This window comes from Microcaecilia unicolor, chromosome 2 (genome assembly GCF_901765095.1).
Source record: "Microcaecilia unicolor chromosome 2, aMicUni1.1, whole genome shotgun sequence".
Taxonomy (NCBI): Eukaryota; Metazoa; Chordata; class Amphibia; order Gymnophiona; family Siphonopidae; genus Microcaecilia; species Microcaecilia unicolor.
The window spans coordinates 530,687,182-530,831,360 of record NC_044032.1 but is presented as its reverse complement, the minus strand read 5'-3'; positions in this window follow the sequence as shown (position 1 = coordinate 530,831,360).

Genomic DNA, 144,179 nt, shown 5'->3' with positions numbered 1-144,179 from the left:
GACTTCTACAAATCTAAATTTTGTAACTGCCTTTTTAGCAATATGTAAGCCGCATTGAACCTGCCATACGGTGGGAAAATGTGCAATAAATAAATAAATAAATAAATAAATAAATAAACAAACAAACAAACAAATAATGTTAAAAAGAATTGGCCCAAGAGCTGAACCTTGCAGCACACCAGTGGTAACATCCTTTTCCTCAGAATGAGCTCCATTTACTGCTACCATCTGTCACCTTCCACTCAATTTGGCCCCCTTTTACTAAGGCGCACTCACGTTTTTAGCGCATTAAAATTGTGGGTGTGCTAAATGTTAGACACCCATAGGAATGCATTGGCATCTCTAACGTTTAACATGCCCACATTTTTAGCGTGCGCTAAAAACATGAGCGCACCTTAGTAAAAGGGGGCTTTAGTTTCTAATCCAATCTGTCACTTTAGGGCTCATACCAATGGCACTTTGTTTATGTATTAGTCATCTATGCAGAACCATGTCAAATGCATCACTAAATTCTAAATACCCACATCTAGTGCTCTCCCTTGATTCAACTCTCTGGTCATCCAGTCAAAAAAATGAATCAGATTTTTCTGAGAAAACCTTCCTCTAGTGAAACCATGTTGCCTCTCCTGTAATCCATTGGATTCCAAAACCTTTACTATTCTCTGTTTTAAAAGCCTTTCCATAAATTGACTTACCAAAGAAGTCAGACTTACTGGCCTGTAGTTTCCAACCTCTTCCTTACTTCTGCTGTTGTAGAGAGGGACCACATCTTTTCTTCTCCAGTCCTCCAAGAGCACTCCCGCCTCTAGAGAGGCATTAAAAGTTCAGCCAGTGGTGCAACTAGAACTTTCCAAAGTTCCTTCAGTACCCCTGGATATATGCCATCTGTCCGTATCACTTTGTCCATCTTTAGTTTAGCCAGCTTCTCTCGAACACAGTCCTCTGAAAATAGTTCATGGACTACCACCCCTCTATTCCTATTTGTGGTTTATGTTCTGTGGTCCTGATCCCCACACAGAATATCAATATTTGTTGAAAAATTCTGCCTTATCTCTATCAGCTTCTACATATTCCTTCCTTCAGAGCTGAGTCTCACAATTCCACTTTTGCACTTCCTGTTATCACTAACATCTAAAAAATGTCTTGTCTCCCCAGTTTACAATATGGGCTTTTTTTTAATGTTACGTTATGCTATGCAGGGCTTATTGTCCAGAAATACTAATATTCAGTTCATTGCAGATCACAAATCAAAAACACTGAGACATAAATCTCAGGAAGTACATACTATCATTGTTAAAACAAACATAATTATAATTATGAGGAAATGAGTCTTAAAAGCACTTAGTTATCCTAGATATTCATGAAACATAAATGTTTTGAGGGCTCTATGACATACTTGATCATTCCCAAGCATACACATCTGAAAAGGTAGATAGTTCCATAAAGAAACAGGCTGATAGTGAAGAGAAAAATTGAACAACTTCTTGGATCTTATAGAATGGACTGTTGGGAAATTTAGCAACATGTGATTGTGGTTTTTCCTGTTATTAGTTGAGTTATCAAGCAAGAGCTGCACTATCTCATATAGGTAAAACGGTGCAATACAGTAAATGATCTTAAATGTAATTGTATACAGTTTATACTTAGACCTGGCTTCAATCGGGAGCCAGTGCAATCTCACAAGTAAAGGAGTGGCTGATGTAAATCTGCCAGCTGAAAAAAATCAGCCATGCCACCGTATTTGAATAAGTTTCAAACACTTTGTCTTTGAGCAACCATTATAAATGGTGTTACAATAATCCAGTCTAGAAAGGGTCAGAGCCTGAACCAATAATCTAAATGAACCAGGATCAAAGTAGTTTTGAATTGTTCTAAGTTTCCTTAATGTATGACATGATTTCTTGATTAGAAATTTTACACAATTGTAAAATGCTAATAAGCTATCCAGCTTATTTTCGAAAGAGAATGATGCCCATATTTCGATCCAAATTGGGAGATGGGCATCTTTCTCCTGTGGGCGCCCAAATCGGTATAATCGAAAGCCGATTTTGGGCGTCTTCAACTGCAATCGGTTGCAGAAACGGCAAAGTTGATGGGGGCATGTCAGAGGCGTGGTGAAGGCGGGACTGGGGCGTGTTTATCGGCTGAGGAGAGATGGGCACCCTCGGCCGATAATCGAAAAAAGAAAGGCGTTTTTAGCGAGAATTTGGGTTCACTTTTTTTGGACCCTTTTTTTCAGGAACAAGTCCCAAAAAAGTGCCCTAAATGACTAGATGACCACCGGAGGGAATCGGGGATGACCACCCCTGACTCCCCCAGTGGTCACTAACCCTCTCCCACCAAAAAAAAACAACTTTAACAACTTTTTTTTCCAGCCTGTATGCCAGCCTCAAATGCCATACCCAGCTCCATCACAGCAGTATGCAGGTCCCTTGAGCAGTTGATAGTGGGTGCAGTGGACGTCAGCCAGGTGTACCTAGGCCCATCCCCCCTACCTGTTACACTTGTGGTGGTAAATGGGAGTGCTCCAAACCGCCCCCAAAACCCACTGTACCCACACCTAGGTGCCCCCCTTCAGCCATAAGTTATATGGTAATGGTGTAAAGTTGTGGGCAGTGGGTTTTGGGGGGGGGGATTTGGGGGGCTCAGCACCCAAGGGAAGGAAGCTATGGACTTGGGAGGTATTTTACCTTTTTTTTTTAATTGTTACAAGTGCCCCCTAGGGTGCCCGGTTGGTGTTCTGGCATGTGAGGGGGACCAGTGCACTACAAATCCTGGCCCCTCCCACGACCAAATGCCTTGTATTTGTTTGTTTTTGAGCTGGGCGCCTTCAGTTTCCGTTATCGCTGAAAAACAAAGCCGCCCAGCTCAAATCCACACAAATCCGATGCATTTGCCCGGCACAAACCATATTATCGAAAAAAAAGATGGACGCCCATTTTTTTTTCAAAAATACGGTCTGTCCCGCCCCTTCATGTACCTGTTCTCGGAGATAGATGCCCATGGAGATGGGCGTTCGCGTTCGATTATGCACCTCTATCTACCTCCACCCACAAAACTCGGGAGCAGAAGTCAAACAAAAAAAAATCTTTGTTCCAAGAGAAAAATGCAAGTGAAAATTAGAAACATCAGACAAACCTAACCAAAAGAACTTGTTTATTTTTCTGAATATAATTTGAGTTTATGATTTAAAATCCAATCCTCAATAATCTGTACACAAATTCCCCTCTTTCAGTATGCCGCTCCAATCTCCTGTTGCCGTTAAAAGCAAGGTGATATCATCTGCATAAACAAAAAATGTTATCTTTAGCCTTTCTAACACGAAGTCCAGAGTTTAGAGCAGCACATAGTTGAGGAAACAGCATGGAACCCTGGGGAACACCGCAGTCAACCCACAGATAAGTTACCTGATTTTTGCACTCTAACAACAAGTAGTGAGAAATCTTCTGAACCAACTTAATATATTCTCAGCTATCCCTGTGTCAATCAACCTGGATAACAGATGTTATAGTCGACCAGGTTGAATGCAGCGGATATGTCGAATTGAACTAGTATTGCATTTTGATCATGGCTAAGCAGTGCTTTACTGTGGACAACAATGGAAGCTACCACTGTTTCCATACTATAATTCTTGTGAAAACCTTACTGAGCCAGAATTACATGTTGCTTTTATCCAAATATATAATGTTGTTGGCACATATTTCTCCTTTATCTTTACAGATAGTGCTATCAAAGCAATTGGACAATAACTGCTAACTGCTTGCAAATCTCCGCTAGGATTTTTTGGAATTGGCGTAATTGCAATCCCCCTCTCCTCCCCCCCATTGCAATGGAAATTTACCATTTCATAAAAAGTCATTAATCTTCCGTTTCCATTTTTGCTTTCTTGAATACTCTACTGACTTCTTTTAGCTTTTCCAGATATTATCACCTATCTTCTTCTTTCTGTGAATCAAAGTGGCCTCCTTTTTTAACTTTTATATACTTTCCTTACAAAAAGTTTTGTTTCCCTTATAATAGCTCTTCAGTTTTACCAGATGTTCTCATCCAGACAGCAATTCCTTGAGGTAATCTCCCATCTGAATAAAGTTATTTTTTTTTAGTCTAGAATCTTCACTTTTAAATGAACCCTCTCCACACCTATCTTAATTTTAAATCAAACCATCTAGTGATCACTGGATGCTGGTTGATCCTCTAGTAGAACACCAGAAACACTCTCCACATTAGTAAGTCCAGTATTGCCCCATCCTGAGTGGGTTCCAATACCAACTGCTGAAATATTTCCTCCTGTACAGAATCCAGGATCTCCCTGCTTCTAAAAGACCCCACAATAGGGATACCCCAATCAACATCTGGAATATTAATCAGCTATTAGTACTACTTTTCCTTGTACAATTATATTTTAAATATCTTCAATTATATCTCTGTCTATTTCTTCTGTGAAGGAGGCCTGCATACCACACCAATGTAAATGCATTTGCCCTCTTTCCAGATTGAACCACCGTGCTTCTTCCTTATCCTGTAGGTCCTGATATTGTATGGCTTTAATATTATCTTTGGACTAAACTCAACTGTGAATGTAGGGGTGAGATACCTAAAGCAGTCGGGTGAAAGTAAATAGGTAAAAGGTAATCAAAACGTTTTTGCAAGTATACTTATTTGAGATCCAATACGGAGGTTTTTCAGGCCGATTATAAGGAAGTCCAACCCCCAATTGAATTGTTCATATATCAAGGGGTTTCTCAAGGCCTTTTCCTCCTAAGACAAATAAGTATACTTGCAAAGAATATTTGAGTACCTTTTACCTATTTATTATTAACTTTAACATATAATGCCACTCACTCTCCCTTTTTCTTCCTACCCTGTCTTTCTTGAACAGATTATAGTCCAGTAGAACAATATCCCAGTCATGGTTCTCTGTGAACCATGTCTCTGTGATCACCACTAAATCCAAATTTGCCACTTCCATCACAGCCTCAAGATCAAAAACATTATTGCCATACTTTGGGCATTAGTATATACTGTTTTCCAGACATTGGCCCTTTTTTCCATTTGTGTTGAGGTATTTGATATTTCACTTACCTGATGACTTGTATTTACCTAGGGAGTTTGATCAACTTGCCCCAATGATTCTAGTTTAAAGCCCTCTTCAGTAGGTTAGTCCATCTGCTGCTGAAAACAGTTTTTCCCTTTTTTGATGGAACCCATCTCTGCTCAGCAGCTCTTGGAAAAGCATCCCATGATCCAGGAAGCCAAAATGCTCTTGACGATACCATCTGTGCAGCCACATATTCATCTCCAGGATGTGAACTTCTCTGCTTTGGCCTTTACCCTTAATAGGGAAAATCAATGAGAACACCACCTTTGCACCTGTCTGCTTCATCCTCTCTCCCACAGCCTTGAAGTCACTTTTGATATATTTGGAGGGGTACCTAGTAGTATCATTTGTGCCAACATGGATGAACAACATTGGATAATAGTCATTGATAAGTCTTGGCAAGCTGTCTGTTACATCTTGAATTTTGGCACCTGACAGAAAGTGCAAGTCCTGGAACATCATGTCTGGTCTACAGATGGATGTGTCTGTACCCCTCAGAAGAGAATCGCAAACTACCACTACCTACCTCCTAGTGGTCACTGATCCATCAACTTTGGGGATTTCAAGCTCCAATTCCTCCTATCTCTGAGATACGCTCATGCCCTCCACACTTCCAGGGCTATATATTGGTTCTTCAGTTTAAGGCAGATGGAGTCATGGTATCAATCCTGCAGGGTCTCGTGATCTGAGTCCAGTTGTCCTCTTTCAGCACAGCTTCTTCTTCCCCATTGCTGGAAATTTGTGATGCTTCTCAACCTTGCCACCTCCTCTCTTAGTTCTTTTATTTCTTTAATTAGGGATTCAAACTGAAGGCATCTTGCACATGGAACCAGCCTCTCTCCTGGGATTCAACTTTCTGGCTGCACAGAGGCAAAAGCTATAACTGGGGCAACAGCTTTAATGACACATTTCCCAGCCATTCTGCCGTTGCAGAAGTATTTGCAACTTTTAACAAGATTGAATGCAATCTCCAGCAGGTAAGATACACCAGTGAAATTTTCTTCCCTCAGCACTTGTTCAGGACTAATGGTGACTTCTTTCTAATGAAGGCTAAAGGTTGGAATCAAGCTGAAGTATAATGCTATGATCTCTTGTAGAGAAAGTGGTACTATTTAAAAAAAATTACTTTGAGCTGTAAGGAATTGTTATCAATATTTTTATTATAGAGCAAAATACTTTTTCAAATTTCTCTCTCATGGTATGTAGTATAGGAAAATGGCACAGGTTGTTATAAGATTTTGATAGTTAATCTAATCTCCATAGTTTATAATGGGAGCAATGAAGTTGCAGCAAGGGACCTTCCAGAAATATTCCAGCCTCAGGCAGAAATACATTTCTTTGAGCCAGAGGACTGTGGGATGCAATTAAAATGCATGCTTATGTAGAGCTGTATACATTTTTGTTGGCCTCTCTGTGAATGGTATAGAAGAACTGAATGCTATAACTTTAGTGTATCCTGCTCCTTACATTGTAAATATTTATGGAAAGTAAACACAGTGAATTCCACCCCCCCCCCCCCCACAAAAAATGTTCCCTTTTACAATAGGTGCTATTCATACATAGCTGAGACATTAGCCCTTTGGAGATCACAAATTTGGGGGTAAATCATTTATTGATCAGAGTATTTAAAAAAAAAATAAACCAAACTGTAAGATTTGCATACTAAGAAACCACTTTAATATAAGTATATTCCTGAAATGGCTGTACAGTAAAGGGGCCTTATTACTAAAGGGTATTAAGCACTTACTGCCGGATATTATATATTGCGCTGAGATTTCCACGTGGAAATTGAAGTGTATTCCATATCAATCTGTATAACCTAATTGCTTAACAAACCAATCAGCATTGATAATTGCCAATTAAGCAATTATTTATAATAATTGACATTGATTAGAATTTACATGTAGAACTGCATAGGCATATTCTATAATATGCTGTGCATAAATTCTAAGTCAAAAAGTTGCAAAGTGGGCATGGCCATGAGTGTGGAATGGGCAGGTCATAGGCATTTCTAAAATCTATGCATGCTGATATAGAACACACCCAGTCCACACCTGATTTAGGTGTGGCATTTACACCAGGTTTACTTGCAGGGGAATTTTCAAAAGAGAAGGGCACCCATCTTCCGACACAAATCGGGACATGGGCGTCCTTCTCTCAGGGTCGCCCAAATCTGCATAATTGAAAGCCGATTTTGGTCGCCCTCAACTTCTTTCCATCGTGGGGATGACCAAAGTTCATGGGGGCATGTCAGCACCATACCAAAGGCGGGACTGGGGCATGATTAAGAGATGGGCATCCTCAGCCGATAATGGAAAAAAGAAGGGTATCCCTGACGAGCATTTGGCCAACTTTGCTTAGTCCATTTTTTTCACGACCAAGCCTCAAAAAGGTGCCCAAACTGACCAGATGACCACCGGAGGGAATCGAGGATGACCTCCCCTTACTCCCCCAGTGGTCGCCAACCCCCTCCCCAGCCAAAAAATAAAAACATTTTTTGCCAGCCTCTATGCCAGCCTCAAATGTCATACCCAGCTCCATGACAGCAGTATGCAGGTCCCTGGAGCACTATTTAGTGGATGCAGTGCACTTCAGGCAGGCGGACCCAGGCCCATCTCCCCCCTACCTGTTACACTTGTGGTGGTAAATGTGAGCCCTTCAAAACCCACCACAAACCAATTGTATCCACATGTAGGTGCCCCCCTTCATCCCTACCACTTGTGGTGGTAAATGTGAGCCCTTCAAAACCCATCAAAAACCCACTGTACCCACATGTAGATGCCACTTCACCCCTTAGGGCTATGGTAGTGGTGTACAGTTGTGGGGAGTGGGTTTTTTGGGGGGTTGGGGGGGCTCAGCACACAAGGTAAGGGGAGCTATGTTCCTGGGAGCAATTTATGAAGTCCACTGCAGTGCCCCCTAGAGTGCCCGGTTGGTGTCCTGGCATGTCATGGGGGACCAGTGCACTATGAATGCTGGCTCCTCTCATGACCAAATGACTTGGATTTGGTTGTTTTTGAGATGGGCGTCCTCGGTTTCCATTATTGCTGAAAACTGGAGACGACCATCTCTAAGGTCGGCGATCTCAACGTTTAGGTCGACCATCTCTAAGGTCGACCTAAATGTTGAGATTTGGACATCCCCGACCGTATTATTGAAATGAAAGATGGACGCCCATCTTGTTTCGATAATACAGGTTTTCCGGCCCCTTCATGGCACCGTCCTTACAGATGGGGGCCCTTAGAGATGGTCGTCCCCATTCGAAAATGCCCCTCTTGGCGTAACTGCCCTCAACTAAATTTAGTTGTGTGGATGGGTGCTAGGCATATTCTATAAACCACATTAAAATTTTGGCTTATTCTATAAAGTATGCCTAAATAAAGGCATATTTTATATAATGCGCTTAGGCAAATTTTATTTTAGCACTCAGTGCTATGCAATAAAGGGTGCTCTGGGATGAGAATTCTTTGTAACAGGGGTTCTGAACCCAGTCCTCGGGACACACCAAGCCAGTCAGGTTTTCAGGATATCTACAATGAATATATATATATAAGATAGATTTGCATACAAAGGAACCACTGCATGCAAATCTCTCTCATGCATATTCATTATGGATATCCTGAAAATCTGATTGGCTTGGTGTGTCCCGAGGACTGGGTTCAGAACTCTTACTATAAATAATTATCTTCCCAGAGTGCCCTTTATAACATAACGCTGAGCACCGATTCTTCCTTGCACCTAATTTTAGTGCTGTTTACTGAATCCAGCCCTAAGGATTAGATTCTATATATCATGCCTAAAAATTTGGTGCCAAAATGAAATTTGCTTAAGCGCATTCTATAAAGTATGCCTTAGTTTAGGCAAACTTTATAGAATAAGCCAAAATTTCCATGCCATTTATAGGATATACCGAGGACTGGGTTCAGAACCCCTGCTTTATAGAATAGTGTGTAGCACTGATTCCTGTGATATTGGGCACAAGGGCTTATGCAAACTGAAACCTAATATAAATCCTGGTGCACAAGTTGAGTGCATATCCCCAGAATTCTATAATACCACAGACAAGTTTTCAGATGCACCTGACCCACCCATACCCCTCTCATGACCATGTCACCTTTTCGGTTGTACACTATGGATTTTGGTATGTTATAGAATAACGTACAGCCAGGTGAGCTCACAAATCTGAACTGGTGCCAAATAATGTCACTAATTGATTGTTAGTATCCCATTATTGACTGTTAAAGGCTCATTAGCCTATTAAGTTGCATGTGCATCTCAGGATTGTGCTCCAATTTTGGTGTGCAAATTTGAGTGATTTTTATAGAATCCAGGGGTTAACACACAGTTAGTGTATGGCAACAGGCTACCACACAAATGCATTAAAGTATTTTATGGTAAGTTCTCTTTTTATGCATGCTAAACCATGTGTTACTGATTTTTAAGCATTTTTCTGTGAACAAGTACGGTATGGGTAGGGAATGGGCATTAAATCATTAGCCAGCTAGCAAGTTATACTTGTCATGCACTAACTGGCTATCCAGGGTTAAAATAGAAGCACCTACTGCCTCTTAAATAAGAGGCAGTAACTGCTTTCTCATTGACTTTCAGCAGATAAAACATACTAATAGGAAAAATACTAGTGCACAACCTGCAAAACAGTGAGAAAGTCCTCAAAAACTGCCAAGTAAAATTTGCAGGTAGCACACAATAAAATCCTGCATTAAAACACACTAAGTACAGTTTAGAAAAAGGGTCCCATAATAAAATCAGGTGTCCCACTAAACAGAACTGTTTATTTTACTGTTAAATTACTGTTACACTTTTTTTTAGATAAGAGGAAAATGTAGGAGTGATTTTCTGTGTCAAGGTTGTGTATTTTATTTTTCATCCTGTGTCATCTATAATGCACCCTATTGCTCAGTTACAGTATCACTCAAGAATACACACTATTTATGACTAGGAATGTTATGGAGTAATAGTGCCCTATTTCAGCAGAGCAAGACTATACATGAGGTGTATCAAATTCATTCTAATAATTCAATTGCCCAACATGTTTCAGCAACTTTGTACCTGCATCAGGGACAGAGTTAACAGCATATTTATAATAAGGGTCCCATCTTCATCAAGATCACAAAATAAATCTTAGGTTGCTTACCTTAAAAAAGGTTTGGACGGCTTCCTAAAGTTAAAGTCCATAGACCGTTATTAAATGAACTTGGGGAAAATCCACTATTTCTGGGATAAGCAGTATAAAATGTTTTGTACATTTTTGAGATCTTGCCGGGTATTTGTGACCTGGATTGGCCACTGTTGGAAACAGGATGCTGGGCTCAATGGACCTTTGGTCTTTCCCAGTATGGCAATACTTATGTACTTACAACAAACTCCTTGAGCTTATTGTACATTGTTAAAAATGCTGTGAAAATACTTCCACAAAATTGTGGAAACATGTGGACATGATCCACGCCTCATTTACTGGTTTGTGGTGAGCTGCTTTTCTGCTTTAAACTTATCTTTCAGTGCAGTGACATATTACCTCTTCTTTTCTATATATCTTGGAAAGCTCTGCCTTTAGTGCTGATGCACTTTCTTGTCCTATGCTAAGAGCATTATTAAAGGGGAAAAAGTGACGCCCAGCACTATCGACCTCCAAGGGTAATAGAAGTAGTGTTTGGAGAAGTGAAAGACTGCAATGCATTTCAATAATACCCATGCTTAAGTTTCTATGCCTTGGCTCAGTAACAAAATACAGGCTATATACATGTAAATGGCTCAGTGTTGAACTGTCAGTGATGATCTGTCACATGATGAATTGTCATATGATGAAATATCCATACACCATGACCCAGAGATACCAAGACCACAGAGGTTCTTCAGAAAGTACTTTATTTAATCCAAATTTTGATCAGACTTGACTTTTAAAGTAAAAATAACCTAATAAAGCCAAGTTTCAGCTAAAAAGCCTACCTCAGGGGTCCTAAACTACACAAATAATACACATATGTATCAACTATTAGATATAAAAACATTAGAAATTCAAAAACTATATATAAATATATATAAACTATATAAAACATATACATTATAAATAAATTATGACCATCAATAATAATAAAAACAACCATAATAGTCAAACAAGGAACATTCAAACAAGAGCGTAACAAATCCAGGCAGAAATGCTAAGATATCAGCATCCAATAGAAAGATTCATAAAACATAGGTGAAGTAATAATAGAAATTAAAAGTAATAAAATACAGCCTGATTACATCAATACTATACATTAGAACAAAGGCTAAAAGAAGAAAAAAAAATACAAAGGCTAATAAGAACACACATTGGGGTCCTTTTACTAAGGCACACTAATGGATTTAGCATGCTAACGATTAATGCATGCCAAGGGTCCCTTTTATCAAGCTGTGTTAAAAGAGGCCCTGCGGTAGCATCAGCATATAGATTTGCCGCACACTGAGGCCCCTTTTACCACAGCGGATAAAAGGCAAAGAAAGTGCACTTGCTATGCGGTCATTTCCAGGGGAAGCCCATACTACCATCTATTTAGGAGGCAGTAAGGGCTCCCGCGCTAACCCGGCAGTAATCGGGCAGCACATGGCACTGCCTGTTTATCAATGGGCAAGTCCCCGACGCAAAAAAATATATTTTCTGTTGCTTCAGTATTGGTGCACGCTGGAAGCAGCACTACCACCAGCTCCTGTGGTAGGCCGGAAAAGTGCCAGACTGGCATGCTCCAATGTCACAGTAGCTCTACCACGGTGTTATAAAAGGACCCCTAAATTCGTTACCACACTTTAGTAAAAGGATCCCAGAATTTAGAGAACCTTTATTTGATGTTTGCCCCCATGACATGTTAATGAATGTGCATTCTTTTCTTTTACCCTTTCTGATCTTTTTGTATAGAAAATTGCCTCTTTTATGGCCACACTCGAAATGGGCTTATCATGCAGGAAAGACTTATGCAAAGGCACTATAAGCCCATTTACTAGTGCAGTCTAGTAAAAAGGTCTTTATTTATTTATGTCTTTATTTGTTTGTTTGTTTGTTTATTTATTTTTGCATTCTGTCAGTTATGAAAATATATGCAAGCATCTCTAAATTCCTATACAAAAATATCCAAATAATCATACAAATTATTTTTTCTAATACCCCACTTATTCACAGACTCTTTAAGACTATGGTTCCTGCCATGATCCATCAGTGCATAAATGCCTCTATCATAAGGCACTTGTGGTAGAACTCATTAGTGGATCACATGAAGCCTGACTGGCAAAAAGCTGCTAGGAAATCCCATCAGATGATTTTTTTTTTTTTGCCTACGAGAAAGATAAATCAAACATTCTGTGAGCCTCACATTCCATTATTTGTGAAATTATCGTGGTCATCTTGGTTCACAGATGGAATAAATCTCAAGATTCATGAGAAAAACCAAACTAAAAAAAATATTACAATAAGGATGAAATAATCTGTCACTCTCTGTTGGTTTACACTGAAAACAAGCTGTTTCTCATACAAGCCTCTAACTATCAGCTATATAGGTCTAATTATTATATACCTAAAAAGGAATTTAAAGAGGAAGAATGGAAGGGAAAGAAGCTTAGAAAACATAATAGTTATGGAGGTGAGCAGGCTTATTATTTTATTTTTATGATACAAATATTTAGGACCAAAGGTTAGTCACTCATTTTGGAGAATGAATATAATCAGATTTTAAGTCTTAAATCCTGGGTAGGTTGAACATTGAGCAATATGCAAAAAATGATGAAACTGTTCGTCCAGAATGTCTGAATTATAGCATATTCTACATTCATTTCATTTTAATAGATTTATGATCTTTATAAATTCACATCTGCAATTAGAAACATAGCAAATGTTGGCAGGAAAGAAGCACTATATCTACCCTGTATGTCTATTTGTACCCATTTATTACACTGCTATAAATCCTATTCACTCATGGATCCCTTGCCACAGCTGCTCATTTATATGGTATATAAGGCTGAAAATGTTTTCTAAAACAACAATAAATTGTTTCACAAAAGTTACGGTTATAATTCAGCCCTTGAGAGTTTTGAACAATGTTTCTCTTGCTCTACTGAAAAAAAAAAGGAAGTAATATTGAAAACCAAATAAGCATCAGCCTGGCTCTGCCACGTGTATGGATAAATTTTGTCCATATAATTCATTAACCATCCAAGATTTATCCATCGGAAGCAAAGCAGGTTTTGGGATGTAGCCAAAAAATTATACAGATAATGATATTCAGCAGCTGTTCCTATAACCTTTGTGTTCAAAACTGAGGGGTCCTTTTATAAAGGTGTGCTGAAAAATGTCTTGCGGTAATGTACGTTTGGGTTTTGGGCGTGTGCAGAATCATTTTTCAGTGCACCTGTAAAAAAGACCTCTTTTTTTCCTGAAAATGGATGTGCAGCAAACTCAAAATTGCCGCACATCCATTTTGGGTCTGAGACCTTACCGCCAGCCATAGACCTAGCGGTAAAGAATTTGGGTGGTAATGACCTATGTGTATCAGATGCCACTTGGCACATGTTTGTTACGTGCACCAGAAAATTAAAAAAAATTGGAATTACCGCAAGGGCCATGCAGTCACCGGGCGGTAACTGCAATTTGGTGCGCGCAGGTGCCTGCGTGGCTTAATAAAAGGGGCAGAAAATGCTGAAATAGCAGGGATAACATTATATGGATAGATTATCTGGACAAATTTTCATCAATCTAGCATGAACACATAGGTCTTCTGATAACCATTTAAGAATTTGTGGGTAAATTATTCTGTTCTCGATGTGGTCACAGGACACATTGAGAAAAAGGATAATTTTTGGTGTTTGAGGTTTGGTTCTTATTTCTAACATACCTCCATTGCATAACCCGGTTTTGAAAAGGGACCTCATAACTTTTCTATTTCTTGTGAAAAACATGAAGACAACAGAATCTTGGCTTGACTTGGTAAGGAAGCATCATTGTATATGAGAAGCTCGCTTAGAGGGGCATAATCGAACGGAAACGCCTATCTCCATGGGCGTTTATCTCCGAGAACGGGTCTGTGAAGGGGCGGGCCGAACCGTATTTTCGAAAAAATGGACGTTTTTGAGCTGGGCATTTGTTTTTTTTTAGCGATAATGGAAACTAAAAACGCCCAGCTCAAAAATGTCCTAATCCGAGCCATTTGGTCGTGGGAGGGGCCAGGATTCGTAGTACACTGGCCCCCCTGATATGCCAGGACACCAAGAGGCATATTTTCAAAGCACTTAGCCTTCCAAAGTTCCATAGAAACCTATGGAACTTTGGAAGGCTAAGTGTTTTGAAAATATGCCTCTATCTGGGCACCCTAGGTCAGTGCGGTGGACTTCAGAAAAAGCTCCCACATGCATAGCTCCCTTAGCAAGAGTGCTGAACACCCAACCCCCCTCCCCCAAAACCCACAAATGTACAACACTACCATAGCTCTTAGGGGTGAAGGGGGCACCTACATGTGGGTACAGTGGGTTTTGGAGGCCTCCCATTTACCAGCACAAGTGTTACAAGTAGGGGGGATGGGCCTGGGGCCACCTGGCTGAAGTGCACTGCGGTACCCACTAAAAGTGCTCCAGGGACCTGCGTACACGCAGGTCTCTAGGACTTGTTGCTGCTGTATAACATTGGCACACCAGTTGACACCTGAAGACTAATCTCTCCGAAAACGTCCTTTATTGGAATAACCATGTTTACTCACAGTTAACTGCAGATCAGAGGTTGTGCCCCACTGGCAACGAGTCTCCCTGGTACTGAGATTAGCACTAGGTCAGAGCTGGCAGAATGCTGTACAATGCCCTCTTTCAGCCACATTCAAGGGAAGAACTAAGTTGTCTAACGTGGCTAACACAGGAAAGGGAACTAAAACTGGCTTACAAAAATGGCCACTACCGCATGGACTACAACAGGAAACACAACAGGGCACACTCTGACCCAGTAGGCAGGGGGAAAAGCACCATGGGAGAAGAGCCTAACAACTACCAACATCGTGAGACTGTAACACAAGCTAATGAAATCACGGAGCCCAATACCCTACACCCACCACAATGCAATGCTGATGTGACCCTGTACTGCACCCGAGAGCCACATCTGACCCAGGGAAAGGCTGTGACAGGATCGAACACATTCTGCTGTCATGGAGGTGGGTACGACATTTGAGGCTGGCATACAGGCTGGAAAAAGTTTTTAAAGTGGGGGGTTTTTGGTGGGAGGGGGTTAGTGACCACTGGGGGAGTCCGGGGAGGTCATCCCCGATTATCTACAGTGGTCATCTGGGCAGTTGGAGTACTTTTTTGGGACTTGTTCATGAAAAAAAGGGTCCAAAAAAAGTGACCCAAAATCGTGGTAAAAATGCCTTTTTTTTTTCGATTATCAGCTAAAGACGCCCATCTCTCCTCGGCTGATAACCACGCCCAAGTTCCGCCTCCGACACGCCCCTGTCAACTTTATTTGTTTCCGCGACGGAGTGCAGTTGGAAACGCCCAAAATCGGCTTTCGATTATACCGATTTGGGCGCCTTTGCGAGACAAACGTCTATCTCCCGATTTAGGTCGCACTATAGGCATTTTTCTCTTTCGAAAATAAGCTGGTTAGGCTGCTAATACCTGTGGGGTACAAGTAAACAATCTCTAACCCATTCTACCTTTCATCCTACAAATAATCATTGATATAAGGTAGTGTTATTATATGCTGTAGCGTTATTATTACAATTTAAAACTTTAATAATTTACATTATGATCCAACAAGGTAAATTAAGGTCAGTGATTATATCATTTTTGCAGTCTTTTCCAATGGTAATATGTATGGGTTAGGGGACAATAAAGATCAATGGGACTACATGGATTCATTGTGGAACAACTCTCACTCTAGACCAGTGGTTCCCAAACCTGGTCCTGGAGGCACCACAGCCAGTCAGGTTTTCAGGTTATCCACAATGAATATTCATGAGAGAGATTTACATGCAGAGGAAGCAGGGCATGCAGATCTCTCTCAAGAATATTCATTGTAGATATCCTGAAAACCTGACTGGCTGGGGTGCCTTAAGGACCAGGTTCGGGAACAACTTCCCTAGTCAGTTTCAAACATTGCTTACAGCATGTTTCTGCTTCTGTGACAGTCACCCCTTTTTATGTGGCATTGTAGAGATATAGGACTCTAAAGGATATACTACTACTATTTAACATTTCTAAAGCGCTACTAGGGTTACGCAGCGCTGTACAGTTTAACATAGAAGGACAGTCCCTGCTCAAAGAGCTTACAATCTAAAAGACAAGTGTACAGTCAATCAAGAAGGGGCAGTCAAATTGGGTCAGTCAAGATTTCCTGAAAGGTATAAAGGTTAGGTGCCGAAGGCAACATTGAAGAGGTGGGCTTTGAGCAAGGATTTGAAGATGGGTAGGGAGGGGGCTTGGCGTAAGGGCTCAGGAAGTTTATTCCAGGCATAGGGTGAGGCAAGGCAGGATGGGCGGAGCCTGGAGTTGGCGGTGGTGAATGGTGTTTCAACATTACATCCATAATAAAGCTCTCTAAATATGACATTGCTTCATTGGACATTTCATGTGTTGTTGCAAATGACAGCCCATCCCTACAGTCTACTCCCAAATCAAGGACCCTTTTATGAAACTGCGGCAAAAGGGTGCCTGCACTGGCATCAGTAAGTGTTTTTGCCGCCTGCCAAGGTCCCCTGTTACCACAACAGGAAAAAGGTAGGTCTTTCTTTTTTTAAACCCGTAAATAAACTACTAGACACCATCCTGGTCACCACAACCACCTCAGACATTCCATCCGCAGACAAACTTAGTAACTATTTCAATGAAAAAATTGTAAATTACACAATACACTCCCTCTTGACAACACAGATATTGAAAACTTCATCAACAGTCTGGACCCAACCCATGGAGAATACCCAGCGGACTGAATCTGGACAAACTTTGCCCTCCTCAACACTGAAACAGTTACCCATGCAATCAAAAAGTTCTCCGACACCCAATGCAAATTGGATACGTGCACCAGCTACCTAATAAAATCCTCCCCCGGTCACTTCATAACAGACCTCACATCTCACCTAAACTACTTGCTCCAACAAGGTCTCTTCCCTAAAGAAAATGGCAACATCCTACTCACCCCACTTCCAAAAGACACCAAGAAAAAGACAAGTGAACTTACCAATTACCGCCCAGTAGCATCTATCCCACTAGCAGTCAAACTGATGGAAAGCATGGTAACCAAATAACTTGGTGATTACATAATCAAATTCTCAATCTTACATGAATCACAATCAGGCTTTCTCCCCTTCCATAGCACCAAAACAGTACTCATAACTCTCCTGGCCAAATTCAAGCAGGAAATAGCAACAGGTAAAAGCATACTTCTTCTTCAATTAGACATGTCTAGTGCATTCGACATGGTAAATCATAATATCCTACTAAGACTCCTAGATTACTTTGGCATTGGTGACAACATACTTAGTTGGATCAAGGGTTTCCTAACCACTAGAACATACCAAGTGAAATCAAATTCAAATATATCATCACTGTGGAAAGCCGACTGCGGAGTACCTCAGGGATCACCACTATCACCAATCCTCTTTAACCTAATGATGACCCCACTAGCCAAGTCCTTATCCATCCAAGGCCTCAACCCATTCATCTATGCAGACGATGTCACAGTATACATACCTTACAAAGACGATCTGACAGAAATCACCAACGAAATCAAGCTCAGCCTAAACATCATGAACTCATGGGCAAATGCATTTCAATTAAAACTCAACACAGATAAAACACACTGTCTCATCATCTCATCCTGACATAATATGTACAAACCCACAAGTATAAACACCCCAGACTATATCCTCCCTATCTCAGACAGCCTGAAAATCCTCGGCGTTACTATCGACCATAACCTTACACTTGAGAGCAAAGTTAACTACACAATTAAGAAAATGTTCCACTCAATGTGGAAACTCAAACATGTGAAACCATTCTTCCCGAAGGAAACATTTCGTAGCCTGATACAATCAATGGTACTAAGCCATGCAGATTACTGCAATGGAATTTACGCGTGATCCATAGAACAACTCATAAAGAAACTTCAGACCGTTCAAAACACAGCAGCCAGGCTTATATTTGTAAAAACGCGATTTGAAAGTGCTAAATCTCTCTGAGAAAAACTATATTGACTACCAATCAAAGAACGTATTGCTTTCAAAATCTGCACCCTGGTCCATAAAATTATCTATGGCGAAGCCCCGGGCTACATGATAGACCTCATAGACCTACCAACAAAAAACACAATCAAAACAACACGAACTTACCTAAATCGCCACTACCCAAGCTGCAAAGGACTCAAATACAAATCAACTTATGCATCCAATGTACCACCACCTAAACTTCCGGAAATCACTAAAAACCAGCCTGTTCAAAAAGGCATACCCTATCGACCCAACCTAAATACCTAAACCCTGCAACACAACAAAACCAAAGCTTGTTACAGACTCCGCATAACACGTCCTCTCTACTATTCCTAATGTGTCTACAACACATGGACCTTAATCGACCACAACAACTCATTGTAACTGTCTCTCTACCGGAGATGGTGAATGCCTCTATGGTACTATGTAAGCCACATTGAGCCTGCAAATAGGTGGGAAATGTGGGATACAAATGTAACAAATAAAATAATAATAATAAATGGTACGTGCTAGGGGTGGGAACTACTTCCGGGCTGCTGCAGTAGCCCGGCAGTACTTTCGTTTTAGCGCACAGTAAGCCCGCATTGGGCTTACTGCCGCTTTGTGAAAGACCCCCAAATGATGCATACTGTACAGAATACAAAGCGGGTACACCCCCTACATTTCTACAAAGTTAAGGTGTGGAAGTTTTGTAGTTAAGGTGTTGGCAACTGCAAAAACTTACTGCACTTTAGCAAACACACCTCAAAGTTAGGAGCATAAATCCTTTGAATATCCAGCCCATGGAGACTTGTTCAACAGATTTAGGGGATACTAGGTAAACTTTTGCATAAAATTGTTATCCTGGTCTAGTGCATTTAGAAATATAATTACCTTCCCACAATGCAAGTTACTAGATATGTACTATTTATAGAAATTAAAATGATCTTAGGTTGTTGGAAGAATAATAATATCCTTACTGTTCATTTCTAATGGAACTTTTTAATACAGAGTGAAATGACTCAGCAATAGTTGAAAAAGACAAGCACTTATTATTTGGTAGCTGGATCCCTTGCATTACTACCACAAGACTACAACTAGGGTTTGGCTTGTGCAGTTTTGAACCCAGCACCTGAAGGGGTAGGAGTGACTGGGGATTGTTCCTTCTCCTGACACTATACAGCAGGGAAATCTCTGGTAGGCTCTAGGGGATGGGGATATCTTCTGGGAGAGAGAGGGAAGGGGGGTATCTTCTGGGGGAGGGAGGGAAGGGAAAGCACTAGTAGATGTCTTTAGGGCAATTCTTTAAATGCCATATTGACACCCAGCCCACAGATGCTCTCAGGTAGGAAAAATAATGCCAACTAAAGTTGACACTTTTCCATAATTAACACAGCTTATGGAGTGCTATCCAAGATGCATTATTTAATTTGTATAATGAGGTACTTGCATCTCATTATGTGGCATGCATTATGGGAAATTAACATGCATTATGATTAGGGCTGCACATAGATTAAAATTGTAATCATTCAATTAATTACAATTATAAATTGTAATTGCAATATTAATTGCATAACCAGCCAAGAGATGGTCTTATTTTCCGGTAAACTGCTATAATAATCCTGACTATGTGAGAGGTTTATCTGTCCCCCTTGCCATGCAGCATTTCCTCTCTGCCTCTCTCTTAATCCCCCCCCCCCCCCCCAGCCATCTAGGATTTCTTCTCTCTTTCTCTCTCCCTCCGACCATCCAGTATCATCTTATCTCTCATTCAAGTATGCATTGAAGAGATTTCTCCTGTGGCTTACCCTAAAATACCACGTTCCTTCTCATTTTATATTCTACACTATGAAAACATTCTTATACCCACCAAGAAATCCCTCCATACCTAATTGAAGGGAAGGTGGTGGGGCTCCAGAATTGTGATCCCTCTAATACTGAAGCCTAGTTGAAATGGTACTACTTAGTCTTCTGCTTGGTGACTTTAAAGGAATCAGTGCAGACTTATCCTGCTTGCTTGTCTCAATTGCTTCTTCTGCTAGCTTCATGTTGCTATCTCAGGTACAGCTCAAAGATTTTTAGTCTGTGATAACCGGGCATGACATCCTTGTTATCCTGCCTCCTTTTCTTAATCATCAGGAGCTTCTCCTAATAACACACCAACACAATTATTTGATGGATTGGAACAGGTGTGTGCTTTCAACACAGTTGAGAGACTGTTGTTTATCTGAAACATTATCAACCTAACTGTAATTATAGAAAGCTGAAATGTGTATATATTAGTCTGAGGATGGAATGCATATAGTTTTCTGTACTCAGAGAGTGTTAAAATTTATATTTCTGAACATACACTACTGTTGTTTTAACAATCTAAGGGGCCCTTTTACTAAGCCGCATAAGCATTTACATGCACCCAACACACGCCAAAATGGAGTTACCACCTGGCTACTGCATGGCTTTTGCTGTAATTTCATATGTCTTTACCACTCAGTTACAGTGTGAGACTTTACCGCTAGGACAATGGCTGGTGGTAAGGTCGTAGACCCAAAATGGACGCGTGGTAATTTTGATTTTGTGCACATTCGTTTTCAGCAAAAATTTTAAAAAAGGCCTTTTTAAGGGCGCACTGAAAAATGGATCAGCGCATGCCCAAAACCTGTGCCTATACTACCGCAAGCCATTTTTCAGTGCACATTAGTAGAAGGCCTCAGAAAATTTCTGAAAAATAAAAAGTGTGAGCTATGATATTTTGTTTGTTTATAGAAAACACATGCAGGCTAACAGACATTCTAGTTATTGCAGAAATGTATGCAGTGATATTTGAATAGGATACCTGCAAGTACAAAAGACAAAACAGTGTTTAAGCTGTTTCTATTTGGTTGTGTTAAAGGAATTCATAACTATGAAAACTTGGAAGTAATACAGAGTTTAACCCCAAATCCAAATATATGAATGTTTCACGTGGAGGGGCATAATCGAAAGGGGTGCCCAAGATTTCCTGAGGACGTCCTCTCAGGACGTCCCAGTGAAGGGGCGGGGAAACCTGTATTATCAAAACAAGATGGGCGTCCATCTTTCGTTTCGATAATACGGTCGGGGACACCCAAATCTGGAAATGTAGGTTGACCTTAGAGATGGTCGTCCTTAGAGATGGTCGTCCCTGATTTTCGGCGATAATGGAAACTGAGGATGCCCATCTCAGAAACAACCAAATGCAAGCCTTTTGGTTGTGGGAGGAGCCAACATGTGTAGTGCACTGGTCCCACTGACATGCCAGGACACCAACTGGGCACTGCAGTGGTCTTCAGAAATTGCTCCCAGGTGCATAGCTCCCTTACCTTGTGTGCTGAGCCCCCCAAACCCCCTCCCCACACCACTACCATAGCCCTTATGGGTGCCTAATGATGCCTCCAGTATCAGAAGAGGATAAAGAAGGTGCCACAGGTGTGAATGCAATGACTTATGACAGACAAAAATGGGGTAGGAGAATACAAAATCATGCACATTCTTCTTACGCTGGGCCACCATTAAGTTTGAGAGATGAGTTCCAATGTTGTGCAAACTCCAAGGTGACCAGAAAGTTTGGAATCATTGCTCCATCTTAATACTGTGTCCCAAAGATGCTTGGGAACTTTGGTCTTGCCTGGAGGTATAGGTATGGAGAAAACAGTCAGGTTCTTGGCAGTGTCTAAAATGCTCCGTGGGTCAGGGCTCAAAGGAATGGGAGAAAGCATCTTCTCAGCCAAACAGAAGACCACCCGAAAGTTGAATCAGGAGTAAAAGAGATACCATGAAGCCTGGCAAGGATTGAGCCTATGGACCTCTTAAAGATACAGAAGATTCTTATGGCCTGTAGTCACGTTGAATGGGTATTTGACTCCCTCAAGGAGATTACACCATTCCTCCAAAGCCATCTTGATGGCTAACAACTCTCGATATCCAATAGTGTAATTCTGTTCTACTGGAGTGAATTTCTGGGAAAAAGTAGCAAAGGATAACAGTTTACCCTTGCTGTTGGATTGTGAGAGGATAGCCCCAGCTCCTGTAGAGGAAATACTGATTTAAATAAAGAAGGATTTCTCAGGGTCAGGATGTCAAAGCACTGGATCCATATTAAAGGTCTGTTTTTAAAGTTCATAAGCCTGTACTGCTGCTTCAAGCCAATCTGGAGTTTTAGCATCCTTCCTAGCCAGGATGGTAAGAGGTGCAGCAATAGTAGAGTAGCCATGAATAAACTGACAATAGTTGTTTTTTTTTTTTTTTTTTTTTGCAAAATCCAGAAAACACTATAAGGCTGGTAGAGAGCTTTGTGGGATCCCTTTTAAGGCCCAGGTCTGATATGATATAGCCCAAAAAAGGCAATTCAGTCAGAGAAACCATCTTGGCTTTAAGATGACCCTAAATATTCCCATACATTGAGGTGACCCAGATAGCTCTAGGAAGCTCCTAAGTAGGGATTACATAGTGACGAATGAGGGCCTCAACAATGAAGTTCCCACCGGCTCCAGAGTTGATAAAGGCCTTGGTGTTAACTAGTTCATGGTCAAATTCAAGAGAAGCTGGTACCAAAAACTGAGATCCTAGCACTGTTTCCCCAACCAGAGCTATGCCTGAAATTTTTCCAACTTATTAGGGTATTTCAGGGCATAATGTCCATTCTTGCCACAGTAGAGACACAAATCCAGTGTTCGTTGTCTCCACTTCTCTTTTTCTGAGAGGGAAAAGAGGTCCACCTGTATGGGTTCCCCAGGGTCAGGAGGAGAAGATCCCTTAGTTGCCAAATGCAAGGCTCACTGGAAGTTGGGCACCAGCTGAATAGTGCAGTGGAAAGATTGCTGTTCTCGGGTTCATTTCTAGAACTGGATATCTACCAGATTACAAAGACAGATTAGATTATCCAGTGTGATAGGGAGGTCCTGTCCTGTTAGTTCATCTTTTATTTGGGGCAATTATCCTTGCCAGAAAACAGCCACCGGACTTTCATTATTCCCCAAGGTTTGAGAGCCCTGTTCCAGTCTCAAGAGTTTGGATGCTGCAGAAGTAGCCCTCCCAAGCTCCTTGAAGACTCTCCTGAAATGTTGTAGAAACCGTTGAGGTTGTCAAGTATAGGATCATTCCACTCCCAGAGAGGAGAATCACATGCAAGAGCCTGTCCTGACAGCAAAGAGATTATTTAAGTCACTCGGGCCCTGTCTGAGACAAGGTCCCTTGCCTGTAGTTCAAATATGGTTTGGCATTGATTGATAAATCCTCTGCAGGCTTCGGGACTCCAATCGTATCTGGGAGGAGCCACAAGTCTAATGCCAGGTGTTGTGCGTGCAGCTGTCATGGCAGAGCTGGGAAGCCGCTCCAGAGAGGCCACAGATGGTGGTGCCATAGATATCTGGAGATGGTCCATGCAAGCAGTCAAGTCCTGAACAGAACCCAAGAGTTGTTGAAGCTGGAGTGCCAACTGCTGGTGTAATGGTAACGCAGGTGACTCATGACCTGAGAGGTAAGCCCTTGTACCATAAGTAGGAGATGATGACTGCAAGCCCAAAGGCTAGATGGAGGCCCATCAGGCAGGAGGTGAGTAACACCTAGAAGGAATAAATGATAGGATAAAACAAATGGACCTTGGAACACTGCTGGACTAATATCAAGTGGCACAGCAAGACTGAAGACTGGAGTACTGCAGGACAGAAAACCAGAGTTAAACAGGTCCAGAGACTGAAGCATGGCAGGACTGGAGAAAGCAAAGCTGGAAACTGGAGCTTGGGAAGACTGGAGATGGCAGCTCAGAAAGACTAGAGATTGGAGCTCAGCAGGATTGGACACTGGAGCTCGGCAGGACTGGAGACTGGAGCTCGGATGGAGAGGAGACAGCAGGACTGGAGCTTGGCAAGACTAGAGATTGTAGAGCTGAAGACTGAAGCTTTGGTAGGATAGAAAATAACACAGCTTGAAGACAGGAACTAGGTAGCAAAACACACTAGGTGAAGATCAGGCAACCCATTGCAAGGCAAAAGGAAGGTGCTCTGGGATCCCTAAAGAGGGCCTGATCTCATGATATCAACAAAGAGCGCCAAGACCCACCCCTTGCCTCCGATCCTCAAATGACCAATTTTGGCATATGTGTGTGCCTAATGATGCTGTCTCCTGCCGGCACCGCAAGAAGAGAAGAACACCGGGCCAGGAAAGTGCCCTGAAGTGAGCGGCCTGACATGCCAATGGAGCTGCTGGAGGCCTGATATTGGCACGGGGCCTGCCCCTGGGGGAAAAGATGTGTCAGAGCATGGATGCATGGCTGTGGCCATGACTCAAAGTTCAATCACAAGGCATTGCTCTGTTGCAAGATTTGCAGCATTTATCTTTAAAACGTCATCCCTAGCACTTATCTCTAAAATGCCTTTTGATAAAGATTAGTGCTGCATATTTGGTGATATATCAACACCTTGAAGTTTTGGACATGTGGTTTACAGCAGTATTTCATAATATTAATAAGAGAACATTAGTTGTATGTGACAGTATATTGGGAGTTTTTAAACCTATGATTACAAAGGGGCCAGTTTAAGCAGATAACTGTGAGCCTGAAGGCTAAAAAGTTACTGTGTTGGTCAGATGAGGTCTCTTCTCCCTTCAACTAAAGTAGTACAAGGTTTATGGTTTCCACTAAGTAGTTTACTGTGGATATGTTTAGTGTTTTTTTCCAATCTTTCTATTTAGCAATGTTGCAGTTAGTACACATTAACCTTTACAAAGTGGCACTGTAAGCATGGTACCATGCTAAACCAGCTCAATAAATAGGTTTCTATATCTTTTATCTATGGTTTTCACAAGATTCTATATTCAAATTGAATCTCTAATGCCTTAGTGTGATTTCCCTTTGTGGGTGATGTGGAGGGACATAATCGAAAGGAGTGCCCAAGTTTTCCTGAGGACGTCCTTGCAGGACATCCCAGCGAAGGGGCGGGGAAACCCGTATTATCAAAACAAGATGGGCATCCATCTTTCGTTTCGATAATATGGTCGGGGACGCCCAAATCATGAAATTTAGGTCGATCTTAGAGATGGTCGTCCCCGATTTTCGGTGATAATGAAAACCGAGGATGCCCATCTCAAAAACGACCAAATCCAAGCCATTTGGTCATGGGAGGAGCATTCATAGTGCACTGGTCCCCCTGACATGCCAAGACACCAACCGGGCACCCTAGGGGGCACTACAGTGGACTTCAGAAATTGCTCCCAGGTGCATAGCTCCCTTACCCAAAGCCCACTACCCACAACTGTACAACACTACCATAGCCCTAAGGGGTGAAGGGGGCATCTACATGTGGGTACAGTGGGTTTTTGGTGGGTTTTGAAGGGCTTACATTTACCACCACAAGTGTAACAGGTAGGGGGGATGGGCCTGGGTCTGCCTGCCTGAAGTGCACTGCACCCACTAAAAATGCTCCAGGGACCTGCATACTGCTGTCAGGGAGCTGGGTATGACATTTGAGGTTGGCATAGAAGCAGGCAAAAAATATTTTAAAAGTTTTTTTAGCGTGGGAGGGAGTCGTGTGTGTTAGGTAGGGAGAGTCTGATATGTACGGACGGGGAGAGGGATCTTGGGGTGATAGTATCTGAGAATCTGAAGGTGATGAAACAGTGTGACAAGGCGGTGGCCATAGGTAGAAGGTTGCTAGGCTGTATAGAGAGAGGTGTGACCAGCAGAAGAAAGGAGGTTTTAATGCCCCCTGTATAAATTGTTGGTGAGGCCCCACCTGGAGTATTGTGTTCAGTTTTGAAGGCCGTATCTTGCTAAGGATGTAAAAAGAATAGAAGCGGTGCAAAGAAAAGCTACGAAAATGGTATGGGATTTGCGTTACAAGACGTATGAGGAGAGACTTGCTGACCTTAACATGTATACCCTGGAGGAAAGGAGAAACAGGGGTGATATGATACAGACGTTCAAATATTTGAAAGGTATTAATCCGCAAACGAACCTTTTCCATAAATGGGAAGACGGTAGAACAAGAGGACATGAAATGAGATTGAAGGGGGGCAGACTCAAGAAAAATGTCAGAAAATATTTTTTTCACAGAGAGAGTGGTGGATACTTGGAGAATTCCTTTATTAAATAAAACGGAAAAAACCAATATTCAAGACATTACATCATGTCGTTGTAAAACCAGCCCCACTACAATTTTATACAAAAAATACAAACCCGATAAAACCCGTCCCCCCCAAATCCCCCCCACACCATACATTCAAATCAACTTCAAGCGGACATGCTTCCACCAAACCCCAAAATTATGTACCCCCCCCCCCCCCCTCCACCTTTCCCAGCGTGCCAATTCCTGGACGGCTCGGACAACGTCCCAGGAAACCTGCTCAGCCGACCTGCACTCCTGGCGCATAGACACCCCGCATCGGGCCACCCACAGGCAGTACCTGATAATAACTGATATGAGGAAGGCGGTACCTGGCTCCAGCCGCCCCGTCCCCTGCTGCCTCCCGTACACCCAGTCTGCATAGGTGTAGGACGTGAAGCTGGGGATGGCCAACAAGGCAGCCACTCTTCCACAAACTGCTCTGGAGAATGGACACTCCATAAGGAAGTGGTCCATCGTCTCCAGCTGACCAGCACACTCCCCCCTCGGGCAGTTTCGGTCCTGCATGCTTCGGTGCATATTTGCCCTAACATATAATTTACCGTGAAGGGACAGCCAGGCAATGTCCCTGTACTTGTTCGGGAGTCGTCTAGATGAAATAAAGCCCAGGCCCTGCCTCAGCACGGGCCCTGGAGCATCCCTAAGAGTCAGGGGAGATGAGAAATGCTGGGAGCGAACCCGCTCCACCCAGCTCTCCCTCTGCCCCGCCCTTATTTCCTCCCATGTAATGTCCCACAACCGGACCAGCTTTACTAAGGATTTGTAGTAGCCTACCCCCTCCGGGAAACCCTTCCGCAACCTCCCCACCTTCCCCCCTCCCCACCAAGGGCCCCAAAATCCCTCCCACCACTGCACAACACTTTGTGCCCACCCTGGGGCCTCCAGCCCTCCCCCCCGCCCAAGGTTAAACTGGATGAACAGGGAGGAGAATAGCAAGACAGGGTTTACCATCCCCACCCCCCCTTCCTCCCGTGACCGGTAAGTAATATTGCGTTTTACCGGGTTCATCCTGTTGCCCCACAAAAGTTGAAAAAACACGCTGTACAATGAAGTGAAACAGCAGTCCGGCAAAAGGCAGATGTAACTCAAGAAGAGAAACATGGGGACTATCTGGGTCTTCAACAACCGGACCCTGTCTGCCATGGACATCCGCCACCCCTTCCAACGATCCACCTTTTCCCTTGCCTCCGATATCTTTTGCTCCCAACTCTCCCGCCCGTAATCCCCCCCCCCAAAATACACTCCCAACACCCGCATTCTTTCAATCCCTGCAGGAAACCCGCCCCCTAGGTTAAATCGCCGTTCCTCTGGACCCACCCACAAGCTAGTACACTTACCCAGGTTTACCCGTGACCCCGATGCCTTGGAATATTCTTCAAGGGTCTCCCGCAGCATCCTCCCCTCCCTCTGGTCTGCCACCCAAACGGTGACATCGTCTGCATAAGCGATGACTCTCAATACGTTCCCTTTGCCAACCTCTACCCCTCTGAGCCCTCCCTCCCCCCCCCTCCCAGCCTCCGCACCAGGGGATCTATAGCAAAAGCGTACAGCAGGGGGCTCAATGGGCACCCCTGCCGTACCCCTGCCGTGACCCCCACCTCCGCCCCCCTCCATCCATTCACCAGGGGAAAAAATCGCGCCCCAGCATACAACAGTTGCAGTTGTGCGATCCACTCCCCTGGGAAGCCATAGTGATCCAGGACCTTCCACAAGAACTCCCACTGCACTCGGTCGAAAGCCTTGTCCTGGTCCAAGGCCACGACCAACCTACCATCTCCCACCCGGCTATGTTCCAAGCCCTCCCTCACCCAGGCTACTGCCTCCAGCACCCCCCTTCCTGGGAACCCACACCTCTGCGGGACTGCTAGCACTTCACCGGAGACCTTCCTCATGCGAGCATGAAGCATGTGGGCGAAGATCTTCCGGTCGCTGTTCAATAGTGCTATTGGTCGCCAGTTCGCCACGTCTTGAGGATCTTTGCCTTTGCTAAGGAGGACCAATGCTGATCCTCCCATAGACTCCGGCAAGGATCCTCCTGTTCGCGCCTCCTCCCAGAGTTCCAGCAAGAGCGGCGCCAGCTGGTCCCTGAACCGTTGGTAAAACTCCGCCGGAAGTCCATCCGGCCCCGGCGCTGTTCTGCGCCGCAAGGCCCCAATGGCCTCCTCCACCTCACCCAGCGTCCACGGCTGCGTTAAGACCTGAAGATGGGGCCCCCAGTTACCCACCCCCGGGGTCCCCTCAATATATCTTCCCATGGCCTCTGTCCCCAACTGTAGGTCCGAGAAAACCCGCCCAAAATGCGTCCCCACCACCCGCAAAATACCTTCCCTGGATTCTTGGAGCACCCCCCCCCTCATCCCTAAACCCCACCACCACCCTCCTCTCCCTTCGTTCCTTGCAGCAGTCATACGGGTCCGGACCAAGCAGCTTCCCGAAGTCCCGCTCGTAGACGAGGGAAGAGTAGCGGTTGTACTGTACTCTTTCAACCTCCTGCTGCAGTACCTCAATATCCTCCCTCCTCCCCCCCCGGGAAATTAGATTATCCCGCCGCTTTCTCAGGGCGATCCCCAACCGGGTGGCCTCCCTTCCCTCCCGCCTTGCCTGACGGAGAAAATACCCTCTGGTGCGGTGTTTCAGTACTTCCCACCAGTCCCTGAGGGAAGGGAAGACACCCTGAATGGACACCTGGTCTGCTAGGAATTCCAGGTACTCCTGGTGCAACACCCCCTCCTTCAACCATTTGAGATTCAATCTCCACAACCCTTTCCCTAGCTTGCACGCCCCCCCCTCCCCCCAACTCTATCATCACCATCCTGTGGTCAGAGAAATCTACTTCCACCACCCTAGGTGCCTGCCTACATGCCCCTTCCCGAACTATAAACCGGTCAATTCTGCTCCTACAGGTGCCCCGTGAAAAGGTGAAACCCTGATTCCCACCACCAAGTGCAATATGTACATCCACCAGCCCTGCTCCTTTCATAATCCCCGCTAGTCGAACCCCATCATAACGTACTTGTGGTGCCCGCCCCCCACTATCCTCTTTTCGTAAGATAGTGTTGAAGTCTCCTCCCCACACCAACTGCCTTGAAGTGTATAGGTAAGGCTTAATTTTGTTGAACAATGCAGACCTTCCCTGTTTGCTTTGCGGTCCATACACATTAATCACCCGCAAGGCCACACCCCCGCAATATTACGTCCAACACCAAACACCTACCAATACCCAGCTCCACCACCCTCTGAATCTCTACTTTATTGGTTTTAAAGAGGATGCCTATCCCCCCAAACCTCTCCCCGGACAGACCCCAGATAGAGGGTCCCCATCTCCAGGCCCTCTTTGCCCGCCGGATGTCCTCCAGCGTCTGCAACCGGGTCTCCTGGAGGAGGAAACAGTCCGCCTCCACAGCAGAGAGGCCATCAAATGCCAAGCTTCTTGCCCTCTGGGAGGCGACACTAGCCACATTAAGTGTGGCGAACACCAATAGCAGTCCCGCCATCAGTCCTCGCTACCACACCCCCCACCTTCCTGGCTGCCTTCCCTTCTCTCCACACCATCATCCGTGGTCCCTTCCCCTCCACCCTCTTCTTCCTCCTCCGCCCAATCCCGGACCCCTAGCTTAAACATCCCTTCCCCCACCCTTGCTTTCTTCCTCCCTATCTTCTTTTTGTCTTCACCCACCTCCCTCCCTCCCTGGGGATCATCACCCGACCTGCCCCCCTCCTCTCCTCCCTCTTCCACCCCTACTACCTCCTCTTCTTCCACCCTTCCCATCAATCCCGCCTCCGACCCTTCCTCCCTCCCCTCACGGGCCTGCATTACTACATCCTTTCTTACCTTCCTTTCCTCTCCCGCCCTCCCTGCATCAGCCGTCACCTCCCCCGATCCACCCACCTCCCCCCCTACCCTTCCCCCCTCTTTGTCCCTCAAAACCCTCCCCCCCCCGTTTCTCTTTCCTCTTACCCGCTGTTCCCCTCACTCCTTCTCCCCTACCTCCCAACCCATCCTGCCGGCTACCCCCATCCTCTACCTCCTCACCAGCCAGTTCCTCAACCCCTCCCTCCTCTTCCAAACCCCTGAATCTATTCCCTACTTCTATCCCCATTCCCACCCCCCTTCCCCCCTTTCCTCTCCGCTGTTTCTTGGACACCCGCGTCCAGCCCTCATCCTCCCCTTCCTGCCGCTTCTGACCCTCCCCCAAGCCCCCCCCCCCCTCTACCTGTCCCTGTCCTTCCCTGGACCCTTTCCCCCCCACCCCGGGAACCTGATCATGGTCTGCTTCCCCTCCCCCCTCCCCCTGACCTGAACCATCCCTATCTATCTCCTCCTCACCCCCATTATGGGAGGCCCAAGGGCAGGCTCGAAATGCATGCCCCAGACCCCCACACAAGTTGCACTGAATAGACATACAGGACTCCATGGGATGCTCCTTAGACCCGCACTTTCCACACTGCACAACCGGGCATGACATACTAAAATGTCTAAACGACCCGCACTTGTGACACTGCCGTGGCTGCCCCTTATAAAAGCAGAGAATCCAATCCCTGCCGATGAACGCCGAGGAGGGAATGTGCTGGGTGACATGCCCTGCCTGCCTCAGCCTAACCTGTGCACCCCAACCTCCAGCCCACACCCTACTGGGGTCCGGGAGTTTGGACAAGGGGGTACGCAATTCTGCGTACCGTTGTAGCCAGAAAGCCAGGTCCGCCCCTGATAGAGACTCATTTCGAACCAGAAGGGTTACCTGCACCAGGTCGGGTCTGCTGATCGGTATGGCCCGGTAGTTCTTCCAGTTCCCTCTCCCCCGTACCCCTTCGTATCTCTCCCAGAAGACTTCCATGCCTCGCTGGGTTAGAAAGCTGATATCGTATTCTGGTATATTCACCGGATGAATACAGGCATAGAGGTCCTCTGGGAGGAATCCTAGACCAAGGACCAATCTCAGGACCGCATCCCTGCTTGGCATCCCCCCTCCCCCACCCATCTCAACTGTACCACATTCCTCCTTTTGGGAACCTGGCCTCCCCCCACCCCCTCCCCATCCTTCCCCGCTGCCCCCTACCCCTCTAGTTCCCCTGCGCCCACCTCCTCCACCCACCACCGCCGCCGCAAAGGACGGACCCCCCCCCCACCGTCCCCCCCCTTCTCCAGCGCGGGGACCCCCCCGCTCCTGATGCACCATATCCTCCTTCTCTTGCCTTCCCCGTTTCTCAGCCTCCCTCCCTTCCCTCCCTATCCCTCCCCCCAACATGCCTTGTACCCCTTCAACCAGCAAACCTTGGTCCCCTGCACCCCTCACCCCCCGAGCACTCGTATCCCCTGCAGTCACAGTGTCCATCAGTTCAATGCCTCCTGCAACAGAAACCCTGCCTGTCTCCCCATCGATTTGGTCCGTAGGAACTTTGAGAGCAGGTTCCCCTATATAACTGGTCCCCTCCCAGTGCCCCTGCCCCCTCCCCCTCCCGTCGAATCAACCCCTCCCCCCAGAGCCAACCACCCCGCTGCCTGGCCGGAATCAGAATCCCTAGTACCACCAGTTAAGTTTACTTCTGGTGCGCATGGCAAGGCAAGCACCCCTCTTTCCCGCCCAAAACCTGCTCTCTGGACCGGGTCCCTTTTTCCTCCAACGTTCTGCTCCGTCGGATCCTCCAGCCCCGCTGTTTCGCCAAGCGGATGAGGCTTCCCACACTCCAGAAGTGCCTGCCCTCTCACACATGGGGAATCTTCTGGCACTGCAGCTATTTCCTCTGTCAGCCTTTGTAGCTGTTCTGCAGTCTTTCCTGCTCCCACAGCCCGATTGGCTGGAGCCTCTGCTGCCAGGCCGGTTTGTTGCAAATACTCCTGATCCTCCTGTGCCTTCTTCATCGAGAACCCCTCCTTTTCACCTGCTGTTTGTCCAGCTGCAGCACTCTCTGTCACCAGGTTTTCCTCTGCTAAAACCTCACCATTCTCAGTCTTTGGCAGTGCTGCAGCCTGCCTGGCCGTGACCTCCAGCCCCTCAGTGCTGTGTGGGTGGGGCCTCCCCAGCTGCAATGGAGTCAGTGTTTGTTTGCTGCTCTCAACTCCTGCTGCAGGCAATGGGCACAAAACCTGTGGCTGCAACTGCCTCTGCTGACCTCTTGCTTCTTGCTCAAGTAAGTTTTTCATTTCTGCTTCCACCATCACTGGTGTAGAAAAGAGTCTCTCTCCTGAACTTCCAGCCCCTGTTTCTACAAGATGAAAAGTCTGGGTTTTAAAACTTTTTTCCTGTTCAGTTTTTCCAACCTCAGGTTCCCTTAACGAGCATGCCTCTCCAGCCCCACCTCCAGTCCTGCTTGCTCCAGAAGCTGCCAGAGACTGACTAGCAAGGTACTGCATATACTGTAATGTCTTTTGGGTACTGGGCCCAGGAAGCTCCTCTGGCCCCTGGGTGTTCTGGGGTCCAAGGTCTGAGCTCCTACTCTCCTTCTCTGTTTGCTGTTGTGACTGTTTGAAGGTTGTCAGGGCCTTTCCCCCCAAGGCCATTCTTTCTCTGTTGATGTAAACTTCTCTCAGAGGGTTCCCAGGGCCCTTTTTCAATGCCCCCAGCAAATGTTCTTTCTTTTGAAGAAGCTTGAGTAAACGGGTTACCTCCTTTGTATAAGTCTTGCGGTGCTCCACTGGGGCTAGTTTGCACAGGGCTTTTGCCATTTTAACCCGTTTCCCCAACTCTACCACCTCTTTTTCTGTGCTTTTTATTTTTCTCACCATTTGAATCAGGCCACTGGTCGGGTCCTCTGGATCCTGACTATAGTCTGTGAAATCTTCCTCCTCTGAGGAGTCACTGTCCTCCTCCTCTGACACCGGTAGGGCCTCCTGGCAGATCTCCATTACCTCTGCTCTCTCCTCTCTCTCCTCCGATCTGCTGTTCTCTGGGGCCTCCCCCAGCTCTCTCCCCACCTCACCTGCTAGATGGCGTGCCACTGTGAGGGGGGTACCGGTCTGGGTTCCTCCCGTGGAAGCCTGCACTCTTCGATCCACAGGGCTCCTTTCCCTCCTCTCTGGAGCCCTGCCAGAGAGGGAACTACTTCTCCTGGCCTTCTGGTCCCTGGCCCCAGGAGACCCCCTGGCCTGGGGCTTTCCTGAGGACCGCTCCCCCGGGACCTTCCTCATTTCTGGGGAAGGAGCTAGGCCTCACTCCCTTCCCCCTGGAAGCCTGCAGAGCCTCTGGCAGCACTTCCTCCTCCTTCCAAGTCTCAACAGCAACTAACTTGGAATGCCCTCTCGCTGGAGGTGGTGGAGATGAAAACGGTAACGGAATTCAAACGTGTGGGATAAACATAAAGGAATCCTGTTCGAAAGTAATGGATCCTCAGAAGCTTAGCCAAGATTGGGTGGCAGAGCCAGTGGTGGGAGGCGGGGCTAGGGGTTGGGAGGCAGGGCTAGTGTTGGGCAGACTTCTACGCTCTGTGTCCTGAAAATGGCAGATACAAATCAAGGTCAGGTATATACAAAAAGTAGCACATATGAGTTATCATGTTGGGCAGACTGAATGGACTATGCAGGTCTTTCTCTGGGGGAGTAAGGGGAGGTCATCCCCTATTCCCTCCGGCTGTCATCCGGTCAGTTCGGGCACATTTTTGAGGCTTGGTCATAACAAAAAATGGACCAAGTAAAGTTGCCAAAGTGCTCATCAGGGACGCCCTTCTTTTCTCCATTATCGGTCAAGGACGCCCATGTGTTAGGCACGCCCCAGTCCCACCTTCGCTATGCTTCCGACACGCCCCCATGAACTTTGGTCATCCCCGCGATGGAAAGCAGTTGAGGATGCCCAAAATCGGCTTTTGATTATGCGATTTGGGTGACCCTTGGAGAAGGACACCCATCTCCCGATTTATGTTGAAAGATGGGCACCCTTCTCTTTCAAAAATAAGCCTGATAGTCCAGCATTCCAAATCTGTATAATAGGATGCAATATTTATGGCAATGTAATACTCTCATTCTTATTTTTATTCAAAGGTTTTGCAGTTACCTCATAGTAACTGATAAAATTAACATGTAGTCTATGAAAAATACCCCTATTAATTGTTGAAGATATTCCTTTTATTCTTGAAAGTGTTCCTCTTTAGTTAACACAGGAAATAAAAAGCCTTAATGTGTGCAGATGTATATCATGCATATTCATGTAGGTTATCTTAAAACCCAACAAGCTATAGGGCCACCAGAACTGGTTTGGAAAGCTCTGTTGTAGCTAGTTTAATTTTTTCACAATAACATATTTTGGGATGATTTTCTTTTGAGATTGCCAAAACCTATTAAAAGCAATTACAGATTTCTCCTTTACATTGTAATGATGGTAATCTTCTTTTTTGAGTGATGGATTTTACCCTTTAATTCTGAATAGGGATGTGATTCATTCTATTTTATAAGGGCTAATTTAGGTATGAAGGACATTATGAAGTGTCACTATAAGGGATCCTTTCAGCCTGCTCTTGAACTAGAACAGCAGTCTAAAACCATCTGCTCAATAATACTGGGGCACTAAAGCCCTTATTTTAGAAGTTGCATTTATGATTTAAACATTTAAATACCTGCATTTACATGCCCATAGCACATACACATGTAGAACCCGAGTTTAGAAATCCAGCATTTGCACATGCATATCTACACTATATATAGATTGTACGGGTGATTGATTTGGATAGGGTTTAGGTATGGCTTGGGTAGAACTAAAATCTACACATGCATTCTTCATGTATCAACATCTGGATTTACAGTTGCTCCCTTGCATATAAAGATTTGTAAAACGTGTTTTGGGAGGCCAGCCCCTAACAGGAGGGGCTAAGGGAGGTCTCCCTCTTATTATCTGGAGCTTATTTGAAAATAAATAAGGATTGAGGCCTTTGTTATTAATTAGCTACATGCACATGTGCAGGTTTGGAAAATGACGTATACACACATATTTAGAACAGTAAGCAGAGAATCAGGTGCCTGGTTCCAGTTTCACTGTGGTTCCTTGTGGTCATGGGCAAGACACTTAAGGCCCCTTTTACAAAGCAGTGGTAAGCTCAATGCAGGCTTACCACTCGCTTAAAAGGAAGTACCACCGGCTACTTCAGCAGCCCAGTGGTAGTTCCCACCCCCGGTGTGCCGTCATACCCAGCGGTAATCAGGCAGTGCTGCGGAGGTAAGGGCTCCCCCTGAAATGGCAGTGTGGCAAACGCTTCACATGCTGCATGGCCATTTCCTCAAAAAAGAAAGACCTACCTTTTACCTGCTGCAGTACAATGGTGCCTTGGTGCATGTCAAAAACATGCACCAACGCCAAGCTTGGTAAAAGGGGCACTTAATTGTTTATTTCTTCAGATATAAACGTAGACTGTGCGCTACCGCATGCTTGCCACAGCTTTGATGGGCTTACTGTGGGACACACTCAGGTATTCTGTGGAAAGTTTGAGATCTACACATGCAAATTGTGTGCTAAAAATATTATTCTTTATTCCGCGAAGAAGGCATTTTTGGGGTGGAGAGTGAGTATTTTTGCGCTAAACATTTAGTGCAGCTACATTACTATGTGCTAACAGATTGGCACAGGATTAGTACATGAGCCCTTACCACCTATAAGATAGGTGGTGATAAATGCACACACACTTTCAGTGGTTCCCAAACTTTTTCGCTTCATAGCACCCTTAGTGTCCGAGCAATTATTTGCAGCACCCTCCCCCTGGCCACATAGATCTCAACATTTCCCCCCTCCCCCCAACCACATTGGTCTCCACACTACCACCCACAGCCCCTCCTCTCAATGTAGCACACCTCTCCTCCCAGAAAGTTCAGCAGACCTCTCCCTTCCCTGCACCCCCTCCTCCCAGAAAGTCCAGCAAACTATTCCCTGCAGCCCCTCTCCTCCCAAAAGCCCAGCACACATCTCCCTTCCCTGCAGACCCCCTCCTCCCATTAGTCCAGCACACATCTCTCTTCCCTTCAGGCCCCCTCCTCCCATAAGTCCAGCTCACATCTCCTTTTCCTACAGACACCCTCCTCCTCCCATATGTCCAGCACACATCTCCATTCCCTTCAGACTCCCCTCCTACCATAAGTCCAGCACACATCTCCCTTCCCCAAATCCAGCATCGCTCGCTACCTTCCTTTGCGTAGGTCAAAGATCATTGCAGCTTCCTTCTTCTTCTCCCACTGCCACTGCAATACATACATTTTTGGTCTGTCTATGATTCACACAGAAACTGTGCGGTCTTCTTTCGGCCACGTCCAGCCCTCCCTGATGCAACTTCCTGTTGCGATGGCTGAATACAGCAGAGGGAAGTCCCGGCAGTGCCTGTGTGAATCGTGGATGGCCCAAAAATGTAAGATGCAAGCACTAGAGCGACGGCGGGGAAAGAAGGAGAAAGCGGCAGATTCCAAACCTGATGGAGGGGAAAGTAGGGAGCGATGCTGGATTGTGGACAGCAGGAGGGAGGTTAGGATTTGCTTCGGCACCCTTAAGTGTTTGCTGTATCGCACCAGGGTGCTGCAACGCATAGTTTGGGAATCACTGTGCTAAGTATTTGTAATAGTCTCACATTAATGGCAATATTAGTGCATAGCCATTAATTGAAAAAAATGGAAAATCAGATATTTTAGTGCTGTGGTGAAAATGGCCTTAGTGTATGGAAAAAAACTCGCATAAAGGTACACTAAGGCCACTTTATACCACAGCTTAATAAATGTCTTCTGGGACAGGAAAATCAGTTGTACCTGAATTTTTTTTTTTTTTTTAATTATTTTATTTATAAGATTTTACAACTTTATAATCAAGTACATACTTGTTTGAAAAGCAATACATTTCAAAATTAATAAAGGAAAAAAAAAAAGATAAATTGCAAGAAAAACATGTAAATTTCATGCTCAAGTCCACATTTGGAAACAAGATGTTTAGAAATGGAATATATTTAAAGTAATTTTATCAAGGATAGAACTAATAAAGATAACAGGTTTAGTGTTAAACAGTGTTTAAAGTAATCAATGGGTTGATGTTTTAAGTGGCCCTATTCTGCCTTGAAGTAAGAAATGTTGTTAGTTGAGCCGGATCAAAAAATATAAACTTGTTTGACTGGTACCTTACCACACACTTACATGGGTACCTCAAGAAAAATGTGGCTCCCAGCTGAATTACTGCTGGTTTCATTAAAAGAAATAGTTTACAACGTTTTTGTGTCTCTCTAGAGACATCAGGGAACATCTGAACTTTCTGGCCAAGAAATGTTTTATCCTTATTTTTGAAGAACATAGACATCAACCATTGCTTGTCTGGAGCAAGCGCCACAGTCACTATTAACGTAGTGGGAATTGTATCTTCAATATCTGTAGATTCTAATAAAGCAGTAACATTCATCAATTGATCTTGTTCTTTTTTTTTGTCAGAATCTTCTTTAGTTGGAAGATAATAAACGTACGTAAAAGGAGGAATCAACTCCTCCTTTATCCCAAAAATCTCCATTAAGTATTTCTTCCACATTTCCCTAGGGGGTTTGGTAATTTGTTTAGGAAAATTTAACAATCGTAAATTATTGTTTCTAACAGTATTTTCAAGAAGTTCAGTTTTTCTTCTTAATGAGGACAAGTCCTTCATCATAACCTCCTGGCGTATTTGAAGTACTTTTATATCTGAATCATTTTTCTCTTTAATCAGTTCCAGTTCCCCTACTTTTAAGTCCAATTTTTTTATTTTTTCGTCGTGGTTTTTCATTTCCTGGTTTAATGTATTTATCTGAGGAGTAAGTGATTTCCCTAACTCTACTATCAGAGTCCACAAAGAGTCCATAGTTACTTCAGCTGGTTTAAGCATTTGAAAGGAAAAAAGTGGTGGTATTACCTCTTTCTGTAAAGGCAAGTCCGTTTTCAAACCTGCAACACTTAGCACCGAAGTTGTTGTTAATATCGGTGTCTCAATCAAGGCAGCCTGCGCTCCAAATGGTCGTTGTTCCGCCTCCCAACTCTGGTCGGTCTCACCACTGTCTGGGGAACGATTCAGGGTCGTCTCCGATGGAGTGCTGTAGCCCAATGGCTGAGGGGGCGGTTCCCGTATGTCGGGGCTAAGCGTTAGCTCAAGCCCTGGAGACGCTGCTGTGCTTCCATCTGCACTAGCGCGTGTCAGCGGGCTAGCTCCCGGCAATGTAAACGCTGTGGATGATGGTGTCGCAGTCATCTGTAGAAAAGACCGAATGTCTTGAGAGGAAGATACCGCTCGCTCTGGGGCCCGGGAAGCAGTTGTACCTGAATTTATGAAAAATGCTGACAATCGCAAGTGTAGATTATGGAGTAACAATTTTGCATGTTAAGTAAATTGTTGCATTTTCTCTGTTTGTAAAATGTCTGCTCCTGCTATTTGTGCAAGAAAATGCTTATGCATTCCTTCATTGATTATCCTTTCCAAAAATAGTACCAGAATTGTACACATCCTGACCTGGACATATCAGTTCTGATTTCTACATTCCGTCTAAAGTGGGGCTGTAAACTAATATGTAAAGTTGATTTTATTTACAGTTTTTTTCATGTGACATATAAGGTTTTCACTCAGTACAGTTTGTTTTTTTTTTTCTGGAATCTCAACCTTCCTGCACCTGTTTAAGATGAAAACAGTGTCTCAACTAATTAATTGGTTTTAACCAGTGTTCCCTCTAAGCAGCTTTCAACTGCACAGGAGTCCTCCATTGGGGGTTCCTGCCAGTGGGAAGAGATGCCATGATGCTATGAGGGACAAGCAGATTCCTTGCCATTTGCCTGTCCGTTATGATCATCACACCTTCTCCCACCAGCAGGAACACTGGAAGAGGACTTCCACACAGTTCAAATGTGCTTGGAGGGAACAGTGTTTTTTAACCCTCTTGTTTTTAAATTCATTACAACTTAACCTGCTTCTTTAAATACAGGTACAACCTTGTTAGTCAACAAGGTTTCACCTATTCTCTCATTCCCTCCCCCCCCCCTTTAAATCATTACAACTTCCCAGCTTGTTTAACTACAGATACAGCCCTTGTTATCAATATGGTTTCAACTATCCTCTCTCACACACTTTTTAAATCATTACTGCTGACTTACTTCATTAAGTACAGGTACAGACCATGTTAGTCAACAAGGTTTCAACTGTTCTTTTGCAGGTAGCAATGTTTTCCTACCTCTTCTAATAAAGGAACAGCTTCAACTAAAACAGCCTTCTATCAGCCTGTTGTTAACTAGCACTTACTGAGACTAGATGATCGTCAAACTTTAGTATACTTCCAATGAGGACCTATAACTAGGAGATACAGATTAAAGAAACCAACCTTTATTTATGCTTCTGTTCTGGAGGGGAACCTTACACAATCATTGCTCTGTCATAGGGTTTAAACAATTGTTCTAGTCCCTTCCTATGTTCTAGGCTCTTGAGTACTATGCCACTTGTGTATTAATCTTTCCTGCTTTTCTCCTGAAACCATTAAACAGCTCTGTAGCCCTCTGTGCTACCGACCATGCCCCATCCTCAGTAGTCAAGCACCCTTAAGATTCACACTAACCTGCTTAATTGAGCACAGGTAGCTATAAACTTCTCCAGGGTTCTCAGCTCTGTCTGCCTCTTGACTACATTTCCCAGCCTGACTAGGTCTTCTGCCTTTTTGGAGCTTTCTTGTTTTCCAGAGCTCTCTCTGGTGGCCAGTGGACTTAAATGCAATGGTGTGCTATCTAGCACACCTCAGTATGTTATATTGTAATCTGTCTCATGCATTATTGAATAGTATGGAATATAAATGAATGAAGTTAATTGTATGTCAGTTCTTTCATTCTATTTGCATCTTTCCTCTGTTGTTATATTAGAAGAGTTCAATCAGCATAATGTAGATTATGTATCACATCTCCAGTATTATTATTTTGCTATCCAAGTTGAAAACATTCAATGAACGATACATCTAATTAACCATGAATACATTTCTATTCACCTGTAGCACCACTAAATACTGACACATTGACACTATCTTTGAAAATACATGTCACCTTAGCTTTACCCCTGTCACGCCTTCTCTCCACCCCCTACTCTTGTTCAGCAGTTACTGTAGGATTTATACCATGCTGGCTGGTTTTAACGTGTGATAGTTGTTTATCACAGTTTAGTAAAAGGGTCCTTATATTATTATGTATCCAGCCAATATTGAAACAAATTAAATGGGCAGGAGGAGGCTTGTCAAGGCATGGCAACATTTGTGCATGGTCATTAATGAAATCAATAGAAAATCAGGGTTTTTTCAGCTATAGTAAAAGTAGCCTTAGCATGCTGCAGCTTTGTAAAAGGACCCCATTATCACTTTTTAAATCAATAAAAACACTTTGAAGCCAGTAAAATGAATGCAAAACAGGTGATATATGTTTTGTAATACATTGTTTTAGTTAACATGAATGGCCACATTTTGTTCCAATTGAAGCCCCTAAAACTATGAAGCAGGTAACCTTAATTGCTGCAAAAAAGTCCAAAAATCATTTAGTATCTAAACAAGATGTTAGTCTTTAAAACACCATCATGTAAAACATTATTAATTCACTCAGCATGAAATCTGAGCTCAGAGAGGGCAATTCTATAAGTGGATGTGTCCAATTAGGCGTCCCGATGCAGTGCAGTGCAGTGAGAGCCTATCCTATAATGGCATCTGGGCAATATGGACTAGATTATATATATCAAGCCTAAAAAATAAGCACCCAAAAATATGCCTAGGCATATTCTATAAAGTATGCCTAAATTTCAGCGTAATCTATGGAATATGCAGAGCGTCCATCCATGCGACTAAATTTAGTCATGGACAGTTATGCCAAGTAAAACTTGGTGTAAATGCCAATACCTAAATTAGGCATGGACTGAGTGTATTCTATAACAACGTGCATAGATTTTAGAAATGCCCATGACCCACCCATTCCACGCCTTTAGCCATGCCGCCTTTTCAACTATACAACATAGAATGTACATGCATCACGTTACACTTAGACAATTGTGCACGTAAATTCTAATTAATGGCAGTGTCAATAATTGCTTGATAATTGGCAATTATTGGATCTGATTGGCTTGTTAACTAATTAAGTTGTACATACAAATCCAGACTGGATTTGTGCGCCCAATTAGAGTTGTGCTATATAGAATTTGGGGATATATGCGTAAGTGGGAGCCCACCCATGTTGTACCCATGAACTACTCATGTGTTTGCTCCCCTTATATTTACATGCTCTACTATTTATATGCACCCTTAGAGAATGATGCTTTGGTGCCCTGCTGGCCCTTTCAAGAGTAAGCATATACTTATGTGTGTAAGTGCTAATGTTCTGTATATTAATGCAGGCAAGAGGCATGTAAATGGGGTTGCCCAGTTATAGAATAACCCTTTATCCCCCTAATTCTATAAAAGTCACCAAAAATTGTGCATACAAATTTGGGTGCACACCCAATTTGCATGTAAAATTTAATTGAATAACTGGCTTTTTAGCAAGCAATTATTGCCACTAATTATATTTAATTGGGATATACGTGCATACATTTAGGCACAGGACCTACACCTAAATTGTCTGTGCAAGTTCAAAAAGGGGGTGCAGAAATGGGAGGTTGTGAGCTGAAAGGGGTTGTTCCTAACATTTACACACATTGTTATAGAATAAGAACATAAGAGTAGCCATACTGAGTCAGACCAATGGTCCATCTTGCCCAGGATCCTGTTTTCCAAACAGTGCTCAAAGCCATGTCACAAGTACCTGGCAGAACCCCAAATCGTGGTAACAATCCATACTTCAAATCCCAGGGCAAACAGTTGCTTCCCATGTCTGTCTCAGCAGACAATGGACTTTTCCTCCAGGAATTCATCCATACCTTGTTAAACCCAGAGCTTAACTATTCATTGAATGAAAAAATATTTCCTCCGATTTGTTTTAAAAGTATTTCCATGTAACTTCCTCGAGTGTCTCCTAGTCTTTGTACTTTTGGAATGAGTAAAAAATTGATTTACTTCTACTCGTTCTACACCACTCAGGATTTTTAGACCTCAATTATATCTTCCTTCATCCATCTCTTTTCCAAGCTGAAGAGCCCTAACCTGTTTAGCCTTTCCTCATACGAGATGAGTTCCATCCCCTTTATCATTTTAGTCGCTCTTCTTTGAACCCTTTCTAATTCCACTATATCTCAAGGTGTGGATGCACCATGGAGCGATATAAAGGCATTATGGTATTTTTGGTCTTATTCCCCATCCCTTTCCTAATAATCCCTAGCATCCTGTTTGCTTTTTTGGCTGCCTCCTCACACTCAGCAGAAGATTTCAGCATATTATCTACAATGACATCCAGATCTTTTTCTTTAATACTGACACCCAAGGTGGACCCTAGCATCAGGTAACTGTGATTCGGATTATTCTTTCCAATGTGCATCACTTTGCATTTGTCCTCGTTAAATTTCATCTGCCGTTTGGACGCCCAGTCTTCCAATGAGGGGGGAATGCATGCCTAATGTAAGTACATACATTTGCACCACATTTCAGTTGGTGCAAATTGTCACATCTAAAATTAGCAAGACAATTTCCCTCTATTTTCTTGCTACAGAGGAAAAGGCTTCAGACGCTCAGTGAGCCAATCTTTTAAATTTATAGGCTCACTGACTCGTTTGGCGGCACTTTGATTACTTTACTCTGCAAGTTTTGCCTACCACGAGCATCCTCATTAGCCGAAAAACCTCTGCATAATTTTTTAACTTTTTAATCCTTAGTAATGTCACTTTACTTCATTTTACTTAAAAGGTACACTTATCTTCTGCTGCTTTCTCATACAGGACTCCCGGCACGCCCTACAGCGAGCTCCTGTTTCGCCAACAGCTTCTTAAGGAGCAGTACTGTCTATCTCTAAGAATATATAACAAGCAGATTATTATTATCCCTAAGAGGGTAGAGAAAATCATACACCAACTGCTAGGAAACTTACTTGAGATCTTCCTGTACTGAATAGATGCAGTGTCCTGCCATTCAAAATGACGGACGCTATTTATCATGACGCCATCAACGTCTATCCAATCATATGCTCTTTACTATTTAAAGAGTTGAATATATCAATTAGACTAGAAAAAAACCTTCCAGTCTACTCTTGTATTTAACCCTATGGGACTCAAAGCTTGTGGTCTATGTATCCATCTTTGTTCTTTACGGATAAGTGACATCCCTATCTCCTCCCCAACTGGACTTTGGAACATGATCTATCGCTAAGCATTTGTAGTCCTCAAATTTATGGGCCTTATCTATACTTTGTCTAACTAAAGGAACTTCCATCCGTGACACCTTTAAATTATGTTTATGATCTGTTAACCGCTATTTGAGTTGGTGGGTAGTTTTTCCTACGTGCAATTTAGGACAGGTACACATCATAATATACACAACATAAGTAGACTCACAAGTTGTATTAAACTTTAATTCATAGCATTTGTTATCAGTCAGATTCGTAAATCGATGAGTAGTTAACATATTCAAACAAAAACTACATTTCCCACAATACGTGTGACCTTTGTCCCTCTCGACTAGTTTTCCATGTTCTTGCAAAGGTTCTTTCAAATTCCTATCATGAGTATAAGCTATTCGTATTTTGTGGTTTAGAAACACTGGGTGGGCTTGTATCAATCTCCAATGTTGTCTAATCACTTTGGTAACCGCCTGAGTGCCTTGCGAATACCTAAGCACACAGGTTTGCAACTCTGCTTCATTTACTTGAAGGTTTTTGTATTTCGGGACTAACAGTTGTTCCCTATGATTATTCTTTGCTCTAGTATATGCACGTTTGAGAACATATTTGGGATATCCTCGTTCTTCAAATTTTTGAACTACTTCTTTAGCTCTACATTTAAATTCTTCCTTGTCATTACAGATTCTTCTATACCTGAGTATTTGAGAGAACGGAAGGCTCTCTTTTGTGTTTCTAGGGTGATTACTAGTGAAATGCAATAAAGTGTTTTGGTCAGTCGGCTTAACATAAACCATAGTATAAAACTGATTATGTTGTTGTGGTATTTTTACATCCAAAAATGTTAATTGTTCAAAAGAATATTGCATGGTGAATTTAATGTTCACATCCCTAGAGTTCAACCAATGAAAAAAATCAAGCAAATCCTTAGACTCCCCGTTCCACAGCATAAAGCGGTTAATAGATCATAAACATAATTTAAAGGTGTCACGGATGGAAGCTCCTTTAGTTAGACACAGTATAGCTAAGGCCCATAAATTTGAGGACTACAAATGCTTACCGATAGATCATGTTCCAAAGTCTAGTTGGGGAGGAGATAGGGATAAGTCACTTATCCATAAAGAACAAAGATGGATACATAGACTACAAGCTTTGAGTCCCATAGGGTTAAATACAAGAGTAGACTGGAAGGTTTTTTTTCCAGTTTTTTTTCTAGTCTAATTGATATATCCAACTCTTTAAATAGTAAAGAGCATATGATTGGATAGATGTTGATGGCGTCATGATAAATAGCGTCCGCCATTTTGAATGGCAGGACGCTGCATCTGTTCAGTACAGGAAGATCTCAAGTAAGTTTCCTAGCAGTTGGTGTATGATTTTCTCTACCCTCTTAGGGATAATAATAATCTGCTTGTTATATATTCTTAGAGATAGACGGTACTGCTCCTTAAGAAGCTGTTGGCGAAACGGGAGCTCGCTGTAGGGCGTGCCAGGAGTCCTGTATGAGAAAGCAGCAGAAGATAAGTGTACCTTTTAAGTAAAATGAAGTAAAGTGACATTACTAAGGATTAAAAAGTTAAAAAATTATGCAGAGTTTTTTCAGCTAATGAGGATGCTCGTGGTAGGCAAAACTTGCAGAGTAAAGTAATCAAAGTGCCGCCAAATGAGTCAGTGAGCCTATAAATTTAAAAGATTGGCTCACTGAGCGTCTGAAGCCTTTTCCTCTGTAGCAAGAAAATAGAGGGAAATCGTCTTGCTTTTCGATGATATTTTGATGAAAAGTGTGAGCAAGCTCCATATTGAGTATTAATTTGCACATCTAAAATTAGGCAAGATTCCTGGGCATAAGCACTATTCTATAAACCACACCTAACTTAAGCGCAGCTTATAGATTACTTCTTTTTTCATTGCCTTATATAGAATTCACCCCTATATGTAAAATTAGGATACAAAATCATTCCTAGATATAAAACTTCTCAAATAGACATACCCTGATTCTCAATAATTAACTCAGTAGGAGAGGTAAAAATAGAACCATGCAGGATGATTAGCAATTCAATCTTTGCCAAGTTTAACAAAAGGCCATTTTAATGTAACCAACTAGAGGTGGAACCAAAACAATCAGCCATCCTTTGAAAAAAAAACTTTTCAGTCTCTATTAGCTTATACGAAAACTATAAATCATCTGCAGTTCCACATAATATAATCCAATTGTAATGACTTCAAAAAGTGGCATAAAGGGTACATATAAATATTAAAGAGAGTGGCCAACAAAAGTGAACCCTGCAGAAGATTGCAGAACAGCTCAAACCAACATGAACAAGCATCACCAATAGAAGAAATCTGTTGTACGTATCCGTCAGTAGAATCAAAACAGTCAATCACAGCCAGTCCTATACAAAAGTACCAAAAGCATGTTAAGAAGAAAGATTGTACAATGGAATCAAATACTGCAGGTATCAAGAAAAGTCATCACAATCGTAGTCTTTGTTTTTATATTCAATAGAAATCAAACAAAATAAAACATGGAAAAGAAAATAAGATGATACCTTTTTTATTGGACATAACTTAATACATTTCTTGATTAGCTTTCGAAGGTTGCCCTTCTTCCTCAGATCGGAAATAAGCAAATGTGCTAGCTGACAGTGTATATAAGTGAAAACATTCAAGCATTACTATGACAGTCTGACAGGGTGGGAGGAGGGGGGTGGGTAGGAAGTATGCATGGGGACATCAAAGCATATCATTGATATTCTAACAGGGTGGGTGTGGATAGGTGAGGGGAGGGTGATCAACAGAGACATACAGCTTTATGGTTTATAATGGGCTAGGAACCCCAGATCCTTGTTAAGTCCTTTCTGTTGGGTGTTAAAATATTCTGACTTCAAAGGTCTTACGTTATTGTATGGTTTTAAAGTTACCTTTGAGGATTCTTACTGTGAAATCACTGGTACAGTGTCCTGGTCCTGTAAAATGTTGACCAACAGGCGTGGGAACCCTGCTGGCACCAGTATTGTTCATATGATGTCTATGTAAATTGAATCTTGTCTTAAGCATCTGGCCTGTTTCTCCAATATAGCATCCTTCGTTACATTTTTTACACTGAATGATATATACCACATATACCCTCCCCTCACCTATCCACACCCACCCTGTTAGAATATCAATGATATGCTTTGATGTCCCCATGCATACTTCCTACCCACCCCCCTCCTCCCACCCTGTCAGACTGTCATAGTAATGCTTGAATGTTTTCACTTATATACACTGTCAGCTAGCACATTTGCTTATTTCCGATCTGAGGAAGAAGGGCAACCTTCGAAAGCTAATCAAGAAATGTATTAAGTTATGTCCAATAAAAAAGGTATCATCTTAATTTCTTTTCCATGTTTTATTTTGTTTGATCTCTATTGATAACCTTAAGAGTGGACTAACACGGCTACCACACTCCTCTACTTTTTATATTCAGAAAGCCATAGGACTATTAGAGACTGCAAGGAGAGTCTTGTGCTCCAAACAGTGTAACTCAAATTCATAGGAGCCGGCTTTGAGGGTGCTGTGGGTGCTTGAGCACTCCCAACATTGAGAAAATTCCTTGTATGTGTCCAGGAAGGGGTTACTTCTATTGGGCTTAGCACCCCCAACAATTTTGAAAAGTTGGCTCCTTTGCTCAAATCAATAGTCACCTAGAATCACATGAGCTTCAAATAACTGCTGAAGTTTCTTAAACACTTCATTAGCATAAAAAAGGAAGACTAAAAATAGGCCTGTAATCAATTAAGTTATCTGGGTGATCAGAGGCTTTTATTAAAATCCAGGTTGTATTACTGCCCTTTATAACACAGGTGGTAAATTTCTTTTGAGCCAAAAAATCTATTATACTCATTATAATAGGCAACATAAAGGCTTTTCAACTTGTTATAATTCCAGTAAAGCACAATACAATTTGGAAGTACAATTTGACATATACCTTAAAGTTTTTTCACATATTTCTCAATAACAGTAAAAGTCACACTAACTAATATGGATAACCCCTTTCCCCTCCCCTTTCAGTATTTGCATATCATCACAAAGGTAGGATTAACTTATTAAAGTCTGTCCTAAAAAAATGGCACAGCACCTTCACTGGTATTTATTTATTTATTGCATTTGGATAGTACCGTTAAAAGGCGTTTGCCCAGTCGGTGGATAACAAATACAAAGTTGTATAGTGATCGTATGAGGTATAAGTGAAGGGTTGGAATGGATGAAGATTGTGTGATGTCCTGTTTAATCATAGTCATGCTGTGTTGGTAGGTGAAGAAGGTTACGTGGGGTCGTTGGGGTAGGCCTTTTTGAAGAGGTAGGTTTTTAGTGATTTCCTGAAGTTCAAGTTTCAGCTTCTTTAACCATAAAGGACTGAGTTAAACTTTGAATGGTAAGAAATACCTCACAAAACTGATTTAAAGTACCATGAGCTCTCTTTGAAAAAATATACTTTCTTAGCACATTCAGTCATTTGATAATAAGTCGGCGATGCTGTGTCAAATTTGGTCTCAATATCAACAGTTTCATATTTATGCCAACATCTTTCTACTCAGTGAAGAATTTTTTCAGAAGATACCATGGTAATAGATGGACTCTCTGATGTATGATTTTTAAAAGGGACAGTCTGGTAAAGAGTATTGCTCAGTAGTGATTCTAAATCACCACATGCCTAGCACAGTCAGCGCCAGGTAAATCAGAGCACTTATCCTGTCTATCATGTGTGAATTTATCAATATCAATTAACCCCAATGACTTCTTAAATAAAGGTACTTCAAGGTTATCCTTAGAAATCCCAGAGGGCAACCAAGAAAAGGTCAATAAGACATGATTTTACCAAAGAACATCACATATCCTTACTGGAGACACAAAGCTATTCAGAAACTTATCTAGAAAAAATGAGATCCAAACTGTGTCCTTTTTATGACTAGCATCTAGTACCATTTGAACATGACCATGAGATATTCATCCAAAAAAAGGCACATTGTGTAACTAAATATAACTCACCTTGAGCTACTATTGAAAAAGGTATGAGCTATATCCAAACAGATAAATAAACTGGACCTTCCTCACTAAAGGAAAACCAAATAGGTACACTGAAATCTCCAGGGTTTATAAGTTTGAAGATCTCAATACTGTAGGCCTGAAAAATATCAAAGACATTGTATTAATTTGTTATTGCAGGGTCAATAAATCAAAGACATTCCCTGCAATTTAAACATTAACATTATTTTATAACCTAACATAGCATCAATCATGATACAAGAGTATGACACCCTGATATTAATTAGCATTAGCATGGTCACATTTCCTTGAACAATACTCATATCTATATCTGAAGGTCATACTTAATTCAAAATAATATCAGTGTCCAACCTCAGGCTTCTCATTTACTATAATATAATGTATTATTTCAAACTTTGTTCTTATAGATTGAGCATTGCCTAAATAAATCAATAAAGTCCTAAATAATAATATTTAACTCAGAAGGGTTTTCTATTATAAGATTATTCATCTGACAATGTCAAACTATCATGATTAATGGATGAGGGCAGCACTACACTCTTTAACAATTACAACGGAAATTACAGAGGATAGACAGATAGATGTTTTTTTTAAAGGATGTAATAAAATATTTAATAAAATTTATCCACAGAAGCAACAATAAAGAAACTTCAAACAAGTTCATACAATCTTTCCAGATGCACACAAATAAGTACACTAAGAGACACCCAAAGGGGCAGGGTATGCCACATTGATGTGATGTAGAGTGCTTATTGTTTTTCTACTGGGTTGATGATATCATCAGTGGAAGATTGTGAGTTAAGGAAAGATGCTCCATTCTACTATACAAGTTCCAGACAATTTCAAACCATAAATTAAAGTGTACAGTGTATCACTATAAAGACATCTTCTACCTCTCAGCCAGTTGTTCTATGTTATCACATTGAATTGATGATGTCATCAGTTGAGGACAGCATATTAAAGGAACAGAGTATTGATCTAAACAAAAAGTTGACTGCTCAGTATTAAGAACAGAAGAATTTTGGTGAGCTGGTGTTTATTAGATGGCACTAGAGACCAAAGATGTCATGTGATAAGAGTTCGGTTTTGTATAGCTCATGTGTAGTGTTATTATTTAATATTTAAGATGGATGTTTATGGTATGCCTTCTTGAAGAGCTCTGTTTTCATTAGCCTTCGGAAGATGGTTAGGTCTTGCGTTGTTTTTATGGCCTTCAGTAGTGCGTTCCATAGCTGCTTGCTGATGTATGAGAAGCTGGCTGCGTATGTGGATTTATATTTCAGCCCTTTGCAGCTAGGATAGTGGAGATTGAGGTATGTGCGTGATGATCTCTTTGTGTTTCTCCTAGACAAGTCTATGAGGTCTGACATATACATCAGGGCTTCTCCGTAAATTATTTTGTGGACCATGGTGCAAACCTTGAACGCAATTTGTTCTTTTAATGGGAGCCAGTGCAGTTTTTCTCTTAGGGGTTTGGTGCTTTCGTATTTCGTTTTCCCAAATATGAGTCTGGCTGTTGTGTTTTGAGCTGTTTGAAGCTTCTTAATGATTTGCTCTTTGCAACCGGCATAGATGGCATTACAGTAGTCTAGATGACTTAACACAATTGATTATACTAGGCTGCGGAATACTTCCCTTGGGAAGAAAGGTTTGATTCTTTGAAGTTTCCACATTGAGTAAAACATTTCTTTGCTGTGTTTTTCGCATGGTCTTTGAGTGTGAGATTTCGGTCTATTGTGACTCCCAAAATCTTCAGGCTGTCTGAGACTGGTAGGCTGTAGTCTGGGGTGTTTATGGTGTTGGGTTTGTTTGTGTTGTATTGTGAGGATAGGATGAGACATTGTTTTTTCTGCGTTCAGCTTTAGTTGGAATGCGTCCGCCCATGAGTTCATTGTCTGGAGGCTGTGTGTGATTTTATTTGTGATTTTGGTTAAGTCTTGTTTGAACAGGATGTATATCGTGACATCGTCTGCATATATGTACGGGTTAAGTCCTTGGTCGGATAGTGATTTGGCTAATGGTGTCATCATTAGGTTGAAAAGGGTTGGTGAGAGTGGTGATCCTTGTGATACTCCTTGGTCGGATAGTGATTTGGCTAATGGTGTCATCATTAGGTTGAAAAGGGTTGGTGAGAATGGTGATCCTTGTGGTACTCCACATTCAGGTTTCCATGGTGTTGATGTTTTTGATTTGGAAATCACTTGATAAGTTCTTGTTGTTAAGAAGCCTGTAAACCATCTTAGTACGTTTTCTCCAATCCCGAAGTAGTCTAGGATGTTCGAGAATATTGTCACGTCTATGGCCGTGACCCCTCTCAGACTCACCTTATTTCCTGTGGTCAGCTTCTGAGCTGGCTTCTGTCTGTTCTTTGTGAGTTAGTTCTGTCTCTGTCTCTGTGTGCTGGCTGTATTAGATTGTTGGTGTGCTGTCACCCGTTCCAGATTTCAGCTCAGTCCAGTCCGGATCTTCCAGACTGCCCGACCCTTAGTTGCCTGGTGATTGTTGCACCTGAGTCTCAGCTGCCTGCTGGGTTTATTAGCCATTTGGAACCTCTCTGCCTTTGCCTTTGCATTGCGTCTAAGGCCCTAGTATGTTAGTGCTTGTTGCTCTGCTGCCTAGTTTTGAATCCTTGCCTTGATTCTTGTCTGTTCTAGCCAGTCAGTGTGTAGTTAGATTAGGTTGTTGTTAGTTTGCTAGTCTTGTCTCTGGGCTTTAGTTTTGTGTTTAGTCCTTGTCTGTTTGTATCCTGTTGGCTACTCTGCAGCTTTTAGTTCTGTGTCTTGTTAGTCAGTGTTTTGTTCCCTGTTTCAGTGGCTGCTTGCAGCTTCTAGTTTATGTCCCCTAGCTTGTCCTGTCCCTGCCTTGTGTTGTATTGTCTAGCCCAGTTTCCTGCCTTGCTGCCTATGTTCCTTCCTTTCCCCTCTGACACTCAGTCCCTGTGCTGCCTAGCTTTTATCCAGCTCCTGCCCTGTCCTGCAAAGTCCTGTCGGCAACCTGAAGCTGGGAGCTCAACTCCTGGTGGAAAGTGGCCAGGTACAGGTGAAGCCTAACTGTTGTCAGAGTTCTGCCTTGCCCCTGGTTTGGGGTGGTTTTGCCTGCCACTGCCGCTCCTCGGAGGTGGCCCAAGGGCTCACAACCCAGTTTCCTGCTTTGAGAACATGACAAGTATTTGGTGGCTGACCATGTCAAACTAGCTTCTGATCTCCCAATGAATACATTTTAAAGTTGGGTGTATGGTTGTTAAATCATTTGTAGGACAAAACTCAGAGGGCGATACGAGATACTGTTCTTTTTCCATAAATAAATCCTTTACAAACTCTTAAACCAAAAAAAATGACGCAGTAGGCTCTTTTTCTTCAAAGATTTTAGACAAAAATGCCATACTGGTCAAAGACGTATGCAATGCTGCAGGAGATATCTTCAGCTTCTTCACATGCACAATGAACTTCAACACATTTCCAGGAACCACAGACTCCTGTAGATTTTCCATCAGGAAACAGCTGAACAAATCACTTCCAACCAGACTGATAAACTTTCCAAGCATTAATGGACAAAAACCTTCTCAACAATATTCTAAGTTGACAGGCCACAGAGTCTACACCTCTTCTGGAACTGCTGATGGGGTCTTTTCTGCTTCCGTCGCCAATGCTCAAAACAACTCCACTGAAAGTGAGACAATGAATCAGCAATAGTGTTAAAAACCCTAGGAACATATTTTATAATTAATCTGAAATTTAAAATTAAACATCTCAAAACCAGTACTTGCATCAATTCTAACAGTAACAGTGATGATGCTGACTGCCAATTAATTGCCTGAACCACTACAATATTATCTGAATGCAACAGAACTCTTTTATGCAACAGTCTATCACCCACCCTGAACTAAAACTGGTGACTCAACAAGGTAAACATAATATATTAACCAAATCCAACAACACTTAATTGCCCTGAAGCCATCCCTCTCCCAGCTTCTCACCTTCCATACCCTGTACTTTCCTAAAGCTCATCCCTCCCCTCTTCCCATACAAAATTCCTCTCCCCCAGATTTCCTCTCTCGTATCAGAATGCTAATTCTACACTTGAGTAGACTTGGGCTCTGCCATGTTATAAGCCCTCTTGCCTGCTCATGTCCAACTTGAGGTAACTTTATTCATGCAATTTTTTGCCTACATACCCTTGTACACACACCTTGTTCATTCCCATTCCAATCATCTTCCTCAGATTAAACAGCCATACAGATTACACCGATGCTTAATGGATCAAGCTCCAGTCCTTACACCTTGGGACTATTTTGAATAATCAGCAACACTCCTGGAGCCCCCTCCCCCCCACCCCAATCTAACAAAGACCAGATTGCTAAATTTCCCTGACCAATTGCTTAACCCATCAGCCTTTTCCCACTGATCTAGGTTTTTTTCCCCCGAGCCACAGACTTGCCAATAATCCATGTACTTGTGCTGAGATCCATACATGCACACATATTTCCAGGTTCACAGATCTGATCCAGTCTACCTCACTGTTTCTTCTGGAAGTGTCAGTGTCCTGGCAGTTCTGGCCCCACCAACACAAGCCAACCATACAGAAACCTTCCTGCAGACAGCGGCAGTCAACTACTTTAGCCAAGCTGTTCCAGGACTTACTTTTGCCATAAACTGTGGTCCTTCAGAAACACCCCAGTTTTGCAGACTACCTTGCAATTTTGCCACAATCTGGCCACTGCTTAAGGCATCCTCCGATTCAGTACACACATCACCTTGCGCACTTTCCAGGACACCCAGCTGTCTCAGCACCACTACAGACAACTACTTTGTGCTCTTGCCAGGGTAAATATACTTCTATAATTTTAACCAACTAGTTAGAACTTTACTCTTGTCTGTGCTCTTATCCTCTTCTGCAAACTTCAGACTCTGTTTCTTCCACCTTGCTGCCCTGTATGCCTGGAATACTTTTCCTGAATTAGTACATCATGCTCCTTCTCTCCTTTTAAATATTAACCCCTTATTTTCTTGTTTAATACCCATATTGGGGGCCATTCTTTAACTGGGTATCACAATATAGGCAACCCAATGCCATGTAGAGAGTACTAAGTCTATAATGAAATCTGAGTTACTGTTATTAAATGTTAACATAAAAAGTCAGCACAGGCACATCTACATTTTGACATCTATTTATATTATGTCAATCACAGGTGTACACGAGTACACCTAAGTGTGGCAAACTACACATATACCCCCGGATTCTATATAGCGCGCCTAGAGATCCGTGCCAAAATCCAAGTGCATTCCATAACAACTCACATAACTTAATCGGCTTAACAAGCTAATCATCATTGATAACCAGTGGCGTTCCAAGGGGGGGGCGTGGGTGCGGTCCGCCCTGGGTGCACGCCACTGGGGGGGGGGGTGTTGCGCGCCTGTCCGCTACGTTTACATTCGTTCTGTGCTCCCTCTGTCCCGGAACAGGTTACTTCCTGTTCCGGGGCAGAGGGAGCATGGAAACGAACAAAGCGGACAGGCGCGCGGCACCCCCCCCCCAGCAGCGTGCACCCGGGGGGGGGGTTTCTTTCGCCGGGGTTGTCCTTTTACTAGGGGGGGTTCGCGCTGCACCTGGGGGGGGCGCTGCTCCCGGGGGGGCAGGGCGCATCGGCGATCTGCCCCGGGTGTCAGCCCCCCTAGAAACACCACTGTTGATAACAGCTCTTAACAAACAATAATGAGCACCAATTGGCAATAATAGCCCAAACTGACATATAAGGGGAGCATTCCAAGATGGCTGACATCTGGTGCTGAGCTCTGCCACAGTATTCTTTTGTTCTGGAGAACTTGCTTCCTTCTCTCCTCCTAGATGGGGAAGAAATGCAAGGGAGTGCAGCATCTGTTGCCGGAAGCTTCAGCCCCAATATCATCCAGGCCGATGGACAGTTTAGTGCATCAACCTGTGGCAGCAGGAGTGACTCTGGGTGGCTTACAGGGATTGCCAGTGGTGGAAGGTGCATACATTGACTTCTCTTGATCTGGAAGTTTATTTATCCCCAGAGTCACAGCTTCCCCCACTTTTGCCGCAGGAAAGTCCCATGCAGCTGCTCAATGAGATGAATGATGGCGGAGGGGCCCTAAAGCAATCCACAGCTGGCGTAGACACTGTGGAGATTGAGAACATGCCAGCGAGTGGGGATGTGCAGTGAGCAGAGGAGTAACATGCAGTTTCGAGAGAGAAGGGAGCGCATGGTGCAGACTTCCCCTTGGATAAAACAGAACCAGGTACAATTAAATTCTCCACTATCACACTGCTAAGACCTAAGATATTTACTCTGGAGACAGTATGGCAAATCACCCTGAGATTAGAAAAGACCTTTCTGGGACAGATGGGAGTACTTTCTCAAAAAAATGGATATTTTGGTTTCACAATAGAGCACTGTTAAAGCAGATATTAACAGATTAAATCAGCATGTTACTGAAAAAGAAAAAAAATAATCTCCAACAGATTCAGTAGAAGGCAGAACCTAAGATTTATAAACTTTCCCCAAGTACATGCTGTATCTGCTCTTGAGATTGATAAGATATAATACCGCCAGAGACCCCCACTGGAATGGAGGAGGGCTGAAGGGGGCTGAACCTTAAAGCTCAGGCCATATAGAAACCCTGGTAAAGTCAACAGTGTTATGGCTTGTATGAGTAGGAGCTTGCTGGAAAAGCATGGCCTAGTTTTTAGCCCAGATTGAGGCCTAAATGATCTAAATTAGATAAATTAGGTTAAGAAAATATGGAACAAAATGGGGATCATAAAACAAAATGGAAACTCTAAAGTGTCAGTTAAAAAGTGGATTTTCCTCAATTTCTCCATTTGAGTTAGAAAAAAACTTTCTGAAGTATCTGCAGGTGCGAGGAAATAGTTGAGAAATAAGGGGTGGCAACTTTCCAGTTGAGCAAGTTTGTGGTCAGCTAGTTTGGAATAAACAAGTCTAACATTGGAACTAATGGGTCCCATTAGTTAGAATGGGAACAGGAAAGTATAAAAGACAGAGAGATTTTGGGCGTGGTAGAAGACCTTTCGAAGTGCTAGGGGAGATGCTGCCCGACTGTCCACCCATCTGCTTGTATACCTGATTCTGCTGTACTATTGTGGTAAGCTATAATAAAGCTGATTATTCTTGCAACCTGTTCCCTCACACTTTCCTATAGAACATTTAGAAACTTAGTTAAACTCTTGAGGTAAAAATGGTGAGTAAGCTAATACTTGAGCACACATATACCGGCTGGGTGTCAGATAAAAGAGGTTATGGCTAGGGAGTATATTAAAAGCCTTCTGGGAGACTCCCCTCTATCATCTGGACTATTGTCCAGCATGGAAGAGGGGCAGTTCTTCCCGAGTTAAGAAAAACAAGATGTATAAAAAATTTGTTACAATAGTTTTGAAAGTGCCAGTAGAATCCGTTCCACTAGTTTCCAGATCTTATTATCTCCCACAGGTGAAGAGGAAGAAGGGAATTGGGAAAATTCCCTCCTTAGAATTGGACAGTTTTATCTAAAAGATTTTTTACAAAGATCAGACTCTGACCCTGTAGTTGCTATGCTATTAGTGACTTGTGTGCTAGACCCGGATAGAGACTGGCTACTCTGGATGTTTTTCTGGTCTAAATATGCTACTTTTATGAATGCAAAAGTTCAGCTCTTCTCAGATGTGTCTAAGGACACTCAGTGGAGGAGGAGACAGTTTCTTCTTTTGAAACCTGCAATGTTGAAGTTGGGAGCGCTCTCTTTTTTTTTTTTTTTTAATGCTTTCCATCTAAATGCCTTATTAAGTAGAAAATAAATCAGAAACAATAACCCACTAATGTAACAAAAAATATGTGGAAGTAAGGCACCTTACACCGTGAGGAAGGAAAAAGCCTCAAAGAGCTCCAGATCAACAGATCTATAGAGCTAAAAGTGATCTAAATGATTATTCCTCATCATTGACTGAAAAAACCTTCCTCAATGTTTGTGGAAAAACTGGAACTGACCTCACAAAAAGACAAATTTCATAGACAAACTTTCCTCCTATACAAAAACTTTATTTATTGCCTGCTCGAGATATTAAAGAAAAAGATAAAACTGTGGAGAATACTAGTATAGAAAATTTGGATGTGTCGGCTCTGCTAGAGCAGTCACAAGAAGAGGTAGAATTTAGATGTACGTTATTGGTATTCTTTGTCTTTCTTACAGACAAAGAAGCGACCTTGAGGCAATATCTAAGACAAATTTCTTTTGCTGTTTTTTTGGGAGAAAGAATTCAAATTTTCCCAGATGTGTCAAGAATTACGCAGGAGCGGCGAAAAAAGTTTTTGATGATGAGGCATGAGATAATACAACTGGGAGCCAAGTTTCAGCTTCGATTCCTCTGTAAATGTGTAGTGCTTTATGAAAATAAGACATATCACTTTTTTGATGCTTTGCAATTGCGATCTTTTTTAAATGCAAGGCTACCTAAACCACCATAGGACCCAACGGAAGGACTTTAATTATTAGTAGTGACAATTCCAACGCCTTTCTTGACTCTAATACATATATTACCTGTAGAATAACCTTATCCTCTTGTAAGCTTTATTTGAGTCTCCCTTCAAGTTGAGGGCTACAAATAATGACAGTTTTTTGATGAGGAATATCTCATATTATGTTTCCTTATTAAGTAATATTGTGTAATGTTTCTTGACAAAGCTTTGCTTTGGAATGTAATTGTAAAATTTGTAAATAAATAAATTAAAAAAAAAAGACAAATTTCATGTTTCAAAAGGTGCAACACGTGCAAAACTCAGAAATACATTCAGTTAAAGTGTCAGATGCTGTCACCAAATATTGTCCATTTGAAATAGGAAAACAAATAAACACCAGGAGTACTTAGCTTTAAAAATGTTGTCTATCCTGAAGTAATTTCCAAGTAATTGCCTTATTAAGTACCAGGATGCACGTTATGTGTTTTATAAAACTGAACAGTTATCTGCATTTGTTGCTGCCAAGCTACCTACTACTACTACTACAAATCATTTCTATAGCGCTACCAGTCGTACGCAGCGCTTCACAATTGAACATGAAGAAGAGACAGTCCCTGCTCAAGAGAGCTTACAATCTAAATCAGGACAGACAGACAGGACAAATAAGGGACAAGGGTAGAACCAACAGACACATAGGGATAAGGGGCTATTGAAGAGAAAGATAAGTGAAAAAGTTAGGAGTCAAAAGCAGCATTAAACAGGTGGGCCTTAAGCCCGGATCTGAAGGCGGGCAGAGATGGAGCTTGACGTAGCTGCTCAGGAAGTCTATTCCAGGCAAAAGGTGCGGCAAGATAAAAGGAACGGAGTCTGGAGTTAGCAGTAGATGAGAAGGGTGTAGTTAGGAGAGATTTACCTAGTGAACAGAGTTCTAACCTAACTTGAAATCCAGGTTGGGTTAGTACCTTCTACTGGAGCTGCAACTAGATAGTCAACTACTTTGTTTGACATCTAGAGGCCGCGGTGGTATAGGAATATGCTGCTTATTTAGACCTTACATCACATCTTCATTAAAACTTTACTTATGTTTTATGGTTTTATTCTCCCCCTATAATTGTGGAATAGTGTAGACTTTGGTGTTAGCTTATTAATTTATGAGATACTTGCTTGTATTTCTTTTTCTTGGCCAATGTTCTCTTTTCTGTAGCAAGTGTGATTATTGCTGGTGATTACTGTTAAAAATTTCAACACACATAAAGTCAAACTAATTTGCAATAATTAGAATGTATGCGCATAACTCGGCAAGCGCATTCTGTAATACAGTGCGCCAAAATTCTAACATGTGCAGGCAAAAAGGGGCATGGTTATGGGTGGGGAAATGGGCATGTCGTGGGCGTTCTGAAATGTATGTGTGTAGTTATAAAATATAGCCCAGTGCGTCTAAATCTATGCGCAGGGATTTACGCCACATTTTTATTGGTATAAATGGAGGCACGTAGATTTTGATACTGATATATCAGCTAAGCATATTTTATATATCATCCCTAAATCTAGGTTTATAGAATACACTTAGTTAGCATTGATTTCTGTGCCGATTTTGCAGGTACCATATATAGAATCTTCCCCATAATTGATAGTATTCTGTAAATTATGCAGGTAAATTGGAGACATGCCCAAGCCTCTGCCATGCTCTGCCACACATATATGCCCCCTTGCATTTAATTGCTTTGTGCCTGCCTTATAGAAAAATGCTGAGCACACAGCTGTCATTTACACCCATAAATGTCAATATTCTAGAAATGTAGGAACACAAGTGACCGGGATGAGGGGAATTGTTTTTAATCTTTCCCCATAATAAATGAAACTGCCTAATCTCTTATTTGTCCACGTTGTCTGTCTTGAATAGATTGTAAATTCTGTTGAGCAGGTGTTGTCTATATATGTCAAGTAACACTATAGAAAAGATTAGTAGTAGTGGAATATACATAAAGAAAAGACCCGCAGCTCAGCTACACAATAGTTACTCAGAATGCACTGAAATTATAAATTAAAAGTAGTAGTACCTGCTGCTTCTGAAAGTGCTATAGTGTCAACACCTCTAATAAGAGCTGGATTTATGTATAAGATAGACAAGCTACAGCTTAAGGCATCACATTACAAAGGACCTCATGTTTCACTAGCATGGGACTCTATTACACCTGAAGAAGTGAATTATATATATGGCACCACAAAATCAGCGCTGAAAAAAGCACTACTCTATAGGCCACGTTTAAAGTTAGGTACGGTTTGTAGAATAGCGGTTATGCCCAAGAATTAGGCATGGCCATTTACACCAACTGAAACGTGCTACAAATGTATGTGCCTAATTAGGTGCATATCCCCCTTTATTCTATAACAATACGCGTAAATGCTAGGAATGTCCCCGTTCTGCCCAAGACCCTTCCATTTCAGATTCCCTCTTTTTTACTTTTGCATAAAATGTAGGTGTGTAAATTTCAATTAAATCTAATTAATGCCAATAATTGCTTGTTAACAAGCCAATTATTGGTATTAATTAGTCTGTTGTTTAATTAAATTGTTCACGCAAAGTGGGCATGTGCCCAAATTTGTGTATGTAATTTTTGGCGACTTTTATAGAATTAGGGGGAAAATGTGCTTCCTATTTAATGAGGGGGGGGGGGTTCTTAAATATTATAGCTTAGGGGCCAACATGTGCATAAATCCACTGATTTTAGCTTCGGGGTTTGGAGGAGTTCCTGTTTAGGACCAAGTAATTGGGGTTTGCAGGCAGAAAGTTTTCATTTTATTTTGCTTTTCATTTGTGTCATTCCAATCTGTTTTAACAGATTGCACTATTATATAATATCACACTATTTGTTAATAGCATGCTCTATATAGTAATGATGCACACTAAATGAAACCTAGTACAAAACAATACAAAAATGCATATCCCTTGCAGTCAGAGGCAGTTGCTTGGCAGGACTATACTGAAAGTTGGCAGCAGCGCTCTCCTTAGCCCGTCTATCACTCTAGTATTGCTCTATTTTTATGATGTTTTCAGGCTCTCTATTGTGGGCATAGAGTTCACTTCTTTTGTGAATGCCAGCCAAATCTTCTGCTTATCATACGCATTAGTTTTGGCTGACAGAACAACAAAAATTATCGGTTCATGCCCTCTGATCTCCCTGGTCAGAATCTCCATCGTTTGCTGGGAGAAACTAGATTTGTGTAGCAAAGCTGCTTTTAATGCTGTCAAGATGCCAGGCAATCCCAGAAGTGTAAGCTGATAGCAGCAAGGCACATTGGTTTAAACAAGTGAATGTCTGCCTAAGTGAATAACTGTGTGTTAAGTAATGCACTTAATTTTCTGCACACATTGCATGTTTCTGCAAAAAGCATGCTTGCTAAGTATCTAGATCTGGCAAGAGACGAAGACAGTGCACTAATTGTATTAAGCTCTTTGAAGGGTGCTTAAATAGCACTGGCCTCAGGTGCGTTGATTGTGCAATGGTGGTAAGAAAGAGGGTGAGTGTAATTGCCACCAAGTGAGGAGCTGATACAGAAAACCATGTGGTAGAATAAAAAGCTAAGTGTATTCAAATTTTATGAGTGCAGAACTTGCACTGTAATTGGGTGGAGCCTACTAGACAATCGCACACAAAAATTTTGCTTTAAGCATGTTTTTTGGTGCGCATGTCTAAATAAAAGCAAAAGAATCAGTACATATAAGCACCTATAATTCTGGATATAAAAATCAGCGTCACAAAAATTTATTGCACATGGACTTTTTTATGAGGCTGATATTTATGCATAGAAGAACAGGTGCCTATGTGCAGACACTTTTGTTTTTGTTCTGACAGGCAGACATGATCTGTTACATCTCGCTAGTCTTTTAAACTTGCAAGCCCTTCTTTCTGATTGCAAAAGAAGACAAAATTGTCAGCTAAATTGTAAAAACCAGTATTAAACCCTCTCTGCTAAACTTGGCGAAACATTTCTCACCTTGGGCGTGCGTCAAAAGTCACTGATTCCTTCTCTGCATTGAGCAGAATAATTAATGGCCTTCATTACCATACATTTAAATGCAGTGCATGGCCAGGTCTTCTGCATGAGTTAGCACCCACATTCAATCCCTTTTTGCATTGCTTGACTAGTAACATACACGTACAACCTGTGGTAACCGCAAGGATTGGCTTTCTGCATTAGTCCCTGAGTGATTTGGCCAGGACATGAGTGGAAGTGAGAAAAGATAGGAAGATAAGATGATCAGGTAATTCCCCCCCCCCCCCCCCCCCCCCACACACACACACTAGTGATTCTACAGCAGAAACATATTTATAGCCGGTTTGGTGGTTATATTGGGATTTTTCTTAGCAATAATCTATGTAAGTATCTTTCCTAGATGCCTGGAGGCAATAGATATGCAGGAGATGGCCAGAATTATTTTGAGCTCCTGTACTACTATAAAGTACATGGAGGGGCATTTTCAAAAGGATGGCCAAGTCTGAATAAGGCATTTAGAGATATTATTATCAAATATAGGATCTTTCAGAATTCATCCAGTAACACCACACAGGCTTATTTAATGTGAGCCAGGCACTTTTATGGTGAACTGGTATTCCTCATTTGATCCATCAATTTAATCAAAGCACCAAAATACTTTTTTCTTTTTTCTTATATAACTTAAAACATAGGCACTTAGCTCTATTTGTAGCATAGCTCAAAAACTTTCTTCTTTGAAAAACTTTAAAGAAGTATATTATTCATCCCGGAGATCCTCATACCGACATGAATTCACGTTTCGCACAACAGTGCTGTATCAAGGTATATCTCCTGAAAATATATAATCCATTGTCAGCCAGCATATCTTTTTTCTCATAAACACTTCTTATATATAACCAATCTCCACATACCTCTGATTTTCACGGAGAAAATCTCCCATTCTTTCATCAATCCTATTTTCTCAAAGATGGCCGCGGCTTTAATGTTGCTTAAATAGGGGAGTTCCCAGTTTCTTACATCACTGTTTTTTTGAACCAATCCCAGAGCCCATCCACCAAAACTCCTCCTCCTCAATTCAAACTACTGACATCCATTCTATCTCACGATTTAAACCATCAGGCTGTACTGAATTTAAGGAAAAAATCCAAGATTGTTCTTTATAATTTAACAGATTTTCCATATTACCACCCTCCCACCCTACTTTAATATGGTCAATTATTCTCCATCGTATATCCACAATCTTATGATCAAGCTCCAACCAATGTTGTACAAGAGGAGCTTCCTCCTTTTTGGTGAGAATACGAGATTTATGTTCATTTAATCGTATTTTCACCGAGCGCTTACTTCTCCCCACATATATCTTATTACATGGACACATTATAATATAAACTACCATCGTTGTGGAGCAATTTGTTACTGAACGAGATCTTAATATTTGCTTAGTTTGAGGATCCATCCATTCTGACCCTAAAATCGTTTGATCACACCATTGGCATTTTCCACAACTGCTATGTTGTGGATATCTTACTTCCTCTTGGATCCAACTTTTTTTCTTTTTTGAAAGCAATTCCCCTATATTTTTAGATCTAGAGAAAGTAACCAAAGGTTCTTCACAGAAAATACCATCAAGCTGTAAAATATGCCAGTTCGTTTTAATAGATTGTGCCAAAAATCTTGACAAGGAAGAATAAGGAAGGACACATACCAATCTCTCATCCTTATTATCTTCAATCCCTTGTTCTTGTAATAATAAATTCCTCTGTGCATAACGGGCACGGAGATAAGCTCTCCTTATTGTTCTTTCCGGATAACCCCGTAATCTAAAACGTTCTGTTAATACCTCCGCCTGTTTTTTAAATTCCATCAATGAGGAACATAATCTTCTTAATCTCAAAAATTGTCCAATAGGCAAATTATTTTTCAAGTAATATGGATGAAAACTTGTAAAATGGAGATAATTATTACGATCCGTTTGTTTTCGAAAAAGGGATGTGCAGATTTTACCCGCCTTCTTGCCAATATGAATGTCCAAAAAATTAATACTTTTCTGATCGAAAACAGCTGTAAATTTTAAATCTGGACTGATAGTATTTACCCATTGTATAAATTCAATCAGTAATGATTCTGAGCCAGTCCAAATCAAGAAAATATCGTCCAAAAATCTTTTCCACATACTCACTGAAGCAAAGTTCATAGATGGATATATTGACTTTTCTTCAAAATCCGCCATGTATAGCGCCGCTACCGAGGGGGCTAAAGTTGCGCCCATTGCAACTCCATATTGTTGACCATAAAACGTATTGTTATTCCAAAAATAGTTCTTCTTAATCACCAATGTAGCTAACTCCATTAGGAAATCAGTTGAAATTCGTGGTGAGGGAGGGCGTTTTTTAAGATTTTCCTTAATAATATCCAGAGCAGCATCCTGAGGGATATTAGTATATAAAGCAGAAACATCCATGGTAACAAAAAATGCTTCATCCGATATATTAACTTCCTCCAAACTTCGCAACATGTCAGATGAATCTTTAACATATGATCTAATATTTTTAACCATTGGTTGAAGAAAAATATCAATCAATTTCGACAAGGGTTCAAGAACCGAGTTTATAGTAGATACTATTGGTCTTCCTGGTGGATTTGTACAGCTCTTATGTATTTTCGGTAAAAAATATATATATGGAACCGAAGGATTTTTATTAATCAAAAAGTCAGCTTCTTTCTTGGTAATCATTCCACTATTATAGGCTTCTTCCACTATCTGTTTAATTTCCTCCATAATCTCCATCGTTGGATCACTCGCTAGAGGAACATATGATTTAATATCATCCAAATGTTTTCTAGCTTCAATATCATACATTTGTCTAGTTTGAAGGGTGACCCCTCCTCCTTTATCTGCGCGTTGTATATACAGATCCCCATTTTTTCGCAACTCTTTCAACGCTATAGATTCTTTTTTAGACAAGTTGAATATTATCCATTTCTTTGAAGAGTCATTTTCAATTTTCAGTAAGTCAGATAGAACCAGCTTCAAATAAGTATAAATAACCGGATCCATAATCTGAGGATACCACTTAGATTTAGGTTTAACCACTGAAATATCAACATTCGAAGCATGGTCATAAAAAAATCTTTTTACCTGTAACGTTCTTATAAAACGGTAAATTGCTACCCTTGTTTTAAAGGGATCATAGGTCACTGCGGGTACAAAGCCCAATCCTAAATTCAGGACTAATTTTTGATCTTCTGTAAGAGGAGCATTAGCAATATTAATAATGGAATCTTCCAATATCAGTATGTTCCTCTGCTTATTGCACCCCTGTCCCCCTGATTTTTCAGTCGACCTCTGCGTGGTCCCCGCCCACGTCCTCGTTCTAAAGGGTGTTCCTGATGTTCATTAACTCGAACCATTCTTCTATCCCGTCCATCCTCACTGCTTCTATCTGAATCACCTGAAGAATTTTCAAACGTTTGTTCAGTCCTTCGATCATCATATATTGGGTATTTATTCCTCCAGGAATATACTTTATCTTGATGGTAATCCCTCTCATCCCTCTTATATTTTTTAATCTTCACTTGTCTAATCGAATCCTTAAATGCCTTAATATTTTTCTGTAAATCATTATGCTGTTTTTCATATTCCTCCAGTGGAAATGATTCCTTTAATTGATGTTCCAACAAGTTTATTTGTTCTTTAATCTCACTTTCAGTAGATGTAGTTTTTTCCACTATCAATACCATCAAATCACGGCTGCATTTATTCAAGATCGCCACCCATTTATCAACAAATTCTTTATCAGATACAAACATTTTCGGTTCTTTAATGACTCTCAAACCCCTTGGAATCATAGATTTTTTTAAATATTGTACTAAAGTGCTACCATGCAGTTCCGCCCTAATCAGTCTTTTGTAATGATTTAAACAATCAGTCCATGAGCCCTGAGCAGTATCCCCGGTCTCATTATCTAACAAGGCCGGTCTCTGTAATATACGGGAGACTTGCTCCTCTGTAAATCCTTCAAACATTTTAATTCTTAATGTCTTTTAATCACCCAGTAGTTGAAACAATCCTAAATCTGGTGATAAATATTTCAATAGAGGGGGTATATTAGAGTATCATATACATATAACCCAGCTCTTACAAATATCATTAAATTCCATTTTAGTCAAAGGCATTTAGAGATATTATTATCAAATATAGGATCTTTCAGAATTCATCCAGTAACACCACACAGGCTTATTTAATGTGAGCCAGGCACTTTTATGGTGAACTGGTATTCCTCATTTGATCCATCAATTTAATCAAAGCACCAAAATACTTTTTTCTTTTTTTCTTATATAACTTAAAACATAGGCACTTAGCTCTATTTGTAGCATAGCTCAAAAAACTTTCTTCTTTGAAAAACTTTAAAGAAGTATATTATTCATCCCGGAGATCCTCATACCGACATGAATTCACGTTTCGCACAACAGTGCTGTATCAAGGTATATCTCCTGAAAATATATAATCCATTGTCAGCCAGCATATCTTTTTTCTCATAAACACTTCTTATATATAACCAATCTCCACATACCTCTGATTTTCACGGAGAAAATCTCCCATTCTTTCATCAATCCTATTTTCTCAAAGATGGCCGCGGCTTTAATGTTGCTTAAATAGGGGAGTTCCCAGTTTCTTACATCACTGTTTTTTTGAACCAATCCCAGAGCCCATCCACCAAAACTCCTCCTGTTCCAATATGGAAAATCTGTTAAATTATAAAGAACAATCTTGGATTTTTTCCTTAAATTCAGTACAGCCTGATGGTTTAAATCGTGAGATAGAATGGATGTCAGTAGTTTGAATTGAGGAGGAGGAGTTTTGGTGGATGGGCTCTGGGATTGGTTCAAAAAAACAGTGATGTAAGAAACTGGGAACTCCCCTATTTAAGCAACATTAAAGCCGCGGCCATCTTTGAGAAAATAGGATTGATGAAAGAATGGGAGATTTTCTCCGTGAAAATCAGAGGTATGTGGAGATTGGTTATATATAAGAAGTGTTTATGAGAAAAAAGATATGCTGGCTGACAATGGATTATATATTTTCAGGAGATATACCTTGATACAGCACTGTTGTGCGAAACGTGAATTCATGTCGGTATGAGGATCTCCGGGATGAATAATATACTTCTTTAAAGTTTTTCAAAGAAGAAAGTTTTTTGAGCTATGCTACAAATAGAGCTAAGTGCCTATGTTTTAAGTTATATAAGAAAAAAAGAAAAAAGTATTTTGGTGCTTTGATTAAATTGATGGATCAAATGAGGAATACCAGTTCACCATAAAAGTGCCTGGCTCACATTAAATAAGCCTGTGTGGTGTTACTGGATGAATTCTGAAAGATCCTATATTTGATAATAATATCTCTAAATGCCTTTGACTAAAATGGAATTTAATGATATTTGTAAGAGCTGGGTTATATGTATATGATACTCTAATATACCCCCTCTATTGAAATATTTATCAACAGATTTAGGATCAAGTCTGAATAAGGACATCCGCATCAGAACATCCCAAATGGACGTCCATCTCACATGTATTTTCAAACAGGAAATACGCTGAGATTTCCTGTATGAAAATACATGAGATGGACATCCGTGTGCTAAGGACTTCCATTTTGCAAACTGATGCATCCATCTATGAATGGAGGGAAACAAGGGACATGGATGTCTGTATGGCAACATTCCTAGAAAATGGCCACACAGACATTTATGCAGAGCGGGGGGGGGGGGGGGGGTAGCCTAGTGGCTAGTACAATGGACTGTACTCCAAGGATGCAGGTTCAAATCCTTCTTTAAATTTGTTATTTTGTAATTGTAAGCCCTCTAGGAATGGAAAAATACCTACTGTACCTGAATGTATACCACTGCAATAGCCTTAAGGGTTGCAAGTGGCTTATATATTTAGGTACATTAAGTATTTATCTGTTCCTGGAGCGTTCACAATTAAAAAAAAATAAAAGTAAAAGTGTTAAAGTGGGATTAGAATCTGGGTCCCTTGGTTTACAGTCTATTACACTGATTACTAGGCTACTCCTCAGACTTGCTTCCTACTTTAAGAATGTACATAATACCTGGAGCTGTCATGGAGACTGGTATTCCCTTTCATTTTCACTTTCAGGGGAGAGGGAGGGGGATAGCAACCACTGAGGGATTAAGAAGGTGTCATGCCTTTATCCCTTCAATAGACAGCTCCTCAATCTGACTTAAATCAGGTCTTAAATAAGAAAGCCCTTCTTTTTAGACTTGGATGTTTTTCCCCTTTGGTAATCGCTGGTGGACATCCTGATTTTAGGGCCTCCCTAGTCCCACCCAAAACACACCCGCAACACCCCTCCCCCCTTGCCATTTGGACATATGACAGTTTCAGATATACAAATCCTGCCTTTGGAAAATTAGGATTTGAATGTTTCAAGCACATGGACATCCATTTCAACATTTTGGGATGCCTATAACCTTCAGAAATAAGTGCCTAAACGTGTTACTTATTAATATTGTGTCTTTATGCCATTAGCATGCATTATGTGCCCTAGGGCCCAATTTAAGGACTGAGTTCTGTGACAAAAAAGAGGCCCTTTTACTACAGGTCATTAAGCCCTAAAGTATGGTTAGCATGTCAAAAACAGCTTCCCTATTTGCATCACTAATTGCATGTTGTTTATAGCGTATCTATTTTTTATAGGATGGGGACGTGCCATAGGCGTGGAATGGGTATGGGAGCATTATACAGCTAGTGCATTGTGAATAGCGTGTGCTAACTGAATAAAGAAGTCTTCACACAGGATCACATAGCACTGCCTAAATAGGAGATAGTACAGTAAGTGCTTCCATGTTATATTTTGCGAGTCTGACATGCTAATAAAAAATAAGTGTGGGACCTGCATTATAAAAATTCCTGAATATACTTGAGCATAAAATGTCGGCATAGCACCCAGAAAAGTCCCTCGTTAAAATGTGCTAAGCCCATATTTTAGCACCTTTTAGTAAAAGTAACCCTTAGTGTGAGAAAACAGGCTACCACAAAATGGATGTTTGCGGTATTTTGCCTGTTAGCACACGCTAACGTTTAAAAACATTTTTTGGATCATGAGTAGAAAATGGGCATGGAAGCATTAACTAGCTAATGTATTTGCATTATCATGCACTGACTAACACAGAGATAAATAGCCAAATAGGAGGCAGTAAAGGCTCACACATTATCTTTTTACAGGTACTGCATGTTAATGCAAACATTAACGCACAACCTGAAAAAAAAATCTAAATTGTGCCACATTAAATCTGGGTTTAGTGTATGGAACATCCTACGTTAGGATGCATTAAACCCAGATTTTAACACACTTTAGTAAAAGGGCTCCAAAGTGTATTAATGTTATTACCATGTATTAATAGTCAATAAATGATCCTTAACTTGTATAGATCAGTGAGTTCTACATTTGTTACAGTTGAAGTCTTGGGGTGTGCCATTATTAAAACTAAAAGATGATTACGTAACATTTATTATTGACAATTTGTTCTGCTTGCACATAAGGCTTGGATATTAGTACAGGGCTGACAGGGATGGCAGGCTTACTAATGACCCACCTTCCCTTCCAAAAAAAAAGAAAAATCATGGGAAACTGTGATGACATAACACATGTGCATTCCTGGGTTGGATAGTGATATGAAGGGTGCATTGGAAGGAAGTTGGAAGGGATTGTGTGGGCTCAGGGGGAGGGGATAGTAATTATCTATTATTCAGAGTAATGTTATAAATGGGTATGACATGTAAAGTGACCATCATGTGCACCATGTCGAGTTTGTACTTAAAATGTATGAAAAGTTTAATAACAATGATTTTTAATAAAGGACTCTCATTCTTGACTTATGATCCCTCCTAAACATTAGAAAGAGTTAAGGAATAGCTCAGAGTGTAGGTGTTTGAAGATAGGCAGTTGTGGTTTTTGGCCATGTTTTAGAATTGCCTGCAGCCAACTCCTCTCTTCCTGGGAGAGTTTTCACTTTACACTTCTGTTTTCTTTTCCAGTTTCAGGAATGCAGACCACCCAGCCTGATAGTATTATGACCTACCTAGGCCTACCAGCTGTTCACTCTTGAAGGAAGAGAGGGTGCATTCTCTGCAAGACTGCCAAGGAAGTTCTGATCTTGACCAAAGGTATGTGAAAGGCAGTGTATGTTTTCTAGTGAAAAAGGTGCCGGTACTCAAATGCCAGGCCACTCTTTAAGCTATCCCACAATAGCCAGGCCCCCTGCAACCAGTCACAGATTCTAGGACAAGGCAGAATTGGTGTGTAGAGCCTGAGCTCTTTCATTAAAACTTGGAGACCATGGGTCAATTTTAGCAGACAATGGAAAAGGTGCTGGTACTCAATACCCCCAAGTACCCCCTCAAAAAAAGCCCTGATTTAAGGTATGTTTTAGGATTGTAGGCCTATAGATCTGGTAAGGCTTGGGGGGCAGTAACATGAGTAGGAAGGACAATATGTTTAGCACAACTCTCTGAGATTATTGGCATGGCTAATTAAGAACAGCCTTTGTAAAGAGAATAGTAACAATTGATTTTTATTAATCAAACTGGGAGTAAATAAAATGAGCAGAAAGGGTTGAGAAAAGGACATCTTAGCAAAGCCTAGAGGGCTTATACAGGAGTAAACAAGTGCAAACATCTGAAGTGGCTTGTGCCCAACCATCCCACAAGTCTCTTGATATTGCAAAGGATTAAAAAATATATATATATAAAATTAAAATGCGCCCCTTTAAGGGGTTTACCTTAGGCTCCGGGGTTTTGTTGGGCACTTCGGGGTGGGTTTTCAGGTGCCCCGATTGATTCCTTTGACCCTGTGCGGGTCCGATGTTTTCGGGCCGGTTTTGGCCATTCAGAAGGGTGGCTGGCGCGATTCGGGGCTTCCCCAGGCTTGCTCCAGTGTTTTAAGTCCCGATTTGAGACCGGAGCAAGGCCTGGGGAAGGGAAGAGGCAGTGGCAGTAGAAATCGCGGTAGGCGCGAGTGGCGCGCCACCATGAGGCCGCGTGGTGAGGGAGTCTGGGCTCTCTTCGGCCCTGCGTTGGCGTCTGACGTTGACGTAATGACATCAGACGCCTGTTTGACGCAGGGCCCGAGTTTGTTTTTTAATCTTAATGGGAACCGGCTCCTTTTAACCGCAGAGCCGGTTCCGAAGACGGAAAAAAGACTGGAGTGGGACCGGAGGCAGTGGGGAAGTGCTCCGGTGCACTCTCCCAACGTTTTGGTTTTATTTTTTAAAGCAGCCAGCCATGAAGGCGATGCTGCACGCGCCGGGAAGTGCAGAGAGCCGGGTGCAGGAGAGGACACGAGCCAGCTGTTAACATATTGCACGGAGCTGGCAAGAGGCTCGTGCAGGAGGGACAAAGAAGATTTTGAGGTTTCAAGATACTAAGGTACTGAAATTTATATTGATCTGAACAGGTGTTTAATTGTATATGTATAAGAAATGTTTATATTTATTCAAAAATACTGTGTTTTTGCGTGCAAGGGGTATTGGAATGTGTTAAGCTCGTGCTTATGGCTCGAGCTGGGGGGGAGAGTTGTGTAGGGTTCTAAGCCTGGCAGTTGGCAGTTGGGAGGTAGGTGCAGAGCTGACAGGTCCGGTATAAGAGGTCTCTGATCAGCTGGGTTAAAACTTTGTACTGTTGGGGTTGGTAAAGTGTTTAAGGTACTTAGAGATGAGTGACTGCATTAGGAGCAAAGTTTAAAAGCCACTTGCTTCCGTTTATTGACTTTAGAGGGACAACTGATACTGGGCTTAAGTGAAAGCTTTAACATTATAGCAATCTGAAAGCTCACATCACAGTAAACGTCCATTAAGCCTCTGTATATACTATGGTAGATTATTCTGGGAGGGTTAAAAAAATAAATCTACAATTTAAAAGTTTCAGAGAAGACAGGAGCACTAAAGGAGTTTGAAACGAAGGTTTTGAAAAACTCTGATGTTGTTAGTGGTGATTTTAAGGGGAAATTGTTTTGCTGGGTCATTTAAAGAAAAACTTTGGTCAATAAATTATTTTAATTTCAAGTCTAGTGTGCAATATTGTCATCGCTTTGTAAAATTTGAACCATCACCAAGGGAAATTCATTTATTAACATCTTGAATTGCACACTATACCAAATATAGAATTTCCTTATTTTTCTCTGTATTTCCTCAATTGGTGAGTGTTGAGTGTGGGGCCTGTACACCGTGATTACATACTCTTACCATCTGCTCTAAACCTCACCCATAGGGGATCTACAAAATCCACCTAGATGGTGCCCACTGCCTTATTCAGCTACCCAGAAACTAAACCAGTGATATGCTGGTAAACGGGCTCTCTCTCAGGGCATAGCCAGCTCTGGAAATTCTTTTTTTTTTTTATGGGAGGGGGGGGGACGGTGCCCAAGTGTGGACATTTATCCCCACCTCCATACGGATGCGCTAGGCATACCTTTGCTGGCACGGATGCTAAGCCCCCCACCAGCCAAATAAATGGACTGCCACCACTCCTCACTGCTTGTTTCTGGCACTGAGTATGTGTAAGAAGTCCCGACATGCTGCCCAGAGCAGGAAACAAGCAGCAGAGATCAGCAGCAGTCCATTTATTTGGCTGGTAGAGCTCAGTATCCCTGTCAGCAAAGTAAAAAGGAGTTCAGGAGGGGGCCCAAGCCCAAATTTTGCGAGCCGGTTGTTAAAGTAGCCACAGGGGCCCTACTTTAACAACTGGCTTCTAAAATTCTTAAAAACTAAACAAACGTCAATCGTGAGCTGATGCAAGCTGGCTCCATCACACCCCTGAACTAAACCCTCAATACCTTCAATATCAAGAACTACTGGAAAAGTGATAACTCCCTTTTCATCCATAGCCCATACAGCTCTGTGTTACTCGAAAGCTTGCAAGACACAGTGTTTACTATTAGGCAGAAGAACATTCTCTAACTAGAGGACCACATGAGAGCTTTCTTCCTGAATTTCTGGAGGGAAATTTGTGGGAGACTCTAATAGTAAGGGGACATGGAAACAGTGTGAAACAAAAGAGAAAGAGAGGATTCTCAAAATCTGGTGTCAGTCCAAAGATGTCAGGCCAATCTGAAGTTCTTTTCTTTTCTTTTTTTCAGTTTGCTGCTACAGCTGATGGCATGAGTGAAGTAGGCATGAGTGATTGTATCATTGGCAGTACTGGTGCCACAAGCAGTGGTTCTGCTACAGGTGCTACTGCTGCTGGTAGCACAAATGTCAATGGAGATCATTTTTCAATATGAAGCCATATCACTGATAATTTAGTCACATTCACATACACATCGAGTCAATTTTCAAAGGAAAATTATGGCTTTAAATGTCCCAATCCTGATACATTATAAGTATGAGCAGCCAAAATGCATATGCTGGTATTCTACAAAAAGGGAAGAATAAAACATTTAAATCACAAAAAATGTATAGGGTTTGTGGAGGCATGTTGGGGGCAGTACAGGGGAGTGTCAAGGGTGATGCTGTGTCAGCGACATCTATCCTCGATTCCTGATATCACCTTGGGTTAAGCATTGGGACTTAAACTACTTTTAAATCATGAATAAGTGTCATGGCAGCAGGTCCCTGTGACTGTTTGTGCTGATGATGACTTCAAGAAAGCTGAGAGAGAGTCTGTGTGCCTGTCATTTCTATCCACCTAAATCTGTCATCAGAAACCCGTCCATTCCCTACCTCCCCTACCTTCCAATTCCATGCTATCTCTTTCCCCCCCTTGCCCCCCCCCCTACACACACACACACACGTCACCACCTCTGAGGTGAGGTTTCTCTTGGGAAATAAAAATGGCTGTTTTGGAGCCAGTACAAGCCTTCCCATCCAGCTTCTGCTAGAGAATGTAGAATTGCAAGCATGATATGTTTAAATATGTATTATAAAACTGTCTAGGTGGGAGGGCTATAAATGTTGATATTTGGTGTGCCTGAGTTTCTGAAATTGAACATAAGAACATACGAGTAGCCATACTGGGTCAGACCAATGGTTCATTTAGCCCAGTATATTTTCCAAACAGTGGCCAAGCCAGGTCACAAGTACCTGGCAAAAACCCAAATTATGGCAACACTCCATACTACAAATCTCAGGGCAAGCAGTTGCTTCTCTTGTCTGTCTCAATAGCAGACTATGGACTTTTCCTCCAGAAATTTGTCCAAACCTTTTTTAAACCCAGGTACGCTAACCACTGCTACTGGCAGCTCTAAACTTTTAAGACTGACACATGATAAAATGAAGAAAATGGTTAAAAAGAGGCTAAAAGGATTGGCTACAAAGGTTAGAACATCAAATCAGAAATTGACGTTATTTTTGTACTTTTTGGGGATATTGCCAGGTATTTGTGACCTGGATTGGCCACTATTGGAAATAGGATGCTGGGCTTGATGGACCTTTGGTCTTTCCCAGTATGGCAATACTTACATACTGTACTTACGTAGACTGGATGGCATACATCCAAGGGTACTGAAAGAACTCAAACATGAAATTGCTGATCTGAAGTGAGAAATCTATAGCCTGTCATTAAAGTCATCTGTAGTACCTGAATAATGGAGGGTGGTCAATATGACGCCAAGGGTGATCCGGGAAATTACAGACTGGTAAGCCTGAAGTCTGTGTGGGGTAAAATAATTAAAACTATTATAAAAAATAAACTTGCAGAACACATAAATAAAAATGGTTTAATGGGACAGAGTCAGCATGGTTTCAGCCAAGGGAAGTCTCAGAAATTTGCTTAATTTTTTTGAAGACTTGAAATCACATATGGTTAAAGTTGAGTTGTCTGATGTAGTGTATCTAGATTTTCATATACCTTTTGACAAGGTTCCTCATGAGAGACTCCTGAAAAAATGAAAGAGTCATGGGATAGGAGGAAATGTTCTTTTGTGGATTAGGAATTGGTTATTAGACAGAAAACAGAGGGTAGGGTTAAATGGCCATTCCTCTCAAAGCAGGAGGGTGAATAGTGGAGTGCCACAGAGATCTGTACTGGGACCGGTGCTATTTAACATATTTATAAATGATCTGGAAAGACACATGAGTGAGGTGATTAAATTTGCAGATGACACAAAACTATGCAAGTTTGTTAAAACACATATGGACTGTGAACAATTGCAGGAAGGGATTAGGAAATTTGAAGACTGGGTAACTGAATGGCAGATGCAATTTAATGTGTACAAATGCAATGTGATGCATATTGGGAAGAATAATCTGAATCATAGTTACCTGATGCTAGGATCCACCTTGGAGGTCAGACCCCAAGAAAAAGATCTAGGTGTTGTTGTAGACAATACACTGAAATGTTCTGCCTAGTCTACATTGGTGGCCAAAAAAGCAAACATGATGACAGGAATTATTAAGAAAGGGATGGTAAATAAGAATGAGAATTCTATAAGTGCCTCTGTATCGCTCTATGATATAACCTTACATTGAGTTTTTCATTCAGTTCTGGTCACCGTATCTCAATAAAGATATAGCAGAATTAGAAAAGGTTCAAAGAAGAGCGACCAAAGTGAAAGAGGGGATGGAACTCCTCTCATAAGAGGAAAGACTAAAGAAGTTATGACTCTTCAACTTGGAAAAGAGATGGCTGAGGAGAGATATGACTGAGGTCTACAAAATCCTGAATGGTGTGGAACAAGAGGAAGTGAATTGATATTTTTACTCTTTTAAAAAGTACAGAGACTAGGGGACACTCAATGGAGTTACATGGAAACACTTTTAAAACAATAGGAGGAAATATTTTTTCACTCAACGAATAGTTAAGCTCTGGAACTCTTTGACAGAGGATGTACTAACAGTGGTTAACATACCTGAGTTTTAAAAAGGTTTGGACAAGTTTCTGGAGAGAAAGTCCATAGTCTGCTATTGAAGCTTACATGGGGAAGCCACTGCTTGCCCTGGAATTAGTATCATGGAATGATGCTGCTATTTGGGTTTCTGCCAGGTACTTGTGACCTGGATTGGCAACTGCTGGGAGCAGGATACTGGGCAAGATGCACCATTGGTCTGACCCAGTATGGCTATTCTTATGTTAACCTTTTTAGAGTTCCAGATTCAACCCTGACCCCCTTGTTGTGCAGATTGGATGGACCATGTACGTGTTTCTCTGCCAACATTTACTATGTTATTATTTTCGCAGTACTCTGAGGTGTGAAATGTTTTGCCCCTCAGAACAGTGCTAAACATTTTCCATCTCATACCAGAGTAGAGGAACAGCTTAGCCCATGTGTATGATATCCAGGGGTTCCTGGTTTAAATCCCTCTCAGAGCACTGCAAGCCATCTAGCAGGCTGCCTTTTTAAAATCTTTATTTAATCAGCACTGCACAGAAATGGAAAAAGATACATGTATATACTCAGAGCAGTACAAAATGTTTTGCAGTGCTAAAGATTTTGAACTATATCTAGAGTAGAGGAGTAGCTTAGTGGGTATAGTACCAGGATTTACATCCATGGGTGCCTGGTTCAAATCCCACTGTTGATCCTTCTGAGTTTGGGACAGTCATTTAACCCTTCACTGCCTCAGGTACAAAATTAGATTACAAGCACTCCAAAGTCAGTGAAATACCTAGAGTACCTGAGAGTAACTTAACTTTGAGTTACTACTGAAATAGGTGTTAACAGAATCCAAATAAGCAAACACTTTGCAGTGCTAAATGTTTTGCACATGCAATATTTTTGTACCTCTGCCATAAGCAATGCTAGATGTTTTTCCCTGTAGGCACTAAATGGACACCAAGGATGCCACAGGGCCCTCATGGGTATTATGTACTTGTCCTATGAATGGAGGTCATGATAGTGTGAGCTCATGTGGGCCATTTTCAGCTTCAAGGACACCCTTTGGTATACTTCTCTATTTATATATTTCACATTGCAATATTTTGAGACTTTGTCATTTATGAACCACACATTTTTGACAGGCTTTTCAAAATCTTGGTCTGAGGGCAGAGATACGTCAGTTTTACAATACCCTTATACGTTCATCCCTGCATTTGTAAAATATGTCATGGGCTCTAGAGGTTTTGGCAAAATTGTCTATATTCAGACTACCATGACTTTTCTAAAATGGCACTGTGTATGTTTTCCAACAGTTGGTAAAAGTATAACTTCCTTATCTGTAGATGTTTAAAAGATATACAGTGCAGTGAAAATATGTCTAACTATACAACAGAACACTAGAGATTAAGTACACTAGTGTTTAATCATGAGGGAACCTGATTCAACTCTGACCACCTTATTGGGCAGAATGGATGGATTTTATCTGCAGTCATTTACTATGTTAATTATTACTATGTATGGAGAGAAAGCAATTAGCCCTCAATAACAAAAGTGAAAGCAATAAATACTGAAGACTTCTTGGAGTTGTAGTTCTAGGAAGTCGTAATTTAAAGCCAGTCAGAAAGCTGGAAATGAAACTGTGGAGAATTACCAATGATTATGAGATCCATCTGGACCCAACGAAGGTCTTATAGAATCTTCCTAGACAGTGAATATTGGGGCAGACAGTTGCTATGAGAAGCATCTTCTCAAGCAGACATGACCTGAATTAGGTGAAGGCTACTACTTCCATTGTTGTAATAATTGTAGGTGTATAGCCGTGAAATGGTATTACTTCTTCTGAGGGAACTGGCTTTCTGAGAAAATTAACAGAAGCTTTTACTGCACTACCTGGCTATGTGATGCTTTGCTGACTAGATGGTGGTCAGTTATGGAGCAGAGGTTACATAGCGAAAGGGCTATGCACCACTTGCACATGCAGATTTATAGAAAACTAGCATTTTTGTGAGTAAATGTACACTTAAAACATATAGGGGTGAATTCTGTAAATCACACCTAAAAAATTGGTGCAGAAAAGAAGCACTTAAGCACTATTCTATAAACCACACCTACAGTTAGGCATTGTTTATAGAATAGCACTTAAGCGTAGGGGTCATTTTTAAAATTTAGGCACATCCATTTGCACTAACAAAAATGTGGTGCAAATGCCCTGCCTCAATTTACATGCAGAACCCCTTTATTCTATAATTGCATGCATAACTCAAATCCATGCCCTTGCTCTGCACCGAAATGACCATGACCTTCTCATTTTTGCACTCCCTTTTCCGGAACACGTGTAAAATTTAGGTGCAGATCATGTGCCTAAATTTACACACGTGGATATTCATTGATTTCAATTATTGCCAATAATTACTAGTTAAAAAGCCAGTTATTGGCACTAATTGGCTTCTTCAGTTAAGTTTCACATGCAAATTTGGCACACACTCAAATTTACATGTGCAATTTTTGGCAGCTTTTGTAGAATTAAGGGGATAATTGCTAGCAGAATGTCTAAGTGCTATTCTGCAAGGGTACACAAAAGTAGTATTGCGTAACTGCAAGGGGGTGTGAACAAGGACAGTGCATGGTTGAGGAAAGGGCAGGGCTCCCATTTACACACAAATACTGTAAATTACATGTGTCACTGCCACATTTATCACCCACAGTTATGCCAGTCTATTGTTGGTGAAATTGGATGCACGTAAATGTAAGGTATGCCGATACTAGGTTATGCTAGTGCTCTATAGCAGAATCTTGGTGCCCACATGCAGTTATAGAGTAGATTTTTAAAAGGCATCTTTGGGATACCTAAATGGAGGCACTCAGTAATAGAATTGCCCCCTAAGAGTGGGACAGTCCAAGCAGTATTCTATACAGGATAATTTAGGTATACATGCTTGTGAAAATGTGACTGTCATGATATTGAGAGGAAGTATACACTGGCTTTTCAAATGTGCACATTGGATAAGCGCATGCTCTGTTTAACTGCATGCCGTACTTCGGTCCTGTTTTTGGCACCATCAATTTCTATGGGGTCAAACTTCGGGTTAGCGCACCACTGATAAGTGCAAGATTCGCTTATATGCATGGTTCAAGACCGCTACTCTGCAGGAAAGACTTCGCATAAGTGCGCGCATGGACTATGGAAGCCAATTGGTGCGTGACAACCAACAAGATTTCAAATTTACTGCCTCTTTAACTGCCACAGGCAGAATAAGCGAAAGAATGTTGTTAGAGCATACACTGGGGTCGTCATCGTTGTTGCGGCGGAACTGTAAGACTTTAACACTGGCTGAACGAATAGAAGTTCTTAAAAAATTAGAAAACAAACAAAGTCAAGCATCTATTGCTAAAGAATATGGTGTCAATCCCAGTCAAATTTCACGTGTCTTGAAGCAGAAAGACCAGCTTCTGGAAGACTGGCAAAACAATACAAATCCACAATGGAAACGAAAACGGGCAGGAAAAGCTGAGGAGGTAGAAGATGCTCTTCTTAGGTGGTTTTCTCAAGTCAGGAGCAGACAGTTTCCTATCAGTGGTCCACTGCTTATGGAGATAGCTAACCAGCTAGCTGAAAGTCTTGGACTAACTGAATTCAAAGCCACTGTTGGATGGTTGGAAAGATGGAAGGAGAGGAACAGCATAAAATTCAAGAAACAGCATGGTGAGAAACAAGACGCTGATGACTTTGGTGCTGAAAATTGGGTTGTTTCAGTTCTTCCTACCATCTTGAACGAGTTTGCACCCCGTGACATTTTCAGTGCTGATGAAAACGGTCTCTACTGGCAAGTGATTCCTGATGGAACACTTGCATTCAAACATGCCAAAACTACTGGAGGTAAAACGTTGAAGGACCAACTGACGATCCTCCTTTGCTGCAATATGGATGGGAATGAGAAGTTGGAACCCCTCATCATTGGAAAGAGCAAACAGCCCCATTGCTTCAAGAAAGTTTAGCGACTTCCTGTGTCATACGAGGCTAATGCAAATTCATGGATGACGGGGGAAATTTGGAAGCAGTGGCTAATGAAATTAGACACTATAATGCGGGCACAAAAGCGTCAGATTTTGTTGCTTTGTGATAATTGTGCTACACACAGGGATGATGTCAGGCTGTCTAATGTAAAGGTGGTCTTCCTGCTACCAAACACTACCTCTCTGATCCAACCTATGGTTCAGGGCATAATAGCCAATTTCAAACAACATTATTCGGCTCTTGTGCTACGTTGTCTGATGAGCATTATGGATGACCAGGCTGGGAAGGATAAACGTGCTGTTGAACTGGCTCGTAATCTATCACTGTTGGATTCCCTACATATGCAGAAAGAAGCCTGGAATCATGTTACACAGGCAATCATTGTGAACTGCTACAAGTGGGCAAGCTTTGTTAAGGATGTGGAGGGGGATGCAGCTGTTGCAAACGTGTCAGATGAAGAGGTTATTGACTTACCAGCTGGTGTTACTGAAGAGGAATTCCATCGCTACATAGCTGTTGCAGGGGCGTAGCTATCATCGGGCCACGGGGGCATGGGCCCCCGTAGATTTGGCCCTGGACCCCCCTGTCATGACCCTCTCAATCCCCCCTTCCCACTGCCAACCCTACCCCGCCGCTATCACATACCTTTGCTGGCGGAGGACCCCAGCCCCCGCCACCCGAAGTTCTCTCCTCGGCCGCACAGCATTGCTTGCTGAATGATCTGATCAAGTTTCTGTGTGTGCGTCTGACGTCCTGCACATTGTACATGCAGGACGTCAGACGCACGCACAGAAACAGATTCAGACTTGATCATTCGGCAACGACGCGTGGCTGAGAAGAGGACCTCGGCTGGTGAGGGTTGGGGTCCCTCGCCAGCAAAGGTACGCGGCGGGAAGGGTTGGTGACGGGAAGAGGGGTCGAGAGGGTTGCGGCAGGGGGGTGAAAGTTGGCAGCAGGCGGGGGGGTCAGCGGCGCCAGGTGGGGGGGCAGATATAGTCTATGGAACTCACAGACCCAAGAGGACTATAACTGATTACTTCAAGTAAAGACTAAAGTCAGTTAACTGAGACTGTATACTGTATGTATAATAATAAACAGTACTGTGCATATGTTTATCAGATGTCAAGCTTATTTGGGTCACAATGGTTAACTGCACTCTCTGGTTAACTGCATGCACTTCTTTGGTCCCAGACCCTTGCACTTAAGCGGATTGCACTGTATTAGAAAGCTTAGATCATCAATAAAAATAAGGGTAGTCTATTTTGTTAGGGGGCTATGATGGTAAGCTACTATTGTTATGAAAAATGGTTTCTTTCAAAATCATTTTCTTTTATTTCTTAATTTATGTATTGAATAGGCATACTGAAATTTTAAACATCACAATTTTTCTTGAAAGAATAGGAGTTGCATAATCTGTGTCAGCACGCTGCACAGATGCCAAGTTTCTCTGCTCCAAAAGTGAGATCTTTTGTCAATCCTGGTTTTGTATATAGATTTGAAAGCAGTATGTGGTAAGTGAAGTTCCTGATTCTACTCATTGAAATCAGTAGTGCAGATCTGAAAATGCATCAAGATAAGCTATTCAGAAATCCAGCACTGTTTTTAAAATCTCACTCCTGGAACCAAGTAAATAGGAAGCTCTGATTTTCCTTTATGGCATATTCAAAAGAGAGTTAATTAATTTGGTTCTTAGGTGGTCTGTATCGGACAAATAAAAGGTGTACATGCATTTTGGTAGATGTGTGTGTGGACATGTTTGTGGGTGAAATGGAGTGATATATTATTATGAGCCTCTTTTTTAGGTGCATTTAATTTAATGCTTAGTGCTTAATTAATTTTGCCCTGTGAAACCTCTTATTTTCTTTCTTTTTCTCTTCCTACCAAGCTCTGAGAGGGAGGCTGTATTGTATTGGGGCTCTAAAGTGCATTTTACATTGTTGAAACTGATATAATTATTGGGAATATTGTAACATGGGGTTAGGGAAAGAAGAAAAAAACAAAGTGGTAAAATGTGGATTTACTTGTGCTGGTGAACATTCCGCCAGTCAGCAATGTAGCTTAGAATTTTGAGAAGGGTTTTGGAATGGGAAGCTAAGGAGGGGTTACCTGGGAGACGGGGCTGGCTGGCACTGCAGTTGCAGAGAGGTTCTGGCAACTGAAGAGAGTGGATGTGCTGTTTGATGTGGGACAGGCAGTGTGGAATTGAAGGAAATTAAAAGTTTTAGGAAGTGAGTTTGGCTGGTAGTGAAAGTATTGAGGTGAGAGTGATAGTAAAAGTGAGATTGAGAAAGTGATATTTGGGAATTTTGTGTAAATGTGGAGTGAATGGTGAAGAGAGTGAGATTGTTGGTCAGAGAGAGTGGAGGTGTTGAGGAGGTGCTGGTAGTGAGAGGAGGGTTTTAATGGTAAAAGTTAGGATTTTGGGAAAAGTTTCTGGTGATTGATGGTGAATGAAAGTAAGGTGTGTAAGGAAGGTGTGATTTATAGTATAAGTTTTAAAATTTTGTTAGGTTTGTAGGAACTGGGGTATAAGGTAGGAGTTAAGTGGAATTGGTTAATAAAGGGTTATTGGGGTAATAGTAATAGTAGCTTAAGGTGTATTTGGGTAAGGGTTTAGGGATAAATTTAAGGAATAATTCAATGGAAGTAGAGTTATAGCTTAAGGGGTAGTGAGTTAAAATAAGAGTGTGAATAAGTGTAATAAAGGAATTGTGTGGGAGTGATTGGGTGAAAGGGACAATCAATTTCTCTCACCACAAGTTCAGGGAAAAAAAACTAAAGTTTAGACCTGGAAGATAGGGAACATTTGATTAATTTTATTTTTGAAGAATAGTTGGCCACAGTTTTTTATATACCACTCCTTAGCTAAACTGGTTTCAGTTCAACCCAGGAAGAGAGGGTTTTGCTCCCATTTCGTTTGGTTAAGGAAAGGTTTAGAAGGAAGACTTCCCAGAAGCAAGGCATCTATTGACAACGGGCCCCCACGCAAGAAAGACGGTGACAAGAACGGAAAGTGAACCAACGACAGCTAAGTGACATTCTGGGACACAAAAAGTGTTTAGACGTAAAGAGAGAGAGACTAATAGGGAAGAAGAAAAAAATACTTACCTTATTTCCTTGGTGAGAGGGGTGGGCTGCTTACGGAGTCCTGAAAAGAGAAAAGAAAACACAAAAGAATCAAATTCAGGGTAATACTCACAAAGAGAGAGAAAATACAGAGAAAATTTGGGTTTGCTAAGGTTAATTTAAACTTATCTGATTTTGGGGTGTGTTCTGACGAAAGCGAACCTAAAAGAGAAAAGAGGTACAAAAATAAGTAAGATATCACAACAAAAGAGTAAATCTGCACATTGTATTACAATGATTATCTACTTTAAATGTTATAATATTTGTTATAGAAATTTCTGAAATTAAAGTTGACTTATTGTTTGAAAATCTTAATATTGTGTTGGTTCTGGTTAATTTGGAAAAGTATCCAATTTAGTTTATTTTTCCTCCCACATCTTTTTGAAAGGGTGGGACGTGGTTAGTATTCCTGCACCATCCCCTGAGCTCCGTGTGGTACCCAACATTAGCCACGACTACTAACAACAGGTGTTGGGTAAACCTTCCCAGATACAACGGAGCACAGGAGGGTGGTGACAATATCTGGATTTATATTATAACAAGGAAAGCTTATTTTTTATATTCTAGGGCAAAATTGGAAGTTAAATCATTTGAAAATTCTGGTCCCACCCAGAGAATTGCCTTAACACAGTAGTTAGCTGGCACTTGGGACTTATAATAAATCCTTGGAGACAGGAGAGGTTCCGAGGGACTGGAGAACGGCGGAGGTGGTACCTCTTCACAAAAGTGGTGATAGGGAAGAAGCTGGAAACTACAGGCCAGTAAGCCTCACTTCAGTTATTGGAAAAGTAATGGAAGCCATGCTGAAGGAAAGGATAGTGAATTTCCTAGAAGCCAACAAGCTGCAAGATCCGAGACAACATGGTTTTACCAGAGGGAAATCGTGCCAAACGAATCTCATTGAATTCTTTGATTGGGTAACTGGAGAATTGAATCATAGACGTGCTATAGACGTAATCTACTTAGCTTTTAGCAAAGCTTTTGACACGGTTCCTCACAGGAGGCTCTTAAATAAACTAGATGGGCTGAAGATAGCTCCTGAAGTGGTGAACTGGATTAGGAACTGGTTGACGGACAGACGACAGAGGGTGGCGGTAAATGGAGTTCGCTCGGAGGAGGGAAAGGTGAGTAGGGGAGTGCCTCAGGGATCGGTGCTGGGGCCGATTCTGTTCAATATATTTGTGAGTGACATTGCCGAAGGGTTAGAAGGTAAAGTTTGCCTATTTGCGGATGATACTAAGATTTGCAACAGAGTGGACGCCCGGGAGGGAGTGGAAAGCATGAAAAGGGATCTGAGGAAGCTAGAAGAATGGTCTGAGGTTTGGCAATTAAAATTCAATGCGAAGAAATGCAAAGTGATGCATTTAGGGAGTAGAAACCCACGAGAGACATATGTGTTAGGCGGGGAGAGTCTGATAGGTACTGAGGGGGAGAGGGATCTTGGGGTGATAGTATCCGAGGATCTGAAGGCGACGAAACAGTGTGACAGGGCGGTGGCCGTAGCAAGAAGGTTGCTAGGCTGTATAGAGAGAGGTGTGATCAGCAGAAGAAAGGAAGTGTTGATGCCCCTGTACAAGTCGTTGGTGAGGCCCCACCTGGAGTATTGTGTTCAGTTTTGGAGGCCGTACCTTGTGAAGGATGTTAAAAAAATGGAAGCGGTGCAAAGAAAAGCTACGAGAATGGTATGGCATTTGCGTTCCAAGACGTATGACCAAAGACTTGCTGACCTGAACATGTATACCCTGGAGGAAAGGAGGAACAAGGGTGATATGATACAGACGTTCAAATACTTGAAAGGTATTAATCCGCAAAAAAATCTTTTCCGGAGATGGGAAGGCGGTAGAACGAGAGGACATGAAATGAGATTGAAGGGGGGCAGACTCAAAAAAGATGTCAGGAAGTATTTTTTCACGGAGAGGGTGGTGGATGCTTGGAATGCCCTCCCGCGGGAGGTGGTGGAGATGAAAACGGTAACGGAATTCAAACATGCGTGGGATATGCATAAAGGAATCCTGTGCAGCAGGAATGGATCCTCAGAAGCTTAGCTGAAATTGGGTGGCGGAGCAGGTGGGGGGAAGAGGGGTTGGTGGTTGGGAGGCTAGGATAGGGGAGGGCAGACTTATACGGTCTGTACCAGAGCCGGTGATGGGAGACGGGACTGGTGGTTGGGAGGCGGGAAATACTGCTGGGCAGACTTATACGGTCTGTGCCCTGAAAAGACAGGTACAAATTCAAGATATGAGTTTATCTTGGGCAGACTAGATGGACCATGCAGGTCTTTTTCTGCCGTCATCTACTATGTTACTATGTTACTATTTCACAGCAGGTTATAGCTACGTGTACACCCTATACCCTATCCCCAACCTGTGTAAACTGCCAACCCACATTGATTCCCCAGCACACTAAGGGCCCTGTTTACTAAAGTGCGTTAGTATTTTTAGTGTGTGCCCATAGGAATATTATAGGCTTCTACACGATTAGTGCATGCTAAAAATGCTGACGCATCTCTAGCATGGCTTAGTAAAAAGCACTCTAACACACATACCATCTGCATAAACACAAACAAACATACCCCAGAACACAGACATACACAACATATCATGCCACATATATCATATCACAACCATACCACACACACACACACACACACACACACACACACACACACACACACACACACACACACACATCTTGTATACCCTCTCCCCCTCCCCCCCCCCAACAATTTAGTTCTGTTTCTTTGATGTGGATGCCAGAGTACAATTTAGTCTTTTGGATTCTGTATGGTGCTGCTCCACTATATTTGGTTGATTGGGTAGTACTTACTGTATTTCTAATGGCGCGAGCAGTTGGACTCATAATCAATGTTTTCCATCACCTAGAGGGGTTAAAAAATTTTAAATGTTCTATTCTTTTCTGTACTACCAAGTTGCTTTTGTGTGGAATTCATTACCACAGTTGATCCGCGTTCTATCAAACTATTTGATTTTTCAAAACAAGTTAAAGACTAACTTATTTCTAAAATTGGTTTATAATTATTTTTAAATAATTCCCAAATTATTGGTTGGATTCTCTTAATTATGTAATCCACATAGAACTATTTTTTTTTAAGTTATTGCAGAATAGAAAAGATGTGTAACATAACATAACACCCTTCTGAATAATATTGTTATTGGGTCCCATCAGGCCTAGGATCCAATAACAATATTATTCACTTCCCAGTTCAGTTTCCCACATAAACAAGCCTGAGTCTACCAATGGGAAATAGGTAAACATATGTTCATATCATATCATGAGTGTGCAGTTTCCAAATTGTTTAAGACTGTGTAAGTATGTTAAAAAACAACAACAAAACAGATGCATAATGTATATTTTATTTTCACTAAGTTTGTTTAGTTAAACAAAAAGATTTGGAGTATGTATGCATAAATTAAATCCCACATATTTAGATGAAATGGATTTAATAGAAAGAGGGAACTATTGACACTTTTGAACTTTCATTCCTTGAACTGTTAAAAGAACATATGGAAGCCATTACAGTTGTGCTGCCAATTCCCTTCCATGTTTTGAAATAATTAACAAATTTGGATACAGTTTGGATGCCATTAATATTGCAAAGCTAAGCTCCTAAACATAAATTAAAAGCCAAGCATTCCAAAAGAATACAGCAGTTGGTCTGAAACAAAGATAAAGGAGAAAATGTAAGAAAAAGCTGGAATATATGTTTTGCAATAATTAACTCAGGAAGGGCTGGAGAAAAATCGATTCAATGGTGATGTGTGGTGGAAATTTAAAATTTGTGGAATAAACACAAAAAAATCCTGTATCGAAGGCATGGAACCAAACAAGCTTAGTGGTGATGCCAATCATGGGAAGTCTTCTACGGTCTGTGCCCTGATCATGGCTGGACAGATTCAGCTTCAGTAGTTTGAGAACAAGGCCAGTGTTCAGCAGGCTTCTATGGTCTGTGCCCTGAAAATGGTAAGGACAAATCAAGATCGAGTATTCATGTATAGTATCACATCGTACCTTATGCTATGAGTTTATCTTTTTGAGCAGATTGGATGGACCAAATGGGTCTTTATCTGCTGTCATCTACTACGTTACTCACGTCAATTTTTAATCTAGGGATTTGCCAAGTACTTTTTACCAACTGAAATATACTGTAAGTCTAACTCTCATCATAGACTAGTCACTAGGAGAAATGTTGTCATATCCTCTTTAGTTACAGATTTATTAATCTCAGTTTCTATAGCTCTAGTTTTGACTACAAAATCTGGCATTATTATAGGAGGAGACAGTCATCTTATGACTGTTTATCCAAGGAAATATCAGATTTCTACAATATATTCACTGTAATCAATAAAAGCTCATTGGTTCAAGTTGGCTGTGGTTATGGGATTAATTTTAATTTGCATCCCAAAAAGTTATATTCAGAGACACTCTTAAATTTGAATGATGGAAAGGAGGAAGGTATGTCACAAGAAGGTTTGATAACAGGAGACAGCATGATGTCACAAGGCTGAAGCACATCTCTACCCACTCCACCCAAAGAGGTTTTAATTCTCCTTAATACAGCTGCCACATCTTGGTACACCCAAAACAATTAAATTGATAGGGTGACAAACTCTGCCTACTGGCTTCAGCCCATATAATAGGTAAGATAGGTTCATGCTGTCTCCTGTTATCAAACCTCCTTAGCATGTCACCTTGTTCAGCCCTCTGATGTCATCTTTGGGGGCCAAATCAAGAACAACTATGGCATATGATTTTAGGAGTATGCTCAAAGGGAAATGCCCCTTCAGATGTATGGCAGAGTGCAAGGGAGTCAAAGAGGGTTTGAATGCCATCTTTGAAGAAAAAGTAGACACAAGATAAATGTAAAGGTTTCTCTGCCAACTGGGTCCAGATTCAGAGGACAAGGTTGATCTAGTCTTGGGTTTACCCTGTTACATGCAGAGACTTGTATTTCTGATTTCCCCATTGTATACTCTAAGAAAAGCAAGACTGCAAGTCTCTGCATGCACTGAGGTAAACTCAGGACTTGGATCAACCTTGTCTTGTGAATTTGGATCCATTTGGCAGCCTTACACTTGACAATTTTTGGACTGATGGATAGGCATGTACAAGTAGTTGGAGTTATGATGAATTCTAGTCCTTAGCTAAGTGAAAGTTTGCTACATTTAGGGGTGTATTTCAGTACTATGGATCAGCCTACTTATTCCATCCATGTCTTCCCTGAAAAGCTTTGTGGATGGATCTTACCTAGATAGACCTCAGGTCCCAGGATATTCAGGCGGATTGAGTGCTGTGCTCTTTTCTAATGCAGGAGTAGCCTAATGGATAGTGCAGTGGGCTGAGATCCTGGGGAACTGGATTCAGTTCTCACTATAGCTCCTTGTGGCTCAACACAAGTCACTTACCCTCTATTACCATGAGGTGCAAAACTTAGACTGTTCCCACTAGGAACAGAGAAGGTACCTGAATATAATGTGTACAGCATTGACTACATCTAGTAGTGCTATAGAAATTATAAAGTAGTAGTAATAGTCCCTCTGGCCCAGCTAAGGCTACTCCAAGCATTTCTACACCAAACTTACCTCAAGGTACTGAGGAGCCCAAAAAGGAGATAATTGAACAGTAGTGATAAAAACAGAAGACATTTTGAAGAAATAGTCCCGATTCCCAGATTTTTCTCAGCAGACTGTAGACAAGTTGAAGGACTTAGATGATAAGATGACCAGGACCATATCAGCACATCCACTGGTTTCTCTGCACCACCCACTGTGTTGAGGCCAAGGAAAGGATACAATGGACGAAGAACAATTTTGGTGCCTTGCCGTCCTTGTGTCCTATGTGGCCACACTGCTTGCACAGATCTCAGTATGGCCCTGAAGTTGTCCAGTATTGAAACACGGATTGAGCCTCAAGTTTCTACTCTTCATATTAGACATAGATTGAGCATCAAGCTTCTACTCTTCATGCTATAGGAGTGTCTGAGATAAATCATGGTCTGATATTCTATCATAAATTATAGACCATAGAAAACCACAGAATTGTGTGATTCCTAAGTTTTCCGTGTATCCACCTATTGTTAGCTAAAATATTACTTAGAATGAATTTTAAAGACATTTTATTGATATCCACAGCTGATACTATTCATACTGCAAATTGTTATTGTATTTTGACCAAGAAAATTAGAGAAAATAAGGAAGAGATGTGACAGTTTTGATCTCACCAGATTTTTAGAATCTTCCCAACCAACATTGTGACTAGGGCAGTGTTGATAGTTTTACCTTCAGAATAAGAGAAAAATAAGGATCTAATACATTGTGGTCAATGAATACAGGTGTTTGCAGATGTGGCAAGTGCTACTCAATTGAATAGTAAAGTGTTTCTTCAATTAAAGGATGGATTGCTTTCTCTTGGTGCTACTTTCTTTTTTGAAATTGACTTGCAAATGTTTAGTTAAATATGAGAAAGTAAATTATATTTTTCTTCTGCTCTTGCTTAGTTGGTGAATATTTTCGTTGCAGACAGAATACATTCAAATCTGAAATATTACAGGTGGTGAATATAAGAGTTTTGCTTGCTTTTCTTGTTTTCTTATTGGAATTTTTTTCTCTAGTGTTAATCTCCCTCTTCAGAGTTGATGTGAGCTACAACATAATTAAACTATTGCTTGTTTTCATTTGTTTTCTATTTTGTTTATTTCTTGAATTATTCCATATACTCTTTCCCTTTTGAATTCATTATCAAAGTATTGAAAAAAAAAAAGTTCAATGACAACAGCTAAAAAATGTAGAGCTCTGTTGAATAGATTCATCTTTCTCACTGTCCATGTTATAGTTTATATAGAGTTTTTTAAAAATTAGATTTACAATAAAATATAATTTTACCCACTCAAATAAGTGTTTATAAAACTGACTGATGCAAAATGTGTGTAAAAGTAAGCACAAAGCACTGATTTTTTACGTGATCCTGATGGATTACTTTTCAAAGATAAGATCTTTAAACAAAATAGTATTTACTACACAACAATTATACCCAATCCTGACAGATCTAACATATACAGCAAAAGCTACCAACTTGCATCTCCCAGGGACCTGAAAGGCATCAATCATCTGTAAACCTCCTGATGGCGGAGCTCTGACTCAGGCATGAGCACCAGAGGTCACCTGACCTACTAGCATGTGCATGAGGCAACCTCTCAGCACACAATGCCAGCAAATCAGAGGTGTCATACATGTTCACAACAGACTGTTCCAAGCTCCAACTTCCATTCCTTCCTTGTCTGCAGTGCTACAGTTTGATCCCAGACAGAGATTGAGAAATCCGACCAGAATTTGTTTTACATACTATTAAATTCTTGCAGGGAGGCTGGGGATGGGTAAGATTCCAGTGGGGACAGGTAGGAATGGGTTAGATTCCAGCAGGAGCAGGTTACATTTCTGTCCCTGTGCCACTCTCTACTTTAAAGCCTCTATCCTAGCCTTCAATCAAGCCTCTCCTCTCTCCTTTACAGCCTGGCATCTTGTGCATGCGCACATGCACGCCAACCATTTCTAAATTCACAGGGCCTGCCTGCCACCCTCAGGACTGCTTGCAGACCCAAAAAGCTGCCACAACCTGCATTCCATGTATTTCTGGTTCCACAGGCATTAACTAGCCCACCTCTCCCACCAGCAACTGCTGAACCTCACATTCAGCTGTATGCCAGCACTGGCCCTGCATCTCTCCCATTAAGCATTTTTAACCCGTGGTTACACATCTAACACCAGCATTATTCAGACCTCCCTTATACCCCTGATGAACTATTCTACTTGGATGTGACTGCATCCAATATTAGCTAATGGATTTTTCCTTCTTTGTGACTGTATCAGTTCTGGGAATGGTTCTGGTTCTGTATCCTGCAGGTGTAACTTGTCACAATTCATAATGCTGGCTCCAACTCCTCAAGGTATGTCTACAACTTGAAGTGCTGGCTCTGTCTTCTACAAATGTAACCATTCCACATTACAATGTCAGCTCTGTTCCCTTGGTTATCACTACAAAATTATGTTAAAGATGTGCTACTGCGCCAAAGATGATCTGTCCTGTGCTATTCTAGCCCCCAAAGGTATGACTGCACGTAATTAACCCTAATATTCCATCTTTTACAGGTATGATCACACCAAATCACAGCTTAGTTCAGTCTTAAATAGCTCTGTCCTCTGCAAGTGAGAATGCCTTACGTCACAATATTGACTCCATCCTCTAAGGTGTGACCTCTCCCCAGTGAAATGACAGTTCATACTCTGCATTTGTGATTGAAAAAAATTATGTTGATAAGTCTATCATCTGCAACTACATCCAGTTACACAAATGGCTACATCCTCAGCAGCTGTGACAGAACCCAGTCATATCAATGATTTTTTTCAGCTCTTGGTGAGATCGCACCCACTCACAGTCTCAACTCTGTTCTTTGCAGATGTGACTTTCCCACAGCAAAATGCTGGTTCTGTCCTCCAGGATGTATCTGCACAAAAGCAAACTGATGGTTCTTCTTCTTTAAACATAGGCAAATAGCTTAAGTGATTTCATCTGCTACCAGTTTACCTGTACCAAATCCCCATACTACTACTACTACCACTATTTCTATTACTACATAATGGATAAATAAAAAAGACAGTTCTAGTTAGACAAATAATTTTCTAGTTGATGTTGAACTTATTGGTTCCATTCTCATTAGAAAATATACCCAAACACAGTGTTGGATCCATTATATACTGGTACGACTGCACGTACTTGCACTGGCAGTCTTTCATTGTGTGACTGAATGCATGGAAAGCAATCTTCCTGCTTATATGAGTAGGAGTTACCAACTCTCTGAGCTGTGCACCTCCTCTCTAGGCAAAGAAGAAATTCAGTTAACTAAGTCAAGCTCTGTTCCTGAAATAATCACCTAGACAAACAGTTCCTAAATGATTCATAGCCAATGCTTCATGTTTCTTGGAATGTGTGTCCACACAAAAGTTCCCATTGCCATCTGCCTTAGTGCCGTGTTCCAGATAGTAGCAAAATGGAACAATCCTGGTTAATTTAAGGAAGTCGGGTGATCATCATCATGTCTAGCCTTCATCTACCTTGATAAGATTGTGAGAGGAAAACCCACCATCTGTTGTGATCCTTGTCATAGATGGTTCATCTAATGCAGTTCCTTAAACCAGTACCTTAAGAGCTCTTCCATATCACTATATCAGTAATATAGACTCCTATGTTCCCCTGTGGGCCCAGAAAAGAAATGTTATGCACATTTTTACCCCTAGATGGACCCATGGAAAAATCTGATGCTGGACTATTCCTTGCATTTCCTCCAGAGTGGATTCACCATTAGGAAACCATCTAGATAGCTCTCTGTGATTGCCACCTAGAGTCAAACCTACAGTTTTCTCTTTACCCCCAAGCCTGCAGTTCCTTTCTATTGTCACACCTATTACTTCTGTAGGCAGATGTCTCCCTTATTAACATTAGCATGAGACTGGGTTCCCCATGCTCCTGTACTTAGAGATGCTAACAGATATGGACATCATGCTAGGGAAAATGCTGCAAATTTGCCAAATTTCTAAAATAACTCAAGTATAGATTAAGTCTAAAGAAGCAAGTAGAAAAGGCAAGATCCAACTGATGTTATTTAGAGAGAAAAAAAGAATCCTAATAAAAAATTAAATCAAAATGAAATACAGAGGAAACAATATGCCAGTAACATTCCCAGGAATCAAAATGGAGGGGTCCTTTTACTAAGCGGCGGTATGCATTAATACGTGTTTACCATGTAGGAAAATGCACTTCAGTGGGGCATGTTCAGGTATCCCACAGTAGTGTTAGCATCTGTTTACGTTTCCCAAGTGCTAAAATTTACTTTTTTTATTTTTTCGTGCTGGGGGCATATTTGAGGAATGGAGAGTAGGCATGAAAAATGCTAATCAGCACAGCTACATTGCAGTGTGCCTACCAATTAGTGCATGGTTAGCACATGAGCCCTTTCCACATACTAAATAGGTGTAGGTAAGGGGTAATGCTCTAATTTGAAAATTAGTGTGTGGCCATTAATTGAGGAAGTGAAAAATTGGCCATTTTACTACTGTGCTAAAAGTGGCCTCGGTTTATGGGAAAACTCCCTTTAGTCATAGCATAGGCCACCTTTTAGCTCAGCTTAGTAAAAGGGCCCCATAATGTGGGGCATGAGGAGAAACTAGCAGCTTTGTGTAAATGTACAAGTAGCTACATGTGAATTCCTTAGAAGGATAATATTCAAAACTCTAACAGAGATAAAATTATTTTAAAAAACCCACAGAAATCAATGGTAGAAGATATATGGATGGCAACACTATTTGTTATTGTCATTTCAGCAACCTCTAAGCTTGACATGAGGCACAGGTTAATATGTTAGCTGGAGGGCAACTACCATGATTGAAGAAGAAACCCGGAATCTTTAAAGTTGTTAAACTAAAAACATACAAGAGGGAGTCCATATCCACTAGAGGGAAGTACAAACTCAGTTTACCCTAGAAAAGAAGAATTATACTGTGAATTCAGATTAATGAAGGAAGACATATTTCCTGTTCTGAGATTGAAAATATGTTAAGTTGAAGGGAGGATAAGGAAATAACATGGAGTTGAGCTTCTAGGAATAAAGATGGCAACCTATTTGCAAAATTAAAAGAAATACTTTCATTATGTTTTCTATGGAATGAGGAAATTGCTTGCTATGTACCTAATAAATTTGAAAAACATTGTATGCTATATGGCCTGCTGCCAGAAACGTACCACTAGCACAATACTTGAAACAACACTTACATGGAGTGGAACAAGCTAATACATTTGAATATTATGAGAACATCTTGCCAAGTACTTGTGACCTGGATTAGCTACTGTTGGAAACAGGATACTGGGCTTGATGGACCTTTGGACTGTCCCAGAATAGCAATGCTTATGTTGTTACGATAACAAAGCCCACTGTTCTGAATGAAACTATTATTTAGTCATAGATTAAAGAGAATGCAATAGAATGCTCTATCCTTACATGTACCCCCACCAACTAACCAAATAAATAAATACCATCACTCAAAGCTAATTTGTGAAAACCAGTATATGTAAAAACAATATTGTCAATAGCAAAGGGCATATGAGTTTAAAAAAAAAAAACAGGTTATGCATCTAGAGCAGTGATTCTCAAATCAGTCTTCAGGACGCACCCAACCAGTCACGTTTTCAGGCTATCCACAATGAATATTGATGAATTGCATTTGCATGCACTATCTCCATTGTATGCAAATCTATCTCATTCATATTTATCATGGGTATCCTGAAACCCTGATTGGCTGGGTGGGTTCCAAGGACTGTGTTGAGAACTACTATCTAGAGCTATTATAGTTGATTTTCATGCATAGTGACATCAACAGATCCTAATGCTGTAAAGGTGCTAAATAAAAAAAAAAACTACTAAGGAGGGTAGTTATCAAGGTGCAGTTAAAGTTGTCTTTTTAATTCACCTTAATGTACTAGAGGAGTAACCAACCTGTGATATCTCATTACCACAGTTGCTAACTACCATGGTATATGCATAACACTGCTTGTGAGCAATCTCCTAAGTAGCATTATGGCACAGTTCCAGGAGCATCGGGCCGCAAAGCTGTGGCTCAATGTTCCTGAGTCACACATATCAACCTTGAAATGCCACTCATCTCCCCCAAGAACAAATCCCCTCCCAAGGCTCCCCTCAAATACAAGCCTTTCTAACCAGAATTCCCCCTTCGGAATATGCCCAAGTCAAATTCACCCCCTCAAAAGCCCCCTTTTACTGTTAGACCCCCCCCCCCAAGTCTGAACACCCTCAACATCTAGGCCTTCCTATCCTCCCAGATGTCTCCCCCCTAAGCATATCTTTAAAATATCCCTTGTCCCTAGTAGGGTCAGGCAAGATCAATCCCCAGTTGCCCCTGCCCTTGCTGGCACTGGGTTCAAAATGATGCAAGTGCTGGTATTCTTGTGGTACTACTTGCAAACCTCACTTTCATGCATATGAGTGACATATTTCATTGTAAGTATATTGATTAAATCTCTCATTTTATAGATAAAATACATGAAACAACTATTTTAAATGTTGATATATTTTGCAAATGGTTTTCTAACCTATGTGGAAATGTTTTACTTTTAATGAAAGTGAAACTTTATTGACATCATAACAGGAGTTTATCTTTTTATAAGTAAGAAACATTTGGATTTGCAATTGTAAACCTGATAGATTTAGTCACAGCATATGGTATCAAAGAAATGATGAGCAGACCAAGAAAAGACTGCAGAAGTCCAAAATAATACAAAAACACCTTTATTATGCAACAAGAGTGGAGGATTTTGAACACAGATCCTGATTTGGCCAAGATTCACCAAATGGCTATTTCAGGGGCTAAAAATAGTAGTTTTTCCATTTCAATCATTTGTGTCATTGCTATAGCCTTAGCATCAACATGGAGAAGTCAGGCTCTGTGTTCAAAAACCCTCCACTCTTTTTGCATAATAAAGATGTCTTTGTATTATTTTGGACTTATGAAGTCTTTTAATGCTCTGCTCACTATTTCCTTCGGTCTGTATTTTGCACAGTGCATACTCGCTTGTTTTTTTCAGACAGCACGTGATATGTAATTATATTTATGTTGAATTGTTAAATGCTGTGGGAACATTATGTATATAGATGTTTCTCTACTCTTATTTTTTAAATTTAGTAGTATTTATACTAATTGATATTCACAGGTTGAACATAATGTGGCCCCGAGTCTCTTTAAGTTTTATTACTCTGCGATTTGGTAAGATATTTTCCATTTTATATGGTTTTATTTTGAATATTTTTATTGTTTTAGAATTAACACAATGCTGTATCATTGTTATTTACAGTTTTACCCCTGACAAAATTCAAAACCTGGCCATGTCTGGTGTTTGGATATTTTTACTCATTAAAGTGTCAAAATCATTCCTCAGACTTATGTGCCTTGGATTTGATCTTCATTTCTATCTCTTTAATTACTGCCCTTACAACTTTTATTCTTTTTGATCTGCCAGTTTGTTCTGCTCCTCTTTCTTCCAGCTCAGTTGAATTTAAGCTGGGACCTGGTAAAATACGCCTTTACTTCAAAAACCTGGTAAATGTTGATACTTAGTTGGGTAATTATTTTGAAAATTCAGTGCAGGAATAAATGGGGTTTGATTTTTTCAGAAACTGGCAAACATGAGCCTCTAATGAGCAATCTAGGCATCATGCAAAAAATGGCCATAGTTCTTCTCCTCCAAGAAGTTGTAAACATATCCTTTGCAGAATCCCTAGTCACTGCCAATTTGGGTAATGAAAGAACTGACTCAGGAACTGAACTGGAAACCTTCTGTATAGAAGTGCAGAACACTTACCAGCTATGCTACAGGGCCAATCTGCAACTTTTATTCTATCAAGCAAAGATTACTTTTTATGGAGCACTTAAGAATAGGCAACTTTTCTATGTCTGTATTTTGCACAGTTGAGATGGAAATGCACTGCTGTTTCTCTTTCTACAATGTGATGGGCACCAACAAGTGGGAAGAGAAGAGATGGAGACCAAAGAAGACCTGACATAGCATATTCAAAGAAGATCTTCAGTACTTCAGTACCAACTGGGAGGAAAGGAAAACTGTTGTTGCTGAAAACATTGGAGAACACTTTCTGCACAATATGCCCAGGTGAATCTAAGTCTAAGTAAGTAAGTCTTTTTTTTCCCAGTTTTGCAGTTTATAGATTTTGTCTTCCTTAGGGGTTTCCATTTAAGCTTTTATCTGCATGTATCTGTTTCTAATGTGTAATCCCCTATTCTGTTTTAGGTAAGAATCTGTCCATGTTCTGCATGTATGACTTAAGTAAAATATTCTGCTATGTACCTCCTTTGTGGAGATTTGTAACAGTCCTGCTTGCTCTAAATTTTCCATTAGTAGGTGTATTGGTGCTCTATGGCCTATTGTAATATTTATAGTGCTATCGTTTTATAGATAACATTGCTGGTAGTTAGGGCTGTTATGATGTGATATATTTCCTATGCAGGTTCTGAGTGCCTTTATGCAGGCCAGGGATGAATCTAGATTTGATAATGCCCCTTTGCAGCTATGCACCAGCATGCTTTTCCCCTTCCCATGTTCATTGCTTTTATCCTCTCTCCTCCCCCCCCCCCCCCAACACACGCAGGTCTGCCACCTCTGTGTTAACGCAAGAACTTCCTCTACAGGTACACAATCCAGCATTGCCATGTCCAGCCCTCTCTAATGACTTTCTGCCAGAAGGGGTGGGATATGCAGCTCTGGAGCGCAAACCTGGTACTGCAGTAAGCAGGTAAGCACAGTGTCCCTCAATTGTAACCTGGTATTTTACAATTACACCAACCAAACAGTTGCCATAAGTGGAGGTGCCTGAGGGTGGAAATTATCATGGATTACAGATTGTATGCCCTAGCAGCAGGGATCCTCATCCCATAATGCACACAACCCTGGCTTATATAGCACCAACCAACCCCACATATCTGGAGGATAACTCAACAGCTGGTGTAGCACCCGTATAGGGAGATCATAAAATTGTGCTAGGAGGAGGTTTTGCGCAGATATCTGCAGCAACAGTGGAATCAAGCTTTTGCCATCTCCCTTATATCATAAAGAATTTTTGACATCACCAGAGATATCAAAGTACTCAAGAGCCACTGTAGGGCAATCTGGAGTCATCTTCTGGAGCTGTAGAGGGGTATGTCCCCTCAAAACAAACACTCCTAGTGCCTACCTCAGCTCAGCCAAACCACCTGGCCTTGCCTCATGCTGCTGCTACTCCCATCTCCAAACTATGTCATGGTGGACAGACATGATATCAAACATCTCTCCCTGGCTGAATTCAGAATCGCAAGCCACATAACTCTAAATTGTTATCATATACATGGTCTTATCTGGGATGAGCAGCTATATAGGGGATGATGAGAGCCTCACACAGTGGCAGTATATGTCACAAGACAGCCAACATGCATCATCCACCATCCATGGTACCTTGCAAATGGGCATGATCTGTACTAAACTGGCTCTGGGTATATGACAAGGCACATGTAATAGTGAGCAGAGGAGAACAGATGAATTGTGCACATGAGATCCATGTAGAATATACTCTGTCTTCTACCTGGTATCATATTGCACCTGTCAGAGGGTCATAGCTGGCATCTCCCACCAGTACCTTGAACATAGACAATCAGTCTGTGTGCTCAGAATGCACAGGTCAATAATGTGACTGATGATACAGCATATCCCAAAAGATAACAAGAGTATTACACTTCCAATCAGAATGAATGTGGGTATCCCCAAACCTGCCATGCTGATGTGTAAAGGCAGCACTGACTGATAGCAAGATGCATAACTAGTGATCCTGGAGAGACAAAGGTCAGATACCTATGGGTGTTGGAGTGGGCAGGAAGGAGACACAATAAGGTAAAAGGCTACGTAATTAGAACCAGGGTTGCACATCCAAATGTGTTGTTCAAATGTACCCTATTCCAAAGACTAACCTGAGTTGCTTCCTTTCACAGCTAATATTAAGGTGGAGGAGGAGGGGAGGAACAGGAAGGGAGATCTTCAACATCTGAGATGGAGCTGGAGAAGGAGGATGATGAAGTTTCACTGGCTCCACCATGCCACAAAGCCCCAGAAGGATTCTGAGAAGGGCAATATGTAGAACTTCTGAAGCATGGAAGGGAAGAAAGAGAAGGAAGGGGAGGAAGGGGGCAAGGGTGTTTTGGGCCTAATGCCATTACTAGAGTCCATCTCAACACCTACCTGTTTAGACCCTGTTCCAAGAGTTCCAGAGGGAAGGCATGCCACACCACCTACTACACAGCAGCAAATGGCACAGCGTATTGGTCCACCATTGACTTGGTGGTTTCAGCATTTGCTTCAGTGGCCGAAGAGTCTGGAATGGATACTTGGGAATCATCATCATCCAGCTCTGAGAGCAGTGACAGTTCCTCCCAGAATTCAGAACATGCTGGTGTCTCCAAGAGGGAGGAAGATTGACTCAAGAAAGGAAGATAGAGGAGAAGGATGGGGAAATGTAGTTGGGCAGCAGGAAGGTAGAGGAGGTAGGAAGTGGTGGTATGGGGTGGGGAGGAATAGGTGGGGATGAAAGAGGAATGGACTTTGGGGTGTGAGGAGGGATGAATTGGTGTAGCTGATGGAGGAGTTAGCACTCGGAATAGAGAGAGAGGGGCCAGCTGATAGTAGAGTGGTCATAGGTAGCATGCAGGGGGTGGTGGTGGGGTGATGGGATTGCAAATTGGAAAGGCTTAGGTGGTGTACACTGTATGCACATGCCTTACTTGCTCAGATTTTTAAAATTTATCTTCACAGAAATGAGCAGTATATGAGTTAATTCCTTGGTGAAATTCCCTGCTAGTTTGGAAGTGCATGCCATTGTGCTAGTGGTGTCTAGTCTTCCTCCTCTGGTCCCTATCCTGCAGCTACAGTCCCTCAAGGAGCAGTGTTCTGTGCTTTAATGCCAGGTTATGTAGGATACAGTAGACCATAAACATATTGCAGACCATTACTAGTTTATAGAGCACTTACCCTCTGGATCTATCTAGGCACCTGAATTGGGTCTTGAGCAATCCAAAGGTATGTTTGATGATGGACTTGGTTTGCGTGTGTGCACTGACATAGCTCTACTCAGCCTCATCACTGGGTCTGATGATGGAGGCCATTACCCACCTCCTCTGTAAGTAGCCTTGATCACCTGTGTGAGATGGTTAGAGTGAAAGAATGGTATAAGGAAGAGAGAGACCAGGTACATGTGGTTGGGTAATGTCTCAGATACCTGCACATTGGTGGTGTGAGCTAGACTCTGGCACAAGGATATCTGGGGTTGTGGTGGTGTCTGTGTGTCAGTGTGTGTGCATCTTACCTATGGGTCAGCTTCTAGTGATCTCTCTACTCTCTGGCCAGTCATGTTTCCTCAACTGTACCAGAATATATGTGTCATGATAGGGTCCAGGGATGTACGTTACACATTATTTGCATATTGAGAAAGTGGAATGCATTTCTGTTGCCATATAGCCAATTCCTGAGATTGCTTCATTTCCAATTACCTTTCTCTAATGGTCTTATCATCAGAACATATCTATTTCAAAGGTTCAGGGAAAAGGAGTACCCAAATAAATGCATTAATGAAGGATTCAAACATGCAGCTGGTACTGAGAGAGGCTCAGTTTTAAATCCTGTTAAAAGAGAGCCTGATAATAAGAAAGTGTGTGCTTTACCATTTAATCACGTGTCTAAAGGTATAGAAACATAGAAACATGGCAGCAGATAAAGGCCAAATGGCCCATCCAGTCTGCCCATCCTCCATAACCAGTAACTCCTCTTTTTCCTAAAGGATCCCGCATGCTCTTCCCATACTTTCTTAAATTCTGACACAGTCCTTATCTCCATGACCTCCACTGGGGGCCATTCCAATGATTCCACCACCCTTTCCATGAACAAGTACTTTCTATTCCTCCTAAGCCTATTTCCTCTAAACTTTATCATGTGCCTCCTCATTCTAGAGTTTTCTTTCATTTGAAAATGACTCACTTCCTGTACATTAATTCCCCTGAGATATTTAAACATCTCTATCATATCTCCTCTCTCTCTCTCTCCTGTCTTCCAGCATATACATATTGAGGTTCATAAGCCTATCCTTATATGTTTTATGTCCAAGACCGCTTAGCAATTTTGTAGCCGTTCTCTGAACCAACTCCATCCTGTTTATATATTTCCATAAGTATGGTCTCCAGAATTACACACAGTACTCTAAATGGGGCCTCACCAGAGACTTATACAAGGGCACTATCACCTCTTTGTTCCTGCTGGTTATCCCTCTCCATATGCACCCAAGCATCCTTCTGACTATGACCGTCGCTTTTTCTACCTGTTTGGAAAATTTAAGGTCATCAGACATAATCACCCCAAAGTCCCGCTCTTCCTTTGTATCACTAGGATTCTTTAAAAACCCTGACATATATTATAGAATCTTGAATGCTTTTCTGGAAAAAATATTGATGATAGCACATAAAAGGGAAAAGAAATCTCAGGAATGTACTGGTTCTATCAGCTTTAACTATGCCCAAAAAGATAGACAGACTCCTTTTATAACATTTTAAATGTGGGAACTGTTCGGTATGCTCTGTCAATGTGAAAACAACTGTATTTACCGATCCAAAGACTGGTAAAACCTTTAAGCTGAAACAATTTACTAATTGCATAAGCAAAGGTATCATTTATGTAGCAGTTGCTCATTTGGATTGTGCTGTTCTAGGTAATGTATAGAGCTTTAACAGTCAGCATAAACCATTCCCAAGTAAAAGCTTTACCAGAAGACTCTCATAGGCAGATGATCAAAAGCCCCACACTGTTCCAAATAGCACTCTAAAAACAGTGCTATAACAGCCCGGGGCTTTACTGGACCTATGATCTGAGATAACTGCATGCAAATTTAAGCACACAATTCTCTCTGATTATGGAGTAGAAGTTTGGGAGGATTGTGCCTGAGCATGCACTCAGGCACAATCCTCCTGCACTTGTTTGACAGGTCTGGGCTGTCAAACACGGGCTGGAGGTCCATGGAACCACCAAACCCCAACTACCCCTGCCAAAGACAAGCGACACAGGTTTGGTAGCCTCGGCAGGAACCCTTAGCTGACCCGACCCTTCCTCCCCCCAGCAACAGGGGGCTGGAGGTCTGGCGGACCTGGCCCCCCCCCCCCCCAAGACACAGGTCCAGTGGGATGGAGATCCGGTGGGTCTCCAGCATCCCCTAACCCCACCAACATCCCTCAGATGTCCCTGGTGACGCAGTGGGCCATGGGTGAATTCCCCCCACCTGTTGGTCTTGCAGCCCTTCTCTACCCCCTACCTTAAGTTGGAGGAGGGAGGTGGCCTCCCTCCTCTTCCATCGGGGCTGCCTGCAAAATGGAAGTGCCCAGCTCTGACTAGTGCATCCTGGGATGCGTTGGGCTTGGCTTCATGCCATATAAGGTGGGGGGATTCATCCACAGCCCACTGGGTCACCAGAGACATCTGAGGGATGTTGGGGGGGGGGGGTTATGGGGCTGAAGACCCACTAGATCTCCAGGCCCCCAGACCTGTGTTTGGGGGATAGGGGAACCAGATATCCGCTGGACCTCCGGCCCCCGGTTGCTGGGGGGGGGGGGTCGGTTGTCTCGGTTCATGATTCCTGCAGGGGCTGCTGCATTGGGGGAAATGGGGCCTGCTAGCATACAAATACATGCTGGACAGGGCTCACCATTCCTTCCCAATGGTCTGCAAACCATAACACCAGCTCCAAGCTGGCATAGGGTTTGCCATGGCCAGCGAGCCAATCTTTGGACTGCTGGTTGCTGATTATTGGGGATGAATATGTTTAACCCTGTTTTGCATGCATTTGCATGCTAATTGCATTCAGAGCCCACAAGCACGTTGTTTCACACACTCAGGGGCTCTAATCATTGGGTGGTAGCAAACGCAGGTGCTAGTATGGCACTAACAGCATCTAGTGTCTGCGTTTGCTTCTGATTATTGGCCCAGCAGATCTTCTTTATTGTTGTACTCAGAATAAACAAAGAAAATCCATCTTACAGTTCAGTTGCTTAGACAGAATTGTTGCCTTCTGCACTGAGTCTGCATTTAGCCACTCCAGAGGCAAGGAGTTGGCCAGAACCTCCGCCCAACTGAAAGGAAAAGCTGTGTCTCTCAATGGAAATAAGGAGAAAAAACTCAGGGTAAATAAAAGAGGAATGACTTGGGGAGATGGTGAAAAATCTTGATGGAATTACAGTAAATTAAGGAGGGATCAGTCCCTAGAACAGCTGCTGATCACAAAAGCATGCTATGAAGACTCTCACACAACCCACAAGGGGCATAGAGAGAGGGCTAGCCTTAACTCAGGGGTCCTTTTATAAAGCTACAGCAAAGGGGGCCTGCACTGGCATTCACATGTGTTTTTGACACATGCCAAGGCCCCCTTTTACCACAGTGTAAAGAAGGCAGGTTTCCGTTTTATTAAAGAAATGACTGTGTGGTAAGTGAACCACTTTCTGCACTGTCATTTTGGGGGGAGCACTTACCACCACCCATGGGGGTGGCAGTAAGGGCTCCCGCGCTAACCCATTGATAACAGGGCAGCATGCAGCATTGCCCGATTACTGCCAGGTACACACTGTTGCTACAAAATTTGAAATATTTTTACAGCACCAGTGTGCGTTGGGGAAGGGAACTACCAGCCAGCGGTACTTCCCTTTTAGCGAGCGGTAAGCTCGCATTGGGCTTTCTGCTGCTTCATAAAAGGGCCCTTCAGGGATAACAGCCAATAAGTAAAGCTCACAAGGAGTCAATCACAGGATACTGCAAACTATAGAGGAGGAGGCCCCAGAACACAGTGCTATCTATACACAGACAATGCATTTGAATACAAATAATACTCATATTAAATATACATAACAATGCATCCTGCCTCCTTGAATATGGGGGCAGCTTTATTGTAGCAATTCTTTCAAGTACGGACTTCTGGAACATGCAGCAAATAAGTTCACAGATTTGGATAGTACAGGTTCCCTTTTCTCCCCTTAAAAACCTTCCACAAAGGTTCCATTCAGTTCATACTCGGGTCTTTTTCTATTGACACAGAATGGGGAAAAATGCCTTGTAAATCAGCCCCCATGTTTTTATCTCAGTCTTGTATGCAAGATGAAGCTTCTACAGATCTCCCCCCTCTCGCTTTTTCTCTATTTGGCAGGCAGCAGGCTGTTTGGAAACTCCTTTCTGTGCCAAAAAGTAACAATCACCTCTCAGTGGGATTTCACTGCCAGAATCTGATACCTCTTCAGGGCATTTTGGCAGACATTGCAAAACAGATTTTATGTACAACAATGAAAACTAAGAGAGCTTCATTTCTTGCCCCACTTTTCAAAAGTCAGCATTCTGGTTAGCTGCCACTTCTCAGCCCTCATTCTACATACAGACAGAAGAGCATTCCTCTTCCAGCCAGGCCAGAGTGACCACACATTTTTTCATCCTTCCTGGGCTAAAATTCAGATTGTAGTCTATGCTAGCTAAATCACAAACTCCTTGTATACAAAGTACTTGAAGATTTTGTGCTGGTATGAATAATTTAAAATTCAGCTCACTGACTAAGCACTGACCTCTTTGAAAATGCATTGCTAGTTCATTTTCAGTGAGTTTAGTAAGTGATGTAACAACATGGATAATCCATTGATATCACAGCTTTCAGTAAATTAACATAGAGTTTGGTTTAAGGCTCAGTGGAATCTGTTTGGTTTAATGCTCATTGAAGTCAATGGCTGTGATTGTTGTGTAGGTATTCTGCTAATTAATGGCATACTTTTTCCAGTTGCTATAAAGACCAATGTTAAACCTGCAGGTACTTCCACAATGATCAAAAACGTACATGACATTCCATGCTGCTATTCTAATGGACTATTTCATTCAGTCATATTTCTGCTGTAATTCGGACAATTCTTTCCATTCACAATGCTGAAGGAGAAGTCCGGATCAGTTTTGAAAGCTTTCCTATCCTGCTTGCAGTGTCTTTCAAATCTATTGTCTACCTCTCTTAGCCAGTAAGGTTTTATACATGATATAGTTTTCCATTTACTACCTCCAATGTATGCAAATCTGTCTCATGCATATTCATGGTAGAGTTCCTGAAAATCTTTTTGGCTAGGGGAGTACTGAGGACACGGTTATAACCCCCTGGTATATTGAATATGCCAGTGGTTCCCAAACCTGGTCCAATGGGGCACCCCAGCCAGTCAGGTTTTCAAGATATCCACAATGAATATTCATGAGAGAAATTTGCATGCACTGCCTCCACTGCAGGCAAAGCTCTCGCATGAATATTCATTGTGAATATCCTGTAAACCTGTCTGGCTGTGATTCCTCCAGGACCAGCTTTGGGACACACTGGAATATGCCCACCTTATATAAGCAGAGGCCAGCATAAATGCAATTCAATAGTGACTGGGAGGTTGACTTGATAATAAGTCCATATCAGTGACTCTTTCTTGTTATTTATTGGGTAGCTTTATAAGTATCTTGAGCATATAGAATGTAGAATAGTATCTTGAGCATATATCATCAGACAATTTCATCAGTGACTACTTAAACCCGTAAAATAGTGTTTTACGGATTTAAGCAGTCACTGATAAAATTGTCTGATGATATATGCACATTAAAGTAAATGCTCAGAAATCATAGCACCTACTTTTATACATTATCCATAGGAGAAGAGAAATAGCCTAGTGGTTAGCACCAGGCTGACACCCAGCGATGTCTGGTTCAAGTCCTGCTGCTGTTCCTTGTGATTTGGGCAAGTGACTTAACCCTCCATTGCCTCAGGTACCAACGCAGATGCCCTTTTACTTAGCAGCATTAGACACTAATGTGCACGTACTCCCGGTTTCTATATAACACGCCTAGAGATCTGCGCCAAAATCCAAGCATATTCTGTAACAACATGTGTAACTTAATTGGCCTAACAAGCCAATCAGCTTTGATAACAGCACTAAAAAAACAATAATTAGAATTTATATGCACAACTCATTAAACGTATTCTGCAACGCAGTACGCCTAACTTTTAACATGCACAGTCAAAGTGCATGGTTATAGGTGGGGAAATGGGCATTTCATGGGTGTTCCAAAATTTACACACATAGTTATATAATATGGCCCAGTACACCTAAATTTACGTGCCAGGATTTATGTCATATTTTCTGTGGCGTAAACGGATGCAAATAGTTTTAGGTGCTGAGATACCAACAAAGCGTATTCTATATACCGCGCTTAAATCTAGGTGCCACTTATAGAATGTGCTTGGGTGAAAATGTTTTCCAAGTGGGTTATTTTAGGCACCATGCATAGAATCCCCCCTTAATGAAGCAAAAAAATGGAATACCACGGAACACGCTCAAGTGTCCTGTAGTAACTTTGCAATCTATACACACTAACCACACACTACAAGCATTTTCTGTTTTTTCAAGGGTGTGTGTCAGAGACAGAGGATGAGCATTTCTGTGCTAACCAGTTAGTGCATCTACATTACCATGCACTAACCAGTTAGCACACGGATAATGTAGGAGCCCTTACAGTTTCCAAAATGGGTGGCAGTAAGCGCTCCCACAGTGATGTTTAAACATGGCCACACACTAATTGCAACATTAGCACATTTCATTTATTTAAATAAAGACCTTGTTTGGGGAACACCATTTGTGAAAGGACTCCTTTTTTGGATCCACTGTGTGTACATTTAACATTAGCACATGGACATTAATGCAAAAAAAAAAAAAATTGGGGTTTTTACGGATGTGGTAAAATTGTATTAGTATGTGGGAAAGACCTATGTAAGGGCATGCTAAGGCCTATTTTTACCGTAGCTTAGTAAAACGTTCCCTTAGATTGTAAGCCCCCCAGAAACAGGGAAATACCTGAAAGGAACTCACCTTGAGTGCCTGCAGAAAAAGGTGTGAACTAAAGCTAAATAAATAAATATTTGTTCTAAGAGACAGAAAAAAAATGAAATTGGCTCTTTAATGTTCAGGTTGTATAAAGTGCATGCATAATCACTGATTCTTACTTGCATTAGATACATACACAAAATTATTCCTTCTTCAGAGCAGATGTAACTTGTATGGGGGTTTCCAGGTAGGTAATTTACTGATGCTGTCTAGATACATATAGTTTCTCTATAAAATATCACAGTAATGTAAATCTTCACCTTCATCTTATATTTTATACTGGACCATCCAATATATGATAATAAAGCTGAGCGATCTTCACTTGTGCATTATCCATAATTTCTCATAGCTCCATTTCTGAATAAAAATATGTCATATTTAATCAAATAGAAGTATATAAACACTTGACTGTTTAGTGGTCACTGACTTAAAAATATAACTTCAATATTCATCCAGAAGCATTGCTTCTGGGAATAAATTCATAATGCTAATATCTGGTCATCTATAACATTGGTTTTATCAAATACAGCTTCTTCAAATATAGAGTTATCTTCATCAGACTAACAACACAAATTCTATCTTCCATTTAACACTATTAGATCAAAATAGCAGTAGTGTTTGTTTGAGGCAAACTAGTCAGCAATCACCTGATTTATGCAACTGATCAGATTATACCAAAGATAACCATTCTAGTTCATTTAACGATTTAGTTTAACTGGATTTAATCTGTAAATCCACCATTTCTCTTTATGATCCAGCAATCATTCATAATCCCCTTCCTTCCAACTCTGATGCACTGTATCACCTTCCATTGAATGTCCATAGTTTGTGAAGTTGAGCAACACAACCAGTAATTAGCAGAGCATTGGTATTCTCAGTTGTATTTCATGATTTGTGTTCATGTGTGTACAGTGTCAATGGAGTATAGCTACCATTGAGGGACCGTCGTGGATACGTCCAAAGATTATTTATCTAGTACAGTCTTGAGGGCACACTATCCCCCAGATTCTATATAGAGTGACCAAAATTGTGTGTGCAAAACCGGTCGTATTCTGGATTTGTGTGCACAATTTAATTAACTTGCCAATCAGCAGCAAAAATTGCCACTTAACAAGCATCTGTTGACACTAATTGGCATTAATTAGAATTTATGTGCACAACTTCTAGGCTTATTCTGTAAAGTGGTGCACTTAATATCTAATGTGTGCTGCCAAAAAGGGGGATGGCCACGGATGTGGAATGAGCAAGCCATGGACGTTCTGAAATTCTACACACAGGATTATAGAATATACCTGCTCCACACCTAACTTAGGTGCCAGTATTTTCATCAAGTTTTACTTGGCATAAATTAATGCACCTAGAATTAAGCGCAGGCATGGCCGCTAGACGTATTTTATAAACCCACTAGGTATAATTCTATAAACCATGATTAAATCTGGGCGCAGTTTGCAGAATATACCTAGGCAGAAATATTTTTGGTGTCGATTTTTCAGGTGCCATATATAGAATCTAGTTCCATTTGCACAACTCATTTTTCAATTTATGGGCCTCTTTTACAATGTTGTGCTACTGATTCTCTGTGCGGCAAATAAGAGGAAGCCTATTCAATTCCTATGGGTTTCCTCGCATTTGCTGTGCAGGAATCTCTAGCGTGGCTTTGTAAAAGAAGCCCTCAGATTTCTGTTCATGTAACCTGGTATATGTGGGTAAAATGACTTGTGCTATTTGTTTGCAGTTAAATGAACACACATTGCAAATTACTACTGAGAATACCAATGCTCCCCTAGTTACTCTTCGGATTTTTCAATATCACAAATCTATGGAAATTCAACATGGAAGTGCTACATTTTAAATATGGCAGCAGTTTGGCTGCAATCTGTTGGAATTACTGGATAGTAAAATCACATGATAATTGTGACTCTTACTATTTTTTTAAGAAGGAATTGTGTGAGGATTCTAACTTTATTGGTTCTGCAATTGTCGTTACTAGAAAGAGAGAGAGAAAATTAGTACATATGAAGAGATCAGTGCACGTTTTGTTGATGTACTCCAAGCAGAACACCAAAAGGATTGTTCCGAATCTTCCAACAGTGCACATATGTATTTGATAAAAGGATCAGTGTTGGAAAACTCCTCTATAAAATATTGTCATGGTTTTGAAAACACAGACTGAAGGAACTCTTTTACTAAGCTGCATTTGATAGCTAATGCAGGATTTACCTCATGTTAGAAAGTTGGGGGCATAATCGAACAGGGACGACCATCTCTAAGGGCGTCCATCTCTAAGGACTTCCAGGTGAAGGGGCAGGGAAACCCGTATTATCGAAACAAGATGGGTATCCATCTTTCGTTTTGAAAATACGGTCGGGGACACCCAAACCTCAACATTTAGGTCGACCTTAGAGATGGTTATCATCGGTTTTCGGCGATAATGGAAACCGAGGACATCCATGTAAAAAATGACCAAATCCAAGTCATTTGGTCATGGGTGTAGCCAACATTCGTAGTGCACTGGTCCCCCTGACATGCCAGGACCCCAACCGGGCACCCTAGGGGTGCACTAACTGATGCACTAACTGAATGGAAAAAGGCATGCAGTGGTCACTAACCACCTTCCACCCCCAAAAAAACAACTTTAAAAACTTTTGTCTTTTTTTTTAGAGTATGGTTGAAGGATGTCCGCTATGCCTCCGCGACGGCAGTTGTGGACATCCTTTGATATTTATTTATTTATTTATTTAGATTTTGCTCACACCTTTTTCGTAGTAGCTCAAGGTGAGTTACATTCAGGTACACTGGATATTTCTATGCCTCCATCCCTGCAACAGCAGTTGAGGATGTCCTTTGATATGCCTCTGTCCCTGCGATGGCAGTTGAAGACGTCCTTTGCGATGGCAGTTGAGGACGTCCAAAATGTGGATGCTTATGAGAAGGATGTCCATGCCTGGATGTTTCTGTGAGAAGGATGTCCATGCCTGCTATGCCTCCGACACTCCCTTTATTTATTTGGATTTTGGATCACAAGTAGCAACAGTAGGATTTAAACCGGCCACCCCTGGATTTCAAGACCAGTGCTCTAACAAATAGGCCACTCCTCCACTCCACTCTACTCTACTCCCTTGAAATTTGGCCATCCCTATGGGGGGGGGGGCAGTTGAGGACGTCCAAACTGTTTGAAAGAAGGACGTGCATACCCTCGTTATGCCTCCGCTGACACACACATACCTCCCTCCCCAGGGACCTGCATACTGCCCCCCCCCCCCAGGAATGGCCAGATTTCAAGGGAGTGGAGTGGAGGAATTTTTTTTATTATTATCTAGCACTGGTGGTAACTGGGCAATGCTGTGTGTTGCCCAGATACTGACAGGTTAGCACTGGAGCCCTCACAGCCCTTTAAAAAAATTACCTTTTACTCACAGCAGTAAAATGTGGCCTTGGTGTATGGCAATCCCTTGCGCTGATGTCGCTGTGGGCCAACTTTTGCCACCGTTTGGTAAAAGTACCCCATAGTGTTCTTTAGATCAAAGGGGAGCAGGGGGCACACAGGTAGGAATAAGGGACTCCAAATTTTGTGACTGCATATATTGTTTTGCTTCTTACAGGTACTTTAATTTTCCTTCTCTTGGTTTCCTTCCTTGAAGGGATAGTCTCAGGAGTTAATGTATTACAGTCAGACACATCGACTGTAGAATTGCTGTTTTGGACAGCAACATTTACATCTTGGACATACAGAGTTAAACTAATCTAATTTTGTTTTGATATTTTTCTGAACCATGGTAGGTCAGAGATTACAAAGCAATCTAGGAGTGTAAGCAAGTTTATTTTGAAAACTGATTGTGGTGGCGGTGGTACTAATAGAATTTTGGAGAAAAAGGGAATCCTTGTAATGAACTGTGTGAGGAAAGGCCATGAAGCAAATAGAATTTTTCTTTTGAATTAATTACCCTTGGGATCCAAAAGGAAGTCACACATTTAATGAAAGCATGGCTTATCATGAGTGCAATAAAACTTGTTAAAATTAGAGCTCTTAATCATTTCTTATTCAGAATTCATTTTCCATTGTATTCCAAACAATCAGCTCATTTACTGAAGATGATTTGGTAATTACAAGGAGAGACAATAGAATTAGAACCAGGCTTAGGGAGAGGGAAATATGCTGAAGAAATTAAACTCTGCAGGTGATGTTAACCTGAGAGCTAAACAAAGCCTATTCAGAATATACAGCAGAGATAAAATAAAGTGGAATGTACAGAAAGAGTGAAAATCAAAAAAGAGCTTTGTCTTTTTGTATTCCAGCATTTAATGTTATTTCTTTTGAAGTTATAAATAAGATATCTTAATTAGGATTCAACACAAGGATATTGTGCACTTTTTGAAATTAAGTGTAACCTGACCTTGATATAGATGATTTTTATTATTGTGATGATCCCAGTAGAACACTTATTTTATAATTTTTGAGGGGCCCTTTCTAAGGCGTACAGGTGCTTATGCGTTTCCAGTGTACGTCAATTTGGAACTACTGCCCACCTATCGCATTCCCCGGGCAGTAATTCCATTTTTATGCACATCCAAAAATATTTTTATTTTCTACCACATGGCGCTAACTGGGCAGTAATCGGCAGTGTACGCACACTGACGATTAACGCCCAGTTAATGCGTGAGACCTTACCACTAAGTCAATGGGTGGTGGTAAGTTCTGAGGCCCAAAATGGATGCGTGACAATTTTAATTTTGCTGCATGTCTATTTTTGTCCAAAAAAGGCCTTTTTTTGCAGACACGCTGAAAAATGGACCTGCGTGCATCCAATACACATGCCTTACAACAGCGCTGTCACAGTTGTGGCAGTGCCCCACATTGCCCCATGTCCAGATTTATTTATTTTTATTTTTTTTACATTTTTAAATGTATGATTTTGCAAAGTTTACATCCATACCATTGTAAATGTAAAAGGTATTAGAAATATACAATTTAACAAATTATTATCTCTAAACAGAATTAGACTAATATTCTTCAAACATTGACCACCATTTGGGGGCAAGATACTAGGAAAATAAATTATAAAAAGAAATAATTATCATTCAATAATGATGCAGAGAGGGAAAACACATATATACCCGCTAGATGATGTTACCAGCATATTATTCTATGTGAGGTTTCAGGTCAGAGTACCATCCTTACCCTCTTCTTTGGAAATTACATATTTTTGCATTTTCTTCAGCTCAAGAAATACATAATTTACTTCATCAAAAGATAAAAAACATCTGCAAGGATATTTTAACACATATGTTCCACCTAGGGTGAGTATTCTTGGTTTTAACACCATGAGTTCTCGTCTTCTTTTTTGTGTTTCTTTATTCAAATCAGGAAATATTTGAATCTTGGCTCCAAAGAATTGTGCATTCATATGTCTAAAATATAATCGAAAGATATTGTTCCTGTCTGGCTCAAGTGCAAATGTCACTAGGAGAGTCGTACGTTGAGTTATCACCTGTAATGAACTTTCCAAAAACTCAGTAAGATTAAGTTCAGATTGAGATTTCTAGGTTCTAATTCCAGATATATATTGAGCTCTAACAATGGGTGGAAAACCCTCCATTGGAACTCCCAAAATTTCTCCAAAATATTTTTTTAACATATCAATTGTAGGTAACAAAGGTGATTTAGGAAAATTGAGAAATCTTAAATTATTCCTCCTCCCTTGATTATCAAAATATTCCAGCTTCCTAGCTAGAATATCTCTGTCTTTAATCATTGTTCCTGTTAAGTTCTGAATTTTTTAAATCTCTCCTCCTAGTAATTCAGTTTTTCCTTCTTGGCATTGTTTTAGACCAGTTAATTCTTCTTTTATTGAGTTTGTTACCTTGATAAGGGTGGTATTCATTCCCTGAATAGCATCCAACATTGTCTCCAGCATTATCACAGCAGGCTTTAATTGACCTCCAATCCCTTCGGAAGCTGCCTACAGGTCAGAAAGAAGTACAGGGCTATCTACCCTTGTGCTTCTAGATGTTAACTTTTCTGGGGTCGAAGTACCAGCGGGGCCTCCTCTGGCTGCTTGAGTAAACTACTCCTTGGGTGGTTGCTCTAGCTGCACCTCCGCTGGTATCAGATTGCTTCCGGGTCGTAGGGGAGCTGTGTTTGAAGGTGGGCTTAACAAGACCGCCTCTATGCTGCGATCCGATTGACCAACATTGGATCCCATCAATGCGGGCATCTGTGCTTTCAGCGCCTTAACGCCGAACCTTTCCAGCGTTTGTTGCCGAAGAGCCGGGCTTCCAGGATCGGAGGAGGACTGTGCCCCTGTTTTCCCCTTCCTTTTCCTCATGGAACCTCCAGGGAAAGAGTGCTGCTTCTTCAGGTATGTCCGCTGAGGTTCAGGAGCTCTGGTTCACACAACCTCTCTAGGTGCCATCTTGCCCCCTATCCAGATTTATTTTTTTTCACAGTAATCTGGCTCTGTGATATCTTCGGACTGCCTTTTACCTGCATGGTGGCTGTTGCTGTCAGTGTTCCTGCATCCAAGCCTTGCTTTGATGTTCTTGCAGCCAAGCCTTGTTCTGATGTCACTGCAGCCAAACCTCATTTTGGTGTTCCTGCAGCCAAACCTCATTCCTAGTTATGACATCATCAGCCAACTCCTTTAAAAAGGACCTTGGAACTTTCATGCGTTGCCTTTGTAAAAAGGTCTCTTTACCCTTTGCTTCCTGTAGTGTTGTTGTTTGAATCTGTGTGAACTACTCTTCCTGTTAGCTACTCTGGGGACATCCATGAGCTGTTTCTGTGTGTGGTTTCTTTTTGAACCTGTGTGATTGTTCTTCCTGTTAGCTGTCCCTCTGGGCACAGCCCTGAGCTGTTTCTGTTTATGGTTTCTGTTTGAACCTTTGTGAACTGCTCTTCCTGTTAGCAGTGCCTCCAGGCACAGCCCTGAGCTGTTTCCGTGTGTGGTTCTTGTTTGAACATGTGTGAATTAAGCTCCTGTTAGCTCTTCCATTTAGGCTGTGTGGCACAGCCCTGAGCTGTTTCTGTGCGTTGGAGTCTTGTTTGAACCTGTGTGAATTACTCTTCTGTTAGCTGTGCTTCCTGGCACAGCCCTGAGATGTTTCTGTGTGTGTGGTTCTTGTTTGAACCTGTGCAAATTACTTCCCTGTTGGCTCTTCCATTTAGGCAGCACTGAGCTGCCTCTGTGTGGTTTCTCTTTTATCCTTTGCTTGCTATATCTGATGTTTGAATTTGAGTGAGCTGCTCTTCCATTTAGTCTGTGTGGCTTAGCCCTGAGCTATCTCTCTGTGTGTTTTCCCTTTATCCCTTTACTTGTTGAATCTGATATTTGAATCTGAGTGAGAGGCTCTCACGTTTAGCTGTGGTTTCTAGCACAGCCCTTAGCTATCTCTCTGTGTTGTTGCTGTTTGAGTCTGTGTGTGAGCTACTCTTTTGTTTGACTTTGTGCTGGGCATAATGTGAGCTGTCTCATTCTGTGGGTTTGCCTTTTACCATTATGTTACTGTTTGTGCCTGTGTGTAGGGTCTTTTGACCTTTTGTTGAGGCTGTGGTTGACACAGCATGCATCGCTTGGTTAGTATTTTCTTAAGGAATCTCGTTTTGTTCCTTTTCCCATTCTTCCTGTTTGTTTGGGTTCCAGTTTGGCCTTGTGGCTCAGGCAATTGGACTCTGTTATGTGTGGGTTCCAGTTCAGCTTTGCAGCCTGTATGAGTATTCTTCCTTTTGTTCCTGGTTCCTGTTATAATCAAGCTCTATTCCTGGTTCCTGCTGCAGCCAGGTTCTTTTCCTATCTTGTCTTTAGTGTCTAGATTCTGTTATAGAATACTAACATAGCCAGCTGTCAATGTCCCTAAAATGTAGGTGCTCATGGGACACCCAATGTATTTGGTGATCCAAGATGGCAGACATATAGCGCTGGGCTCTGTCATGCCATTACTTGTTCCTCAAAATATTTGATTTCCTCAACATTCCTTATGATTAATAAGTGTAATTGTGTACAGCGGCATTCCACGGAGCCCTCAATGCCAATAGACTCCTTGGCCCAATGGATACTGGGCCAAGGTGGCAGTATCTGTACCTCCGGACAGCTTTCATGGGACATTACCAGCAGATGGAAGATCTGCGACACCCTTGTAGTTGAGAATTCTCTTTCTCTGGAGCAACGATCTACCCCACTGATGCAGCAAGGGAGTCGGACCCTGGAGCTGAATATTGAAAGCTCTATGGAGGAGACTCATAATAACGTGGGGGCATAATCGAACGGCGCAGGCCATCTATATGGCTGGTGCTGTAACGCGGCGACTGAACCGTATTATCGAAAAAAGATAGCTGGCTATCTTTTGTTTTGATAATACGGTTGGGGCCAGCCAAATCTCAGCATTTGGGCCGGCTTTAGAGATGGCCGGCATTGGTTTCCAGCGATAATGGAAACTAATGCCGGTGATCTCAAACCCGGCCAAATCCAAAGTATTTGGTTGTGGGAGAAGCCAGCATTTGTAGTGCACTGGTCCCCCTGACATGCCAGGACACCAACCGAGCTCCCTAGGGGGCACTGCAGTGGACTTCAAAAATTGCTCCCAGGTGCATAACTCCCTTACCTTGGGTGCTGAGCCCCCCAAATCCCCCCAAAACCCATTCTACACAACTCTACACCACTACCATAGCCCTAAGGGGTGAAGGGGGGCACCTACAGGTGAGTAAACTGTTTTTTTTTGGGGGGGGGGGGTTGGAGGGCTCCCATTTACCACCGCAAGTGTAACAGGTAGGGGGGGATGGGCCTGGGTCCACCTGTCTGAAGTGCACTACACCCACAAAAAACTGCTCCAGGGACCTGCATACTGCTGTCAGGGAGCTGGGTATGACATTTCAGGCTGGCATAGGAGGAGGTTGGTGACCACTGGGGGAGTAAGGGGAGGTGATCCCCGATTCCCTCTGGTGGTCATCTGGTCAATTGGGGCACTTTTTTGAGGCTTGGTCCTTAAAATAAATGGACCAACTGAAGCCGGCGAAATGCTCATCAGAGCCAGTCTTCTTTTTTCCATTATCGGCCGAAGCCGGCCATCTCATAACTACACCCCTGTCCCGCCTTCCATACCTTTCCAAAACGCCCCCTTTAACTTTGGCCGGCTCTGCGATGTAAAGGAGTGGGAGCCAGCCAAAATCGGCTTTCAATTATACCAATTTGGCCAGGTTCAGGAGATGGCCGACCATCTCCCGATTTGTGTCGGAAGATGGCCGGCGATCTCCTTTGACAATAAGCAGGATAGTAACATAGTAGATGATGGCAGAGAAAGACCTACACGGTCCATCCAGTCTGCCCAACAAGATAAACTCATATGTGCTACTTTTTGTGCATACCTGACCTTTATTTGTATCTGCCATTTTCTAGTCACAGACCGTAGAAGTCTGCACAGCACTAGCACTGGAGTGGCATTACAGGAAAAGATCATTGTGGTTATGGGTTTGCAGCTAGTGGGGAAAGTGCCTCAAGCTTCAGGAATGGAATAGGACCCAAGTAAGCTATTTTCTTCTCAGTTGGTAGTAACACCCAGTCATGTAGTTCCATCGGCTTCAGTCCTGGTGAGACCTAAAATTTTACTCTGAAGAATTTGGACATTCTTTCTCATGACAGATGGGAACTTTCATTCAGAAGTTTGAGATGGTAATGCAACAAGGCTCTTTTCAAACTGATATAGGAGATTAAAGAGGTGAGTCTCAGAAGCAGAGAAAATATTCAGGATTTCCAACAAAAGGAAGTAGTAGTGATTAAAGATATGAATGTTTTCATGATGTGGGCTAGTATGGTTATTTTATTTCTTGTATACTGTAATTGTATTTTCATATTGATTTTTCTTATGCATAATTCTGTATGTTTCTGTTTTGTAACATATGATTTTTTTTATTTTTAAGTATATGACTGTTGTATACTGGAGATTGAAAGCATTAAATAATGCTAACAGGAAGAGAAATCTGAGATTTGTTAACATTCCCTGAATGCCAGCTACAGCTGTGTTGAAAGTGCCTAGTGTGTCAGTTACATCAATCTCTAGAGCCTACTATCTTCTACAGGTGAAGAAAAGAGTGGATGCAGAAATAGCACCCTCTCTAGAAATGGATAGTTTGGATTTGATAGATTTTCTGTGAAGATTTGATTTAGACCCTGTGGCTTCTACCTTGCTGCTTACTTGTGTGCTGGATCCCAGTAGAGATTGGTTCTTTTTTAATATATTTTTCCGTGCTAAAGATACCACCTTTATGAACTCTAAATTTCAGCTTTTTCCAGATGTATTAAAGGAGATGTAGAAGAGAAGGCATCAATTTTTACTTATTGGAATTGAAGTTTTGAAGCTGGAACCTTTATTCTTTTTGCGTTATCCATATAACTGTTTAGTTAAGTTTGAAGGACTGTGCTATATATTTTATGAGCCACAACATTTGTATCCACTAAATCCCTTGAGTTGCAAGTAGTCACCACTCCTGCTGAATTTGCTATAACTAGCTCACCTATGGGTAAGGTTACCAGTAAACCATATTTAGAATTTTTCTTTCTATGCTGCCACTGTCCATAGGAATTACATTTTTATTCATTTCTTTATATTGTGAAATGGATCTCTTTAAAGTCATGGACTACTGAGGTTTGAAAGTAATAATCTGTATACTTAATTTGTAATTTTTTTCAGTTTTTGCATTTTATGCTTTTCAACTTCTTTGCTGAAGCAAGTGTTATATGTTTGTGATATAATAACACAATTTCAATAAATATAGTGGACCCTGTTAACTAAGGTGCGCTAGCATTTTTATCGTGTGCTAAAAATTAGTGCATACTAATGCTAGAGACAACCATATATTCCTATGGGTGTATCTAGTGTTAGCACATATTAATTTTTACCACGCACTAAAAACATTAGTGCACTATAGCTTGGTTTAGTAAACAGGGCCATTTTTTAAAATTAGGTATTCACACTTATGCCAACCATAGAGCCAGTGCAAGTGCTCACACATAAATGGAAGTCATGTCTCACTCATGCTGTGCCCCTGTACGTGATCCCCTTGCAAATATGCACTATGTAAGTTAAATGTGTATTTGCAGAATAATGCTCAGGCACCATACTACAATGTTTGCATGTAAGTGTGCACATCTGTGCCTCATTGCTAGTTTTCTAAACATTTACATGTGTGACACAAGCATACATGTGATTGTATAGATTATATAATTCCTACTTACAGAAAGATATTCCAATAATATGTATAATATACATTTATTTGCAATTGATTACTAGGCTGGATTTAATTTAACATGCTGAAAAAAAGGAGTATGTTAGCTCCAGTTCCTGGGCAGTAGTTTGCTGTGGTACAGGCTCCAGAAGAAGCCATATTTGGTGAAATGGATGGCTCCATAGAGCCTGGGAGAAACTATCAGCTGAAAGTAAGTTGTTTACTTATCTCTCTGAAATATTAAACCCGAGGGTAATACTAATAGAAAATTTGTTTGAGAATTGTTTGGGAATATTTGAATATCAATATTTTGATATCAAGCAGTGATTTTGATAGGATGAAATGTAGTAAATGATTTTCAACAAACACTATAATAGTTAATTATTTTCAACAACACTACAATACTTCACAATAAGTAAAATATAGATAAAAAGTTGGTGATGATAATTAAAAATATGAAGGGTTTTTGTGACTAGTGATGGTGGTAAGTTGTTTACTTATCTCTCTGAAATATTAAACCCGAGGGTAATACTAATAGAAAATTTGTTTGAGAATTGTTTGGGAATATTTGAATATCAATATTTTGATATCAAGCAGTGATTTTGATAGGATGAAATGTAGTAAATGATTTTCAACAAACACTATAATAGTTAATTATTTTCAACAACACTACAATACTTCACAATAAGTAAAATATAGATAAAAAGTTGGTGATGATAATTAAAAGTATGAAGGGTTTTTGTGACTAGTGATGGTGGTATGATTGCAAGATTCTTCCATGCATTCCTGAGGTAGTTTCACTTCATTAGTAATCAAGTGCAAATAAATGTATATTAAACATATTATTGGAATATCTTTCTTTTGGTAGGGGTTTATTTACAGATTTAATCCCTATTAATCCATTAACAGATACAGTAGTGTACTTATTATGATAGAATAGCTACTAGTTCTTGGACAACAGTGCTTTCTACTGATTTTCTAATGATGAAACTACTGACTTGCTCAATAATGGTTCAATATTTGGTCTTCAAGAGTTTACAATGATAACGGTAGATTCAACTGCATTGATCACATTACCAAGTTAAAAATCAATGGGGCATCATTAATTGAATATTGTAAATTAGAATGAATTCTGCGTGGTTTACGTATGAACACCTCTCTTCTGCCTACAAAGATATCTCATCTGTTCATGAAAAATAATAGTGGATATAAAAAGTTATTGGTGCACCACAAAACCAAAACATCTTGTTCATTTTGACTGGGAGAAAGTGAAGGAAGTTTTAACTCTGGTATAAAATGCTAAATCAGCTTTTCAGGAGGGTACGGGTGCACTGAGCAATACCCATGGTGAAATAATGGACACTTCCCTAAGACAAAAGATCAATGACGAATTTGAGTTTGCCCTGAGGCCAAAATATTGCACTTGGGCTGAACATTTGACTATTCTGATAGATCCAACAAAAATTATAAAAATGAAAAATTCTGGAAAATGCTTGAAGGTGGAGGAACTTGTTTCAGGGTTATATTTATTTATTTATTTATGTATTATTACATTTGTACCACACATTTTCCCACACATTGCAGGCTCAATGCAAGTTGTAGTAAACGTAGTAATTGTGAGGTTTTGAAGAAATGCGAGTTAAAAAAATAGAGGCAAGCAAATAGATAGAATATCAAAAGGAAAAGAGATAGGGAAGGATAAGGAATAGGAAGGATGATAAGGAAGGATAGAGGGAAGTGCATGAGTAGAATTGGGAGATAAAGTCAAAGGTATAAGAGTCCTCAGGACCCAGGATCAAGTGGATAAGTTTAAAAGTTTAAGTACAGTCAGTTGTGTAAGCTTTCTTAAAGAGGTGGGTCTTCAACATTTTCCTGAAGGGTATATACAAGCTTGTACATTGCAATTCAGCTCCTCTCCTTCCAAATTATGTCTAAATGAATGCCAAACCATGCAGATTGCATAAAATGGAGCAAACTTTCTGTGTGCCTGCTTTAAAAAACACTTACAAAATCTATCTATCTCTGCGTGGAACAGGTTACTTCCTGTTCCAGGGCAGAGGGAGCAGCAGGGAGGGAACGAGCGGACTCAGCCAACAGACACGCAGCACCCCTCCAGCAGGTAAAAATGCACCGGGGGGGGGGGGGGAGGATGTAATTTTGCCGGTGGGGGGTAATTTTGCCTGTGGGGGGGGCTGCACTGCACTGGGGGGGGGGGGCATCGGCGATCCGCCCCCAGGTGTCAGGCAGCCTAGGAACACAACTGATGCAAGAACAGCTGTAAGTATATCATTTAGGTGTGGCCATTTATGCCAGATGAATGGCAGGTGTAAATGGGTGTGCTTAAGTACATCATGCAACACTCTTAACTTATAATATTCTATAAATTACATGGATACATTGGAGACATGCCCACCTCCCATATTCCATGCACAGGTATGCCCCCCCCCCCCCTTTGCAGTTATATGCACATCCTTATAGAATAGTGTGTCTGTTTTCTCAGCGCTTACATACTCAAGGTGCGGCCAGTTATGAATTATCCTTTCTGTGTTTATCCCATGCATTTTTTAGTTTTGTCACTATTTTTATCCCTACACTTTCCCAGCAAGGGTATTCCAGGCATCCATTACTTCACTGTGAAAAAGTATTTCCTGATGTTACTCTTAAGTCTATCACCCTGGAGCCTCAATTCATGCACTCTAGTTCTACTGCTTCCCCATCTCTGAAAAAGATTTGCTTGAATATTAAAACTTTCAAGTATTTCAACATCTATATCATATCACCCCTGTTTCTCCTCTCCACTAAGGTATTTAGGTCTTCAAGTCTCTCCTTATACGTCTTTTGGTGCAAATTCCATATCATTTTTGTCTCCTTCCTCTGGACTTCTTCAAGTCTTAATATGAAACAACCTCCAAAACTGACCACAATACTCCAAATGGCGCCTCAACAATGACCTGTACAAAAAAAAAATAACAACATAAAAACATTGTGATCCCTTGGTGCCGTTGAGGATGACGTTGAACCCATATGCATCCTCAGTGTCAGGTCCGATGCTTACTGGTCCCAGGGCCTGCTATGAGTGCCCAATGCTGAGGGAGGTAGGGACCTCCTCGATACTGGTGCACTCTCAGTGGTTGTCTCAGTCTGGGCAGCCATCAAGGTTGATGCTTTCAGTGCTGATGTTGATGGACTGGTCTTCAAGGAGCTAAAATGTTTCTCCTGCTGGACCTAATGTGCTCTCTGTGTGCTCAACTGCATTTTTAAACAGTGAGAATAAGAAGCAGCACCCAATGCACCAGTTGTGCAGGTCCATAAAAGAAATAACCTGATTACATTGAGAGCACCTCTTAAAGCCACTGGGTGTCTTCTAAGACATCAAGAAAAGAATCACAGCCAAATTAAACCCCTCAATCTTGAAAGTCAAAAAGGAACACAACTCAAATTGAGGCCAGTGCTCAGGCCTAAGCGGGCCTAAAATCCAAGCAAAAAGAAAGAAAATGAAAGGCCGAAAATATCTAAGAAGTAACATGGAAATTAATAAATACTAATATACTGAAGAAAAATAAGAAAAAACATTACAAACCCACATGAGAAGGCAATAGAAAAACTGAAAGAAAAAAAACGTGCTGCGGGAAGAATACAGAGCCATGTCCTCCTAGGTCCACAGAAAAGAAAAATCTGATGGACCCACACTCCTGCATCAGGAGGGAAGGCATCCTCACATGTGCAGTGGTACATTGCTAGAATTTTTTAAAACTAATATGCATTAGGCAGCATCCTCACCAAGCTCTGTCAGATGACAGCACCCACATGTGAGAATACAATTGGCCTGCTTGTCCTCATAGAAAAATATATTTTAGCTTGCAGCTAGTGCCCATGCACTTGACAGTTACCACATGATACCTGAGCATGTCCTGTTGTATGCCATTTTAATCTGTTAGGCATTTGTTAACACCTAATGCAGTTTAGTAAAAGGGTCCTTACAATTTTTATATACTGCTTGATGTTTGTTTGTTTTTTTTTTTCCATTTCTGGGGCACTGTCAAAAGATTGCAGTATCAAGAAACTTTTCACAAAATGTATGCACTTTTTCTGAAGAATCTGTCTATGAATAATATGCATTCTTTACAAAGAGTGCAGAATATTTCCAACACATAAAAATGAATTTTTCTTTGTAGTTTCAGGCCATAAAAACAAATACACATAAGGTGGACTCTACTCAATGGAGCTTACAATGCAACCAAGGCAAATCTGTAGAACAAATAAGAGAATTTGAGGATTTCATCTATTGGATAATGAGTAAAACTATAAGGTTGTCACTGGGACAATCAGAGGTTAAAATTTAAAAGCATTATCAAAAAGTTTGTTTTTTAGACTGGGTTTGAACAAGGCCAGACAAGGAGCACAAGCACAGGAAGTCTTTTCCAACATACAGTACAGTAAGGTAGAAAGTGCAGAGTCAGGAATTAGCAATGGAGAAGGACATAGATAATGGTAACTTACCTGATAAATGGAGTTCACTCTGTGTACAGATAAGACAGTGGAGGTAATGAACTGCCACAGAAGAAATTCACTTACAGGTGAATAAGACAAATTTGAACTCTGTGGAGATGTGACTAGGGAGTCAGTGTAGAGATTTATGAAGGAGGATTATTTAGGGACAGCAACACTGGCAGAAGTCATGCACTAAAAACATTGGCTGAATTTGGATTTTAAATGTATTACTTGCTTTTCCAAATATAAACTCAAGGTGAGTTACATTCAGGTGCAGAAGTAATTTCCCTTCACAATCTAAGTTGTACATGAGACAATAAAGGACGAAGTGACCTGCCCATAGATTAAAAACAGTGTCACTGAGAGAAACAGGATTTGAATGCTGGCTTCCCTGGTTCTCAGCCTGCTGCTGTAATCACTAATGCCTATGTTTAATAAGGTGCGCTATGGGCACGTTAGCGTTTTTAACGCACGTAAATGGTTTACGCGTTTTAAACACTAGTGCCTATAGAAATGTATAGGCATGTTAACGTTTAACGCACCTTAAATTTAAAGGTGCTTTAGAAATACTAATGCACCTTAGTAAACATACCCCTAAGGTACTCCTCCACATCTTGATGTGTTCCATATTGTTTTTTTTAATGATTGTATATTCCAATTCTTCACCATGTATGATTCAAAAATATTTTCTCTCATGTGTTTTCAATTGATACAAATGCATTTACTCCCTTGTCCTGATCTAGGAATTAGAAAAGGGAGAATATAGATATCCCCAATGTGGGGAGAATTTTCTGGAGATTGAGGAAAGTGAATAATAACACAGTGGATTAAATAAGCACATATTTAAAGCACCAAGGGAAAGAAGGCTGCACAGAGTTTTTTCCTCTAGCTATCATGCCCTTAACTCTTTCACTGCCATCTGCCATACCCATTATCCAACATGAATTTCAGAGTTTTCTAATCATTGTAAACATATATGATGTTTTGTTTCATACAATCATCATAGGAGACACATCAAACCGACATGAAGAAACGTTTCACCAATGGCTATCTCAAGGTCAGTCTCCGTATAGTCGTTGCGACAACTATTGGCAAAACGTGAATTCATGTCAGTCTGATGTGTCTCCTATGATTTTACCTGCATCCCATAATGAAGGATTTAAGAAAAAGTAAAGCTAAGTACTTGATGTATATTACATACTACATATTGGGAAGGAAATTAAAAAATAATAATATATACAGGATGAATGACAATTACATGCTAATCCTTATTCTTGCTTGGCTCCAAAATTTAGCCTAACGGTTGAAGCATGCGTATCTGATGGATCCAACAATAATTCTTTATTGGAGAGAAATATTGGAGAGACATATTTATTGGAGTTGGGCTTGTTGGTAATGTGGACTATTTTGCCTCCTACTTTACTATAATATTATGGGTGCTTATTTGATTGTAGAGGAATATAGTCATATAACTGGTCTCAGAGGTAACTAGGGCCCTGTCTTTGTAAGGTTAAAGTGCTAGTTTCTGATTATCTATTATGCAATGCATTATCTTAATCTAGTTGGAATAATAACAGCTAAATCAGGGTGGCTCACATGGAGGGCCATAATCGAACAGGGACGACCATCTCTAAGGCCGCTCTGGCGAAGGGGCGGGGAAACCCGTATTATCGAAACAAGATGGACATCCATCTTTCGTTTCGATAATACGGTTGGGGACGCCCAAATCTCAACATTTAGGTCAAGCTTAGAGATGGTCGTCCTTAGAGATGTTCATCCCCGGTTTTCAGCAATAATGGAAACCGAGGACGCCCATCTCAGAAATGACCAAATCCAAGCCATTTGGTCGTGGGAGGAGCCAGCATTCATTGTGTACTAGTTCTCTTCACATGCCAGGACACCAACCGGGCACCCTAGGGGGCACTGCAGTGGAGTTCACAAATTGCTCCCAGGTGCATACCTTGCGTGCTGAGCCCCCCACCCCCTCCAAAACCCACTCCCCACAACTGTACACCACTACCATTACCCTTAGGGATGAAGGGGGGCACCTAGATGTGGGTACAGTGGGTTTCAGTTGGGTTTTGGAGGGCTCACATGTACCACCACAAGTGTAACAGGTGTGGGGGGGATGGGCCTGGGTCCGCCTGCCTGAAGTGCACTGCACTCACTACAACTGCTCCAGGGACCTGCATACTGCTGTGATGGAGCTGGGTATGACATTTGAGGCTGGCATAGGGGCTGGAAAAAATGTTTTTTAATTTTTTTTAGGGTGGGAGGGGCTTGGTGACCACTGGGGGAGTAAGGGGAGGTCATCCCCGATTCCCTCCAGTGGTCATCTGGTCAGTTCGGGCACCTTTTCGAGGCTTGGTCATGAAAAAAAGGGACCAAGTAAAGTCGACCAAAAGCTTGTGAGGGACGCCCTTCTTTTTTTCCATTATCGGCCGAGAACGCCCATCTTTTAACCATGCCTCCATCCCTCCTTTGGTACACTGCCGACATGCCCCCGTGAACTTTGGTCGTCCCCGCGACGGAAAGCAGTTGAGGATGCAAAAAATTGGCTTTCGATTATGCTGATTTGAGCAACCTCGGGAGAAGGACGCCCATCTCCCGATTTGTGTCGGAAGATGGGCGTCCTTTCCTTTCAAAAATAAACTAGATAACGACTCAAGTGTTTTATCATTCTATGCTGAAAAAGACTGACTTGATGACAGAATTCATATTCTTTGATTTCATATTCAGTGCAGAGTCAACTGTGAGACTATTCACCTTCTGTGATGTAATGGTTGTCACATCATCCACCCACTCAGAAGTCTTAGGAGCAGAACAATGTGGTTTCACAGCTACAGATACTGTATGGTATGGATAGGCAACGAAGATAAGACAATGTCTGAACAATTGTCTATCATGCCTGTAGTAGATTTACTATTGGTAAACATTGTAACAAATTTTGGAATTAGTTTGGATTTCGTATTAACTATAAAAAAAAATCAGATTGACTTGGTAAAAAAGATACTTTGTCAGCTCCATCTAAAATACAAAACAGCAAGTTGTGCCAACAAAGATGAAATCTTTTATTGTAAACAGCAAAAAATATCTGACATGGCACCTCTGCTTCTGAGATTACACTTTGTGTTATTTTGGACTCTTCTTTGGTATGGGTAAAATTATTGGGCTGCCAAGAGGCAGCCCAAAAGAGACAATGGGCTTTTCCAAAATATCTCTATACTGATTCTCATTTTCAGCCTTATTTAATTAAGAAATGAGAGGAGTTCTGTATGAATAACCATCAGCATCAAGAAGATTCCCTACTTTTTTGCCATACTGCTAAACTGGTGCTTAGGGGTAAGGTGATAGCTTATATGGCTAAAAATTGAAAGGAACAGACCCAAAAAAATAATATTGCTAGAGTGTGACAAAGTGAGAACAGAAGAGATTTGCTGTCTCTTCAATGCAGGACAATAAAGATAGGCTGCTTCCCGTCCATGCGGCCTTGAATACCCTGTTCCATGAAAGAAAAAAATGCCAATATTACTTATAAATACAAGCTATATGCTTTTGGCTATAAAACTTGGACCTTGTTAGGACGTCTAGTACATCCTTGGAAACAACCTTGCTATGTAGGGACTTTAATTAATGACATTAACTGAATCCTACATTCAAATGCAGATATTAGGGTCCTTTTACAAAGGCACACTGAAAACGGCTTGCAGTAGTGTAGGCACGTGCTGATCCATTTTTTAGCGTGCCTGTAAAAAAGGCCTCTTTTTTGGCCAAAACTGGACGTGCAGCAAAATCAAAATTGCTTTACGTCCATTTTGGGTCTGAGACCTTACCGCCAGCCATAGACCTAGCGGTAAAGAATCTGGGCGGTAATGAACTACACATGTCAAATGCCAGTTGGCGTGCAGCTGTTACACGTGCCAGAAAATAAAAAATATTTTCCAGACGCACATAGTGGACACGTGCTAAAATTGAAATTACCAGAAGGGCCATGCAGTAACCAGGCAGTAACCCCAATTTGACACACTTTTGGAGTGCGTAGGCACCTACGCAGCTTGGTAAAAGGGGCCCATAGTGAATTATTTTCAGATATTTTTATGAAAATATATTCCACTCCATGTAGTGTAGATCCTAGCCCAGAGGTGGATTTCCATTCTTTACATCTGCCAAAATTCCAACCTAGTGATATAGTGAAATTAAATGGTCCTGTTGTAAGGACTCTGGAGGGGACCTGGGAGAACTGGAAAGTTGGAGTCTGGTAAGGTTGAGGGAGAAATGGAAAGTCTGTCAGTCAAATAATGAAAAGGAATTGCTAAGTTCCTCTGAAGCTGAAAACAGTTGCACTGAAGGGTATGAGCTGTGAATATTTGGCTGAGGATAATAATCTGTTGAATCAAATATACTATCAAACGCCTTGAAACTTAAAACATGAAGTTTGGTGCATTACAGACCATAGTTGGGTGGATGGTTGTTCTTTGTGAAGGGGGATTTCAGAGGGATAAAAAACATTTTAACAGTAACTGACGTGCATATTGATTATGCAATAACAATTCTGGGGCCCTTTTAGTAAGCAGCATTAACAGGTGGCCTGCACTATCCCCACCATGGGACTTTCCTGAACACTGAGGTCACTTTTAGCATGGTGGTAAAATGGCCCCATTTTCCATTATTCCTATTAATGGCCATGCACTAATTTCCCCATTAGCACATGGCTATTAGCTTGTGAGCTCTTACTGCCACCTATTTTGTAGGCAGTAACGGTTTACATGCTAACCTAATCAGTATATGGTGATGTAGCTTTGCTAACTGATTAGTGCAGAACATGGCTACTCTGTGCCCCAGACACACTCCTAGCACTAAAAAATAAATTCTGTTTTTTAATGTGTGGCAGGGGCATAGCCAGACCTCAAGGCAGGAAGGTGCCAGAGCCTGAGGGGGGGGGGTACATTTTGGTCTGCTGCCCCTCTGCCTCACTGCTCCCCGCCACCTCGCCACCGCAATTTAATACCTTGACTGGCAGGGGTCCCCAACCCCCGCCAGCTGAAGCCTTCATCCAGCACCGTTCTCAGCGCCAACACATTGCCTGCCCTGCTCACTCTTCCCCTCACATCCTTCATGCTCCTTTCAGGTAAATTGAGCATGCTCAGTTTCACTAAAAGGAGCTTGCTGGACATGAGGGGAAGAGTGAGCAGGACAGGCAACACGGCGCCGCCAAGACCGGTGCTGGATGAAGGCTTCAGCTGGGGGGGTTGAGGACCCCTGCCATCAAAACCAAGGGCCCAGAAGAAATGTTTTTTGGGGAGGGCAGATCCCATGGCCTCATGTAGCCACTGGTGTGTGGGAATAATGCACTGATCCCAAAACCTGTGGTTAGTGCTTACCACAGCTTAGTAAAAAAAATCCCTTGTGCACCAAAGGGGCTCTTTTACCAAAAGGTTGCCACGAAGCAATGGGCTTGTCGCACAATAACCTGGAGCTACCGCTGGCCCAACACAGCCACTGGCGCCTCAAGCATGCACCATTTCTGGTGCTACAGAAAATAATTCTGTAACTCCTAGCACGGCACTAACTCAGTGGTAATTAGGCAGTGCCATACGCTGCCTTCTTACTGCTGGGTTACCATGGGAGCCCTTACCATTACCTCAGTGGGTGATAGTGAGGGAAGGGGAAAATGGGACTTGATATACTGCCTTTGAGGTTTTTGCAACTACATTCAAAGTGGTTTACATATATTCAGGTACTTATTTTTGTACCAGGAGCAATGGAGGGTTAGGTGACTTGCCCAGAGTCGCAAGAAGCCCAGAGTCACAAGGAGCTGCAGTGGGAATTGAACTCAGTTCCCCAGCACACACGGCCATGTGGTAAGAATAATCTTACCACATGGCCATGTCTTTTTTAGGGACTTTTTAACGCTGTTTGGTAAAAGGACCCCTTAACTTACAATTGTTCCATACTAGATATTTGTTTCTGAATGAGTGAATCAACCCCAAACTTATTTTCATCAAAAATATACCATTAAAAACATTTTTTAAAATAGTAATCTAGTTTTCTTATTTTTATTTATTTATTAGTCTAATAGTTACAAATAAGCATAAAAAGAAGAAAGGTAATGGCATGGAGAGGAATTCTCCTGATTTGTACTATACTTTATTTCACTCTAACAAATCAGTGCTAAAATCATTTGACACTTCACTGAACGCTTATTTTTTAGACTTGAAATCAACAATAACTATTCCTAAGGGCCATACTTTAGCTATGAGCCTATTTTAATAGAATTGCAGAAGTGACAGAACATAGAGCAAACACTATGTCCTTGACAAAGTGAAGATCAATGCTTTCTGTTTTATAACAGTTCTTAGAAGGTTAATTAGATTCTTTGAAAAGTACTGTATGAAAGATCTGTCCTAAAGAACATTCCAGACAATGCTTTGGACGAGTGAGTGGGAGATGCTGATTGTTTCCTTGCCTCCCTATTCTACTCATTGTAGAAGTCTTCCATCTTTCGTGTTTTATCAATTTCCTTTTATTGTGTGAGCTTTAATGATTATGGAGCAATAGCAAAAACATCTGAGAAATGAAATTACTTGCATTATTCTTTTTATTAAAAAAATAAACTTTACAAAAATTAAAAATATCCACTTAATGAGATTAATTCTATAAAGCATTTCCTACATTAAACCCCTTTGTACATGCATAAAATGCTTTTTATAAAATTAACCAATGCGTAAAAGTATATATGGGGTATAAGAAAGTATCGGCTTATATGTGACCTGAGTGTAGGTGTGTTCATGAGAATAGTTTAGGGAAAATGAGGGTGTATAGAACATTTTAATAAGATATAAACTAAAGTCATGAAGTATATGTGTAGGTTTTAAAATAGTCACAGCGAAGAGCAGGAGACCACCTCTATGAATATCCAAAAGCAAAACAACAAAACAAATTAGAGAAGACAACAGAAGTGTCCCGCTAAGCTAACTTCTTTTACTGCATTCTCTGGCAACAAAATCCAGAGTTTAATTACATGTTGAGCGAAGAAATATTTTCTCTGATTTGTTTTAAATTTACTACTTTATAGCTCCCTTGTGTGCCCCTAGTCCTAGTATTTTTGGAAAGAGTAAGCAAGTGATTCACATCTACACATTCCACTCCACTCATTATTTTATAGACCTCTATCATATCTCCCCTCAGCTGCCTTTTCTCCAAGCTTTCCTCATAGAGAAGTTGTCCCATCCTCTTTAACATTTTTGTCACCTTTCTCTGTACCTTTTCTAATTCCACTATATCTTTTTTGAGATGCGGTGAAAAGAATTACACACAATATTTGAGGTGCAGTCACACCATTGAGCAATACAAAGGCATTATATCATCCTCCTTTTTGTTTTCCATTCCTTTCCTAATAATACCTAACATTCTATTTGCATTCTTAGCCGCCACCGCACACTGAGCAGAGGGTTTCGACATACCATCAACGATCACACCTAGATCCCTTTCCTGGTCAGTGACTCCTAATGTTGAACCTTGCCTCATGTAACTATAATTCAGGTTCCTCTTTTTCACAAGCATCTCTTTGCACTTGCTCACATTAAACATCATCTGCCATTTAGATGCCCAGTCTCCCAATCTCGTAGGGTCCTCTTGTAATGTTTCACATTCCTCTTGCGATTTAACAACTTTGAATAACGTTTGTGTCATCAGCAAATTTAATTACCTCACTAGTTACTCCCATCTCTAGATCATTTATAAATATGCTAAAAAGCAGCAGACCCAGGACAATTGTGGACTCTGCACCAAATTAGGTGTAGAAAGACATGAAGATTTCTTAAATGGCAAACATAGTAACAGAAGACAAGCAGGCCCACAGTTTGGAAATATGTGCACCTTTATTATAAACAGTAAGCCAATGTGACCACATTTCATCTAATATTCAAACAAACATCCAAATTAAAATCATGTAAATCATACCAATTAAGGGCCCTGTGCACTAAGGTGCACTAGCATTTTTAATGCACGCTAAAATTAGTGCACGCTAAACTCTAGATTCTTCCATCTTTTCATATGGGTGACTTTAGCGTTTAGTATGCTAATCATTAATGTGCGCGAAAAACACTAGTGCACCCTTAGCGCGGCTTAATAAACAGGGTCCTAAATATTTATACTAATAATAAAATCATATAAAACATGCATATTAACTTCAAAACTACAAATTTCAAATGAAAACAAAACATACTAAAACAAATTTTTTAGATCATACTTAAAAACAGACATAAGTATCATCGACGCTGCCTGTGGGCGAAATGTGGCCATGTCGAGTTACTGTTTAAAGTAAAGCTGCACATCTTTCCAGACTGCTGGTCTGCTTGTCTTCTTTTACTACGCCTATATTGTGGATCTGTTGCTTCTCTTGTTTTGCTGTAAAATGGCATACTTACATGTCTATATGTCGGCACTTAAACTTCAACGTTCTGAAATTACCAACAAACACTTGTAAGAGCCAAAAATTAGGTGCATTGTTACAAATGTAAGCTACCATTGTCCTGCTATTTTACCACTAACTCATGATATTTAAGCACAGTTCCCATTTTATGAGAGCTAGTTACTAATAACTGAGGTTAGCAGTAAAATAGCACATCTTAATGGTAGCACACATCATAGGAGCCAACTTTTCAAAATTATTGGGGGTGCTAAGCCCAGTGGAAATAATCCCTCCCTGGGCACATACAAGGAATTGTCTCAATATTGTGGGTGCTCAAGCACCCACAGCACCCACAGAGTCGGCTCCTATGGCACACATTGATAACTTCCCCTCTTAGATGTGTATGTTGCAAGTTGCCACTGTTGATGTTTTAGACATTGACAATTTTAGAATTCTCCATCTATATGTATCTAGCACATACACATCTATTCCTGTATGTTTTTGAGAAAAAAATCTACATCAGCAGATGTCCTGTCCTAGACATCTCAATACTGATTTTTACATTCTTTTTAAAATCTGTCTGTTTTAAATGTATTCTTTTAGGTATTTTTTTTCTTTCTTGCACCATCTGCTGTCCAGCAAAAGTATTTTTTATGGTAAACCTTGAAGTCAGAGGTCACTCACGCCTTCCATTTTGGTGGGATTTTTTCTTTTAAATGGCCATGGCATCTTGCAGTAGTTTCTTTAGAAACAGCTATGGTACCTGTTCAGGTGAACGTTATTTATGCTTACCAGAAAGGAAAGTGATTTGGTCTGTTTGTTTAGAAATTCTATTACATAAGTACATAAGTAATGCCATACTGGGAAAAGACCAAGGGTCCATCGAGCCCAGCATCCTGGCCACGACAGCGGTCAATCCAGGCCAAGGGCACCTGGCAAGCTTCCCAAACGTACAAACATTCTATACATGTTATTCCTGGAATTGTGGATTTTTCCCAAGTCCATTTAGTAGCGGTTTATGGACTTGTCCTTTAGGAAACCGTCTAACCCCTTTTTAAACTCTGCTAAGCTAACCGCCTTCACCACTTTCTCCGGCAACGAATTCCAGAGTTTAATTATACATTGGGTGAAGAAACATTTTCTCTGATTTGTTTTAAATTTACTGCACTGTAGTTTCATCGCATGCCCCCTAGTCCTAGTATTTTTGGAAAGCGTGAACAGATGCTTCACATCCACCTGTTCCACTCCACTCATTATTTTATATACCTCTATCATGTCTCCCCTCAGCTGTCTCTTCTCCAAGCTGAATAGCCCTAGCCTCCTTAATCTTTCTTCATAGGGAAGTCATCCCATCCCCGCTATCATTTTAGTCGCTGTTGATTTCAAGGTAATCATTAATACTACTACTACTTGACATTTCTAAAGCGTTGCTAGGGTTACGCAGTGCTGTACAATTTAACATAGAAAGACAATCCCTGCTCAAATAGATAACTAATATTTAAGAAATCCAAGGCTAGTGGTCATGCATGATTAACAAGACTATGTTGTGACGTGAAATCTTTAACATAGAAATATTTTTGAATTCAGCATTTTTAATATATTTTAAGCATGACAAGAGTGTAAATGTGATCTTTGATATATGCTATTATGGGATAAAGAGGCAACTGTTTCTTTAGATTTTGTTGTAAGCAGGGGCGTAGCCAGACTTCGACAGGAGGGGGGTCCAGAGTCCGAGGTGAGGGGGCATATTTTACCCCCCCCCCCCAGTGCCGCTGACCCCCCGCCAATTTTGCCCCCCCAGCACTGCCACCCCTCCCCATACCTTTCGACCCCCCCTCCCACCGCTGCCAAGTTTCAACTCTCCCCCGCCACCGCTAGGTACCTTTGCTGGCGGGAGTCCCCAACCCCTGTCAGCCAAAGTCCCCTTCAGCGCCGGTCTCCAAGTCCGGCGCGTTTGCTGATCTGGATTCTGTTTCTGTGAGTCCTGACATCCTGCACATTCCTGGGGGTCGAAAGGAATGGGGGAGGGGCAGCGGCAGGGTGTGAAAGCAGGGGGCCAGGGCTAAATCTGCAGGGGCCCATGCCCCCGTTGCCCCACCTAGCTACGCCCCTGGTTGTAAGTAGTATGTATGGCATCATAGTGATCCAAGATGTTGTGTGCATATATTTCTTAAATACACAACTATTATAATGTTCTTAGGGGCCCTTCTACAAAGCTGCTCTAAATGGTAGCCTGTGCTATTACTAGTATGTAGGTTTCCCCCATGCTGATGCCACATTATAACCTTTTATCTCTAATGGAAGATGGAAAATAAAAACACACATTGAAATCCTAAAGCGTTACTTTTATACCTAATATTATGGTTGTTTTAATATGATCCATTGGGAGGGGGGTCTTTTACTAACTCTGTTAAGCAGCTAGCACAGGTTTTACTGTGTGGTAGACATTAACACAAACCTGGCTAATATCTACCATGTGTTTTGATTAAGGGGTAGCGTTTGGGACTTCAGTGGGAACTGAAGTGACTGGGCTGTCAGAGAGAGTGTGGGAGAACTGGAAATGACCTGGGATGTTGGAAACTTTATATAGGGGAAGTAACTGGGGATGTCAGCTGCCAAGAGACCCGCCAGGCCTGGAACAGGACCAGACTACCAACACCCCTCCAACCTGGGCCGCTGCCTGCACCTTGCTGGGCTGCCCCCCCACACACACACTTGGACTGCCGCCCCTGCCCCCCACCTTTAACTTCCTGTCTCTGACTGCTTATGTCCTCTCCTACTCCTGTGTGCCGAGAGTCAGGACCTGGATGATTGTATTAATGCAATATTATGTTAATGAAATCATCTGGGTCCTGGGCGGCACACATTAGGAGCAGGAGAGAGACAGACCCGGAAGCTGGCAGGCAGGAAGAAGCTTGCTGGCAGTAGGCTCAGCCCCCCCCCCCCCTTGGAAGCCGTGCCTGGGTAATTTTGCCCTCTTCCCTCCCTCTCAGTGGTCCTAGTCAGGGAATGTGTGTGAGGGAAGTGACTGGCAGTATCAGGGAGTGAATCAGGATGCAAGGAAAATAGAGTATCTGACCAGATTGGATCAGACTGAAAGAGAGATGTTGTGTGTGTGTGTGTGGGGGGGGGGGGGGGGGGGGGGGAGGGTTGCATCACTGCAGCAGTTCTTAGTGGGTTTGTACCACATTCCATGCAGTTGCCTGATCTACATGACACTGTATGTAACTTGCTGCTATGTGATATGTTTCCTCTTTGACTGGTAAAGGCAGAGCAGAAGCTGGGCACACACCCTACATTGACCGCACAGTCTTTGCTCTTACTGCAAGTTCATGTTTGCAGTTAATGTGTGGTAAGTGAAAAAAAAAATACTGCACTTTAGTAAAAGGCCTTTTGATAGTTGAGATCCTGTTTAATACATTATTGAAGAATTTATATTATTATTTACTCCAGTTGGTTTTACAATTTGATATATAATGTTTTCGGATATATTAGTTTTAATATGGCGATGAGTTCAATGTTTTGTATCTTTGAACTTTTTGATTGTACCCTTTTAACAAGGAAACAGGATTTTATTGTATTTGCTATACATTTCTTTTAATTTTTTTTCTTTCAATTAACTTTTCCTTTGAGCATTAACTTTGGTTATATATGTCAAAGAAAGATTGATTAAATACATTTTATACATAAGGAATAATCTTTACTTCTGTTTTCCTTTTCTAAATCCCTTGCCAATATTTTTTTAATTCTTTTCTTTTGTTGTTCTGTAATTTTATTCTGTTGTCAGTTTTGCTTGCAGGAACTATCAATCAAATCTAACCGCGGGAATCGTGGCTCTAAATGGCAGAAGTGGCTCTCACTGCTTTTTCACACATCTCGACTCAGATGAGGAGATCATATGCCGGTGTTATGTAAGTTGTCCATTTGTTAAATAGCTATTGTGTACAAACTGTTGAAGTTACAGATGATGGCAGGATTAGATGTTACACTTCATTAGGCACAGACAGTTGACCATGGTGTGCTGCCTGCATTTAAAGCTTGGCTCATGTTGTGGACATTTCCTTTTTATATTTACCACTTAGGGCATCAAATACACATTTGAAATTAAGATCTGATTGCATAGAAAGCTGACAGCATTGTGCTGCCTATTTTTTACAATTTGGTTATATAAGTTATACGTTTAAAGTTGTGCTTTGGAAGCATGATTAATTGCAACAAAGTATCAGGCACAAAAAGCTGATGGTGTCGTGTTGTCTTTTGTTACTACTTTGGTAATGGTGTCATTTTGTAAGTATTATTTGTTCAAAAGTAGAAATTGAAATATTTGATACATAGTTGTAGGTATGGCAGTGTCGTGATATCTAACTGCTGATATGACATAAATGGTGAATGCCCAGAGTATTTATTACATTATTTGTCGTTCACGACTTCTATTCAGTTTGAAGAGCATTGCATAATTCTCCCTTTGCTTCTCCTATTTCAAGAGGTGTTAAAAGATTTAAACTGCTTGAGAAATTGCATGCTTATTGGGATCCTAGAATTTGGTAAGAATTGCAGCCATGTTGTAATATTTTGTCTAATTTCCCTTTATTTAAGAGGAATTTGCAGACAATGCTTTTTAAGAAATTTGCTTTGATGTGATTCCCAAGTGCATGACTTGGTTACGCTTTATAGTTTTGAACTTTAGGTTTTATTTATTTATTTATTGCATTTGTATCCCACATTCCCCCACCTATTTGCAGGCTCAATGTGGCTTACATAGATTTGTTAACATTATCATATCAGGATAACAGATGTAGTTGGTAATGTGTGGCGATCAAGGAAGGGAAGAGGGAAGAAGGAAGAGAGTGATTGGGGTAGTTATAGAAGGTGGGCTTTCATAATTGATTGGGCTGGTGAGGTGACTTAGTGAGGTTATATGTTCTCATTGTAGGCCTTGTTGAAGAAGAATGTTTTCAGAGATTTTCGAAAGATGGTTTAGCGGAATAGAAATGTGATATAATATAATGTAATGCTGCAATAAGACACATTGATATACATGAGTTATGAACTTTTTTGAATGTCAACTGCCATTCGATAGCTTATTGATTATTATTGTTTTTGACAGACATATACAGAGATCTTATATGAACTATTATTATCATTTTTTAATTGTTACTTATTGGCAGAAAGGTGAGATGAGAATTGTCCATGCAATTTTTCAGCAAACTATTGGTTTGAAGAGGAACTCTTTGGGGACAATATTCAGCCCATGGCAGTCAATGTGTTTGTAAGCGCCAACCCCAAGATTCTCTAAAGATCACCCAAACTTGGGTGTGGATCCCAGAGGAGTGCCCAAAATATTTATTTATTTATTTATTAGGATTTATTTACCACCTTTTTGAAGGAATTCACTCAATGCGGTATACAATAAGAATAAATCAAACATGAACCAGACAATTACAGTATTAAAAATATTCAAATAACAATACAAAGTATGGCATAGTGTACTACTTACAATGTCAACACAATATGTAATAGAACATTTTAATTAACAGTGTAGGGTATAAGCAAAGACGGAACATATAGATAGGTAAGAGAGTAAGAGGAGTTAGAAAGTAGGGTGAATAATTTAAAGAAAGGTACACATGAGGTCAGAGAGATGGTTAAATATTATCTCAGCTAGGGTAGGAGTGGATAAACATGTCATGATGGAGTAGTGCAGCCCGTGTCATTCCTTGTGTGTGTGAGTGAGACTAATAAGTTAGTTACTTCTTCCATTAAAAAGCCTGGTTGAAGAGCCAAGCTTTCATCTGCTTCCTGAAGTAGATGTCTTATGTTAAGTGAAGCCTTTCAGGGAGTGCATTCCAGAATGTGGGGCCTACTCCAGAGAAGGCTCGCTTGCAGGTATCATATTGTGTAATGTCTTTTGTAGAGGGAATGGTTAGTGATAGTCCTTGAAAAGACCTTAGTGTCCTTGGAGGTGTGTAGAAGATCATCCTACTCTTCAGGTACTCAGGGGTCATTTCCTTTAAGGGCCTTGAAGATCAGGCATAGAGTTTTAAATTTAGCCCTGTATTGTACTGGTAGCCAGTGAAGTTTTTGCAAAAATGGTGTGATGTCACATTGCTTGTATCCTTCTATTAATCTTGCTGCAGCATTGTCAATCAATTGGAGCTGCTGCAGGCCCTTTGTAGTCAGACCATTGTAGAGTGCATTACAGTAATCCAGTCTTGATGTTATCATGGCATGCACAACTGGGATAAGATTTGCCTTCCCGATGTAAGGAGAAAGACAGCGTAGTTGTCAAAATTAGTAGAAGCAACTCTTGAAGGTCGTTTGGATTTGGCGAATCAGAGTAGTGTTGAATCTAACTGTATTCCAAGGATCCTAACTTGAATTTGGAGGCAGGAGAAGACCAACGCTGGGCAGCAGCTCCTGATATTTTATAGGCACATGTTTTGTATCCGCCCCGGGCACAGCTTGTGCAGAGTACAGTCAAAGAAGCTCTTCCAGCAGAGCACGATATTCCAGCGAATCGAGAAACGTTTTATGGTACTTGGACATTTAAAAATTTGTGTGGCTGCACGGCGTTTTAGCTTTCTCCTGCCAACCCCTGTTTAGCTTTTTCCAGGATGGCCGGCCATCTCGGGTTAGCTGCCTATCTCATGGGATTCCGCGCACTAGGCTGGAGAGTCCCACATACGCCGCCCATGGCGCATGGCAGGCGGGTTTGCCATAGCATGGTACCCGTTTTTGGCTGGCCATGTGGTGCTCACAATCTGCAGTACAGTGGTTCAGGCATTAATGTTAGTGGCCGCGACCTACACCGAGGTCTCGTGGGCCGGCCATGTAGTGCTTTATAATCCCCTTATAATGATTATGGCGCCAGGGTTGTTAACCACGTCCTAGCCGGCCATGCGGTGCTGGTGACTCACAATTTTACCAGTTCGTGGGCTATTGCCATAGCAGCAACATACAGCGAGTTTTGCTTGTCAGGTCACGAGATGCGTGCTAGTGTAGTTAACCACGACCTATAATGAGGTATTTTTGCCCGGCCATGCAGCTCCTCGCCGGTGCGGCATGGTACCTACCCACTACCTACAGCGTGGGGCTTGTTGAATGAACATACGGTGATGGCGACACAGTGCACATATGGGTTTTGGACCCCATGGCGAACGCCATGGCGACGTAGCGGTCGTGGTAAAAAAAAAGTAAGTAAGTAGTCTCTGTTTCCATTCCCATTCGAAAAAAAGCAAGCACACCTAAGGGCTGCTGCATCCGAGTTGTCATTCTTTATTGTTGGTAGCATTTTTTATTTAATCTCACATATTTTTAAATATGCTGACTTGTGCAGCACACATATGTACAAAGAGGAATTATAATAATGGAATAGCTTTTCATAGGTAGAATAGTAATTTGTTATAAATCGTAATCAGTGTGTTATTTGGAGGGGCTGGTTATAGGGACACCCTAGCACTGATATATTTGTGTAGATAAAAAGATGGAGACCTGTATGGCTAGGGGGTGGAGACCTGTGTGGCTGGGAGGGGGCAGAGACCTGTGTGGAGGGGGGGGGGGGTGCCGCGAGTGAACTGAAAAGTTTGGGAACCACTGATCTATGTAATAATTCAACATCAGATCCTGCAAAATGTTCTAAAACCATGTCTGATGTTATGACAAACTAAAATTAAATTAAAGTGTTGATGTCCCCTCAGTAAGGCCAACACATAATCCTTCCACTGCAAAACACTATTCACAAACTTGTACAAACACACACTCAGAACCTTACTAACTCCAAGCATTGAAAGAGCATCAACCATATCCATGAAAAGGCTGCACTGTAAATATTACACGGGGCGGGCCATAATACACCAATACACCACCCAATAAGAAAACAGAACAAACAGGAATGCAACAAAATCTCTACATAGTTACATGCTAGCAGAATGCCACACCTTGGTCACATACGTAAAACACTGATAGACCCTTAACAATATGAAACAAGGGACCTTAGATCAGTAATAGAGATATGAAGGCAAAAACACTGTACTGGAAACTTCATGAAACTACATTCTGCATACAGCAATACTACAGAGGTAGAAACAAATCCAAGAAAATCAGAATTCACATTTCCAAAAGCTAATATAATAAAACAGCAAGGATGACCTAGAAAGAGTCATAGTAATCCAAGGATGAGTGCAAAAAACTTGTAGTGGACATTAATAAAGCACATTTTTTCAACTAGAAGTACATTTCAAAGTGCAAACCTTCAATGATTCCAAAACAATGGTCTCAATAGGAAAGTGAAGTCTCAATATAGTGCAGAGTGGAAAAACATATATGTGTCTCTTAAAATGTACTGTATTGTCCATTAGAATTGACTAGTGAAACAAAATGCAGAAAACGGAAAACGCTCAACACTTTGATAATATGGCAGGCCGATGTTGAAAGGAGGCAAATAACCCAAATGTTAAATTAAAAGCGAAGCACATAGTGTGAACTAGAAAAAGTTAATATGAAAATGATGACATAAAATGTTAACTGGAAAAGATAAATATCACATGAGTGGTAAGACTATGCAAATCGTCGTATGAACAGAAAAAAGGAGATAAAGAACAAAGCCATTCTTATGTGAGACATGCTCAATGTTCATAAATAATTGGCTGTTAGTAATGCCAAATATTGACTGGTGAGAAAAATAGAGTGAAATTGGATAATGGTGTAAAGAGAAAATACTTACTGTCAATGAAAGCAATTAATGAAACGCACTGCGCGTCAAGGCAGTCACAAGCTACTTGTTAAAAATATGAATGAAAAGAAAAATAAAAAATTATTAGTCTAAGGAAATAACAGAAAAATAAGAAATATAAAACAAAGAAGAATGAATGCTTTACCTCACACAAGCTTCTAAAGTACGAGTAACAGATCGTTTGTAAAAACGAAAAACAGTATCAACCACTTGCACACACGTATTTAAGTGCCCAATATAACATCATTAATGATGTGAACAATTTGTCAGTAAAGTGTCGGCAGAGCTGTTACAATAAAGTTATGTCAAGATGTCAGTGAAGTGTCGCCGAAGCTGTTGTGATAAAGTTGTGTCACAATAGATAAATAAAAAAGTAGGAAATCAAAAGCCTGATTCTGGCAGCTCCAATGAAGGACTTAATCAAGAAATCTTTGGAGACAGGGGTAGTTCCATAGAACTGTAAAGAAGCTAATATACCTCCTCATCATTAAAAAAAGGTAATAAACGGGAGTTTGGAAACTAGAGGCTGGTTAGTTTTACAACAGTAGTGGGATTGTTAATGGAGGTGCTCCTGAAAGTAAAGATATTGAAATATCTACAATCCAGTGGGTTGCAGGATCCAAGGTGGCATGACTTTCCAAGAGGAAGATTGCATGAAATGAATCTGATTAATGTTTTTCATTGGGTAACTAGAGAATAAGATTGAGGTGTAGAAGATGTGGATAACTAGAATTTCCTAAACGTCTCATCTAGGAGGTTTATTAATAAACTAAGCACTGGATTACACACACTGGTTGTTTATAAAAGGAATTCTGTCTGTGAGAAGAGTGATGATGAATGGAGTACCTCAAAAATCAGATTTAGGGCTGATTCTGTGAAATATTTTTTGTGAGCAATACTGTAGAGGACTTGCATATTGTATCAAATTCACTACGATCTGAAGGAATAGACAAAATGAGATGTGATCTAAAAGACATCAAATGCAGTCATGCACATTGGGTGCATTTATCCAATGGAAAGATGCATGATAGGAGATTAAGAAGTAACATACTTCAATAAGGAGACAGATGAGTTGATTGTGTCACAAAAAAATCCCAATGTAGTAAAATACTTTTAAAAGACATTGGCTAGAGCCAGGAGTGATGTATGGGGATTAGCTGAGTTATGCTGAGAACAGCATACTGTTCTTTGTGTGAGTCTTTTGCAAGGAGCAAATGAGTCTCACTCAGACACCCAGGAATAGGTACAGTCATATACTTAGCTCTTTATTATCTGAAAGTGATAAATCAGGAAGCACAGAAATCAGATATACATTCAGGTGCAGCAGTTATTCATCAGATGACAATCAGAGAGCAATTAGAAGATAAACAAATAGATCTGGTAAAGCTAACAAGCAGACAGCACAGAAACAGTAGGTTCTCCCACTGTCCAGCTCCGGAGAATACTAGAACAACAGCAGATTACAAACACCAGCTCTGACTGTTACAAGACCCAATTTCCCTAGGCCTTGGCATCAGTGTCTGTGCAGAAGATATTTAATCAAAGTCCCATAATGGAGACATGGAGAAATGCCTCTAATGGAGTCCAACAAATTGGAAGCATACTAGAAACAGAGAAACATGATGGCAGATAAAGGCCATATGACCCATCCAGTCTGCCCATCCTCTGTAACCCCTAATTCTGTAAGGCTTATACTTTTTGCATCTAGGAGGTGCTGGCTGCTGAATCAAATCAAAGAATACAAAACTATGACAAAAAACATGTTTACAGCAGGTGTGTAGCTGGGATTATTATTATTATTTATTGCATATGTATCCAACATTTTCCCACCTCTTTGCAGGCTCAATGTGGCTTACAATACATCATGAATGGTGGAGATACTGTATATAAGAGAATATACATTTAGTATTACATAAGGATATTGGATAACATGATAATGATGAAACATGATAGTAGTGTAGTTAGCAAATATTATAAGACAATTCTGGATATATGTGTAGGAGTTTACATTTGTTGATCTTTGTGGTATGCCTTGTTGAAGAGATGGGTCTTCAGTTGTTTGCGGAAGTTAGTTAATTCATAGATCGTTTTCAGGCTGTGCGGCAGTGCGTTCCAGAATTTTGTGCTTGTAATGTCTTGTAATGTCAATTGGCTCTAGGCACTGCTGATAACAAAACTATGCAGAGAAGCATGTTAGAAAAACATGTTGTTGTAGCAATTTGGGAAATCACTCTTAGTCAGAGCAGAAAATATGGGGCTTAAAATGACAGTACATCAGCAAAGTCAGTTAGACCCCCCAAAAGCCTGACTTTCATCAAAATAGCTATAGTTTTTGTGGCATGCATCAGAAGCATAAGCAGCTGGAGAAAGGAAGTGATTATGCATATTTTGCATAATATTCTTGAGGCCTCACTTAGAATTCTGTGTTCATTTCTGAAGGTCATATATTAAAAAGGCAAAAATAGGCCATGGGTAATCCATAGAAAGATATATTTAAAAAGCCTGGAATAATTTATGAAGCTACCTAGGAACAAGAAGATGGAAATTATGCATTGTGATCATTTGCAAGGAGTATCTATTTCAGCCCAAAACATCAGCAGCATGACCTTGTGCTACCAAGATGGAATAGAGTAATTTACACAAAGCACCAGTCTTTGAAAGGTTGGCTAAAGAACAAGGGGGTGGGAAGAAGGTGTCAGATTGAATAGAGAGATCTTTATGCATTTCTATCCAAAGTCGAAATATTCCTGTAAGGAAGAATGGATGGATCATTTTTGTCTTTATCTGCTGTCACATACTATTGGGGCTATATTCAAGTAGAAGAATAATTGCATGTTTGATGCAGTTGGCATCTTTAGCATTGTAAAAATTATTTTCGGATCAAGGGTACTGCTTATGAGGTCTACCATGGCCCCCAATATTTCTAATATTTCTCATTGATATCAGACAGTGTTAGACAGCATCTGAGCTATGTGTAGAGAATGACTATCACTTGTTAGGAGTGAGAGCACAGAGAGTGAGAGAGCAGAAGTGTGAAATGTATACTTACTAGTATTCTTGATATGCTGAGATGTATCCAGCTGACTAACAGTCTAGAAGAATTCCTCATTGAAGTCTTTGGCATCTGCTACTCATGGTCAGTGAGTGAATGTCCTATGGCTACGTTAGGATTTTTCATTTGTCTTCCTTTCAGTACCGCACCTGAATCTCTCCCCCCCACCCACCACCACCAATTTCTTTTCTGATGTTCTGCATCCCTATTGAAGTGGAAGATGGAGTTCACTTTGTGGCAATTATCCACACAGAGTTTTTGCTTTCCTGTAAGAACTTATTTTCTGACTTGGTTGGACAAAAATGGTTCTGGAATATTTAAGAGCCTCTTGCACCATCACATCCACCTTGGCAGGACTAAAATTAACTTTTCTGGTTGTGTTTTTGCTTGGATGTCATGGTTATTTGTCTAACTTTTTAAATGGTGGAATCTACATGTAAATACGTTTTTATCAATATGGGAAAGGCTGTTTTTTGGCATTAGTTGGTTGTGAAACTACTAGCAAAAAAACCATGCACTGAGTCAATTTTGAACAGGGTGGTCCATGTGTATCCAACTTAAATGACATTAATACCTATTTTAGAAAGAGTTATCCATGTGTATCCCTTTGACTCCTGAATGATGCTAATTTTTCAAAAGATACTTCAAGTTATTGCATTACCACTGCATGGTCCCTCTTCTTGGACATCTAATACATACTTGGCACACTGAGAGGTTTAGAATATCTAGTAAATCCAATGTCTGTGTGTCACCTACATGGGTTGGTCAGGAAGATGCCACTTCACCCATGTTAAAAATATTGGGCCAGGTTCACATGTAGGATAAGACTGAAAGGGATGTGTGTGATGTGCTATAAATGGAATGCTATAAAGCATTTCATGTTATTGTGTTTTGGGGCATAAAAAAGTGATTGCTAAGTATTATTCCATAAATGAAGTTCAAAGTTAGGGGTCTTTTATGGAATAGCTCTTAGCACTGGGAATTGCACCCAATTTTAGGTGTGATTATTTATTTAATTATTTATTATGATTTATTTACCACCTTTTTGAAGGAATTCACTAAAGGCGATGTACAGCAAGAATAAGTCTATTGTATGGCTGTCACTCCTTTCTGAATACCTCTGTGTGACTGTACCCCTTAGTTTCATATGTTAATCTCAGAGTGCTTGTTTCCTTCTCTCTCCTATAAAATTTGGCGTTCTTTTCCTTGTATCTTGCTTGTTTTCAAAGATTGTTAGCTGCTATGTCCTGTGCCCTAAAACCAGGGGCGTAGCTACGTGGGTCCACAGGGGCATGGGCCCCCCACAGATTACGCCCTGGCCCCCTCTACATTTGACCCCCCCCCATTGCCGCCCGCCCCCCACCCTGCAGCTGCATCAGGTACCTTGTTTGCTGGCGGGGGTTCCTAATCCCCGCCAGCCGGAGTCTTCATCAGCGCCGGTCGACTGCAGCGCCTTCGTTGTGTGATCATGTGTTTCTGATGCCTCACGTCTTGCACTGTATGGGTAATACATATGGCCTTGTTATCTGCATGGCTGCCTGTTCAGTATAGGCACTGGTTTAAAGTCCTTTGTTTAACTCACAAGGCTTTTCATCTGGGTTCCTCCATCTTATCTTTCATCTTCTGTGATCCCTTATACTCTTTCCCGTTCCTTGCGCTCACTAGACGCACATCATCTAGTACTTCCCTCCCCAAGGATGGCCCATCATGAATACACTCATGAATCTGTATTTTTCCCCACTCCCCCTTTCTCTGGAATAATCTGCTTCCCTACCTTTAGTCTGAGTTATCTTTTTTAAAATTCAAAACTTTACTTTTTTTGAACTAGCTTTTGGACCATCAGTTTCTGTGACCTAGGGCCAGTGGGACTGCACTTGCACAAACACCAGTGGATATAGGATTGTGTGGTTATAGGCCCTTCTGTTGTATGACTGTGATTCCTTCTTTCTGAATGCCTCTAGTGATTGTACTCCTTAGTTTCATATGTTCATCTCAGAGTGTTTGTTTTCCCTCTGTCCTATAAAAATTAACGTTCTTTTCATTGTATCTTGCTTGTTTTTATATATTGTTAGCTGCTGTGTCCTGTGTGCAGAAAACAGCAAGATATCAAATATTTGAATAAACAAACAAACACAGGGCTAAATGTATGTATATCCTTCATATTTTGCTTCTTGTTTCTAATGTGCTCTAGTGGTATCCCACCAGTAAATAAATAAATAAATAAATAAGCAAGCTGGTTGCCTTCTAATCAACAGATATGTGGCAATATACATGCTCAACATGTTGAAGATTTAAGATGGGTTAGTTCAGTATTCCATTTGATGACGGTGGGATAAAAGTCTGTTGGCATACATGTTTCCATATATAACAATATGTATTGTATCATATATGAGTACTATCTTGATAGGTAAACCTCTACACTGCCTTTTCTCCTTTCTACCACTTAAATACCTTTCATTTTCATGTGTGGATTCTGGCCTCAGTCTTCATCCCCACTCTTTGGGTGGTTGGCTCATTGACTGGCCATACCTATGATATGTTGACATAGGTCTCCATATACCTTAGTATCCGCACATTTCAGCAGA